Genomic DNA, 144,179 nt, shown 5'->3' with positions numbered 1-144,179 from the left:
AACAATATAGGTTAAATTCTACGAAACTGCCAACTTTCAACCATTTTTGACCTCCAAAAAAGCATTTTCAAATCATTCGACGTAAATTCCTCACTAGGTCGTTGTAGAGATTAAATGGGCGCACACAGGAAACAATAAACGGCGCTTTTTGGTAGACTTTTCTCTTCCCAATTTCATTTTGCGCAGGTCAATAAAGTGTGTTTGTATTCTCTGCCCACAATTTGTATGTTGAGAAGCCAGGCTAAGGTTATGTAAGTGTTGCAGCTGATAATTCAGGGAGAAAATAAGACTGCGTGGATAATCACGAATTAACAACAAAGGATCCCCTCAGGCCTTACTGCTCCGTGCATTTCCCCCCTAGTTTAGTCTCTTAATTACTAAATACATATACAGCCGCTTCTCTCTCTCTCTCTCTCTCTCTCTCTCTCTCTCTTTTTAGAAAGTGGAAGGAGGGGATATTGAGAAAGATTAGCACTCTGTGTTAAAGACAAACTAAAGGTTTTAAAATCCGTTCTTGCCCCTGAGTCGGGGCCGGGAAGTGGCCTGGCTCCTTGACTGGCAGCAGGGCGGTCCTGCCTGGGACGCCCGCGAGGGCTCCCCGTCCTGGAACCCGCCCCACAGCGGCTTGCCCAACCTGCCCGCCCCCGCCCGCGCCGGGAGAAGAACCACCAGCGTCAGCGTTGCCTCCGCGCGTCGTTTACTTCCTCGCTAAGTGCCAGGCCCTGCTCTCGGCCCCTCACACGCATAATTTATATACTCCCCTCACAACCTCCCGGACAAAAGGGAACTCTGATTGTCTCCATTTTCCAGGTGAGGAAACGGGCACAGAGAAGTTAAGTCACTCGGCCAAGGTCTCCGAACTGTGGAGTTAGCCTCGAACCCGGGCAGCCCCAGCACGCCCACTCTGAACCTCCCCTTTTCCTGCTTGGGTAGAGGCGCTTTTTCACCTAAAACTTCTCCAAACTTGGCCACTTCCAAGGGAAGGGGCTCAGCCTCGCCGGCTCGCACGACCTCGCCCGGCTCCACAAGTTCAGGACTCCGGGCGCCCGATGGGGGCGCGGGTGGAGGAGCGGCACCGCCCCCCGGGTATTTAACCCCAGGCTGGAGAGCGCGGGGCGCCGGACGCTCCTGCTCCTCCCCACTAGCGCCTCCCCGCCCTCCTCCCCGCGCTCTCCCGGCGCACCCCACCCTCCGCCCCGCGCTCGCCTGGCAAGCAGGCACCGGCCGGCGGGCTCGGGGAGCGGGGAACGGGGCGCGGGCGGCGCTAGCCTCTGCCGAGCGGCCCCCCGGCCGCGGCCGCAGCGCACTGCCCGGCCGGAGTGCGACGCGGCAGCCCGAGTCCGGACGCCGGCCGGTCCCGTGTGCTCCGCGGACGGGCGGGGGTCTGTGGACTCCCGGCCGGCAGCATGGATTCGGATTCCGGCGAGCAGAGCGAGGGCGAGCCCGGGACCGCCGCAGGTACGAGGGGTCGCAGCAGCCCAGCCGGGAAGGCTGGGGCAGACAGGAGGGGAGGCCGGGGCGGGAAATCGCGAGTATTTCTCGGAGCGGCCAGGCGGGAGGCCGATCCTCAGCAGCCCGATCCCTTCCGGGCCGGGACTGGGATGGCTCTGCGCTGTGAGTTTGCTTTGGGGCTTTCTCCCCATTGCACTCGGGCGCTGGAGGGAGAGTAGGTGCATTTGCGGGTGGCTCTCGGCGCTGCGGGACTCCGGCAGCGGGCTCCGGTCGCCGGGCTGCTGGCGGTGGGGCAGGGTTCAGGTATTCCGCGTCCTGTAGTTTGCTGCAGCGAGGGTTGCTGCATATCTACTTTTGGAAATAACTTTCCGAGCGCCGGCCGGCTCCTCGAACCCCGAGCGCCAGGGACGCTGCGGAACAGGTGACCCGCTCCGAGGGCGTGACACGACGCTCTGGGAAGGAAAGGCCCCCGCGGGTGGGTGGGCAGGAGTCAAACCACAGCTCGTGGTTGCAGTTCCCGAAGCTGCTAGATGAGCCGATGCAGAAGCGTTGGCCCATCGCTGCCCTGCATGCGCGGAGGAGGTCCCCACGAAGGGTCCGGGAAGACAGACGCGGCGGCGGCGCGCGGGGTCCCGGCATCGCCTTTAAGGGGCGCCGCCAGCTTTTCACAATCGATAGTTATCGAAGCGACGGGTGGACGCTTACTTAGGAAATAATGAATGTCCTCCCCCTCCTCTCCCTGATACTGAGCAACAGGAGGAAGCCACCCACAGCCTTGGGTCGACTTAACCGCGGGCTCTGTCCCCCTCCACCAGCCCGCTCTGCCCGCCTCCTGCAGGTCCACGGGCGGGAGACCTATGGCCCTCCCACGTGACCGTGGCTCCCCACGCCCTCGTGGCCCTGCAGGCTAGCCCTGGCCAGCAGACCTGTGACCTGAGAGCTGGAACCCTCCTGGTACAGGCCTGAGGGCCCGAACTAGTCCCCAGTCTTCCCAGTGTCAGGCCAGTGTCCTGAGGGTGGGGACCGGGTGACCGGAGGCACCATCAGCCCAGGTGTGGGTGTAGGAAGGCAGGCTCAGGAATCAGGTGGGACAGCGCCAGGAGCTGTACCAAGGGCCCTACGTATACTATTCTCCTTTATCTTCACAGCACCCAGCCAGGTGGTTGTTATCTCCGTTTTACAAAGGTTCAGAAAGGCTAAGTGGCTTACCCACGAATCAGAGCCAGGGAGTAGCCAAGGGCGGAGTGACTCCCTTTATACTGCATCATACCCCTCAGCCTCTCACAGGGTGGCTGTGGTCAACACTTACAACTGGGTGGGAAGAGATGAGGATGGAGGAAAAGAAAGATGGCATCGTCAAGATGCCCGTGTGTGAGGATGCCTGTGTGTGTGCAAGGGCCACCTACTTTGTGTAGGTATGTGTGGACATAAGTAATAAACATGAGCCCTTCTCGAACCTGTATGTTCCTGTGACTGTGAAGCACAAAGATCTTGTTTCACAGGTGGCTTGTGGATCTCTTCACATCATTTAAAAGTTCCAGTGGGTGTTTTGTGTCTATCTAAGTATATCTCTAGAGCTCAAAAGGAGGGGGAGTGAGTACATTGACACTGACACTTTACTCTCTCAAAATCGGAGGAACTAACATGCTCTCCCTACTCTCACCCTCAGATCTTTCATGCCAGTTGATGGAGAAGGGGAGGAGGATAAGGAGGCTTTGAGAAAGAGGAGGGGAGGGGAAGGGGGGGGCAGGAGACACTCAGAAGAGTTGGTACTTGGATGAAAGGGGAGGGAAGGAGTTCTTAAGAGTCCAGTTGCTTCTCCCCACAGCCTGCCCAGCAAGGACTATCCCAGGGTGTTCATGTGTGTTTGTGTCAGAAGACTTCTGCACAACTAACAGCAGTTGTGACTACTGAGGTCAGATGGGTCTGATGAAGAATAGGGCAGCCAGCTCTCTGAGCTGTCACCATTTGTTTGTGCCTTACTGTTTTCTACAGTCATTTCTTCTTCCTCTCTGTGCTTGAATCTCAAGTTGAACATTTATTTGAACGTCACAAGCCATTCTGCTAAATGGCATTCAGTCTCCCTCATTATTTTCAGTCTTAAAGTATTCTTCGTGACAAAGCTTCAAAACTAGTTGCTAATTCATTGCCTTGCTATGGCTGCATCCTATCAAATGGAAACTCCTATTGCAGCTTCAGATACTGGTTAAATTATCCATAGGAGTTGACCATTGTCCCTGTAAGTAACATGACATTCATCTGTGGACCTGTATCTGTGCAAGCTGGATGGGTTTATAACTGAGAAGCACAGCAGAGGAAGTGGGATCTCTCGGAGTATTAATGTGTGTGTCTGTGTGTACCTACCTCACAGGGAGAGAAGATGAAGGGCTGCTTCCTCCTCAATGCCCTCCCCTTCCTGAACTTATGAAAAAGCCCTGCCATAAGACAGACCTTATTAAGGTCCTGAGCCTGGACTCTGGAATCAGAAAGACTCAGGTCTCAATCTCTACCTGACGGGCAAGTTACTTAACATCTCTAAACCTCAGTTTCCCACTCTGTAAAATGGGGAAACAATAGTACAAGCCGGGGGGGGGGGGTGTGAGGATTAAATAACACATGAAAAGTGTTCCTCCTGGTAATCATTCAGTAAATGGCAGCTGCTATTTTTATCACCTGATTGGATTATGTTGCAAGAATACTGCTAAATAATGTACCCCAGAGCTTTGTAAAATGTAAATCACTAGGCATGTGTGAAAAAATTAGTATTATTGTCGTTATTATCACATTAATGTAACTGCCTAAGGAGATTTGTTTTGCATTTTATCCTTTTCACTCTCTCATTCCCCACCCGCCCCCCCCCTTTGTTTGGGGGAAGTTATTTTTAAGGTACGTCTTCTCATGCACATCATCTTCCAGCTGAAGTCATAAAGATGGGAACATTCAAAACTACTGCTTTCACCATCCTTTTCTTTCAGTTCTAGAGAAACTTGCACAAAGTAGAGAAGGTGGCCTTACCCAGTCCACCTGATAACCTGGAGATTAGCCACTTTCATGCCACTTCCAATAGAAGAAGAGGCGTTAATTGCCCCCCACACACTGGTGCACCTTTTCCCTTCAAGGTAACAGGAGAAACAGGAGGTACTCACCATTCTCCTCTCCATTTTTGCCCATGTCGTAGCCTTCCCAGTCAAAAATTGGCAGAGTGAGGAAATCTCTGAGCACCACCTACTCTTTACTGTACCCCTTTCAAGAGACTTTTCCAAAGAGCTCCCCAGTATCTGCTGTGCAGCTCTCTCATCAAGCAATACCCTGCATAGGAAGTAAAGGGGGTGTATATGGATGAGATTTGTCTTAATCTGCATTTTCTGTTTTTCAGGAAGCACAGGATGGTGCTTCTAAGTCATTCTGCTGCCTGCAGCTCTCCTCTGCCTTTCTGTCATTTTATGGTTCTTTCTATGATAAGGAAAGAGACAGGGTTTATGGAACACTGGATTCTTTCCAGAGACCCAACTTGGCAGTCTCTCCTTTGACAAACCCACCATCCATCTCTCAGAAATCCTAGAGCTTGGTGTATTAACTCGGCAATGATTTGAGTCTTTCCTAGGAAATAACAAGCGAGTAAACATTAGCAGTGTCAGCTTTTTCCCTTTCTGACTTGTAAGACAGAGATAGTCTACCCAGCTCAAGACGACAAGCTCCTTCCACCCAGAGCTAGGTGGTCTGGGGCAGTCAAGCTGATGGAGCATCCCTGTGGCTGGGTAGGTGCTACAGAAAAGCATTTCTGTGTGATGGAATCAGGATGTGGTAGGGAAACTTCAAAATAATAAAAGAAGTAGGAAAACAGAAGGCCGCTGACTTTGTCCTTCCTGTCTTTCCCATCGCCTTGGTCCTAAGCTTGGTTCTTGTGAACAAAGTGGCAAGGAGTGGGTAGGATTCAATAGTTGGCCAAGAGGAGACAAGGCGTTTCAGAAGTCAGACACCATTGAGCAAAGGCACAGATAAACAGGGAGTTGACTGGAGTGGAGGACATATACTAAGGAGTACTGGGAAGTAAAGTTAGGTGAGTGTAGGGAGAGCCACTGACAACAGGGGGTCTTAATAACTAGTACCTGATGGTGCCGAAGGAGCCCCCGTTGAGCTGATAGTAGAGCAGAGACATGACCGACTGAGATCTGGGTTTTCAGAAGCCACATCAGACAGACATGAAGTGCAGGGATGGCCTAGGCTTGGAGCCTCGTGGCCACACAATCGGAGGGGATGGTAGCACTAAGCGAGGCAGAAGAGGAAGGATGCAAATGCCATTTCAGAGAAACAAACAACAGAAGTTGGTGACAGATTGTACAAAAGCAGTAAAAGGAGAGGGAGAGTGGAAGGGGACTGACATGTTGAGTTGGGCTGAAGCAGGGAAATGCAGGAGACTGGCTTCCCCACCCTGCCAGTGCTTCTTTTCTTTCCATCAGACACTTAATAGTGGTTACTTAAATTTTCTTAAAGGTGCTTTTCCCCTGTAGACAGTAAATTATGCTGGGGCATTGGTTTTGGAGGATCATGAGGTTCTGGAGTTTGTTGATTCTCATTGTTGGGTTATTCATGGAGGTTATTCAGTAACCTTTGTCAACTGACAGAGTAACCTTTGACGATTGATGGACTGGCCGACCAAGGGCAGGGAACACCTGGGGATGATGTACTACTTGGCTATTAGTCATAGTCCCAGGTCTTGTTCTTATCTGTGGACATTTTTCAGGGGCCTCTGCCTCATCCACATAGTGGGCTGCTTTGAGGGTCAGGGCCTTGTCTTGTGCTTTCATGTTCCCAAGGTTTTATGGACATAATAAATGAATGAGCATCTTGAGGAGCCTCCTGAACTCTGCACTAAAAGGCCAGACAGGCAGCCAGAAACCTGTCCTATAAAGTAGAACTGCCAACGCTGTCCTTCAGTGTTTTGCTTCAGTGTTTTAAGATTTCTTGCACTGTCTGGGACTCTGTGTTGGGAAGTATGGGAAGTGCAAAGAGAGATAAGGACATAGTCCATCCTGTCTCCAGGGCTTGGGATCAGATAGGGAGATAGGAAGCATATACCGATGGCCACATCTTAAGCCAGTGCCAGAAGACTCTCACCCCCTTGCCCTGGGATTATACCCTGGCTGTGTCTCTGTTTATATGTTCTCTCTTGACACCATCCACTTTCCACTGTGTGCTTCACAGTTATTCCTGTACATGTCTCATCTCTTGTACTGGCCTTCGCTCCCTAAGGAGGTAAAGACTGGGTAAAGACTGGGTCTTTTTCACCTGTATCAGCACCCACAAACACCACCTGCGTGCCCTAAACACAGTGGTAGGTTGCTGGCTGGCTGGCTGGCTAGATAGATGGACGGATGTATAGATGATGTTGTAGGTTGGTTCCCCAGGAAGCAGACTCTGAGATGGAGGTTAGCATGCAGTGTGTTTATTTGGGGATGCTCTTGGGATCAATACCTGGGAAAGAGAAAGGGAGGGGAGGGATGCCAGACTGGGCAGAGTGAGAAGCTGAGCTGCAGTGCAGACCCAACAATAGCCTCGAGCTCTGGAGCTGGAAAACCCTTCAGAACTGAGTTGGGGGACTTCCCTGGTGGTACAGTGGTTAACACTCCACACTCCCAATGCAGGGGGCCCAGGTTTGATCCCTGGTCAGGGAACTAGATCCCACATGCTGCAACTAAAGATCCCATGTGCCGAAACTAAGACCCAGTGCAGCCAAATAAATAAATGTTAAAAAAAAAAAAAGAAAAAAAGAACTGAATTGGGGTGAGGGGCCAGGCCTTTATATCCCCTGACATAATGATTAGTCATTAGATTCATGCCATCCCTGCATCTTGGGCGAAGCTGTTCCCTTCAGCTGAGGGCTGTCTGCAGACATCACTACCAGCAGCTTGTGAAGTGCTTAGTCCTTCATTCCGGAAGGGAACCTGGGCCGTACGTACATCATACATCGTGCATTCACCACAGATGGCCTCCAAAGTTCCTCAGGGATGTTTCACGATGGATGGCAGCCCTGCATACGGGCAGAGTTCAGGGGATACTTGTTGGGCTATAAACATTATCTAGACCTCATTAGGGCAATTTAGATAGCCAGATGGAATTAGCCATTTTAGACCTCACAGATCCAATAGATATTGGCTGATCCTCTGTTTTGTGTTCAGTGTGTGGAGGTGCTATGGTAGTACACCAAAATGGAATTAGATGTGGCCCCGCCCTCAAGAGGCTTGCAGCCAAAGGGAGAGAAAACACCCACCCAAAAGGAATCTGCAAGACTGGGCGGCATCAGCAATAAACAGTGTCGGTTTTGGAGCACGGGGCATCGTGGCTTGGGGTTCTGGTGGGGAGGCTTCATGGAGGAGATGGGCCTTGAGGATAGCCTGGAAGGAGTGAAGGATTTAGATGGGGGAGAAGAGCAAGTCAGGGGAAACAGAGGAGGTGGCAAGGACAGGAGCCTGTGAGAAGCATGGCCTGGAGCAGTGGGGCCCCCTTAGAGGGCTAAAAGGGAGGAGAGGGCGGACCTGCTCAAAACATAACTCTGGATGTTGCAGTGATTGTGGCCAGCATGTAAGTTTCTGGGAGCTGGAGACAGAATGTGTGTGTAAATGTAAAGCTCTATTTCCTACTTTATTTTTCTCTACAAACACGGCGCCTGCTGTTTTATTTCTCATCAAAACCAAATCATAGTCACACTTCCCATTAGCACTTTTCTCTAACTGGTTCATTGTCCTACAGAGTTACCATTGGCTCCCATTTGAATTCACATGTAAATCTCTTTAAAGACACTATATACATAATTTTGTTTTGTTTTTCAGTCACTTGGCTTCCAACTCTTTCTGTAAAATGCCTGTGTAGGTGGGTGTTTGGGCTGTATTCTGTACAAGTATAGAAATAAAGGATAGAGAAGAAGAATATAAAAAATAAGTTTCCTGTGATACCTCAATCCAAGAAAACATATGAGAGTGAGTACCTTTTCCCCAACATATATTAAGACATGCCCCCAAAATATATTATTTTTTTATACATCAGACATGCTCTTTTTAGGCAACTGCATAACACAAATTCTGAAACTGCTTTAGAACAATCTTCACGTTCATATTGGGTTTCCTAAACATCATTGCCTGGGAATAAATTTGAGCCTGTTCATGGAAAATCTAGTGTGCAGACTATAAACATGGAAGGCTTGGCAGCACAGAAAGTGCTAGACACACCCTAATAGAAACCAGTATTTTGTAATTCAGTTCTCCAGGAAAAAAAAGGAGACACTTTGGTGGTATCCAAATACTGGTTTAAACAGTTGAAAAACCACAGCAGCAGCCACTAGCTTCTAGGTTGTCTTCTGAAAGTAAAATATGCTTTCCGGGAAACTATTCTAGCCCCGAAAGGAAGCATTTTGGTGATGCGTAGCTTCATGGAGACTCCCAGTTGATATCTGTGTGGTAGAGGCATCCAGTTTCATGTGCAGGAGGAAATTCTGTAAAAGAATGTTCTGGTGAGCACACATGTCCTGCATCCCTGATTTGGGGCCTGGGAGTTATGCTGGGAAGGTAAACAGATTTTCAGTGAATAATATGGGAGGGAAGTGATGGGGGCTGTCTGCTGGCCTCTGCAGCAGCTTTCCTACCACGTTTGAGTCTGGTTCCTTGAAGTAACGTTAAGAAAGTCAGGGAGAGAAGGCTGGGGTTCAGGTTACAGGGTAGAGAAACTAGGTTTAAGAAGTTGTGCATATATCAAACAAGATGAGAAATTGTGAGGATAGTCTTTACCAGCCAGAGTCCAGCCCCAGAGGGCTAGTACTGAATGTAAAATAAAAATGATGTTTTGAATTTTTATTTAATTTTCTATTAATTAAGCACATACAATGTATTTCAGACTGGGTTAACTGTTTATATGGTATTTAAGCCTTCTATAGGCCTTCTGGGCTAGGTACTATAAATAACCCCATTTTATAGACCAGGAAACTAAGGCACAGAGAGATTAAGTAATTTGCTCAGGGATGTGCAGCTTCTCAGTGGATATGAAGCCAGTCTAACTAACTCCAAAAACAGTGCTCTTTACCAGGTAGACTATGTAGTTAGATCGATGGATGCCACCAGGTTCCTTTACATCCCCCACCAGCTCCCACAGGGCCCCCAGACCATTAAGTTCCTTCATTAGCCTCCTTCTGGTAGGTTAGGACATTATATCTCCAGAAAGCCCTGCTTTAAGCTGCAGACATTACCTGCAGTGGCCCAATAACACATGGGCAAGGATGGGCTGTCACAGGCTCCAGAACAGGGGCTGGTGAGGGTTGGTTTGGGAGGGAAGATGAGGGGAGCAGCACAAAGCAGCTGTCAGAGAGAGAAGGTCCTGGGAGGACCCTGCAGCCACGTTCATGTCTAGGGTCTTGGGAACCTGGTGGGTGGTGAATGTGGCAAACCCCAAGAGGAGAGAAGGGTTGAGAAGCAGAGTCAGGAGAGGTGCAAAGACAAACAAATGTTCCCTCTATCAGAGTGTACTTGGGTTGGGTCCTAAAGTACTTTTTCCACTCCAGCATTTAGAATCATTCCAGATACAGAATCCCTAGGACAGGGTGACCAGTTGGATTCAAGGGCAAGAGAAAACTCGAAGATGAGACTGTAGTGCAATGAAGAGAACTTGAGATTCTGAGCTGGACAACTGGGGTTTGAGTTTTTAGTGGTGTCTCTTACGTATTGTTTTTTAGTAACATTTATTTTCCACCAAAGGAATGCAAGCTCATGGTAGAATATGTGAAAATAGTACAAAGAGGAAAATCAGATTGAGCCCTAAGAATAGATGTGCTTTTCCAGAAGAATGTCGTCCAAAAGCAATCCTGAAAAGATGCAAGAGACCTTTATTTGGGAAAGAAGGGGTTTTGTAAGAAAACAAGAGTCCCCCTTCTGAAATATTTACTTGGGGACACTAAGAACATTGGCTACACTGCCAGGCAGCATCAGAACCAGAATTGGAGCCCACACACTCTGGCTCCTCTATCGTTCCCCCAAAACATATATAATTTTTTAAAAGGATCAGAGTTATTCTGGGTGTTGGGATATCTAAGGGACCCCTGCTGTGTTTCCTTCTGACACCTTCCACTGTGTTCTTGACACCCCTCCCCCCTTTTCCTCTCCTGAGCTTTCTCCCTCCCAGCACAGCTGCCCAGAGGTCAGACACTACAGGCCCACACCAGGCCCTTCCCGTGTACCCAGCCCACTTTCCAGGTCAGGAGAGCCCTACACGGAGCCCTCAGAAGATTCTTACATTTTTTTAATACCCGAGAGGAATTTGGTAGGTTTTACAGATGCACAGTGACAATTGCAAAGGTTAGTTTACTTTAATAGCTTCCAGCTTCAGAAATAGATTTATTGGCCTGTAGTTCTCCAATTATGTTTTTAATCTTTGTTTAAATTGATTTTTCATTTTGTAAGGAAAGAGGGAAATTTGTTCATCTGTGTTAGCCTCTCTCACCCTTAATGTTTAATTCAGTGATTCAATCTCAGTCACATGAAGCAGGCAGAGCTAAGTTAATACAGAGTCAACTTTTAGCGAGCCCAGAGCAGTATCTGATGGGAATTAAACCTGAATTTTCTTGACTTTTTTTTCCCTTTTGATTTCTCTGACTTTGTATAATCCTGGTTTCCCTGCACGCCTCCTCAATTGCTCCTTCTGCATCCCTCATTAATATCTTTTTCCTACCTGTGTCTCCTAAGGCTGAGCTCTCGGCCTTGTTCTTTTCTAACAATACACTTTCATTTGGAAAAGACCACCCGTTTTTCCAGCGTGAAGCTAAAGATTCCCAAAGCTGTGGTCTAACCGTTCCTCTCTCCAGAGCAAGAATCCTGCCTTTCAAAGTCGTCTGGACCTCATCTTCTCACTGTCCAAGAGACACGTCAACTCAGCACAGCTACACCCGGACTGTTAACTTTCCATCACTTTCTCTCAACAACTCTGGTGGCCTCACCAGCTGCCAAGTCATTCAGAGTTAAATTGTGAAGTCATGAGAACAATGAAATATCCTACACACATGATTTCATAGCAAAACCAGGACATGGAGAAAGCAGGTATTATTTACAGTTTACAGATAAAGAAACAGATTCACAGAGATTACCCCAGATCACAAAGTAAGTGGTAGATTTTCATTATTTAAAGCTGTTCCCCCCAAAGGGGGAGCAGAAACAAATCTAAATATCCAACCTAAACATATAGGTAAATAAATATTCAATTAAATAGTTATTGAATTACTAAATACATAATGACATTTCCACACAGAGGAATATTACTCAGCTGCTAAGAAAACTTAATTTGAAAAACATGTTATAGGTGTTTGCATTATAATGTATGAAGAAAGCTTGATAAAATATATATACATGTATATTTATTTATTCATGCATATATACCCACATACCTATATATACATACACCCCTTTTTTAAAGATTTTATTGAAGTATAATTGATTTACAGTGTTGTGTTTAATTTCTGCTGTACAGCTAAGTGACTCAGTTAAACATATATATATTCTTTTTCATCCTTTTCCATTATGGTTTATCACAGGATATTGAACATAGTTCCGTGTGCTATACAGTAGGACCTTGTTGCTTATCCATCCTATATATAATAGTTTACATCTGCTAATCCCAAACTCCCAATCCATCCCTCTCCCCACTCCCCCAGCAACCACACGTCTGTTCTCTATGTCTGTGAGTCTGTTTTTGTTTCGTAGATCAGACACCCCTTTTTTATAGAGAGAAGGGGAGGAAAATCTTTCCCTCACATTCACATACATGCATTTTTTTTTTAATGCTGGAACAGAATTAACCATTCTATATGATGAGTTTATAGGCAATTTTAATTTCCTTCTTTGTGCTTTCCTTCCAGATTTTTTCTCAATGAGTATGTATAACTTTCAGCAGGTTATTATTTTAAAAACAACCACCGAATGAGATTCAGTGGACTTATCCACTGGCTGTCCTTCTGACTTTCTTGCAGTTTTGTCCCAAGTCCCTCTGTTTTCTTTCTTGAAACTCTTTCTTCCCTCCGTCCTCTGTGATCCACTTTCCCATCAGGCCAGGCCTCAGTGGGTCCTTCCTGCCCGCCCGCTGGTGGGGGTGTGATCCCAGGCTTCTCTCTTCAGCCTTCTTCCTACCCACCCATTGCCCTGGCTTCGGCTCTGCAGCCTCTCTCCCCCTCATCACACCCTCCCCTCTGAGCCCACCTGGCCTGGGCCCTCACACCAGGTAGAGGAAGTATAAATAGTCAAGGTGGATGATGAACTCATAGGTTTGAGGCCAAGGGCACCAGAGCCTCACCGGCCAAACAGACCTGCTGGGTGAGCTTTGCTGACTCCGCCATTTTGGCTCTAGACTGTGGCCTTACTGTTGCTCACTGACCAGCAGTGTGTGTAGCTGGCATCCCTGACGCTCACTCCCTCCCTGACCCCCATCCCAAACATGAATGACTTTCACTTTCCACTTGTTCATCCACACATTGATTTTGTGTCTTTATTACTTTTACAATTAAAAAAAAAGAGGGGGGCATTTAAAATTCTGTTATAACAGGATTATTTGCTTTTAGTAGGTATTGGTCTGCCACCCCCAAGTTTGGTCTTTCCCAAAAAACTCATTATTGAAAAGTTATATGAGGGACTTCCCTGGTGGTCCAGTGGTAAAGAATCGCCTTCCAATGCAGGGGATGGGGTTTCAATCCCTGGTCAGGGAACTAAGATCCCACATGCTGCGGGGCACCTAAGCCCACATGCCACAACTACTGAGCTCACACCCCTCAACTAGAGAGCCCACGTGCTGCAAACTACAGAGCCCATGCGCCACAACTACAGAGCCCATGTGCTACAACTAGAGAAAAGAAAAAACCCACACGCCACAACCAGAGAGGAGCCCGTGCACCTTAACGAAGAACCCGCACACCGTAACAAAGAGCCCGCACATCGCAACGAAAGATCCCGCGGGCCTCAATGAAGATCCTGCATGCCACAACTAAGACCTGATGCAGCCATAAATAAATAAATAAAATTCCTTTAAAAAAAGAAAAGCTATATGATAATATTATATGTATCTATTTCTGAAGGAATTAGACAGAAATGTATTGAGGTCTTGTAATAACCTATAATGGAAAAGAATCTGAAAAAGAATATCTGTAACTGAATCACTTTGCTGTACACCTGAAACTAACACAACATGGTAAATTAACTATACTTCAATCTTAAAAAAAGAAAATGTATTGAGGATTTCTTGTGCATCTTGGAGCTGAAGATAAGAGATATCATGGTCCCGGTATTCTTCACTGCCTCCCTGTCTCCACCTTATTTTACTCTAGTCCATCAAATAGGGGTAGCCCAGTCAGGAAGCTTGTAGAAAACAGAAGTGCTCACCCTTTAGACTCACATTTATCAGAGTTTCTAACCTAGTTTTAAATTAGCCCCAAGCACCCTTAATGATTGATATTCCCCATCAGCCAGGATTTTGTCTATCTTTACTTTTTTTTTTTTTTTGCGGTACGTGGGCCTCTCACTGCTGTGGCCTCTCCCGTTGTGGAGCACAGGCTCCGGACGCGCAGGCTCAGCGGCCATGGCTCACGGGCCCAGCCAATCCAAGGCATGTGGGATCTTCCTGGACTGGGGCACGAGCCCGTGTCCCCTGCATCGGCAGGCGGACTCTCAACCACTGCGCCACCAGGGAAGCCCTATCTTTACTTTCTTGATTTATATTATAAAATATAATTATTTTACCCCTTTTCAGATTTAAAAACATAATATATATTAACTATGCATTTTCAACCCTTCCAGAAAAGTTCTTCCTTCCATTAAAAAAACAAAATCACTTTCTTAATCTTCAAGAGGAAAGCAGTATGGGTTTCCTTATTAAGCAGCCATATTGTCTTATTAATGGCAAGTGGGTGAATATGACCACTGTGATTTTTAAGGGAGAGACAAGAGGATATGAGAGGCAGAATAATTGAGATAGGAGTAAATTCTTACAGAAAGCAGGTGTTTATGTCGAGAATGATGGATGGTACATCCTAAGACCGGCAGGTGTAGTAAGCACCCAGGCATTATCTCTAGAGAGTTGTCACCCAGCTTTCCCTTCACCCCAGGAGGCAAGTCAGTGATGGGCTGATGCTGATGCATGAAGAAGTCTAGTTCCAACCATCCTTGGTTTTCTTTGTTTCATTTTTGTTATTTAAAAAAAAAAAAAAAAAACCTCTCCACATAAATATAGCTCTGCCATATTGTTGTAACCCAAGAGAGTGGCTGAGGTCTGAGCCAAGTCTGAAGAGGGGTGAAGGTTGGTGATCATTAGGGGCTGAGACTGTCATACAGGCAGGATGCAGGCCAGGCAAGGACAAAATGCAGCTGGTCAGGGGCTTGGGTCATGTGGTAGGGAAGCCAGAGGGGCAAGGGGCTGTAGGCCAGGCCCATGCTCTTGAGGGTCACTTGGCCTGCAGCAGGTCTGCCAGTCACAGCTGCCCCAGCCTTCTTGGGCCTCTCCACCCGGATAGTAGCCCCTTTTAATATTAAAGAGTACAAAACTTTGAGAAAAGCTGCCTTCCAGCAGGGGCCCTCTGACCTCTGACCTCCACCCCAGGAGCAAGTCCTTCTCCTGACTTCCCTTCCAGCCCGTCTCCCTGGCCCCAGATCTCCCTGCCTCATCCTTGGTGCCTCCCTTCCCTGCAGCCCCTCGCACCCAGGTGCTCCTCTCCATTTCCTCTGCCTTGGTCCCCCCACCCATCGCACGAGCCCTCCTGGGTGCTAGAGGGACTAAGGCAGTGGAAACTTGGAGATGGAGAAGTATGGCTTGTGAGTGGAGACTTGTCATGAAGCGAAGATCTTCAAGCTTCCAGAGAGAAAAACCAGGCCCTTAAAGCACTAGTTTTCCAAATAGCAACACGGAGGGCTAAACAACAATGGTGCAGTGTCTTTGAATTCTCAAGGTGAATGACTGGTGATGTAGAGTTCTGAACCCAGTCAAACCATCAGTCAAGTGTGCGGCTAGACTACAGCAGCAGTCCCCAACATTTTGGCATCAGGGACCGGTTTTGTGGAAGACAATTTTTCCACGGACCTGGTGGGGGTCGGGGGGAGGATGGTTTCCGGATGATTCAAGCACATTACATTTATTGTGCACTTTATTTCTATTATTATTACCTTGTAATATATAATAAAATAATTATACAACTCACCATAATGCAGAATCAGTGGGAACCCTGAGCTTGTTTTCACTTGCCACTCACTGATAGGGTTTTGGGTTTTTTTTTAAACATCTTTATTGGAGTATAATTGCTTTACAATGTTGTGTTAGTTTCTGCTGTATAACAAAATGAATCAGCTATATGCATATGTACATCCCCATATCGCCTCCCCCTTGCATCTCCCTCCCACCCTCCTTATCCCACCCCTCTAGGTGGTCTCAGAGCACTGAGCTGATGTCCCTGTGCCATGCAGCTACTTCCCACTAGCTCACTGATAGGGTTTTGCTGTGAGCCTGCAAGCAATTGATTTATTATGGTCTCTGTGCAGTCAGACCTCTCTGCTAATGATAATCTGTATTTGCAGCTGCTTCCCAGCCCTAGCATCACTGCCTCAGCTCCACCTCAGATCATCAGGCATTAGATTCTCCTAAGGAGCACACAACCTAGATCCTTCACACCCATAGTTCACAGTAGGGTTCGCGGTCCTATGAGAATCTAATGCCACCGCTGATCTGACAGAAGGCGGAGCTCAGGCGATAATGCGAGCGATGGGGAGCGGCTGTAAATACAGATGAAGCTTCGCTCACTCGCCTGCCGCTCACCTCCTGGTGTGCGGCCTGGTTCCTAACAGACCATGGACTGGTACCAGGGGATTAGGGACCCCTGGACTAAAGTCATTGTATGATAAGTTAGATCTCAAAAAAATTACCTTACCGTGTTCCCTTCCTCAGGGAGCTGCCAGGTCAGGAGTCAGCCAACTGAGGCTCCCAGGCCCAGTCAAGCCTGTTCCCTGCTTTTGTATGTCCAACAAGCTAAAAGCATTTTTACTTTTTTTAATGGTTACATTATAAATGGTTTTATAGGTACCTTTTGATACTTTGGGCCCTTTATTCTCTAGCCCTTTAAGGTAGTTTGCTGATGCCTGTGCTGGACAAAGTGTTCCACTGAAATGGAGAGCAAGTTAAGAAAGAGGAAGCCGTAAGACCCAGGAAGCAGGAGATGGACACAGGAGAGAAGGGATGAAGGAGGAAGGGAGAACCGGGCTGAGAGCCTGGAGCAGGCTTAGAGGGAAATGCACCCAGATTTGCGCCAGAGCGCAGAGCGCTCCCAGAAGAGTCTCCAAAAAAGAAAACTGAAGTGGTAGATTAGTTGATGTGTTTGAACCTTTTGAGAAGAACCTTATATTCTGCTAAGAATTTTGAGAGTGAATTAGATAGAAAACTAATCAAAAGAAAAACAAGGCAGTGTTTAACGCCTGGGAGAACAAGATGAATAAGAAAGGAAATGCAGTCATGGAAGTTATAGAACATACATGACTCAGCTATGAATGGCATCTCAATCCCAGTAATGTAATCACTGAAGTTTGATTTAACCAAATATTGAAATAGAATCAAATCGGAAGGTGGAAGGAGAAATGAATGGAGAAGAGAGCTAAATTCTCACCTTCCTTAATAGGAAGTTAAAAGCAAATAAAATCAAGAACTAACAGTATAAGCATGTAATTTAAATATGTAGAGGTAATTATTAGTTGCAACAGCTAAAATAATTTAAAGTGTTTTGCCTCCAAAGAGCCAGCATCAGAAGTGGGCCAGAGGATGCTGCATTTTGTTATAAGCCTTATAGAATGGTTTGACTTTTTAAATAATGTACCTTTTAAAATAATGTAATATTACTTTGAAAATAAGTTTTTAAAAATAAAATGAAAAAGAAAAGTGACTGGTCAGCCCAGGGCGACCATGCCCAGGTAGGGAAGGGGCACAGTGGGGCAACCTCAGGCCCCTGAGTGGAGGAAGTAGGCGTCAGTGTCCCGAGGCCCCGCCAGCTCCAGTTATCATTATTTTTCCTGACATGAGTGTGAGTGCATTTCAATAAAATGTCAAGACTGTTAGCCATTCGTTCATGCAACAAACAGTCTCTATGTTTCAATCGCTGGCTAAAGTTGCAGCAACGAATAAATCATGATTCCTGCCCTCAAGGAGTTCACAGACTGGTGAGATATAAAGTCACTCATCCAGCCAATGGATGATTGCTCTCCATGGTGATAAGAATATACCAGAGGGAAAGGTGGTTGCAGAGAAAAGTCCCTCAGAGGTCAGAAGTCCTTCAAGGGAGCCCTGGAGGGTGAGGGGGGAGCCAATGTCCAAGCACAGGGGAACAGAATATGCACAGGTGCAGAGGGGACCCAGGCATAACAGAGCAGGACAGGTGACACCTGTGTGTGGCCTGAAGTCAGAAGCTCAGAGTTTGTAGAGGATGAAGCTGGAGAGATGAACAGAAGATAGGTTATCAGCTCAGCAACCAGCATGCCATGCTCAAGAGTCTGGACTTTGTCTTCAAGGTCATGGGAAGCCAGTCAGTGTTCTCTCTGGTGGAGTAGCATCATCAAAGCCAGTTCTCATCCCAGTGTGGAAATTAGAATGGAAGCTGCGGTAGAGAGGTAAGTGAGGAGATGGACAATCATTCAGGTGAGAAATGATGAGGGTCAGTACTAAGGTGGTATCAGTGAGACAGAGAAAGGCGGATACAATTGAAGATGTGAAGGAGGCTGAATTGACAGTCTGATGCCCCATTAGATGTGGGAGGTGAGAGAGAAAGAAGGCAAAGATGGCCCCCAGGTTCTTGTCCAGACACTGGGCAGGTGGCAGGGCCACATATAATACAAGGAGGAGGGTGCAGGGGGAGTGGGAGAAAGGGGATGAGGGAAGTTTTGAGCATGTGGAGGGTGAGAGTTCTGTGGGAATCTAGGTGGAGCGGTCTGGCAAGCAGTAACCTGTGGGGGTGGGCAAGCGGTGACATCTCACACTCAGGGACAGTGCGTGGCAAGAGAGAAGAGGGCCTTGAGTAAACTCAGAACACCTAGACTTCAGGCATGGACAGAGGAAAAGGAGTCCTGGCAAAGGCTGAGAAGGACCAAGAGGGGAGATCAGGAAAGCAGAGAACGAGGGAGGTTCGAGTGCCACTAGAGGTCAGGTGAGCCAAGGACCCAGGTGTGTGTCTCGGGGTGCTGCTCGCATTCCCTGTCCCAGAAATTACAGGATAGTTAGCATATCTGGCCCCGCCCACTAATGCCTGTAGAACCCTCCAATCACGTGCTGTGACAACAAAAATGTCTTCCCATGTTTCCAAACACTCCTCATGGACAATTAGAAGGCACTCAGTGACCTTGTGAGAGCCATTGCCATTGAGTTTGGGGTGAAAGCCAGGGACGGACAAGACCACAGTTCCTCTGTCCTACTGTGGCCGTCCCTCCTCAGGCCTCTTCCTGGGCCCTCAGGCTCTCCTCTCCTCAATCCCCATTCTTTTCCCCATGACATCACTTCCTGGGCTGACCAGTCAGTGTTGGGTTTTGAGGTTTAAATCTAAATATTATTGAGCTCCTTCTATGTGCCAGGGACACCATGGTGGACACAGCAGTCCAGGTTCCCCTCTCCTGGAACTTGCAGTGAACAAACAGGTGACACCAGGTGGGAGGTCCTTGAACAGGCCCCAAGTAGAGAATTTGTTCTGGATAGAGGGAGGGCTCAGGGGAGCGGTGGGAAAGAGGACAGCAAGGGGTGCTTGGATCTGGAGAGTACATGCACCAAGCAATGGGTGAGACCAGGAAAAGGATGAGCTACTTTCTCTTGGGGGCAGAGAAGTGGGATAACAGGGATGTGAGTCCTGATGAGAAGAACTGGTCCTAGGGTTTTGGATACAACTCCTGTATGCAGCTGCGTCAGCACAGGGCAGCCTGCTGGGGCTGGCCATCTGCAGCTTGGTCTTTGGGTGCTGAGGTCAGCACAGGGAGAAGCCTTGGGGAGAGCCTGCTGACCGCTGCTCTGTGGCAAGCACAGGCTGACGTCTGACAGAGGAGTCAAGGGCCCCAGGAAGCCAGGGGGTGGGGGGGATGCATTTTGGAGGAAAGCCAAAGAAAAGGAAAGATGGAGGCTCCAAGGTCAATGCCCCAGGCTTTCAGAAGGAGGGAAAAGCAGGAGGCATTTCATTGCTGAAGCACTAGCATTTGCAGAGCTGGGAGAGAGTTTGGTGGCTGGAGGGAAATCAGTGTGAGAGAAGGAAAGCTGACATGGGCTCCCACTGACATGGGCTCTCATCTCATGAATACCCAGTGTGGGTTTTTTTTGTTTTGTTTTTTTTAATGGACTTAAAAACTCAGTTTCTGATTCAGAAGAGGTTATTATTAAATTGAGAATATAAAACAAATTAGCAGAGTCATCTAGTCCAACTCCCTAATAGACGAAGATACCAGGAAGGTGAAGACTTGGGCCCAGCACACACAGTGAGCGCCTTGGGGGGCAGCAGGGGCGGGCCTGGGTGCTGGGCTCCTTCACCCCCTGCTGTGGGCTCAGTGGTGAGAGTCAGGACCAGGGGTTGGCTCTCCGGTTTTCCCTGTATTGGGGTTTTTCCCCATACTTGGGGATCGACTCCATGGCCACAGCCCTGGCATCCTGACTCCCCAGGACAGCCATTATCAGCATCTTAGAGTGACTGCACCCAGTGACTTGATTTGAAACGGTGAAAGTTTTTGGTGGTATTGTCTTATATTACCATGAAGTATAAAGAATTTTATTTGGAAGCTTTTACTGCCTTTGAGATAAGTATGAGGAAAGTTTAATTTAGAAAGGAAGCCTCAGAGAAAGACACATTTATGGGCAACTTCCAGAGAGGCAAGTTTCCACAGCTACTCCCCTATTCAGAGTAGTTACATCAGAGGAAGGCTTCCAGCAGAACTAAGGAGCCCAACCTCAGGGTACCTTGCAGGAGAGCAAGCTATCCGCCACCCCACCTCCCATTTGCAAACTGGGCCAGATACGACCATGGCACCAGTGGATATCCAAACTGTGTCTTACTCACGTCTCAGATCTCAGATGCATGAACAACAAGAACAACAAAAAACAGTTACTACAGAATACAGGTAAGGGGTGTTATAAGTGATATATTACATATGCCCCTTTCCTGTTGTTTCACTCTCATACTGACTGAAATCCAAAAATGTCATTGTACAAAATTCTTACTTCACTAAAAAGAAATTAAGTAGAACATTGAGCAAGGCATACTGCTGGCTGCCAAATCATCTCCCATCCAGAAGTACCTTCTGGTTTCCTCTCCCTCATGAGTTTCAACCTCCCTAGTACAGCTAACTGTTTATCTTTTTTTTTAAGCTAAACTGAGGGTTAACATATTACTGTATTAACCTAATTACAGTACCTTCCAAGAGCCTCAGTTCTTTAGGCTTAAATACCCACTGTCTCAGGCTATATTTTTTGCAAATATAGATTAGAATTTGTTCCATTTTATTGCCTGCTATTTTTTAAAAAACTTTTTAGGCTTTATATCTATCCCAAAATTGGAGAATTCCAAAGACTGACATTTCTATTGCATCAGTCTATTTACTAATTTCACGTATTACCAAGTTGGCATCCTCCCACGGCTCTGAATTCAGCATCCTGCTGGCATCCTTGTTAGCAGTCTGGTGGCCTGAGCCTGAGTTTTTGAGCACCTGCCATAGTGAACAGTTTGAGATCTGCCAACAGAGAGAGAGGATCACCCAGAGAGACAGACATGGCCTGTGCTATTCTGATCCCCAACAGCCCCTGAGTTTTAAAATAGCTTGTAAGCATGAAGGGACGTGAATGGGGAGGCTCTGGGGGTGGCAGGAGGGATGGATGCTGCTGCCATGGAGAGAGCGTTCCTGATGGAATTGAGCACTGAGGGTGGGGTGGGGTGATGCATCTCGGCCCCCAGGTGATGCTGCTGCTTGTGGGGCACAGACAGTCAGCTCTGTGTGAAAGGCAAGGGACGGACCTCATGCTGAGTTCAGTACATTTTTTTTTAGTGTGTTCGGTTCAGTCTACATTTTGTGAATACACACCTCATTCCAGTATGTATCCTGAACAGACAGACTGGGCCTCAAAGCCTGAGAAAATCATTCATTCAGTCATTCATTTAACAGACATTTATTGGACTACTTCTACTGGGTGGACACTGCCCTAGTTGTGAGGGTTCACAAGTCCCCCGAGCATTGGTCCTGTGAGAACTCAGCATCAGTCACAGTGCAGCAGCATGGGGAAAGGACTGTGCTGGAGTCGGGTGCGAGGGCCACTGTCCCCGGGAAGAAGGATGTGAGGGATGGCCATGGGCTCACAGTGGGAGGAGGCCTTCAGCTGGAACAGACAAGCTGTGGCTATGCCCCTTCTACCTAGGCAAGGGTCCATTGGATTCACCTGTGGGTATGAGAGGCCCTGCTGGTACTATTTGGCTCTCATCTGTCTGACTATCTTTAGCGAGTTGGGCTAGGGCACAGCCATCCTTGTGAAGGGGTGAGCCGCCCTTTGGCTTCTGATTTCAATATGACTTCTGACTGACACGGACAAGCAGGCCTCTGGTGGGAGGGCTGGGATGGGGGTAGGTGGAACCAAGGGGTCTGTCTGTGGGGCTCCCTCTCAGCATCACCTGCCACCTCCTGGCTCAGGAAGGAGCATTAGGAGGGAATACTGTCATATGCCAAGAGAAACCTTTGGACACCCTTTCCCCCTACATGCAGACTGGTGCTGGGTTATTCGTTACTGTCCCCAGACCCTTTATAGCAAAACCTGGGAACAAATTAAAGTCTATCAGGAGAGGATTGGGAGAGGAAATGGGAGAATTGGGAGAGGAAATTATATCATCAAGATGATGATATAATCCATTTATTGACAAAGAAAGATATCCACAGAGTGTTGACTGAAAATGCAGATTAGAAAATAGTGTTCATTGATCCCATGTTTGTGAATATTAAAGTGCATATGCCTGGGAGAGTATTTGGAAGAATATATACATGCTAACCATGGTGCATGGTGGGATCATGGCATATTCATTTTTTTCCTTTAGCTTATCTGTGTTTTCTGATTATTCTCAGTGCTCATGTATCAGTTTTTATAATAAACTTATTAAAGAAAGAAAATATTTTGAGAAATAGCTCCTCAGTTTCCCCTCTTAAAATAAAACAAGGAGAATGGTATTTAAAATTATGCCAGTAGGGCTTCCCTGGTGGCACAGTGGTTAAGAATCTGCCTGCCAGTGCAGGGGACACGGGTTTGAGCCCTGTCTGGGAAGATCCCACATGCCGCGGAGCAACTAAGCCTGTGCACCACAACTACTGAGCCTGCGCTCTAGAGCCTGCAAGCCACAACTGCTGAGCCCACGTTCCACAACTACTGAAGCCCGTGTGCCTAGAGCCTGTGCTCCACAACAAGAGAAGCAACCACAATGAGAAGCCTGCGCACCTCAATGAAGAGTAGCCCCTGCTTGCCACAACTAGAGAAAGGCCACGCACAGCAACGAAGACCCAACACAGCCAAAAATAATTTTTTTTAAAATTATACCAGTAGATGCATATCTACTAGATATGCATCTACTGGCATAGATTCTCAGAATTATCTCAATTCCTGAGACAATTCTCAGGAATTATCTATTCCTGAGAGTGATATACCATTCAGAGTGACTACCTACTTTGTAGATGCTCTAGGGAAAGAAATAAAAATCTCAAGATTTTAGATTAAGATTTTAGATTTTAAGCTCTAAAGAGTGGCTACTTGGTGTCACAAGTGGCTTTGTGGACGCATTTTATTAAACTTTCATAAAGCCGTTAATCCTTGTCTAACACATACAGTCTCAGAGAATAGAAAAAGAAAAAGCAACCCAATCCATTTTATGAAGCTAGTTTACTCTGACATCAAAATCAGACAAGGACTATACTAGGAGAAACTTATAGACCAATCTCACCTTTGAGCATAGTTGCAAAATGCTGAATATGATATTTATGAATATAGAATTCTTCAGTATATTAAATACATGATCAAGTAGGGCTTATCCTTGGAATGCGATGATGATTTAAATGAAAAGTCTCTTAATAACTGGTTAAATTCACATATTAAGAGAGATAAACCATATAATCATCTCAGTAGGTACAAAGAAAGTATTTGATAAAATTAGATACACATTTTTACCTTAAAACAAACAAAAGCCTTAGCAAACTAGGAACATAAGGAAGATTTCTTAACTTAATAAGTAGTATCCATCAAAAATCTACAGCAGACATTATACATGGTGGGTAAATTTTAGAAGCAACCCTGTTTAAGTCAAGAACAAGACAGGGATCCCAAATAGCACCCTTACTATTCAGCATTGTACTAGAGTTTCCCACCAGTGCAATAAGGGAAGAAAAAGAAATGGGAAGTAGAAGGAAACAATCATTTTGTGCAGGCAGTGTAGTTGTCCACATTAAAAAACCCAAGCAAGTTAGGACTAATAACAGAACTTAGCAAAATTTTTTAATTGGAGATAAATATACAGGAATCAGTTGGGTTCCTATACATCATTAATAACCATTTAGAAACTATAAGAGAAAAAAATTACACTTAGAGTAGCAACCAAAACTATTCGGTACCTAGAAGTAACAATAATTAAAGGTATGCAAGAGCTTTATGGGGATGACTATAAAACATTATTGAAGAACAGAGAAGATGTTCTGACTAAATGGAGAGATATATCATGTTAATGGATGGGAAGCTTACTATCATAAAGATACCAGCTTACCTCAGATTAACACAAGGTGTTCATGGAATTTGGTCAAATGACCCAAAAATTCAGTTGAAGGAGTAAAGGCAAGAATAATCAAAACAGGGCTTCCCTGGTGGCGCAGTGGTTGAGAGTCCGCCTGCCGATGCAGGGGACACGGGTTCGTGCCCCGGTCCGGGAAGATCCCACATGCCGCAGAGCGGCTGGGCCCGTGAGCCATGGCCACTGAGCCTGCGCGTCCGGAGCCTGTGCTCCGCAACGGGAGAGGCCACAACAGTTAGAGGCCCGCGTACCGCAAAAAAAAAAAAAAGAATAATCAAAATAATTTCTAAGAAGAATAAAATGGGGGGAACTTCCCTATGGCCAATCAAGACTTATTATGAGTTACAGTAATTAGGACAGTGTGGTGTTGGTACTGAAATAGACAAATTGATCAACAGAATAAGGTAAAAAACTCAGACCCATGCAATAGGGGAACTTGTTAAGAAAAAGGTGGCCTAACAGATCAGTAGCAGAAGGATGAACTATTCAATACATTGAATAAATTATGAGGAGAAAAATGTACCTCCTACAACATCCCCAAATAATTTCCAGATAGATTAAAGACCTAAAGGTGCAAAGCAAAACCTTAAAACTTTTGGAAAATATATAAGACTCATTTATCAACTCATGGCAGAAAGGATTCTTTTAACACAAAATATAAAAACCACTAACCATAAAGGGAAAGACTGATAAATTAGTTAAATTTAACTAGAGTAAAAATTTTAATTTCTATACAGTTAAAGACACGATAAATAAAGTTAAAAGGTAATGCTACAGACTGGGAGGAGATTTTTGCAAGTCATGTGATCAGCAAAGAATTAGAATCCATAATACATAAAACCTCCTACAAATTAACAAGAAAAAGACATACAATCCAATTAGGGGGGAAATGACTACATGAATAAGCAATTCACAGATGAGAAAGACCTGACTGCTCAATATATACAAAAATATATTGAATCTCAGTAACAATCAGGAAAAGGCATATTGAAACAAGATACCATTTGGTACTTAGCAAATTGGCAAAAATTTTAAAGGTGGACTATCTGAAGTGTTGATGAGGAAGTAGATCCACAGGAACTCACACACTGCTGCTGGGAGTGAAAATTAGTGCAATCTCGCTGGAAGCAATTGGCAGCTGTGCTACAGGACTCGGAAGTTGTGTTCTAGGTATAGAACCTGGGAGGCTATTGTGTGTGTGCACAAGGAGACACGACTGTGGACTTATTTGCTTGCAAAAGTAGAAATAATGTAAATGTCCATCAATAGGAAACATGGATAAAGAATATATTCATATAAGCAATGAAATGACTAATTAGATAAATCTTGCAAGAAAGATGTTGAATGAAGAGATGCAGAAGGATCTGTGCAGTGTGACACCTTTAACTGAAGTTTACTGAAGTTTAACTGAAGTTAAACTTCAGTTTAACTTTAACTGAAGTTTACTGAAGTTTACTTAAACTGAAGTTTACAAACACTCTGAACAATATAATGCTGATGCATGCATACTCATGAGGCAAACGTATAAAAACTTGGATGAGACAAAAAGACACCTCGACTTCTGAAGTGCAATTAGATCTGAGGAGATAGAAGGGAAAGAAAGGGAGTTGAAAACAAAAGAAAGGGAGTTGAAAACACCCCCGCCTCTGTCTTTGAGGGCAGAATATTAAGATTTGTTCCATCTGGGTGGTGGCCATACAAGTAGAGTTTGTTATATTATCTTCTGTTTTGTCTGTATATTTGAAATGCTTCATGGTTTTTTATTTTATTTATTTATTTTTATTTATTTTTATTTATTTATTTTTTTGCGGTACGCGGGCCTCTCACTGTTGTGGCCTCTCCCGTTGCGGAGCACAGGCTCCGGACGCGCAGGCTCAGCAGCCATGGCTCACAGGCCCAGCCACTCTGCGGCATGTGGGATCTTCCCGGACCGGGGCACGAACCCGCGTCCCCTGCATGGGCAGGTGGACTCCCAACCACTGTGCCACCAGGGAAGCCCCATGGTTTTTTAAAACAATTCTTCGGAGGAAAAAAACAGCTCAATCTCCATCTTAAAATGGGCAATAATTCAAAAACACATTTAAACTAATTGATGTTTATCACCTCAGGAATGGCAGTTTAGTGTGGCGGCTTGAAGCACGGGACTCTGGGGCAGTCTGCCTGGGTCTGAATCGAGCTCTGTCACTTCCTAAATGGTAGTTTTAAACAAGCTGCTTAATCTCCCTTTGCGTGGTTTCCTTGGATGTAAATTGATGATGATGATGATGATGATGATGGTGGTGGTGGTAGTGATATTAGTACATGCATGTTAAGTTGTTGCAAGGATACAATGAGTTACTGTGCATAATGCACTATATACATAGACTCTATTTTTATTTTATTATGCCTGAGTATGACCTACTATTCAGAGAGACACTAGTTTTTTTTAGATGCAAAAGAGAGTGGGGGAGGGGATGAATAAGCTTTGTTTAAAGAAATCATGTAAGTAGATGTTGTTTTTAGTGATGATTGCTCTTCTACTGCAGTGAGACAAAAATATCTCTCAGATCTCCAAAATTAACCTGTTGAGTTGGAGATGATTCACCCTGCCCCCCCCCCCGCCCCCCCAGTGACTTCTCAAGTATCTGCTTCAGTTAGCTCTGGTAAGTAAAATTATCACTCATTCACTTTTCAGAGCTAGCTGTAAAATCAATATGAAAAACAAAACCACCACGCAACTCTGTTCAAATATATAGAATGCCCTCTAAAGATGAGAGCTACATCTACCTTCAAGTTTTGATGAATAGGTAGTATTGTTCTATCACATCATAAGACTGGCTTTTTTTGTATTTAAGAAAAAAATTATGAAATGTAAATCTTGTTGCTAGATAGGAATTTTAATTGAGGCATAATTACTGTCTCAAATAAGTGAGAAATCACAGTCATTAGGGAGCCAGGGAAAATCTTCTAAAAGCAGATGCAGGAAGGCAAGGATTGCAGGCTTTGTCTAGATTTGATTTGACTCAACTGCAGCTCTCTTACTAGCCTCGTAGCTTTGAATGAATTACTTAAATCTGCTGTTCCTCAGTTTCCTCATCTATAAAATGGGACTTATTACAGTCTTTCTTTTGCAGACCTCTTGTGAGGATCAAATACATAGTATATACTACCTCAGGTACATAATCTGTGCTCAGTAGTTAACATTATCTCTGACATGATTATTAATTGAACTATGAATCCCTCAGTGTGAATGGATGGGTGGATTGGGGGCATCTACGACAAAATGAGATAATGAGCTGGAAGGTCTTACAGCTGGCCCTGCCAACATTTCTTCACTTCACCTGAAACGATGTTATTTCAAGGCCCAGGAAATTTTTTTGAAATGAAAAAAAAAAGAGTCGTCATCTTGAATGTCATCAAATGCTGGTTTTAAAGTGTAATTACTCAGTGTAAGGTGTCACAATGATCTGAATCTGCTTTCCTATAAGAAACACCCTGTTTTGTCTACTGTTGCATGTCCTTTCTCAGCACCCTAAAACATCCAGTATTAGCTAGGAAATTTCATCCTATCTGGTCCCCACAAAACACTCAAATCCTCACTCCTGACTGCTGGATGAATGAATCTCTAGGACTGAGCAGCCACCCAGGGCAAAGCAAAACTCTGTGCCTGTTCCCAGGCCTGACCCAAAGGCAAGATTTCAGGGGCACCCAAGCCCGAGCTAGAGCAGGACGACTGGCCACATGAAGGGGAATGCAAAGTGGTGAAGACTGGCTAATGCAACACCCCTCCCCTGCATTTGGCTGTCTCTAGCAATTCAGTCCTTCCTCCTTCCACTCTCTACCCCAATCCTACTGTACCCAAGCCTGCCTCTCACTTCCTATCCTCATTTTAAAAGAATCCATTTTCTTGGTGGGGAAGGAGGGGCGATTTGGTGGTGGGCCACGAAGGGGAGAGAGAAGCCCTAGGAGGGCTATCGTGTGATTCTGACTAACTTGATCCCCAGCAAGCTTTGAACAGAGAGTACATTTTAACCACTGAAGTAGGAATTTGCATTTTAAAGGAATAACCTGTTTATCCCTCGGGATCTTTTTATTTTTTAACATCTTTATTGAAGTATAATTGCTTTACAATGGTATGTTTGTTTCTGCTGTATAACAAAGTGAATCAGCTATACATATACATATATCCCCATATCTCCTCCCTCTTGTGTCTCCCTCCCACCCTACCTATCCCATCCCTCTAGGTGGTCACAAATCACCAAGCTGATCTCCCTGTGCTATGCAGCTGCTTCCCTCTAACTAGCTATTTTACATTTGGTAGTGTATATATGTCCATGCCACTCTCTCACTTCATCCCAGCTTACCCTTCCCCCTCCCTGTGTCCTCAAGTCCATCCTCTACATCTGCGTCTTTAATTGGCTAATTATTTAGGGAAACTAGGTCTTTTCACCATCAATTGCTTGATGGATAGGGACATGGTTTGAATGGGGAAATGGGGAACTCAGGGTAGAACATGTTGAGTTGGAGGTGCCTACTGTACAGGCTCATGTGACCATCTCTACCTAGATGCCCCCCCGGAACCCCTCGAACTCAGCGTACTCAGGACTGAAGTCATCTTCCCCACATATGCTCCCAGATGCCTGTTTCAGTTGGTGCTGCCTAATGTTCCCCACCCCACATCTCCCAAGCTAGAAGAAGCACTCAGCATCACCCCTGACGCATCTCTTTCCCCCAGAGTCACAGTCTGTTCCTTATTGCCTCTCCCCGTCACCCACAGGACAAGCTAAGATCAAAATCACAATATGGCTGTCTTGCTAATTGCTGTGGCTTCCTACTGCCTTGGGGAATATCTCGAAGCAAGTAAAAGTGTGTAAAATCCATATTTCAAATCATCTTATTAGAATTTTTGAAATTTTTATAGCCCGTTTCTTGTTTGATCTGACTAGATCAGTACTTTTACCTTATAATTTAGCTGCAGAAAAGCTCTTACGATGAGGAGGATAATCATCAGCTCTGCCATGTTCTTGCCATTTACTTGTGCTGGCATGATTAGTGTATTGTCTTCAGGCCTCAGTTTTGTTTCTTGCAGGAATCTTTTGAAATCATTGGTCCATTTCATAAGGGTTAGTTTAGTTAGAACTAAATAATATAATCAGTGAGTCTGTTTAACCAAGCACACGCAAACATATGCCAAAAAAAATCAAAACTGCTGAAAGGCAACAAACAAATGAGAGAGACACACTAAAATACTCCCCTACCCCCGGGAAACAGGGGGATCTTCCCCTCTTTCCTTAGAATGCCACACACCAGTGGGTCCCAAGGTTAGCCTGAATGTTAAATATTAGTAAACCTTAACCCATCTCATTAGAAAACAAGGAAACAGAAATAAAGGTTCTAATGTTTTCATTTTGCACACGCCCTCAGAGTGCCTGGTGGAAGCTGCTGCCCTTCAAGTCACGGGGACCCACTCACAGGACCCACAAGCTGCTTGCTTCTTATTGCAGGCAGTGGAAATCTGGGGACCTCAGGTCTTCTCAGCATCAGGGGTGAGCCCAGGGGACATGTCCTCAAGGCTCTCTTGGAGGGTGGGGAAGAGACCAAACCTAAGAAAGCCTCAAGGGTGTGCTGGATTAACTCCCAGTCAGAAAAGTCTATTTCCTATCCCTCCTAGGTCATCTAAGTTTTACTGTGATGCCTTTTAAATTATCCCAAAGTACCTTTCTTAAGCCTAGAAAATGCCATCTCATTCAAGTATGACAGGGATTAGACCTAAAAGGCATTTTTCATGAGCTGCCAAGCATTGATCATTTTCTGTGGGGGGAGGGAAGGATCAAGATTTTGCTTGTCTCTAACTCAAAGATCCTACCATCCCTTGACCATTTCACTTCATTGTACCTCCTCTCGTGCCGTCTTTTTTCTTTAATACTCCGGCAGTATACAAACCACAGTCTTACTATACAAGGGAAGGAAAATGTTCTCCAGTTTGACTCCACTGGAGATGCAACACCTCAGTTAGTCTTTCTGGAAACTGTAACAGTGTTAGGTTTGCATTTCAAAAAACTACTTAAGGTTCCTTAATAATTTTGTCCCCATAGCTACATAGGGGCCTAGAACTTAAGCAGAGGCAATGTCTTCTCTAGAAGGTGTTGTATCCTTGTCATGGATATCCCATCCTGCAGACCACCTCACCCCCAGAGCCAACCCCTTCCTTATCATTCATCCAGAGAACCCACCATGAAGCAGGAAGGGAGGGGGGAGGGTATTACTCTCCCCCGGCTCCTGGCCCCTTATTGGCTGTGAAGGATGGAGCTTAAGGGACATGACTGGCCCAATCAGCTTTTCTGGGTGCCTGTGCAGGTGAGCAGAAGGATAGGTGCTCATTGTGAAAGTTCACATTCAAAGTAGTTTGTAAGGCTGCTCCGTCTCAAGGAAGCATGCTTGAACTTTATTTCCAACAGTTAAATGTAAGTGATTGAGTGCCAGAAACTTGGACTACCACAAATCACCCTTTGCCCAGGCCTTCCCCTCCCCATGCCCCGGAGACTCCCCTCCCACCTTCCTTGTACTCTGGACCTTCGACTTTGACAGATGGTGCTTATTAAGCACCACAGATTGTTTTTCTCAGGGTACCATCTCCACCCCTAACTTCTACTTAACATTTTTAGCTAACTCTCTTCCTTGCCATTATCCTAAGCCGTTTACAGAAGTGAAGTGATATTGTGTGAGTGCTATTACAGATAACTTTATAATTTTGAAACAGCTATCCATCCTCATATGCTAGTTTTCCACACACTCCTTAACCAGAGGTAGAGAAGTTACCAAGTCCTGAGAGTAAGGAGAGAAGAGCTGAGTCTGTCCCCTAGCCCCTCTCTGCCACAATCCATCCTGGCTTGATGCTCAAAGCTCCTCTCTGGGCTGTAACTGACAGCTGAGAGCCTGTCATCTTTCATAACTATCATTTATATTTCCCGGAATGTATTACTTTGCCCTTACCATGCTGAAGTTCATCTGCCTCTTTTCTGCCCACTCACCCTTGACTTGATAAGATCTTCCTGCTGTTTATCACCACCAGCTTGGCATTTCACCATCCGGGAGAGCTTAGTGTTTTCTAGAAACATCACCTGTGCTACAGCTGAACATCATTTATAGAAGCATCAGCTCAGACTAGCCCCAGCATTTTTCCATGCAGTGAAGGGCCCACTTAAATTATCTTTTGCTTTCTCTCTTCAAACTAGTTCACTCCCATTGTCACGCCATTTTCCCAACATAGTTCTGGTACTTTTTCTTTCCCTGTAATGTTCCAAGGGTGCTTATTCTCAGAGCACTGACTCCATAATCCTTTCATCTGAGCTCCTCCATCAGATTTGGTTGAAGGAAGCCCCTGTTTTTTCCTACAAGGATGAACTTTGCAGCTTTCTCAGTCTCCTCTCCTTGTGCTAGTTAGGTGAGCTGCATAATAATAGCTGCATAATCACATTTTTATTTCCATTCTCAGAGATTCTAAGCTACTGTAAACAATCCCTTACTTTTCATGGCTGGGAAATGGGAACTTTTGTTCAAAAATGGTTAAGAGAATCATTGCTGGCTAAAAGAGTCTTCTTAAGGCTTGTATGCAAGAAAAAAAGAATAGTTTTTGCCACGACCTATCCTAGATCTTCCCGGTGTTTCCCACAAACAAACATGTGCATGCCAGTTAGGCCTGTTTCCCCAGGTATCTCAACTGCACTCCTGACTTTGGCTTCCAAAGCTCACACTCTTCCTCTCAGCCCTTAGTGTTTCTCCCTGATGGGTCACCAACATGGTCCCTCTGCAAAAGGTGGAGACAGAAGGATGGATGGAAGGAAACAAGCCCAAGATTTCCATCTACAAAAAGTCTGCCCCACCCAGCTCTCCCTCAGTGCACACACTCTCCCTTAAATCGTGTGTGCATGTTGGAAACAGTACTGGCTCTCCAGCCCTCCCCCTGGGAGTTGTCAGAGTTGACCAGATTGGTGTCTTGATGTTATTTCATCAAATAAATAACAAAACTATACAGGTATCTTTACTACAGGACCTCTCAGAGCCTTTAATAAGCTACCTGGTATGGCACACCATGAAAAGCCAGCCACAATGTGTAGTCATCTACAAACTCATTTAGCTCACCACAAAACTTTCTCCCATGGAACATCTGATGGGACTAGTATTCTGTAAGATACACATTGGGGCATGCCGTGATCAGTGGGCCCTACCTTCAGCATGTCAGAATCATGCTGAATGTTAGAGAGCTTGTGATTACTGGCCTTACTCCTAAAGATTTTAATACTGACAGTCTGGAGTAAGTGTGGGAATCTACTTGCTTGTTGTTTTTTGTTAAAGCTTCCCTTATAATTTGATGATCTGTAATTCCTCTGCTCTAGCCTCTTGATTGTTGGGCTTCAGAGATTTGATACCTGTGACTCTCCTGAGCCCACACCATAGAAGCTTGTACCTCAAGTCCCTTTGTAGGTAAATAACATGTTCTTTTACAAGAGAAATAGCTGAGAACATATGAGGGAAACCACCCAAGGCCTTTGTGATTGGGGGAAAATTGCTGGCCTGTTTGGATAACTTTAGAAACCACTTCCTGATATTGTAGCCATCCCCACCTATCCACATTGAAGTCTACCTTCAGAGCCCATAGAGCTTCCCCCAGCTGTTCTCACTCATGCCAATTTGGGCTGTTTCACATATTTAAGTATTTTGTTTCATTTGTCTATATTTCTCCTCCCTGCAGGACAACATTCAGAGTAGGACCCAATTAAATATTGGGGGGGGGGGGGAGGACATCCCCCATAGCACTTCTTACAGAGTTGAACAAATAGTAAATGCTCAATAATTGCAGAGCAACCAAGGGACAAAAGAAACCTTGGCCCAAAAGAGACCCCCCCCCAAAAAAAAAATTAAGGTTGACTCTAGAATTTAAAAGTAGAGAAGGGGGCTTCCCTGGTGGCGCAGTGGTTGAGAGTCCGCCTGCCGATGCAGGGGATGCGGGTTCGTGCCCTAGTCCGGGAGGATCCCACATGTCACGGAGTGGCTAGGCCCGTGAGCCATGGCCGCTGAGCCTGCGCGTCCGGAGCCTGTGCTCTGCAACAGGAGAGGCCACAACGGTGAGAGGCCCGCATACCGCAAAAAATAAGTGTGGCAACAAGAGTATACAGCTTACCCTGCTGAGATGATAGGATCTTCAATATTAGGTATGTATCATCTTCCTCCCTCTGGAATTTTTCCTTTGTTACTTCCCTGTTCTTCATTTTTTAGGTCAATGATAATATGTATCACTAGTGGCTCAGAAATAGGGTGACCAACTTGTCCCAAGTTGCCTGGACTTTTCCAATTTTAGCCCTGAAAGTCTACCACGCAGGAAACCCCTCAATCCTGGCAAATCAGGGCAGTTGGTAACTCTACTCAAAAAACACAGTTTTCTGGGACTTCCCTGACGGTCCAGTGCTCCCACTGCAGGGGGCACAGGTTCAATCCCTGGTCGGGGAACTAAGATCCCGCACGCCTTGCAGTGCGCCAAAAAACAAAAAAACAACAACGAATAAACCAGAGTTTCCTGACCAGATAAAACTGAGAAATGCTTTACCACACTCTACTCACCTGAAGTAGTTTCCTAGAGCTACTGTAACAAATTACCACAAACTCAGTGATTTAAAACAACATAAATTTATCATCTCACAGCATTGGAGGTCAGACATCCTAAATGAGTTATACAGGTCTGAAAATCATTGTGTCAGCAGGGCTGCATTTTTTCTGGAGGCTCTAGGGGTAATCTGTTCCCTTGCCTTTTTCAGCTTCTAGAGGCTGCCTACGTTCCTTGGCTGGTGGTTCCCTCCTCCATCTTTGAAGCCAGCCATTTTACATCCCTTCGATCCTCTCCTTCCATCACCACATCTCCTTTTCTGACTCTCTCTCCCTCTTTCACTGATAAAGACCCCTGTGATTGCATCAGGCTCACTGGCTAATCCAGGGTGATTTCTCCATCCCCAAATCCTTAACTTTAGTCATGTCTGCAAAGTCTCTTTTACCAGATAAGGTAACACACGCACAGGTTCCAGGACTAGGATGTGGACATCTTTGGGGGCCATGATTCTGCCTACCATACCCATGCCTCTCTGACAGTTGATAAAACACCCTAATCAATTAAAGAAATATTTTTAAAGTCTTACAAGATTCTGTTTAATGTTGCTTAACCCAGTGTTTTCCAAACTTATTTGATCAAGAAACTTTATTCAGAGAGTACTATGAAAAGTGAAATGAGTCGCTCAGGGAAAGGCAAATACTGTATGATATCACTCATGTGGAATCTAAAACATACAGCAACAAACTAGTGAATATAACAAAAAAGAAGCAGACTCACAGATACAGATAACAGACTAATGGTTACCAGTGGGGAGAGGGAAGAGGGGAGGGGCAAGATAGGGGTAGAGAATTCAGAGGTACAAACTATTATGCAAAGAATAAGCTACAAGGATATATTGTACAACATGGGGAATATAGCCAATATTTTATAATTATAAATGGAGTATAACCTTTAAAAAAAAGAAAAAACCTCTTTACTCCCCTCCCCCACCCCCATCCCCCAAAGAACACCACTTAACATCTCATGGAATGCTACTGCTCTTACAAAAGAGCAGGACTCAAACTGGTGTGCGCACCACGGAGAGACCAGAGACTTTCCATGCGATGAGCAGATGAGGAGAGTTTTGGGGGAACTGATTTATAAATCCAATTCCTCTTTCTCACTTCAATACTCTTTTCTTATATAAATGTATTTAATTTTTTTTTTTGGCTGCGTTGGGTCTTCGTTGCTGCGTGTGGGCTTTCTCTAGTTGCGGTGAGCAGGGGCTACTCTTCGTTGCGGTGCGAGGGCTTCTCATTGCGGTGGCTTCTCTTGTTGTGGGGCACACGCTCTAGGCGTGCAGGCTTCAGTAGTTGTGGCACACGGGTTTAGTTGCTCCGTGGCATGTGGGATCTTCCCAGACAAGGACTTGAAGCTGTGTCCCCTGTGTTGGCAGGCGGATTCTTAACCACCGCGCCACCAAGGAAGCCGCAATACTCTTCTAAATTCATCTGTCAGAGCAACAATCTGAGGTCACAAGGTGGTGAACTTTCCTTCTTTCCACTGTTTCAGTCATGGGGTTCCCACCCATAAGGAATCTTATTGCAACAAATACATTTTCCTGGGTTGGAAAACCTGGTCAAACAAAGGGATGATGTGAAGCTTTGGTGTTGGTGATGCCTCTCTTAATCAAAGCACTATAACCTGCCCCTACCCATCTCATTTGGAGGTCCATTTCCATTAAAACTTTATTTTTTATGTTTAGTATTTATCAAAAGTTTAATACTTGTACCCAATAACTCACTCCAGAAGGAATTTTTTTAAGGACTGGAGATTTTGATCACTGGAATCGTCTTTTAATTTAACTTTCAATATGTATGGATCCTTTGGTTATAGAGAATTATGACGGATTGATCAAGTAAAACATTTTCAAGCATAAAAACAGATATCAAGTTAAAGTTTCTGAATGTCATAGAATAGAGATACAATTTCAAGGAGAAAAAAGAATAATGTAGCAACTCTAATTTTTTTTAACATCTTTATTGGAGTATAATTGCTTTACAATGGTGTGTTAGTTTCTGCTTTATAACAAAGTGAATCAGCTATACATATACATATATCCCCATATCCCCTCCCTCTTGCATCTCCCTCCCACCCTCCCTATCCCACCCCTCTAGATGGACACAAAGCGCCGAGCTGATCTCCCTGTGCTATGTGGCTGCTTCCCACTAGCTATCTATTTACATTTGGTAGTGTATATATGTCCATACCACTCTCTCACTTCATCCCAGCTTACTGTTACCCGTTCCCATGTCCTCAAGTCCGTTCTCTACATCTGCGTCTTTATTCCTGTCCTGCCCCTAGGTTCTTCAGAACCTTTTTTTTTTTAGATGACATATATATGTGTTAGCATACGGTATTTGTTTTTCTCTTTCTGACTTAATTTCACTCTGTATGAGTCTCTAGGTCCATCCACCTCACCACAAATAACTCAATTTTGTTTCCTTTTATGGCTGAGTAATATTCCATTGTATATATGTGCCACATCTTCTTTATCCATTCATCCGATGATGGACACTTAGGTTGCTTCCATGTCCTGGCTATTGTAAATAGAGCTGCAGTGAACCTTGTGGTACATGACTCTTCTTGAATTATGGTTTTCTCAGGGTATATGCCCAATAGTGGGATTGCTGGGTCGTATGGTAGTTCTATTTTTAGTTTTTTAAGGAACCTCCATACTGTTCTACATAGTGGCTGTATCAATTTACATTCCCACCAACAGTGCAAGAAGGTTCCTTTTCTCCACACCCTCTCCAGCATTTATTGTTTGTAGATTTTTTGATGATGGCGATTCTGACCGGTGTGAGGTGATACCTCATTGTAGTTTTGATTTGCATTTTTCTAATGATTAGTGATGCTGAGCATCCTTTCATGTGTTTGCTGGCCATCTGTATATCTTCTTTGGAGAAATGTCTATTTAGGTTTTCTGCCCATTATTGGATTGGGTTGTTTGTTTTTTTGACATTGAGCTGCATGAGCTGCTTGTAAATTTTGGAGATTAATCCTTTGTCAGTTGCTTCATTTGCAAATATTTTCTCCCATTCTGAGGGTTGTCTTTTTGTCTTGTTTATGGCAGCAGCTCTAATTTTTAAAGGAGAGCTTGCTCCTGCCATTTTAAAACGGACAATAATGGATGTTGTATCACTGTGGTATGTGGTATGTACATTGGACACTTTTAAAAGAATAATTTAACACATTGATTTTAAAGTATCAATATTTATAATATCTAGACATTTAATCTACTTAGAAATTCTAACTATTTAACCATAAGGTGAAAAATACTTGCTGTCAAGTTAAAAAATGTGCAAGGAGGTATTAGCTTTTCAAAATTCTTATGGGGCTGTAACAGCAAAAGGTATGATGACCACTGCTCTGGAGAAAACTTCTGGGAATGCTGGTGGTGAAAAGAGCAGGGTTTGGAATCCGGCTAGCAGGGAAGCCTTGGTTAAAAACACCAGCTTCACCCAGCTCTTAGGGTTAAAGCCATGAAGTGCCTGACACAGAGCCAGTGCTTCCTCATTCAACAACAGCTGCCGTGGGCCACCAATGCCCTGGGCTTGGGACGTCCAGTGGGCTTGCTTCTGTGTAAATACGTGTGTGCTGCACTTCCAGAGAACCTCTTCAAATACCTTCTTCTCAAGCAGTTTTTAGGAGTTGTGTCTACAAAGAAATGACTCATTTTTTGATATTCCAGAACAGATCCATCTAGATTCCATTGTTCCCATCAAAATAATCACCTAAGGAGGCATATACTTATTTTGGTGACAGGGCCAAAGCTCAAAGTCTTTAAGTTTCTCCTGTGGAACTGATTTCAAAGTATACAGCACAATCTTTTAAACATCCTTAATGCTGGTAAATATTTGTTTGGGGAGGAGGAATTTGATGTTTTTGGAACAAAGGTTATTTACACAAAGGTCTGGGTGACCATGGTAGATGATCAGACCGGGCAGAAATATTATTTGTCTCAAACTCTGGAAGGGCATAAATCTCACCGTAAGGAAAAGTCAAGAATTACTGTATATTCCCTTCACACTGAAGCTGAAGGGAAAATCCTGGCTGTATCAGGGTCACTTGCTCCAAAGTTGCTTAAAGAGTCTATGGTCTCAGACTTTTAGGAGAGAGCTTCCTGGGGCTGTGGGAGACCCGTGGTGCCTGCTGCTTTAGTTCTGCTGATCCCACTTTAGTGACCCCACTCAAGGCCATGACCCTGCAGCTTACATCTGGAAGAGGTCCATTAGCAGAAGTAGCTGTCCTGGAAAGACCCAGGGCCGAGGGAGCAAGGCTGGGCTGGGAGGGAGAGAGTCAGTCCATGAGGGGATATGCGGCGTATGTCTGAATTGTGTTTAAGTGTTAACTGAGTCCATGTCTGCAAGACCTAAGCACCAGGGATTAATAGCATTCCACTGAGGGGATGGGTCTGAGGTGGGCAGAGGGGGTGGGATATGAGTTGGGGAGGGGCCAGCCAGGATTGCAAAAGCTAGTATGTGTGGCCACCTGTCTGTCCACGCTGCCTGTCATTTCCATGTTGCCACAGAGCACTGGACAACTCTAGAGATCCTAGAGCCGTCAGTTCTCAAAGGAAAATTTATTCTTCTGCAGTATTATTCTGTCATTTAACTTAACAAACACCATTCCATCCCTGTGCCCAGAACTGAGCTAGGTGCTGTAGGAGATGTTGTCTCTGTCCTCCAGCGACTTGAATGTCCTTGGGAAGATAAGAACGATGCACACACGTACTGCTGACTGTCAAATATCAGTTCCAGCTAACTGGTGACTTCATGGAGTGTTCGATCCAATCTAAGACACCATCGATTATAAGATGCCTTTTATGCTCTTAAGAAAGAAGAAAATGCTGCCAATTAAACTGCAAATGGTTGCTTTCTTATTGCTTAGAATTTTAGTTTTATACTTATTGAAAGATCCCTTTTAGACTTACTTGTACATAGTGTTATTTCTTTTAACATATATTGTTCTCATTCATTCATAAAGTGGAAAGTAACAGGGAAATAAAGTGGCTTTGGTTTTTCTAAGCTTCCTCACATTCAGGGTAGTTCTGTACTCAGCCGAAGCATCTTTGCTTGGAACTGTTGATGTCTGTGTTTCCCACAAAATGTGGTTCTGTGTGCCATCGAGAACATTGGTGAGCAACATTTCTTACAAGAGTACTCATGACTTATTCCAAATCTGTCTCCTATTGTGTAAACTGATGCACACACAGGTAATGCAACCACAGCACAACTACCACCTCGCAACAGTGACTATAAGACACATCCCAATTTCCAAGATATCAAACATGAAAAAAAATACATCTTAGACTCAATGAAATATGAATTCTGAGACTCAGTCAAAAACCACTACCATGGGGCTTCCCTGGTGGCACAGTGGTTGAGAGTCCGCCTGCCGATGCATGGGACACGGGTTCGTGCCCCGGTCCAGGAAGATCCCACATGCCGCGGAGTGGCTGGACCCGTGAGCCATGGCCGCTGAGCCTGCGCGTCCAGAGCCTGTGCTCCACAATGGGAGAGGCCACAACAGTGAGAGGCCCGCATACCGCAAAAAAAAAAAAAAAAAAAAAGAAAAGAAAAAATACTACCATGATCAACCACCCAGGTCTGTCCTAAGAATGGGGTTGGCAATGGGATCTCTTAGGCCTGTCCTAAGTAGTAGTTTCTTATCATTAAGCAATAATTTCCTTCTGTAAATTTGCAGAACTGAATAGTTTCCTGGGCAGTAATCATTGTAGGGAGTTCTTCGTGAGCGAATAGAGTCAAGGAGGCTTTTTGCATGAAGTAAGTCAAAAGCATGAGATTTGGCCCGGACATGAGGAGACCACATCTAGAGAGGAAAGAGCACAATTTAAAAGGTTCAAGAGGGTAAACAAGCATGTCATGTGGCAAGCACAGTGGAGTAACCGGGCTGGGGTGGGGTTCCATAAAAGAGTCGTGGGGTATGAAGGCATGAATTTTTGCTGTAAGAACGTAAGTTCAAGTTAGTATGTTTCACTTGTAGAAACATAATAATCAGTTCCAGTATTTCTATAACTTTTATTTCTTTTCTTACCATAGGTCCTGATGTTTTTAGTTCAAAGAACCTTGCCCTTCAAGCCCAGAAGAAGATTCTGAGCAAAATAGCCAGTAAAACTGTGGCCAACATGCTGATTGATGACACCAGCAGCGAGATCTTTGATGAGCTCTACAAAGTCACCAAAGAGCACACACACAACAAGAAGGAAGCCCACAAGATCATGAAAGACTTAATCAAGGTGGCAATCAAAATTGGGATCCTCTACCGGAACAACCAGTTCAGCCAGGAGGAGGTTGTTATCGTGGAGAAGCTCAGGAAGAAACTGAACCAGACGGCCATGACAATCGTCAGCTTCTATGAGGTAGAATACACCTTCGATAGAAATGTGCTCTCCAAGCTCCTACATGAGTGCCAGGACCTGGTGCATGAACTGGTACAGAGACACCTGACACCCAGGAGCCACGGGCGCATCAACCATGTCTTCAACCACTTTGCTGATATGGAATTCCTCTCCACCCTTTATAGCCTGGATGGAGACTGTAGGCCCAACCTCAAGAGGATTTGTGAAGGAATCAATAAATTGCTAGATGAGAAAGTCCTCTGAATGCCTTCCCTCCTCCTGGACTTGGCTGCATTCATGTTACAGCACCCAGCGTGTTCCAGGTGAGAATCAGGAAAACAAGAAGAAACCCTTGTCAAAGATGCCCATGTTCTGTCCTGTTCATCCCTCTGATGTTGATGCTAGATTGAGCTCAGGTGTGTTTATCACCTAAGCTCTCTGCTGAGGTCTGTACTTAAAATCTCCTTTGTTTGCAAGTCCAAAGGACATCTCATCTATTCTAAGCAGAAAAGCTGCCCTACTCATCTAGGTGGGCCCAGTTCATCTTGTGGAATGGAAGGAGCCCTGGACCAGGGGTCAGAGGACATGGGTTTGGTTCCCAGCTCCATCAGTTACAATTTTGTCCTCTGGATCCTGGAACCATCATGCCCACCTGCCTACCTCCCAGGGCTGCTGTGAAGATCAAATGAGATTATGTTCATGCTTTTAAAAACTAATAAAAGGTCTAACTAGTTTCTCTTTGGCATGTGGCAGGGATCAACCTGGATCTAGACTATTAAGCAGCAGAGAAAAGAACAATAGTTTCTAATGGGCTGGGTTTGCAATTTGTCTCTAGATGTGCTGTTTCAAACAAAATAAAATGAATCCAAAGGTGTGAAAAAGTATAGCTGCAAATTGGAAAAGTATTTTTCAAGAGCTATGTTTTTTAGGTCTTAGATGTGCAGGTTTATGGTCCTGCAGAGGGAAACTTTCTGGGGTGGGGAGGGGGAGAGTGGAGAGAGAGTTTCCCACCCATCATGCAGAAGCAGAGAAGAACTGTGCTCCCCCTGCCCCTGCAGGACTGGCCTCTCCCCATCTGAGGGGCACCATCCGGGAGGCACAGGGAAGGTTTATGCTGGCACGCACAGGAGAGTTGGGCAGAATGAAGCCCTATCCATCTTTCTTGGTCTTTCACAGTCATTCTGTGCTGTTTTCTCTGGTTTGTTAATAAATTGAAATTACCCTTCAAATAAGAGGTTTTGGAGTTGTGATTCAAAAATCAAATTCCTTGGAGTTAGATACAGTGTTAGGAATAATGGGATTGAAAGGAAGAAGACAATGAAGAGTAAGAGCTTTGCACTCAGACCCTAAGGGAAAGTAGCCCCTGGGGTAGCACGTATAGGGTGGAGCCTGTTCCCCTGGTTAGTAGGGAGCTAGTTCATAGACACTGTGACCGCCTTCTCTGAATGTCTCAAATCCTTGCTTTCACACAAAATATTTAATGCCTTATAACGTTGTCTGGAGGACACCACCTTAAGAGATTTGCCCTTCCATCATCACCTCCTGTCCTGTTATGCTTCTCCTGTATCTGATGATAATGCAAAAATACTACATTAGCTCAGCCCCATGGTTCATCCCACCCCATGGCCTCTCTCTAGCAGAGATGGTTGGTGCGAGGGTGTGAAAAGATGGTCACTGAACCTGCTGTGGCCATTCAGCCCCAACTGGCTCCCATGTCAACATCAGTATAAAGTATCCTGTTAAGTTCTTCAGCTACCAGTATTCAAAATTACTTCACAGGAAGGATGTCCAGTGGGGAATAGGGAATAGTTAAGTCAGCCCCTGTCTCCATGTTTGACAAACATGGCCCAGCCCCTTCTCACAGTCCCGAGGACAGAACAGTGATGCCCTGTGCACATCTGGGCTGGGGAGGTCACTGGTCATTTAGGCAGTGCCCGTGGAAGGTACAGGCGACAGGCTCCTCCCTGCCCACCTGCCACCAGGCAGCAAGCAGCCCAGCCGTAGCCGAATTTTCACATACAGAGTCCTCCTCGATGCCTGTGTTGGTGTACTTGTCTGATGAAGGACCGCTTTCTAGTATGATGGATGGTTCTAGAAGCAGGTTCTTTTTTCACTAAGTAGGTGGACCTACCCAGAGAACTCAGCCCTGCCAAAGGAATGGGTGGAACTGTCTCCTGTCCATCTGAGACACAGCAGGGAAGAAGGCAGGATCCCCAGCCAAAGAGGACTGCGGGTTCTCCTCTCTCCACAGGTCACGGCACAGTGGGAGGTTCTGAGCCTCAAGCCACTGAAGGAATGGGGTGCAATGACGGTGTGGACCAAAACGTTCTACCACCTTAGGCTTCTCCACTGAGGCAGCCAAAGGGCGCTCTACCACGAGGCCAGCCAGGTGTGTCTCCATCTTATCAACAGTAGCCAAGGGAACCTGGGTTACCCAGGCACAAGTAACCCACCACGCCTCTAAAAAGTCAACACCTATCCCGTGTATGCCTTTCAAAAATACCGCTGGCATGTAAATTCATGTGATGATTGAGTGTCATGGGCCAACAGAAAAGCTTACAAATTTCAAATATTTTACATAACAATCTAGTGGCCAAGGAATCTCATTATTGGTTTATCCTGAAGACTCTAACCACGTCACTTAGTGCCCCTAAAAAGCTGTTTTGGTTGAAAACAATGTGACAGAGGCCAGCAGATGCTTATAAAAATAAGACTCTGTAGACATACATTTGTGCTTGGAACTCTGCACTAAATTTTCGATAGTGAAAACCCACAAAAGCAAAGTTACAATATCTACATGTAGGTGGCACCTTAAAGAAAACCGATTTCAAAAGAAGCAACAGTCCTGAAACACTCACTTGCTCAAGCCCCACGCAAACTTCAGAGAGCAATGCCTGGCTCAGCAACCCAAGGGCAGAGGCAGAACCCATTCTTTAAGGGTTGTGGGGGTGGCAGGAGCAGTTTCATCTGGAAACATCACTGAGTCTTCCACCATCCCTGAGCACTCAGCTCTGTCCCCAGGGGAGGACACCACCCCTGGTTGTGTCCTTCTTTGTGTGTCTGAACCTACAGAAACACATTCCCTGCTGGCTGTGCCTGCCATGTGTCTGTTATCACTCTTCTTCCCTGTGTTTGCATTTGTGAGTCTTGACACCCTCAGCAACTCCAGGTCTCTGCTCAGTGACAAATCCAAATGAAAAGACTTCATCATCTGTACTTCTCCTCCAAACTCCCATCTCACCCATCTGTACATTTTTCAGCAGCAAATCAGTACATTCATTGGCTGCTCCAATGAACTTCTTGTATCCATTTATATAAAAAAAGAAAGGAGCTCAAATCAGGCCTACGCACCCTCTGCCCCAATATTTTGAGGGCTTTTAAAAAAAAAATTCAACATGGTCCCAGATGTCAAGAACAAAACCAATCAGTGAAAATTCTAGATCAGCCAACTCTGGCTGCAAAGACATTGCATTAGCAGGAACTGTCCAGGAATGGAATGGGATATTGACAATAGAGTCATGAATCAGATGGCCTTTGAAGAAAGGGTTTCCAGGGCCCTCCCAACTCAAAACTGTGTGGTCAGTGGGTTTCCTTTGCTTAGTGTGATCCTGCTATTGGGCCACAGCTCAAACCAGGCCACCTCTTGCTCTTTCCTTAAGAGGGAGGCCTTGCTTGATAGGGGAAAGACTCTTCTACAATCCTGTTCCTCAAAATGGCATCTGGAAATCCCTGAAAGTTCTGGGGGAGCAGGGGTGAGTGGGTTAAAGTCCATGAGTTCTAAATGGAGTCTTTAAATTTTTGTTTCATTCTGACAACTTAAAAAAAATAAAAATAAAAATCAGGGACTTCCCTGGTAGTCCAGCAGTTAAGACTCTGCGCTCCCAATGCAGGGGGCCCAGGTTTGATCCCTGGTCAGGGAACTAGACCCCGCATGCCGCTACTAAAGATCCCACACACTGCAACAAAGATCCTGCATGCAGCAAAAAGGATCCCACGTGCCGCAACTAAGACCCGGCGCAACCAAATAAATAAATATTTTTTTAAAAAAATCAAAATCAGCCTCAGTACTTTCTGAGTCACATAGGGATGACTACCTTATAGCCACGTGGTGCCATCCGTCTTCAGGGTTCGAGTTTCTCTTTGTGTTTACAGTGTTGTTCATGCTGATTGATCAAGTGAAAGAAGAGAATTTAACTTAATGCATTTCTCTAACTACCTGGGCATCCCCTAGGGGTCTGCAGGCATAGCTTGGGCATCCATGAGTTCTTCATTTTGAGAAATGTTGCTACAACATATGAAAGTATAGGCTTGCAGAGAATGAATGAGTGTTACCCTGCCCCTGACGGTGACTCATTTTTGGGGGCTCAAAGGTTGAGGGGTGAACCTGTGTCTGGGGGACACATAGGCCTTCTACGGAAAGAGGTGGGATCCCACATGTCCCGCCTTCCCTTTGAAAACTGGCCAGAAAAAGCTACCATAAGTAATCAAAGAATTGACCAACCCATCCTGGCAATTCTGATAATAAATCTCAAAGCACAAGAGAGGCCATCGCTGGACACACCAGACACTGCTCCTCCCAAGGAAGGGAAGAGTGGAGAAAACTTGCAAAACCTCCTTGTGAAGAAAAGTCACCTGTACCTGCTCATACTCTCCCAATCCAGCAGCACCTGTTGGAGTGCAGAGGCCCAGGTATCAGTTGTGTGGTCCCAGGATCCTAGGAGCTTATTTCTTATCTGAACTTAAGGCACGTGACACTCAGAATTCCTCCCAGTGTCAGAAGGAGTGGTCAGCCAGAGCAAGCTCTCTTTCACACCTTACCTCCAGCACTGGTATATTCTCATTATATTGGTTTAGTGGTATATTTATATATTCCTCAGTGACACTACTAACCTGTCCTTTCCCTACCTTGTCATTTCTATGCTGAGCTGCGGCAGGTCTCTACAGAGGAGAGGTCTGGCCACTCACCCAGGAAGCTGGAGCTTGGGCAGCCAGGGTCCCCCAGGCTGTGGTATAGAGCTCCTCTTGCTGACTCTAAGGCCTTTCTGGACCAGGTCCTGGGAAAAGGGAGTCTGGGGTTTGGCTCCGCCTTAAGGAGGAGCTGGGTGGGAGCCAGAGCTTGGCACAGAGCGAGTGTGGAGGCTAGCAAGGAAGCCGCAATTAACCTACTTTATGGAGGGAGGGAGCACTCTTCCAGCCTCTCTCACTTGTGAAAGAAGAGCTTGTGGGCTGGTCCCTGGAGGGTAATTGGGGTCCTTCCACCTGTCAGAGCAGCAGCTTCCCTGCTGAGAGGGTCATACTTCCTCAGTGATAGGATGGGGCTACCCCTGCTCTGTGATTCAGAAACAGTTACAACTTGATTTTAGAAACAGGTTGTTGAGTTTGGGTTTGGGGAGACCAGGGAGATGAGTATTTTGGGTTTTATTTTCTTTTCAGCTTTCATAAGCAGCAGAAGGTATAGAATATGAAACAAGCCATGAGTCAGGAGGTTTAGTCTCAGCTTGCCCAATACCTGGTGATTTCCTTATATCAATACTTCACTTCTCTGGGCCTCAGTTTCCTCAACCGTAAAAACAGAGTTGCACAAGGTCTCTAAGAATCCCTCCAGTCCCAAAATTTCACATTCCGAGTATCATAAGAGGGAAGAAGCTCTGCGCATTTCTATATTGTATGTTTCTTAGAAGTGAAGCTGTTCATTATTTAAATGAAGCAATACTTCCAAATGGACTGAGAAATGACACCTCAATGATTCCCTTCAAGATCTTTGAGCATAGAAAGTAAAAACAAAAAAGAAAACAGACAAACAAAAAACCTAGGAATAAACCTAACCAAGGAGGCAAAAGACCTATATGCTGAAAACTATAAAACACTGATAAAGAAAATTCAAGACAACTAACACAATATTGTAAATCAATTATACTCCAATAAAAATTTGAAAAAGAAAGGGGGTCTTCCCTGGTGCCGCGGTGGATGAGAATCTGCCTGCCAATTCAGCAGACATGGGTTCCATCCCTGGTCCGGGAAGATCCCACATGCCACGGAGCAACTAACCCCGTGAGCCACAACTACCGACCCCGTGTGCTGCAACTACTGAAGGCCACGTGCCTAGAGTCCCTGCTCCACAACAAGAGAAGCCACTGCAATGAGAAGCCCACGCACCGCAATGAAGAGTAGTCCCCACTCGCCACAACTAGAGAAAGCCCGTGCATAGCAATGAAGACCCAACACAGCCAAAAATAAATAAATAAATAAAATAAATTTATTAAAAAAAAGAAAACCAAGAAATAAAAAAATTAATTTAAAAAAAAGAAAGAAAATTGAAGACAATTCAAAGAAATGGAAAGATATTCCATGCTCTTGGATTGGAAGAATTAATATTGTTTAAATGGCCATACTACCAAAAGCAATCTACAGAGTTAATGCAATTCCTATCAAAATACCCATAACATTTTTCACAGAACTAGAATAAATAATCCTGAAATTTATATAGAACCACAAAGGCCCAGAATTGCCAAAGCAATCCTGAGGAAAAAGAACAAAGCTGGAGGCCTACCCCTTCCAGACATCGGACTATACTACAAAGCTACAGTAATCAAAACAGTGTGGTACTGGCATAAAAACAGACATATAGTTCAATGGAATAAAATAGAGAACCCAGAAATAAACCCACATACCTACCGTCAATTAATCTATGACAAAGGAGAGAAGAATATACAATGGAGAAAAGACAGTCTCTTCAACAAGTGGTGTTGGGAAAACTGGACAGCTATGTGTAAATCAATGAAATTAGAACACTCCCTCAAGCTATATACAAAAATAAACTCAAAATGGTTTAAAGACCTAACTATAAGACATGACACCATAAAACTCCTAGAAGAGAACATAAGCAAAACATTCTCTGACATAAATTGTAGCAATATTTTCTTAGATCAGTCTCCCAAGGCAAAAGAAATAAAAGCAAAAATAAACAAGTGGGACATAATTAAACTTACAAGCTTTTGCACAGCAAAGGAAACCTTCAACAAAATGAAAACACGACCTACAGAATAGGAGAAAATATCTGCAAATGATGAGGCCAACTAGGGGTTAATGGACCTAGAGAATATTATGCTTAGTGAAATAAGTCAGACAGAGAAAGACAAATACTATATGATACCACTCAAATGTGGAATCTAAACAATAATACTGGGCTTCCCTGGTGGCGCAGTGGTTAAGGATCCACCTGCCAATGCAGGGGACATGGGTTCAAGCCCTGGTCCGGGAAGATCCCTCATGCCGTGGAGCAACTAAGCCCATGCGCCACAACTACTGAGCCAGCGCTCTAGAGCCTGCAAGCTACAACTACTGAAGCCTGCACACCTAGAGCCCGTGATCCGCAACAAGAGAAGCCACCACAATGAGAAGCCCGCGCAACACCACAAGGAAGAGTAGCCCCCACTCTCTGCAACTAAAGAAAGCCCACACACAGCAACAAAGACCCAATGCAGCCAAAAATAAATACAATTTTAAAAAATTAAAAATAATACAAATGAATGTATATACAAAACAGAAACAGACTCACAGACACAGAAAACAAATTTATGGTTACCAAAGGGGAGAGGGAGGGCAGGAGGGACAAATTAGGGGTATGGGTTTAACAGATACAAACTACTATACATAAAATAGATAAGCAACAAGGACTTACTGTATACCACAGGGAATTATATTCAATATCTTGTAATAACCTATAATGGAATATAACCTGGAAAACAAACAAAACTGAATCACTATGCTGTACACCTGAAACTAACACAATACTGTAAATCAACTATACTTCAATTTTAAAAAAAGATTTTTGACTGTAGATCTAAATTCGTGATTTCAGAAGGGAAAAGCTTTAAGCCAGAAAATGCAAGGTAAAAACCACAAAGACCAGTGAACTACACAATGTGGGCCCAGGTAGTCAGCCAGTCACCAGCTTAGCAGGGGCTCACTGCTATTCAATGTTAGGACTGATCTTTTACTGAGACATACATTTTAAGTTGAAACGTGTCCAACTCCAGTAATGTATCTCTGTAGAGATAACAGGGTAATATGCAAAGTCATGAATAAGTCACTACCGATTTGAGTCAAATATCATGGGAAACTATCAGAATTACTTTAAAATATATTAATAAAGCCATTCCCCCAACAAATGGGACATTTTATGGAATTCTCAAAACCTTCCCCTGCATTGTTTGAATCATCTTTAATACATATCTTTACACAGTATATTCCATGCACCTTGGTGTTGCGAACTCACCTTTTTATTTTTTTATTTTTAGGCATTTTATTTTAAATATAGCAGTGTGTAAATGTCAATCCCAAATTCCCAGTCTATCCCTCCCTCCCACCCTTCCCCACTGGTAACCATAAGTTTGTTCTCTAAGTCTGTGAACTCACCTTTTTAAAAATAGCTTTATTGAAATATAATTCACGTAACATACAATTCGCCTATTTAAAGTGTAGAATTCAGTGGCTTTGGGTATATTCAGAGTTTTGTGCAACCACAACCACAGTCAATTTTACAACATTTTCATGGCCTCAAAAAGGAACCTGGTACCCTTTAGCTATCACCTCCCAACCCCACCTCACCTTACTAGCAATATAAAAGTGGCTCGCCCCTCCCCCACAAAATATCATAAACAATAATTTATCAATATTGGAATTGCCCTATGATTGTAGATTCAGAGCAAACAAATCCTGATGACACCCATGACTAAGACTCATTATGCTGAACCAGGTTGAGCCTCAAGCATCCTCTGTTGAAGACAAGCCTCATCAGCCTCTGCATGGGGGGAAGGGGGGCGGATTCAGCTAAGTGTAAGGAAGAGTGGGTACTGAAGTCTCGAACTAGTATTGTAGAGTATCTATTTCTCTCTTTGATTCTATCAGGTTTTGCTTCATGGCTTTTGATGGTCTGCTATTAAGTGCATAAATGTTTATAATTGTCATATCTTCTTGCTGTATTGAACCTTTTATCAATATACAATGTCCTTCTTTGTCTCTTGTAACATTTTTGGATTTAAAATCTATTTTGTCTGATATTAGTATAGCCACTCCTGCTCTGTTTTGGTTTCTATTTGCATGAAGTATCTTTTTCCATCCATTCACTTTCAACGTATTTGTGTCTTTGGATCTGAAGTGAGTCTTTTGTAAACAGCATATAGTTGGATCATGTGTTTTTATCCATTCTGCCAATCTCTGTCTTTTGATTGGAGAGTTTAATCTACTTACATTTAAAGTACTTACTGATAAGGAGGGACTTACTTCTGTCCTTTTGCTATTTGTTTTCTATATGGCTTATAGCTTTTTGTCCCTCATTTCCTGCATTTCTTTCTTCTTTTGTGTTTAGTTGATATTTTGTAGAGAAATGTTAAAATTCTTTCTCATTTCCTTTTGTGTATAACTATTTTCTTTGTGGTTACCCTGGGGATTACATTTGACATCCTAAAGTTATAATACTCTAATTTGAATTTATACCAGTTTAACTTCAATAACATACAAAAACTCTGCTCCTTTATAGCTCTGACCCCACCCCTTTCAGTTGTTGATATCACAAAATGACATCTTTATGCATTGTGTCCCTCAAAACATAAACAAATAATTCTTTTAAATGTACTAGTCCTTAAATCATGTAGAAAACAAAAAGCGGAGTTACAAATTATTGTTACATTAATATTAGCTTTTATAATTGCCCATGTATTTACTGCTATTGAGATCTTTACTTCATAAGCTTCAAGTTACTGCCTAGTGTATTTTTTTTTTTTTTTTTGGCTGCCTTGGGTCTTCGTTGCTGTGTGTAGGCTTTCTTTAGTTGCAGTGAGCGGGAGCTACTCTTCATTGCGGTGCGCGGGCTTCTCATTGCGGTGGCTTCCCTTGTTGCGGAGCACGGGCTCTAGGCACATGGGCTTCAGTAGTTGTGGCTCATGGGCTCTAGAGCGCAGGCTCAGTAGTTGTGGAGCATGGGCTTAGTTGCTCTGCGGCATGTGGGATCTTCCCAGTCCAGGGCTCGAACCCGTGTCCCCTGCATTGGCAGGCATATTCTTAACCACTGTGTTACCAGGGAAGCCCTGCCTAGTGTCTTTTAATTTCACCCTGCAGGACTCCCTTGAGCATTTCTTCCAGGGTGGGGCTAGTGGTAACAAACTCCCTTAGCTTTTGTTTTTCTGGGAACGTCTTAATTTCTCCCTCACTTCTGAAGGACAGTTTAGCCACATATAGGATTCTTGGATGATGATTTTTTGTTGAAAACTGGACATTTGAATCTAATAATGTGTTAACTTTGGAAATCAGGTTCTCCCCTTTCCCAGAGTTTGCTAGATTTTGTTGTTTCTGTTGTTGTTTTATTGTCATAGGCTGTCTCTGTGCCAAGCCTGAGGTATAAACCTAAGGTCTTCTCAGCTCCTTTCTGAGCTTGCACTTTTCCCTGGGCAGGCATAGTCACTTTCTAATTTTCCCCATATATGAAGGTGATTTTGAATGTCCTTGTCTTTGATACCTGGCTCCCAAAAAGGAAAAAAGAGAAATATGACGAGGGGAAGGCGCCAGTTCTCTAAATCCCCTAGAAGTCACATCAGCTGGAAGATGAGGGACTTACAGCAATGGTGGGAGGTACGACAATGATCACCTGCACCTCTGTGATCAGAAGGAGCAATCAGTGATCAGAGCACAGATCCCCGATATTTGGAAGACAGGGTCCTTTTTGCCCACCTTGGTTCCTGCAAGCTGTGCGTAAGATGCTACAGGGACATGCGCACATGTCCCTGGCTGGGGATAGGGAATGGGTAGCTACTACTGTGCTAAGAGCTGAAATTGACCAAAATTAACCTTCCAGGTCTTCCTCTGCAAGTGACAAGCCTTATTCAATAAACTCTGGAGTTCCAAAATAGTTATGTAAGACAAATTCTGCCAGTGCAATTGTTATTCTAGGTGGGGAAACACATTTCCTGTTGCTTCTTACTCCACCACCTTCCCAGAATCCTCCTTGGCACATTCACCCTTGGGTCCCCTGTCTGTTCACCCCATGCCCTAACACATCTATATATGCAGGACCTCCAGTTTTCCTGTTCCACCTCCTACCTGGGTGTTCAGACTATTGAAGAGGTCATGAATTCCTCAGCAAGGGGCATCACAGCCACATGTCAGGATTTATTGGTCCCAGAGAACCAAGGACCCACCTCTTTAAATCTCTCAACTCCTCCTCATTTTCTTGCAGTCATATATCCTGTTACATTTTTGTCTAATTTTCTGCCAATGTGATCAAATTCCTGAGAAAAAGAGAGGGATCTTCATGCTGTGTGTGTGTGTGTGTGTGTGTGTGTGTGTGTGTGTGTGTGTGTGTATGTGTACACATGTGTGGATATACCAGCACCTTCTTCTAAATCACAAAACCATACCAAGTTTTGGGTTTGGTTTTCTCTTTTTTGTGTGTGTGGTACGCAGGCCTCTCACTGTTGTGGCCTCTCTCGTTGAGGAGCACAGGCTCCGGACGCACAGGCTCAGTGGCCATGGCTCACGGGCCTAGCCGCTCCGCGGCATGTGGGATCTTCCCGGACCGGGGTATGAACCCGTGTACCCAGTGGACTCGGATGGTGGACTCTCAACCAGTGCGCCACCGGGGAAGCCCTTTTTTTCATTTTTTTAAAGTTAAATTCTGTCAACAAATTTCCCCCAAGCTCTCTAACTACGGACAGTAGGGTTGTTTGAAGGATTCTTGGCAAAACTTAACATCTGCAAGAACTTGAACAAGGAAAACCAGCCCATGAGCATGCATGCTTGATGCCTCTGAGCCTGGAGCAGGTCCTCCGACCATGACTGGTAGAGAGAAGTGGTGACATGTTGCCTCCCATCTCTCCCCTCACTGCCTCTCACCCTCTGAGTGATGTTGGTCTCACTGTGGACTAATAAACACTGGGTTGATGGGAGGGGAGACTGCAGGCTTCTTTACCCTGAAGAGAACTGCAGCTTGACTGGGCTGCTGAACTGGGCCTTTGTGAGGAAAGAGTTCCCCCGGCTCTCCTCCCCCACCTTGTAAATGCCCAGGGAGAAAAGGCCCACAGGGGAGTGAGTAACCCTCACAGTTGTGGCTGGCCAATTCCTTGCTTGCCTGTGAGTTCCCAGAGGAAATGCAAACAAATCAGACTACGCTTGGCTGCTGGCCAATGAATCTTTTAACTTCTTCAATAAAAAGTCTTTAAAACTTTGATTCTGACCCAAATCTGCTCTAGCATAAAAACTGCTGGGCCTCAAGTCTCTCTGTTGAGGGAAACAGTGTGTCTGTGGCATTTGAATAAGGATGTTTATCTCAGAAATGGTTCCTTGAGCTCTACCAGGTTCTAAAATAAGCTCACTGCATCTCACTTCAGCCTTCAAACCTTCCTGAATATCAGGTGTGTGCTTACCTACACCCCTTATAGCAGTTGTTGGGTGAATTTACTTGTGAGTGCTCTTAACTCCATCTTCTTTCTTTGTAAGCCCCCAATTTTGCTTTGTAAAAGGGCCCAGAGATTGCTGAGTTTCCACTGAAACCAGGACAAGAGAGAACAAACACTCAAGCAGGAGGCACTTAAAAGGTGTTGGTTACTGGTATTCACTATCCAAAGTGGTCCTGGAGCTACCACATTACAAAAAATAAAAAATAAACTTAAAGAATTAGTGAGATATAAGGTATAGTTTTGTTTTCTTTTAGACTAAATGGTAAATTAGATTTTTTTTCATTCCCCCTTTGTTGCCGCTTACTTCCAAAGCAGATTATATGGCAGATACCTGCTCTCTAAAGCCACATCTCCTGCCCTTATAAACAGAAGTCTCAGGAGGAGGAAGAACCAAGTTTTCCAGACCTAGGCATCTCTCCTAGTCTCAAATCAATACTCTTACCACCTTTACTTCCACTTCTTCCTAGAAATAATATTGAGTTCACTTTGAGCCTTTGAGAGGAAGTCTGGAGGAAATCAGTTGCCAGCAAACCACTAAGCAGTGGTTTTTTAATCTACCCTGTCACCAATTTACCTATACAACATGGACAGCTGAACCCTCAATGTGTCTCCTGGGTATTGAACTTGAACCTCGTCAACCTGAAATCTGCCAGCTCCAAACCTGTAGCATACCTGGGAACCCAAAGCCATCAATAAGGTTCCCTAGAAAATCTCAAATAGCTGGAAAAGTAACTGGTAGGAGAGGATTCCAAACTCAAAGAGAGAAGAGAGAATCACAGATCAGACCCCAGGCATATTTTTTCAGAAAACTGGCATGAGCAATAATTGTTAACCCATTTCTTTATTTGCTCCCTTAATTAACACCTTCACAGAGTCAACCCCAAACTGTTCATTTCCACCTAAATGACTTTTAGTGACAATAGATGGGAACCAACTCCATTTCAGAATTAATTTCCTTTAATGGCACACTTCCCAACGTGTCACAGGGCACTGAGTATTATAAAGTAACATTTTTTGTTACTGTTAAAGTGCCAGTTTAAATTTATATATGTACATAAATGTGCTGAGTCTAGTCTGTTAGGTCACCACCAAATCATTTCTAAAGATGAACACCATTAACCAGAGCGGGGGAAAAAGAGGTTCTAAAGATGTCTGCTCCTCGCATTCCCAATTTAGGCATCCTTTCTCTCTTTTAGCCTGGTGGCTATACACAACACACATCATTTCCCCCCACCCCACTTCCACCACACACACACACACACACACACACACACACACACACACACACACACACACACACACACACACACACACACACACACACACACACAATTTACTTTAGTCACCCATTAAACAATTTCATTCTATCATAATGTTTGTGGATGAAATGTGATACTTGACCTCATTTTGTTCTGTTTTCATTATCTTGTTACCACTATATTGAAATATTTACATGGAAACTTCTAAAATTGGTGAGAACTTTGTTGGAGCAGACAAATTATGAAGCAGATGAAATAACATATTCGTAGATATTTATAATATTGTAACTTTCTAAAGCACTATGAGGTCAACTCCTCATATGAAAATAATATTGCAAGTGCTGGTATTTATGGCAAGTCATAAATGACTATGTTGGATGCCTATTCTGGGTAATGGCTTTTCGGGTTTTGGAAGAATCCCTCACTGTAGGTCATTTTATTTGACATTACTCCTTTCCCTGGGGAATTTCTGGATGACTGTTTAAAGGCAGGCTGATCCTGGAGGGAGGCAGCCAAGGCTTCATATAAAGGGGCGTGGTCATTGTCACCTGCCCAGGTAAACAGTGGTTTCTGTTGTTCTCAGGTTGTAGCAAGTCCTATCTCAGGCTGTCTTGAGGCAGTTGAGGATTCACAAAGCTGCGCATTTGCTTCTGCTTCCCCTCTGCTTCCTCTGTTTCTATCCTTGTTCCCTACAAGAACTAGAACCTGATTGCTTTGGAGCTCAAACACAATTGCCTGCCCTGTCATTTCTCCATCTCACCATCCCTGCCCTCTCCTGAGCCATTAACCCAAATTCCTCCTCTATGCTACAATTTTACCCCTAGAGAACAGGACTTAGCTATTCCGTTGATCAGCAGACCTTGCTTGGAAGCCCACTTCAGAAAAACAAATAACAGAAAATTTCCTGCTGTTTTCAATCTATGGTCTCTCTGAGCCCATCTTGTTTCACTTCTGGCTTCCCAAATTCTGGTCCGTTTGAGAAAACAACAGTCTCTCAGCAGAAAGGACTGACTTAATGTAAGCACCACACACTTGGAGAAATTTTAGGAGTTCCTAGGGAAAAGCCTAAAATTCTAACATTGGGACTCTTTCTTTTGAGTAAAGCATCATATTGCCATACATTTCTGTGCAAAGTTTAAATACTCCTGAGAAGGATACACAGTAATCCATTATCATGTCTAACACCTTGGCACAGCTGTAGGTCAAATAGCTAGCTGTTTTCTTGGAAAACTATGTAATGGAATATTGATGTGGCAAGTTTTGATAGAAGATAGAGGACAGGGTATATAAAATACAGAAAATCCAGGAAGGCATAGTACAGTAACCCTAAGTAGATTCCCATAATGGAATAATGTGGGCAACATTAAGCACCTAAAGATTATGACAAAAAGAAAATAGAGAAGAGCTCCGAATCAATCAAGGTTCAGTCAAGAAAACAGAAAGCACTCCAGACATTTCAAATGAGAGAATTTGGTACAGGGAATTGATTATCAAGTTGATGAAGGCTGAGAAGCCTAACAGGGTACATTAATGCACCCCATAGATTGGCAATGACATTAACCCAAGCTGCCACCAATCCCTAGGGCTGAAGGGACCATAAAAAGAGGGAATGTTACTCTCAAGAGCTAGGGTATCTTTTTTTTTTTTTTTTTTTTTTTTTTTGTGGTACGCGGGCCTCTCACTCTTCTGGCCTCTCCCGTGGCGGAGCACAGGCTCCAGACGCGCAGGCCCAGCGGCCATGGCTCATGGGCCCAGCCGCTCTGCGGCATGTGGGATCTTCCCGGACCAGGGCACGAGCCCGTGTCCCCTGCATTGGCAGGCGGACTCTCAACCACTGCGCCACCAGGGAAGCCCAAGGGTATCCATTTTTGGATAAAAATTTGAAGTAGATTTTAGGCATGTTCTCACTTCCATTTCCATGTAACCCCTTTTTTCAGGATTCCCAGCCTGGGGGTGAAGATCTCTTTGTAGATTACATAAAAGATTAAAGAAAGCCACTGTACCCCCATGGAACTCAGTCTAGATCCCATTTGGCATCAAAGAAATGTTGAGTCCTTTCAGGTCTTTGAATAAACGTAAAGGAGAGAAATGAATTTGATCAACCCTTGCCCCAGCTGCCTCTCTCCCCCAGTCCATCAGAGGTAGGGCGACCATATATCCTTGGTTTGCCAAGGACAACCTCAATATATGCTTGTCCTGGTATCACATCTTTTTAGCATATGTCCTGGAATTTTCACCTTTTAATAAAGTATTATTAAGAGGTAAAACTATAAAACTCTTAGAAGGAAATATAGGTGAAAAATCTGCATGACCTTAGATTAGGCAATGATTTCTTAGATATGACACCAAATGCACAAGCAATCAAACAAAAAAATAGATAAACTGGATTCATCAAAATTAAAAACCTTTGTGCTTTCAAAAGACACTATTAAGAATGTGAAAAGACAACCCACAGAATGTGGATAGTATTTGCAAATCATCTGATAAGGGTCTTGCATCCATAATATATAAAGGACGCATGACTAAACAATAAAACAACAAATAACCCAGTTTCAAAATTGGCAAAAGGTTAACAGACATTCCTCCAGAAAAGACGTGATGTTGAGCACATGAAAAGATGCTCAACATCATTAGAATTAGAGAAATGCAAATCAAAATCACAATGATATATCACTTTACCCACTTCACACGCTAGATATAACAAAAATAACAGACAATAACAAGTGCTGATGAGGATGTGGAGAAATCTGAAGCCTCATGCATTGTTGGTGGGGATGTAAAGTGGTGCAGCCACTGTGGGAAACCATGTGGCAGTTCCTCAAAAAGTTCAATATAGAGTTACCATATGACCCAGCAATTATACTCCTAGGTGTATACCTAGGAGAACTGCAAACATATATTCATGTAAAAATTTATACACAAATGTTCACAGTAGCATTATTCATAATAGCCAAAATGCAGAAACAATCCAAATGCCCATCAACTGGAGTGGATAAACTAAATGTGGTATATCCACACAACGGAATATTAACAATAAGTATTGTCAAATGCTACAACATGGATGAACCTTATGCTAAGTGAAAGTAGACAGACACAAAAGACCACATATGGTATGATTCCATTTTTATAAAATGTCCAGGATAGGCAAATCCATAAGTATGAAATAACATTAGTGGTTGTCAAAGGCTGGGGAGACGGCAAAATTGGTACTAACTGCTAATTGGCATGGGGTTTCTTTTGGGGTTGATGCAAATTAGATAGTGGGGATGATTGTTCAACATAGTTAATATACTAAAAAACACTGAACTGTACACTTTAAAATGATGGATATTATGTTATATGAATTACATCTCAACAAAAAATGCTAAAATTTAACAAACATAGTCTTCAGAGAATATTATCAACAATTTCAAACTTATTAACTATAAAATATAACTTTGAAGAAGATTACAGGCAACTTTGAGGAAAAAGTTAATAACATATCTTTCAATGCATTCTTCAGAAAAACACCAGTGACATATCTTGGGACAGAAATGGCTAGGAAATGTGAATATGTTCCAAGAAAAATAATTCTACTTATGTTATTTTTTTTTAATGATCAGATAATCAGTGTAAAGATATAAACTTCTGCTTTGATATACATAGATTTGTGTTGTTTTTTTCCCCCCAAATTTGTTGAAAATAGTTTTTTATTTTATTAATCCACCAATATAACAAAAGCAATTTGTTCATCAATGAATATTTCAAAAATTATATAATTCAAATTATATTTAAGCCATCATTCACTTTTAAGTGTCTTAGTTTCCACCACAGATTATATGATCACCCTACTTAGAAAGAAATAATCCAGAGTAACAGGTAATAGCTCCTCTGTACCCTGAGGAACCAGGACACTGCACACCCTTACAGAGGAGAAGGTCCCCTCTGAACACACTGTGGGGCTCCTGCAGTTACCTGTGTCCCTACCATCACTGCTCTCTGCCATTGGATAGTTCCCCCAAAACCGAGAACTCCCTAAGGGCAAGGACCCGGTCTCATTCTCCAGGAACTAGCATGTAACTGACCTATAAAAGGTGCTCGAATGATGAAAGGGAAGAAATAAGGGGAGGAGGAAGAGAAGGAGGGAGGATTACCCCCACTTGCTCTATTCCTGCAGCCCCAATCCTTCAGAGGTCGTGCCCCCCTCTGTTCTCTAGTATGAGGTCTGGGAAGAAGCATGAGAAGCCTGGTGTGAGAACTGGCACTTGCTCCCTCTCCTCTCTGGGCTTCTAGACTGGCAACAGCACCTCCCCGGACCCACAGTAAAGCCTCACATCCAGCCTCAGACAGACTGCCCTGCCCCAGAGAGAGATACGCATCCCCTGACCTCTGGTCCTGAGGCCCTGGGTGGTCTGATAATTCTATACTATGCCCTGTTGAGAGCAGTCAGGGCACAATGGCCAAGAAACTTAATATTAAGAGGATCTCAAGTTGATGTGGCTGAAATAATTCTTTATTTCATTGAATAATTATATATGTACCTGTGTGTGTATCTGTATGCTGGATTAATCTGCTTATCACTCATTTTTGGTGGTGATTATTCTTCTAATAAAAAACAAAACCAAAAAAAAAAATACCAGTGAATAATCAATTACCAATGATTAATTTGTTAAACATAGTTTTCCTCTGGCTTCACAATTACCTGTTTCAATTAAATAAAATAATCACAGCATTATATAATTTCCTGCCAAATTAATCTAAAGTAAAAAGAAATTACTGTAATTTCTCTATTTTCTTTAGACTAGCTGGACTTTTATCATTCCAAATGGCTCCAAATCTGGAAGTAACCAAGAAAAGAAAAAGCAAAATGTGTCTCTCTCCAGTAGAAAAAGAAAAACCCTCCCAGTGACAGGCTTGTCAATCTGCTCACGGAAGTTATGGCACCTTCTTATTGGCAGAACACCTAAAGGGCCAGCTGCTCCTCACCAAAGCCAAGAGGTGTGAAAGAAAAAAAGGAAATAAGAAAATAGGCAGATGGTATTCAAGGACGATCATAAAATCCCAATCTAAGTCCTAACTCTACTGCTAGATATCTGTGTGACCTTAGGCAAGTCACTTAAACTCTCTGAGCCTCCGTTTCCTCATCAATAAAATAGGAAAATAATATCTGTCTTCAGGGCTTTAGGGAGATTAAGCCCATGATAGTGTTTGGAACAAACCTCTGACCCAGTGGCACTCAATAAATGTTTTCTGGTTGTTTTGATGACAAATTACTTTTCGTTGGAACCCTTTTGGATTTAATTAGGGGTAGAAAGTCATTATAGATAGTAGATAAATTATATAGAGAAGCTTGCAGAATACAAGTTGGGAACCCCCTAATGTAAGGGAAGTTGACATTTTTATTTTATTTTATTTTAGCTGTGCCACGCAGCATGCAGGATCTTAGTTCCCTGACCAGGGACTGAACCCATGCCCCCTGCAGTGGAAGCGTGGAGTCTTAGGCACTGGACCACCAGGGAAGTCCCGGAGGCTGATATTTTAAACGAGCTTTGTACTCTTTAAAACAGAGAGGACAAATAAGTTTCATTCTGAGTGGCAACTCAGACTAACTAGTAGTGGATGCCCGAAGTGCTATGGCAGAAAGGAGTCTGAAGCTGAGTCCTGAATCCAGGGGCAGGAGGGATGTGATAGATTGCGATGTCCACCCTAACCTCAGAAGAGGAAGTGATGGCACATGCCATTCCTTATCTTCTATGCACAAAGGACAAACCTGCAATGACTGTGGTAGCCAACTTGACAAGAGAAACTCAAGACAAGTAATAATACTTCTTAAACCAAGATTTTAGTTGAGAAACAATTTACTTAAAAAAAACTAACAGAAGTGCCAATACTGGTAAGATCTATGACACTACAGGAACAACTCCTCATGAATATCCTACTTTTCTGACTTCTGCCCTTGAAACTTGAGGGAGAGGTCAGGAATGTATACTCTTTTGGACAGCCCAGGAGCTGACAACACTTTCAACATTTATAAGTTTCATGTCCTTGGAAGGAAACTTTGAGAAACAACAACCCTCTCCCCCGCTACCTCACTCCCCAAAATACCTACTATTCACAGACAAATCAGTAGTTCAAAGTCCACGGTATTCTCCCACAAAGAACATTCCCAAATACCACTGCCAATACTGGAGTTTTTAGCCTGCAGTTGTTCCAGCAAAGGCCTCTGCTTGTGCCTTTCTGGCCTGCCTGGCAATGTCTGTTGATGCAAGTCTTCAGAGGCTTCACTCTGATGGGAAGATTTAAGAAGTCCTCTTCTACTCCACTGTTTTCTTAATCAACACTTAGCTGCCACAATAAGGGGCTCTCCCTTTTGATGCTAACTGCACTCCCTAATTATAGGTTCATTATCTTTAATAACCTGGCCAAACCTAAAACATACAGAGGAGGGTTCTGTGTCTACAAAGAGTGACACATGCCTCTCCTTTCCAAATTTTATACAGAATTTGATCAAGTGCCTCAGGAATCCCTAGAACAGGGTAGGAATGTGTCCTTCATGAAGTCAAAACCTGGTTAGGGCACTACCTCCTTTGGCCAAGAGTAACAAGAACTGAATTTACCCTCTTGCCTTAAATAACTAGGAAGCTGGAGAAATTATATGAAATCGTGATTTGTTTAGACTTTGAGAAACAACCAGCAAAAGATTCTAATTTCCCTGAAAGAAGGGGAACAAAAGCAAGGCAAGCCCTGTGATTGTCCCACCTTACTACCTGGAAGCAGTTTCCAGGGCACAGGATAGGGAGGAAAGTTCTAAGAGTTCAGGGAGGCCAGGATGGTTATATTCGGGGATAGAAATAGTTGATGTTTCACCAGCCAAAGTGCCCTCGTGACACAGAGGAAGAATCCTCAGAAACGTGTTGCCTTAGGGGGGATAAACTAACCCTAGACTAAAGATTGTTCTGGACCAAGCCTAATAAACCTTAAAGGCAGGTCTTGAAAAGATCAATCCGATTCCAAGTACCTTAATCAAGCACCAGAACAAACCCAAACACCAGGTAAAAGAATATAGTAAAATCTAGCACCCAACAAGCTAAAATTCACAATGTCTGGCATGTAAAAAAAAAAATACCAGGCATGCAAAAAGGCAGAAAAATATGACCAATAACAGGAGAAAATACAATCAATAGAAACAGACACAGTCCCCATGTATAATGGTTAGCACTCTGGACCCTGAAACAGACACAGAAATGCCAAGAGATGCTGGAATTATTCAAAAAAGACATTACAACAGCTATCAAAAATACACTCCAGGGACTTCCCTGGTGGTCCAGTGGTAAAGAATCCACCTTCCAATGCAGGGGATGCAGGTTCGATCCCTGGTCAGGGAACTAAGATCCCACATGCCGCGGGGCTACTAAGCCCGTGCACCACAACTACTGAGCTCATGTGCCTCAACTAGAGAGCCCACATGCTCTGGAACCCACGCACCACAACTACAGAGCCCACGCATCCTGGAGCCTGCACGCCACAACTACAGAAGAGAAAACCCACATGCCACAACTAGAGAGAAGCCCGCATGCCACTACAAAAGATTCCACATGCCTCAGCTGTGTGCTGCAACTAAGACCCAACGCAGCCAAAAATAAAATAAAAATCTTAAAAAAATAAAAAATAAATAAATAAAATTACACCATATGTTTAAGAAACTAGGAGAAAACCTGAGCATGATCAAGAGAGAACATGAAGATATAAAAAGGACCCAAATGGAACCTCTAGAGATGAAAAATATTATGTCTGAATTGAAAAACACATTAATAGCAGTTTAGACAAAGGTAAATTAGACAATTTAGGAAGGAGACAAAGACAAGAACAAATAGATATCAAATTCTTCCAGAAGCTGAGGGAAATTCTTCCTTTTATTATTATTATTATTATTATTATTATTACTACTACTACTTATGTTTTGGCCATACCACTCAGCATGTGGATCTTAGTTCCCTGACCAGGGATCGATCCCATGCCCCCTGCATTGGAACCGTGGAGTCTTAACCACTGGACTGCCAGGCAAGTCCCTGAAATTCTTCCTCTTAAGAAGACATAATTCTCTTGGAATTGCCATTAAAGTTTAAGGAGAATGGATTTAATGTTAGGATTAGCAGCAAGGAAGGAATAATCACTGATTGTTTTTTCTAGATTTGATCTTTTTAGGTCTATAAATTGAGATCTTGGTTGAATGTTAGTTCCAAGATAACACTCTTCCATAGAAATATAATGTAGTCACATATTTAAATTTAAATTTTCTAGTAGCCACATTAAAAATAAAAATAGGTAAAATTTTAGTAATATATTTTATTCAGTCTAATATATTTATTTGAATATTATAATTTCAATATTGTTAATATAAAATTTTACATTTTTGTACTAAGTCTTTAAAATCCAATGCTTATTTTATACTGAAAATACATCTCAGTCCTGACTAGTCACATTTCAAGGGCACAGTTACCACATGTGGCTAGTGGCTAACATGTTGGACAGCATAAGTCTATGCAGTTGCATTAGTCAGGGTAATACTAGGTGTTGCAACAAACCCAAAAGTCACAGTGGCTTAACACAACCCAAGACTTATTGTTAATTCGGGTTACAGTCCAAGGAGGTTGATTGGGAAAAGAACTCTGCCTCATTCAGGGACTCAAGCTTCTTTTAGCCAGTGGCTCCGTTGTCTCCTTTCTGGAGACTTTCACCAGATTCTCTTTATCCAGCCACCTAATGAGCAAAGAGTAGGGCATGCCACTGAAGGAGCATCAGCTATGGGCACAAACTCTCTTCATAGCAAATCACCATCATACAAGAGCCCAGCCAAACCACATATGCACTTAAGACCTCTGCTTGTATTTCATTCACTAACATTCCATTGGCCTTACCAACAAGAATGGAAGGAGAAAGGAGAAGGGGAATGAAATATGCTGAACAAAGAACCGTCACATCATGGACGGTTCAATTTGAAAAGTCTCTGGAAAAGGAGAAATTAAAGCTGAGCAACTGGTGTGTTTCCTTCTCCACTGGTAGTGGTAGCCTTGCTGCTCCCATATTCTCCAAGAAAGACAGAGCATAGATTAATAATAAGCAAAAATATGATATGAAAAAAACTGATCATTATAGAAAGTGGCTCAAACTTCATTACTAGGGGCATCTTAATGACCTACAATCTTTTTTTGGAAACCCCTTTTTAAACAGTAAAATAAAACATAGATACAGAAAACCACACTATACAAATGGATAACTTAATAAATTATTTTTTCAAATTTTATTGAAGTATAGTTGATTTACAATGTTGTGTTAATTTCTCCTGTACAGCAAACTGAATCAGTTATATATATATATATATCATATTCTTTTCCATTATGGTTTATCACAGGATATTGAATATAGTTCCCTGTGCTATACAGTAGGACCTTGTTGTTTATCTATCCTACATGTAACAGTTTGCATCTGCTAATCCCAAACTGCCAATCCTTCCCTTCCCAAAGCCCCCTCCCCCTTGGCAACCACAAGTCTGTTCTCTGTGTCTGTTTCTGTTTCATAGATAAGTTCATTTGTGTCATAGTTTAGATTCCACATATAAGTGATATCATATGGTATTTGTCTTTCTCTTTCTGACTTACTTCATTTAGTATGATAATCTCTAGGTCTATCCATGTTGCTGCAAATGGCATTATTTCACTGTTTTTCATAGCTAAGTAGTATTCCATTGTAAATATATACCACATCTTCTTTATCCATTCATCTGTAGGTGGACATTTAGGTTGCTTCCATGTCTTGACTATCATGAACAGTCCTGCTATGAACACAGGGGTGCATGTATCTTTTCAAATTATAGTTTTGTCTGGGTATATGCCCAGGAGTGGGATTGCTAGATCATATGGCAACTCCATTTTTAGTTTTTTGAGGAACCTCCAGTACTGTTTTCCATAGTGGCTGCACCAATTTACATTCCCACCAACAGTGTAAGAGGGTTCCCTTTTCTCCACACCCTCTCCAGCATTTGTTATTAGTAGACTTTTGAATGACAGCCATTCTGACTGGTGTGAGGTGATACCTCATTGTAGTTTTGATTTGCATTTCTCTAATAATTAGTGATATGAACATCTTTTCATGTGTCTATTAGCCATTTGTATGTCTTCTTTGGAGAAATGCCTATTTAGATCTTCTGCCCATTTTTTCAATTGGGTTGTTTGTTTTTTTGTTGTTACTGAATTGTATGAGCTGTTCTTGTATCTTGGAAATTAAGCCCTTGTTGGTTGCATCATTTGAAAATATTTTCTCTCAGTTCGTAGGTTTTCATTTTTTTTTATGGTTTCCTTTGCTATGCAAAAGCTTGTAAGTCTGATTAGGTCCCATTTGTTTATTTTTGCTTTTAACTTAATAAATGATTAGTAAAGGGGAAACTGTTTTAATACCACCCAGGTCAAGAAATAATACTTTGCCAACCACCCAAAAAGCCACTCAGTGGGCCCAATTCCAACCACAATCTCCTCCCTGCCCCAAAGTAACATCACCCAACATTTATTACAATCACTTCCTTGCATTTCTTTTAGTTTTAATAACCAACTATGCATCCTTAGACACCATAGTTTAGTCTTGCCCATTTTTAAGAAACTTGGTATGTCTCTTTTAATCCAAAGATTCCATTCCATCTCTTTCTTTTCCTTACCTGTTGAAGGCCTCTAGGGTTTTCCACAGTCTGAATTTTGCTGACTGCAAACTTGTGATGCAGTTTAACTTATTCCTGTCTCCTCTGTATTGTGAGTTGCAAGCTGGCAACTTTATCCAGAGACTTAACAAACTCATATTTTTCTACCACTTTGGTTAAGATTATAGGTGATTTGTATTCTTTCATTGGGAGGCACAAAACATCTAGTTGCCTTTCTCTGTGGTATTAACAGTCTTTAGTGTTCAATACCTAGATCCATTTATTCACTGAAGATTACAAAGTATACATATTCTATCATTTGTTTTTCATTTATTAGCAGGAATAGTTTATTAAGAGATGCTTCTCTTTATCTACCATTTGGTTATCCAATGGTTTAATCTCTTCATTTGCTAGTTTTCAACACAATGAATTTATTCCCTACAATCCTCCAACAGTAAGCATTATGAACTCAAGGATTTAAGCATATTTGGATTTCAATGCATACCTACATTGAAGCTCAAATTATCTCATTTTTGGCCAGTGGAAGCCTCTCTTTGTTATGACTTTACTGGTCTTTGATAGATTCTTTGTTACCTGGTATAAAAGATATTTCAGGCTCATCTCACATACTTTCTGTCCCAGACCTGTAATCAATCATTTCTTTGGGAAGCCTTAGTTTCTTTTAGTGGGAAATAGTGTTATACTTCAGGACCATAATCTGGGCAGTAGGGGTGTGTGTGTGTGTGTCCTCAACACAAAACGAGAACTACAGAATTTATACACCATCTTCTACATTATATCTGTATTTACTTTCCTCCACTCTGAGAATACTGGTCTCAAGGATATAGACTATGATAAAATTGAAATACACCATAATTACTCATTTGTTTTATCCCACATTACACAGAGTCTCAGATAATACTACCACAACTGTTAAAATTACAAAAAAAAATTTTTGATTTTGCATATGCTTTTTATATTTCCCTCCTTTCTTTCCGTTGTACTGTATCTGCACTGTTAGTGCATATAGCCATTATATATTATACCTTCTCCCTTTTAATTCTCATTTATTGCTAGTTCTACAAATAACCATACATTCAATGCTCACAACCAGTCCTTATGAATCTCATCCTCCAGAAGGGTTCATAGGAACAATACTCCCTGACTACTTATATGTTGATAGCAGTTTGTTCTCTTTAAACTTGGAGATCAGTTTTACTGAGTATAAAATCGTTGGTTCATATCTTCCTTTGAGTATCTAAAATATATTATCCTATTTTCTTCTGGTATAAGCATGTGTCAGTCTGATAATAATCTGACTTCTTTATAAGTTTCTTGCTATTTTTTCTTAGATGACTATGGAATTTTTCTATTTTTAAAAGAGTTTAGTAATCTTACTAGAATGTCTTGTCTTGGTGTTTATCAGTTGATAGTCTCAGGAATACAGTGTACTCCCTCTAGCTACAAATTTTTTTTTTTTTTTTTTTTTTGCGGTACACGGGCCTTTCACTGTTGTGGCCTCTCCCGTTGCGGAGCACAGGCTCCGGACACGCAGGCTCAGTGCCCATGGCTCGTGAGCCCAGCCACTCCGTGGCACGTGGGATCTTCCCAGATCGGGGCACAAACCCATGTCCCCTGCATCGGCAGGTGGACTCTCAACCACTGAGCCACCAGGGAAACCCCAATTTTTTTTTTTAAATTGTACTTTCAGGAATGTCCCCTTGAGTTACCCTGTTTAGGATTTGTTTTGGTCCTGTGCTTTGGATTTCTTCTTCAGGAGCTCCTATAATCCATATGTTGGACTTTCTTTGCCTATCTTCAATATTTGATACCTTCTCTTGAATATTTACCTCTATTTCATTTTGTTTAAAAATATCCTCAGGCTTCCCTGGTGGTGCAGTGGTTGAGAATCCACCTGCCAATGCAGGGGACACAGGTTCAAGCCCTGATCTGGGAAGATCTCACATGCTGCGGAGCAACTAAGCCCAGGCACCACAACTGCTGGGCCTGTGCTCTACAGCCTGTGAGCCACAACTACTGAGCCCACATGCTACAACCACTGAAGCCTGCATACCTAGGGCCCGTGCTCTACAACAAGAGAGGCCACCGCAATGAGAAGCCCATGCACCGCAAAGAGTAGTAGCCCCTGCTCACTGCAACTAGAGAAAGCCCGCGCACAGCAGTGAAGACCCAATGCAGCCAAAAATAAATAAATAAAATAATTTTTTTTAAATCCTCACTTTCATCCTCTATTTCCTTTATGGCATTATTTTTTGTGTTTATTCACGTTTGTGTTTCTTCTAGTTTAGTTTACAGTTCTGAAATTTTTAATTTTTATTTCTTACCTAATTTCTGTCACATTTCTGAGTTTATACAGTACTAATATATGCTGTCCTTTCACATCTTAAATCATTTTTAAAATTTCATCTAGCTTGTTCTGAAACAGTAGGTTAACAGTTTTGATCTATTTTGTGAGCATGTTATACTAGTGTGCTTTTATTTTCTGTAGAGATATTATCCCACGTCTTAATATCTCTCTCCCTCTCTCTCTCATAATAAATTTATATGGGAGTTGACCATAGTATTTTTCTGTTGCTTATATTTTTATAAAATTATTTTCCTAAATATTTAGAGACATACTTGAAAATAGCTTTTCTAACTTCACAAAGCTTTCTTTTTCTGTTTTTTCTATATTGTTAAAAAATATGGCAACTTGCTTTCTGATGTTTTCTGACTGCTAAATTTCCTCACTTTTATCTGGACCCTCTCTTTCCTTCATCTTTACTGTCCCCTCTTTTTTCTTTTTTTCCATAATGATGTTTATAAGCTGATATAAGATATAAGAAACTGGTAAGATTATGATCACATGAACCACTATGTGCATTACCTCATTTCACAGTAACCCTATAAGGTAGGTATTATTATTATCCCCATTATACAGATGAGAACTGGGGCACAGAGTGTTTAAGTAATTTTCCCAAAGGCACAAATTAGTAATTAGTGAAGCCAAGAATTAAAATTTGACGATCCAACTTCAATTTGCAAGTTACCTAATGACTTCTACCGTACTTTCCCACTCGGACTTGAGAGACCCTCATCTCTCAAATCCTACCACGCTATCATTTTAAGAGCAAACCTAAGCCTGCTAAATTCAAACACTAAGCTGATACTGCCATAGGACCTACAGCTTTTTATATATTCACACAAGATTCCTCCTCTGTACCTACCCAATCTTTCCAAATAATGCCATTACTTACCTCCCACTCAATAGCTAATTACTTTTAATCAATCCCCACTGCAGGAAGGAGTGTGGGGAAAACACAACCAAAATAAAAATCCCACTGAGGAAGCATGGGGTGAGATAGCATCTAAAACTGGGTTTCTCAAACTTCGCTGCATGTTATAATTACCTTTGGAGTTAAAAAATAACTGGAGCCTATGTCTGACCCCTCAGAGAATCCGATTATGGTCTAGGGTATGGGATTTTAAAAAGGTCCCCAGTCTAGTGGATAGCATGGTGATTATACTTAGTAGTATTCATGTTGTATATTTGAAATTTGCTAAGACCTTAAGGGTTCTCACCACACACACACAAAAGTAACTATGTGAAGTGATGGATGTGTTAATTAACTTGACTGTGGTCATTTCACAATATATATTAAATCATCATGTTGGACAACTTGAAAAAATCACACTGCACAACCTAAATATGTACTTTTTTTTTTTTGGTCAATTGATGCATTTTTTTCCCCACACCACCAAGCAATTCCAATTCTAAGTGGACACACTGGCTGTCCTACAAATTAACTCAATTCTGACACTATCTACCTGGAGATGGCACCAGATCTTAGAAATTAAAGGCTGTTTCACAGGACTGCCCCACTTCAGACACCAATCACAAGTCCAGGTTGTCACCTATGCTAATGACCCAATGACTATAAACTGGAAGGTCCCACAACCCACTTCTCCGGTTCAATTAATTTGCTAGAGTGGCTCACAGAATTCAGAGAATCACTTACTTACGTTTATCAGTTTATTATAAAGGATATTAATATAAAGGATACAGATGAACAGCCAGATGAAGAGGTACATAGACTGAGAAACAGAAGCGTCCCAAGCACAGGAATTTCTGTCCTCATTAGAACTGGGGTGTGTCCCCTCCCAGGATGTGATGCATTCACCAACACAGAAGCTCATCAAATCCCTTTGTTCAATAGTTTTTTTAGAGCTTAATCTCCAGCCCCCAAACCTTCCCCTTCCTAGAGGTCAGTGGGTAGGGCTGAAAGTTTTAACTGTCTAATCACTTGGTCTCTCTGATGACCAGCCCCTTTCTGAGGCTGTGTGTGGGCTCCACTCCAAAGTCACCTCAATAGCATTAACTCAGGTGTGCTCAAAAAGGCTCCTTATGAGTAACAAAAGACACTCCTATCACTTCTGTAGGTGAAGACTCGTCCAATATTTGGGTTCAAATCATTTCACCTTTCCCATAGATCACAAAAACTCTTCTATTTAACCCCATCAACCATCAACTAAGATGAAAAAATTAAATTCTTACATCTTGATATCCATCATCAATGAGGACCAGTTTGTTCTAGTCACTGATATTGCCCTTACCTTTATTAAATTATGTGGTAGCAAGTCAGACCAAATGCCTCTCCCTAAGAATATATAAGCCTTGCCTCTGTTCCTATTTGTCACATAATATAAAGGGTGGAGAAGATGTGCAAACAAATTTCTAATCACTTTTCTCTCACTGAAGCACAAATAATCTCTAGACTCTAGTCTCTAACCATTTGGCATAAGTCCTGTCAGACCCCATCAGGAAAAAAACTTCCTGAAGTCAGCCATTTAGTCACATTGGCAACTTAATGTTTTAAGAAAGGAAAAGTATGCATCCACTTAGGAAAACAGTTTAAAATAAGTAAAGGAAATTGATTCCCTCTCTTGGAAAAAAGCCCATAAACTAGCTGCAACCACTTACAAGGACCCATTATTTTTTCAGCATTATAGGTAAACATGTTTGACCCTCCCCACTCGTAGGCCCATCTGCTCTGCATCCAAGCCACAATCTTTAAGTTTTCACAGTTTTCTGGGATTCATTTTTGTGGGTATCCTCCTATCCTGGATCCATAAAGTTTCCCATGTGATGCAAATGAGACACATTTCCTTTTAAATAACTCCTTTTCCTGTGCTTCATCCCAGAGGGCCAGTTCTTTCCCAACTTTCCTGACACTATTGACATTATTAATGTCAATACAGTTGTCTCTCCCATTATCAGTTCTTACTTTGATAAAGAAATAAGTGATACTAATATAGCTGGTAAATCTGCCTTATCATATTCACTAGCTCCCTATCTTTAACTTCACTGACCAAATGTCTACTGCTTCCTGTCCTAGAACAAGTTCTTCTAGACCAGTAAAACTTCGTGGACATCAAAGTCCCCATTCTCCAAGTCATAACTTCTAGCTGTAATCACATTGCATTTGCAGAGATCTCTTAAATGACATGGCAAATTATCATGGGACTTAGCCTTAAGCTGGTAAGGTTCTCATCAAGTGGTCATATTTTCTCTCTCCTACCTGGTTCAAACTGGAACGAGCTATTTTCACTAGAACGCTTTTCTGCTGACTTATATCTTTAAACAAGATCAGATCACTTTTCTTTATTTCTGGGAGAGCCACAGGATCACTAAAATCAATCCCTGGATGTTACGTGCTCTCAGATTACTTATTTTGAGGGAACAGGTCTCTTTAGTCATTCATTCAATAAACCGAGTGACTGTCAGGTACCAGGCAAAAGGGACATAAAAATACACACCTGGTTCCTAACCATAAAAAGCTCATGTCTCTCATTATGCACACACATAACGAGTAACTTCCATATAATCATTAACTCCAGTCCATTTGGCTGCAGGCCACCCTTCTGTTTACTTACTGCAGTGGGTGTGAGGCATTTAAACCTCCTTTACCTTCTGTGGCCCAAAGATGGGGTTTCAAGTCCCAGAACATTTTTTCTGCTACACAGTATAGCCAACAAGAGGCATCAGTGAGATCCAAATACCATTTCTGATCTAGCTTTGTGTTTTAGGATACACAATACAGAGATGGCCAGGAGACTCAGAGTCTTTGGACACTAAGTCACCACCTGACTTACCGTGTTTCTTGCATCTTGAGGAGAGGAATACAGAAACAAAGCACTCTGCTTTGAATGCTCTGGTCAGGCCAGGATGAAAGCAGGGGATAGGGACAGGCACCTGAGGATCGATCCATGCTCTAACCTGTCGGAAGCCCATAAAGTTTTCTCTGAACATCATATAGAAAGAGCAGTTATCTTTATTTTTAACCAATTAGATGACATTCTTTGGGGCTGTAATGAGTATATTACTCTTTTCATCCCATTCCAATTGCTTCTGCTCTTTTTAGCTAATGCCTATCTAATTACTGAATAGTATTACTTTTATTCAGCTATTTAGATGATAAAGCATATATATAGACCAAAGAATAATATAGATCACTTAATATTTATTACGTTTAAATGATTTTTTTCATATTACAGAATTCAACTCCAAAATAAGGTAATTAATGCCTGGTAAGTTGTTATTACACTTGCATTTTTCCCTCCTAAATTTTGAAAACAAACACCTTAAAAGACATGTGAATCAGTTCAGTGCACTTTTAGTGACTCAAAATCATGAGACAAAGACCACATTTATCCATTAAAAAAAAAAAAACTCAATATTTTAAAATATTCATGACATGAACTAAAATAAAGGAACAAATAAAATACTGCATTTTCACCACAATTGTTTTGGTAGATGACAGAATATTGTCTTGAATAATGCTCCTCTGCAGAGCGTCTGTGGCGCTTGGCATGCTTGGCACATTAGCACTTGGTAACCGCTCGGCCTCCATCTGCAGTTTTTTCAGAAGGACCCTTACTCGGGGGCCCACATTCCCCTGAGACTAATCTGTCTGACTCCACAGGGACTATTCTGGTGGGAGCCTGATCCTTCTTGCTCCACCTGCTCTTAAGGCTTTCCTGTCTTCCCTTCATTCTCCCCAGATTCACACTTGTTGCCACCTGCATTCTCAGCAAAGATGCCCAGCACAGAACTCACACAGCTGAGTCTGCCCCACAATAGCTCTCACTCCAGATGTGGCCCCTTTACTTGACTAAATTATGACTAAAAGGTAAAGAGACGATCTGCCCACAAAACTTGTTCTTCCTACTTCATAATCACATCTCCTACAATGCAAAAAAGGTTGGTGATGCCTGATCTAGAACTTAAAACATTAATTAGTTTAGGTAGAATATATACTGCTCTAAAGTTCTTTAAAATCTACTCTTTCCTATTACTGTTTGTTTTTAAAAACCATAAAAATATAAAAATGTAAACATTCTACTAAACATTTCAGTAGAAACTGTTACCCTACTTTCTATGTAGTGGGTTTAGAAAGAACAAAAGTGACACCATGTTCCCCTTGGCAGACCCCAAATCATGCTCCCAGCCCTAACCTACCATTACACATTTCCCACCATTAGACAGAGCTGTAGGCCAAGCATGTCTCTCATGACAACTGCTACTGTCACCCATGAACACCCTGTAACAAAGCAGCATAGTAACTCACTGTAATCTCTCCCAGCTAGCTGTCCATCTGCTTGCTGGGCACCTTACATCCACTGCTCCACACCGAGCCTTGGTGACCATGCAAACACATGGAAGCAGGGACACAAAAACCAGAAGCACCTCTTTTGCCACACTCTACATTCCTTTGCAAAGTGAGAGGGCACTTCCTATCTCTTTGTCAGAGTATCAGCAGAACCAGGTAGGGTGGTAGGGTGCTGCTGACAGACGCAGGAATAAAGAGAAAGCTGATGAGTCTAGCCACCAGTGTCCACCACTCCCCCATCATTCACATTCCCTTCATCATGACACTGCTGGGAGCTTGAGGATGAATCTGATCTTCTATTCAAAAGAAGAAACCTACTCAGGAAATTCTAGCCACTTCTCATTGCTCTTGCAGCAAGGTTTCACTGTATGTTTTTCAAAAGCATGAAATTAACGTGTTATTTTTTTTTTAGGAGTAACTTATAAATTAATTTTTTTTAATGCTGCTTTTGTTTTTAGGGAGAGATATGCTAAACACAAATGACTAATGAACTCTATCAGCTTTGCGGAATCTCCTCAGCATCTTTATCAGCTATGATTAATAATGAGATAACCTAAAACCACAATTCCACACCCAGGTGATAAACAGTACCAATTAACCAGAGTATTAACTGCAATGCCTTAAAACTATATTACCTGAATACTTTCCATGGTGAAGTATCAGAAAAAGTGAAATAATAAATATTTTCCACAGCACCATAAGGTTTTATAAAATACTATTTCAGTTTTTAACATTAATGTATAATCTCAAGATTCTGGTCTATCATTCATGTTAGGCTTAACCTCTTTTCTGTCAAAGGCCATATATATATAGGCACAACTATAACATAAAAATCATATATTTTACTGAAGAACCTGTATGGTATACTTAGACAGTCACTCTTCTGGTTGTATCCAGTGAGTACTAGTGGATTCAAAGCCCAGGAAAGATGGTTTTGCCATTTATACTCTAATCACAAATTTTAATTTGCCAAAAAAAAAAAAACCCAAGTGGAAACTAAGATATTTGCCATAACTGAAAAGTCCTTTTATACCTGTTTGCTTTAGTACTGTGTGCTCTTACAGGTTTTGTTTCTATACAATATTTTGTAAATAGCTCTGAGTTTGTAAAACAAGAATACAGTGATTCATTTTGAATTTTAAAAATAAACGCAAGTGGAAAACAAATTTTATAGCCTAACTGTCTGCAATTATGTGTAACAAGTTACCTATAATAAAAACTGTACCGGGCTTCCCTGGTGGCGCAGTGGTTGACAGTCCGCCTGCTGATGCAGGGGACACGGGTTCGTGCCCCGGTCTGAGAGGATCCCACATGCCGCGGAGCGGCTGGGCCCATGAGCCATGGCCGCTGAGCCTGCGTGTCCGGAGCCTGTGCTCCGCAACGGGAGAGGCCACAACGGTGAGAGGCCCGCGTACCACAAAAAAAAAGAAAAAAAAAAAAAAAACTGTACCACAGATTGGATCCCCCCAATATCCAACATGCTCATGGATCTCCTGAACTATTAGTGTGTGCTGTGTCAACTTAGTTCAATACTGATCTAAGCAAAACATTATTAAAGGAATGACTTGCCTACCAAATAGCATACATTGCATTCCAAAGCCAAATTTGAATTCGATTTGGGATTATTAAGTCCATGTCTCCCCTCCACTAATGCAGAGAACTGAGACTTGGATTTACTATACATCAGGCAGCACTAGAGTAAATCTGCTATAAAATTATTTATAACAAAATAAATATTTTCAGTCCCTCTACACTAAGTGATATATAAATCATTAGCAGTTTATAACATTAGCTTAGGTCACTGTTTTAGGACCCAAACATACTGTACAATCCTGAGTAAAAGGTTAGGGGTACAGTTTCTTGGGGATCTTTCTTGATCAGGAATCATAAAGAAAACACATAAAACCACACTTATAATAATCCCCATTTTCATTAGAAGTACCATGAGTCCTTTTTACTTTGGTAAATAAGTTTATCTATGTAAACAATTTATTTTGAGGGAGTAAAATATAAGCAGAGCTTCTGCTAGGATCCTTCCATCACCTTTTGACACTGATATAGTAAATAATCAGGAAGAGTAGAGCAGGAGGATCTGAACCACAGGGCTAACATGTCACCATGAACTCGGAAATGCAGCAAGCAGGGGATGGATGGGAGCAGCTGACAGGCCAACAGCCCTTCATTGCCTACAGCAAAACAAAGTGAGAAATTCTTTAATACAAAAAGACTTCAACAGACATTTCTACAAAGAAGATATACAAATGGCCAATAAGCACATGAAAAGGTATTCAACATCACTGATCATTAAGGAAATGCAAATCAAAACTAAAGTGAGATACTAGTTCATACCCATTAACATGGTGATTATCAAAATAAATAAATAAATAAATAAGTGTTGGTGAGGACGTGAAGTAACTGCAACCCCTGTGCATTGCTGAATGTAAATGGTGCAGTTGCTGTGGAAAACAACACAACAGTTTCTCCAAAAATTAAATACAGAATTACCATATGACTCAGCAATTCTACTTCTGGGTATCTAACCAAAAGAACTGAAAGCAGGGACTCAAACACAGATTTATTTGTACACCCATGTTCAAAGCAGCGTTATTCACAATAGCCAAAAGGTGGAAGTAACCCCAGTGTCCGTCAAAAGATTAATGGATAAACAAATGTGGTATATTCGTAAAATGGAACAATATTCAGGCTTAAAAAGGAAGGAAATTTTGACACATAATATAGATGAACCTTGAAGATATTATGATAAGTGAAATAAGCCAGTCACAAAAGGACAAATATTGTATGATTCTACTTAGATGAGGTAACTAGAGTAGTCAAATTCATAGAGACAGAAAATAGAATGGTGGTTGCGAAGGGCTGGAGAGGGAGGGGCAATGGGGAGTTAGTGTTTAATGGGTACAGTTTTAGTTAGGAAAGAGGAAAAAGTTCTGGAGATGATGGTGGCAATGGCTGCACAACATGAATGTATTTAATGCCACTAATCTGTACATTTAAAAATGGTTAAAATGGTAAATTTCATTATGTATATTTTACCACACAAAAAAATTCTTTAATAAAGTCTGAACAACACACTTATCTGAAAGATACTCATAACATGAAATACAGCTCTAAGAAATCTGACACTTGTAAGAATTGATTTGCTATCTGATTGTAAGAAAGCCCCTATAAACACAAGATTGCCTTTTTAGAACACTACAAACCTATAATGTCAACAACATGAAGTCTTAGTTCCTGTTGCAGGGCCTTTAAGGTAGAAGGCAGAGCAGCTTGTGATTCTGACATCTTCACATTTTGTTTCACATCATTTGCGAAGGATAACCAGAGTTTACCAAAGTCTTCAGTCGAGATTTTTAATGGCCTGAAAATAATTTTTAAAATTAGATTTATGTCCATTAAGAATGAAACGATTCTAAACAGACAAATACATTTCAAATGACTCATGGGAATAAAAAAAATCACTGTAAATCTAAATCCCACAAAATCTATGTTTTTTAAACCAAATATGATTAGAATACTTACCATTATCCTCCAACCTGAAGAAAATGCTGAAAGCAAATGTTATTAAAGAACAAATGTCTTTTCAATAAATCACCCAGTTCTCTCTTTTTCTGAGTTATTAGTCATTACAGTAAAATTTCACCAAGTAATTTCATGAATCATTCAAATATAAAACTTTTCTTTCATGCATACTTTAGATTTGGGGATGAGATACTCTATCAAAGCCATGTACAAGAGTAAGAATACAAAGAGTTAGCACCTTAAGCAAACTGGACCAAGAGAAAGGATTTTAATAAATGTATTTTTTAAATGGTTCAGGTGATTAAAGATCAAATAGTTAACAATGGGGTATCTCTGAGAGGAATTACAGGAAATTTTTATATTCTACTTATATTTTTCTATAGCATTTAAATCTTTATAACTATGTATTGAATTTATAATTAGGAAAAATATTTTTTTAAGATACAGAGGATTTTATTAATAAGCACAGAAGAACCGTCTGTGTCATATATGTTGTGTTTCTTCAGGTTACTAATGCTCACCATGGGACATACCTTCATAGTCACAAAATGTAAGTTTTTTGAAGGCTAGATTCTATCTTTTCAGCACCACAGGTATAAATAAATACTCTGACAGATTTATAAACATGTTCTTACTAAAAGACTTTAAAGAATGGGCAAAAATTATAGTAGTCTAACACAGGTAGATGTGTGAAGGTTAAAAAATTTTTTTACAGATATTCATTGGTATTCTGCATTCTTGGTTCAGGCAGGCTTCATTTTTAAAAATGTTTGAATACAGTATAATATATTCATAATACTAAATAAGAGCAGAAGGGTTAAAAGGTTGTTTTCAATTATTTGGGTAACTGCACAATGCTAGTAAAATACTAAATACTGTATGTCTAATAAAAGTTTAGTAACTTTGTTGAGCCATTTTCTTGCAGATCTCTAAAACTTTAATGAACAGACTTTACGAAAGAATTAATCAAATAAATGAAACACAAATGAAAAAACTTTAAAAGCTTTTTAAAAAGTCAGGCAGAATCTTTGAAATTATTTCAGTTTAAACATTACTTTAATATTACTTTCTCTCGGAAGTTCTCCAAGATCACCAGCCAACTCGAACCTATATCAGGTCCCACACTATAATGGCCCATCATATCATTTACTTCCTGTTCATAGCACAATTCACAATTATACATGCATTTATGTGATTGTTCGATGTCTCCTCCCTAGACTGAACACTCCCTAAATGCAGGGGTATGTGTAGTTTTGAGTTGTTACACTCCCTAGCACCTAGTACAGTGCTCTGTCCAGAGAAGAGGCCTAATAAATATTTGCTGAATGAAGGAATAACTTGAATTAATATTCTAAAAAATATTTACCTAATGAAATCTAATAGTGATAAGTTTACTGAAAATTCGAGCTGAACAGAATGAGTATCCATCACTTGATAATTTATAAAACCAGAAAGATTCCCTTCTGTAAAAGGTTTTTCCATCTGCACACTGTATTGAAAGTTTTTGGTGCTTTCTGCTTCTATTACAGGCAAGCAGCATCCAGGTTGCTCACTGATCTGTAAATAAAAGTAATGTAAGTATTGAAGAAGGGATCAATACAGGCTATCATATGAATAACTATTTTCTATTTAATTGAAGTGGTACAAAAGCATACAATTGTGAGATGTTAATAACAAGCCACACCATGAAGATAACTGACAACTTCACTTGAGAAAAATTCACTAGCACAGAAAATTAAGAAATAATAATACATAGGTCAGAATTAGGTAACAAATGGTATTACAATGAAAATGTCTATATGGTTTAACAACAACAAAAAACAGATTAAACTCTAGTCCTGTGTCTCTCAATACTAGCTAGTACCAGTTTTTTTTTTTTAATTAATTAATTTTTTTTTGGCTGCATCAGGTCTTAGCTGTGGCATGCAGGATCTTCATTGAGGTATGTGGGATCGTTAAGGCATGCGGGATCTTTCACTGCGGCACGCAGGCTCTTCGCTGTGGTGCGTGGGCTTCTCTCTAGCTGTGGTGCACAGGCTCCAGGGCATGCGGGCTCTATAGTTTGCTGCATGCGGGCTCTTGTTGAGGCACATGAGCTCAGTAGTTGTGGTGCGCAGGTTTAGTTGCCCTGGGGCATGTGGGATCTTAGTTCCCTGACCAGGGATCGAACCTGTTTCCCTACATTGGAAGGTGGATTCTCTACCACTTGACCACCAGGGAAGTCCCTAGCACCAAATTTTTAAAGCTAGAAGAGTGCAAAAAAAAAAAATCTTTCCCTCTCATTCTCCACCCTTACTCAAGCTCTGGTGGTAAAGCTCAGACAACTGAATTGGGTTTTGTTTTGTGTTTTTAAGTTCCACAGGTGATTCTAATGCACATCTACAGTCAGGAACTTCTGCCCAGGTCAGGCCCAGGTAGTATCCCATTCAATATATTCTAGCTCATAGAATAAATTGGGTCAGTTTTCTCAGTCTTTCCCAATACATCTTTATTATGTTTCCTTGTCTCTTTTGAATAAATTTTTCCTACTTAAAATAATAAAACAATCTGTCACACCTTTCACTGTTTTTGCTAAAGAGGAAAGAAGGATGTGGGAGAAATTTACAAGCCATCAGATGAGTCAACAGCAGAAACACTAAGTAATGTTTCTTACACTAAGAAACATTAAGTAATTCATTGTCTTACCTTGAAATTTTCTGCAGGAGCAATTTCTAAGTTAGCACTTTTCAGTTCTGAAGCACTCTTATTAAAAACTGACCAGACCATCAACAAACACTCATCTTTCCAAATTTTGTAAGAAGACACTGATATGGTTTCATTATTACAGACCTCCATAAGATCTGAATGCATGTGTTCAGTAGTTTCTTCCAACAAAGAAGCAGCTAAAGAGATTTCATTGGCAACTGAGGCTGCAGTGGACTGAGGAGGGTGAAAAACTTCCATGTTGTTATCAGCAAACAAAGAGGGTGTAGATAGCCTGCAATTTGAGATTTTCTCAACCAAGGGCAGTTCTGTGAGTGACTCAGAATCTAAAAGTTCTGAATTAAGAGAAAATTTCTTTACTTCTTTGTCTCCTCTATCCTGCAAATGATCCAAATAATAGTCTTCTTCATAAGTCACATTTGATGAAGAACTAAAGGAAGAACAGGTCATATTTTGAGCAGTGGTTGTTTGCCCGCTTTTGGTTTCCTTGACTTTTGATTTCCTTCTGAACTTGTGAGAAAGGGTATCTGCTTTTCCTAGCTGCAAAGATAAAACATAATAATAGAAAAAGAAACCATTCTACTAAGTCATGAGTTTTAAACTTTTTTTTTATAATTTCAAATGAGCAATGTACTAACTTGCTACCTATAAAGCATAGATTAACAAAATTAACAAAATTAACAAAAATTCAGAGATGAATAAAATGTTAAGCCCTAAAATTCTGACAGCTACATAACTTTGAACAAGTAAGCTAAATCTATTTCTCACTAGAAACACATAAAATCAGAAAAAGAAATAACGTCAAAAAGTCAATCATGAACAATTCTAAAAACTTGTTAGACTTAAGAAAACTAGAGTACAAAACTGCACAAATTAAAAACAGTGAGAAAGCTAGCCATTTTTTGAGTTTCCAGAGTTGTCCTGTAGAAGCTAAGATACCCTCAAATACAGGGATGGGTCAAACTTTGGTTCAGTAATCTATAATAATCCTGTTTTCATGACCTGTGAGTCGATAAACAGGGAAGAAAAACTGACTTCACCTCAAGAATCAGCTAGTGTGGCTTACTGGAACACACGGCAGGAAAGAATTCTAAAAGTAACTAGGGATGTTTGGTACAGACTCAGGAGATGGGAACAGCAAACTTGTGATTCTTGCGCTAAGCCTCCCAAGGAAATGTCTGCGAATCCATCTAAGAAGAGTGATGGCTCAAGTGACCCCTTGCCTCACAAAGTTCTATGTAGAATCAGTGCAGCAGACTGGGTCTACTTTAAGTTCATCCTCCTGGAGGCTTTAACACTGAGTGGCCATCTTTCACACGATTCTAGTTAACCAGAATTCTAGCTCTCTTCCAAGTCTCAGCAGCTAAGTTTGTCTCTTACCTTTCAATTCAGAAACCAAAAAACAAGAACTAACATCATATTAACACAAAAATGAAAACAAGTTGGGGGACTTCCCTGGATGTCCAGTGGTTAAGACTCCGCACTCCAGGTTTGATCCCTGGTTGGGGAACTAAGATCCCACATACTGCAACTAAGCCCATGTGCCACAACTACTGAGCCCATGTGCTCTAGCCTGTATAATGCAACTAGAGAGCCCGCACACCACAATTAGAGAAGACCCATTGCAGCCATAATTAATTAATTAATTAATTTTAAAAGTTGGGGGTTTCGGGGGGAGGAGGACTTCCATTTCCAGTACCCATGGGACTCGAATTAGATGTACATTAGACTGCTCAATATTGTTCCTCAGGTCACTGATGCTCTGGGTTGGTTTTTGTTTTGTCTTTTCTTTCTCTCTGTGTTTCATTTAGGATAGTTTCTATTACTTTGTCTTCAAGTGTATGATCTTTACTTTTTAAAATATTTATTTATTTATTTATTTGGATGTGCTGCATCTTAGCTGTGGCACACGGGATCTTCATTGCAGCATGTGGGATCTTTTAGTTGCAGCATGCAGGATCTTTAGTTGCGGCACATGGGATCTTTAGTTGTAGGATGTAGGATCTAGTTCCCTGACCAGGGATCAAACCCAGGCCCCCTGCATTGAGAGTGTGGAGTCTTAACCACTGGACCACCAGGGAAGTCCCCGACCTTTTCTTCTGCACTGTCTAATCTGCTGTTAGTTAGAATTAACACAAGCCAGAAGACACCAGACAGACATCTTTGTTAAATTACTTAAAGAAAAGAAACAGTCGGTTTCCGCAGAGCTGGCACTCCCAGCTCGGGGTCTCTTCCCTCCGCCGTCACGGAACTGCCCCGGAGCGCGAGGGGAGGGCGGCCTCACTGAGGCTACCGGCTCTGGAGGGGCCCCAGTGGCCGAAGCCGCAACAGTCGTGGGGACAGCTGGCCGGCCATGTGGATGAAAGGCTCTTGGTGCTGCAGTCAGGAGTCAGTGCTGTGCCTCTGAGGTGCGAGAGCCAACTTCAGGACACTGATCCACAAGAGACCTCCCAGCTCCACGTAATATCAAACGGCAAAATCTCCCAGAGATCTCCATCTCAACACCAACACCCAGCTTCACTCAACGACCAGCAAGCTACAGTGCTGGACACCCTATGCCAAACATCTAGCAAGACAGGAACACAACCCCACCTATTAGCAGAGAGGCTGCCTAAAATCATAATAAGGCCACAGACACCCCAAAACACACCACCACATGGACCTGCCCACCAGAAAGACAAGATCCAGCCTCATCCACCAGAACACAGGCACTAGTCCCCTCCACCAGGAAGCCTACACAACCCACTGAACCAACTTTAGCCACTGGGGACAGACACCAAAAACAACAGGAACTACTAAACTGCAGCCTGCAAAAAGGAAACCCCAAACACAGTAAGATAAGCAAAAGGAGAAGACAGAAAAACACACAGCAGATGAAGGAACAAGGTAAAAACCCACCAGACCTAACAAATGAAGAGGAAATAGGCAGTCTACCTGAAAAAGAATTCAGAATAATGATAGTAAAGATGATCCAAAATCTTGTAAATAGAAGAGAGAAAATGCAAGAAACATTTAACAAGGACCTAAAAGAACTAAAGAGGAAACAAGCAACAATGAACAACACAATAAATGAAATTAAAAATACTCTAGAAGGGACCAATAGCAGAATAACTGAGGCAAAAGAACGGATAAGTGACCTGGAAGATAAAATACTGGAAATAACTACTGCAGAGCAGAATAAAGAAAAAAGAATGAAAAGAACTGAGGACAGTCTCAGAACCTCTGGGACAACATTAAACGCACCAACATTCAAATTATAGGGGTCCCAGAAGAAGAAGAGAAAAAGAAAGGGACTGAGAAAATATTTGAAGAGATTATAGCTGAAAACTTCCATAATATGGGAAAGGAAATAGTTAATAAAGTCCAGGAAGCACAGAGAGTCCCATACAGGATAAATCCAAGGAGAAACACGCCAAGACACATATTAATCAAACTGTCAAAAATTAAATACAAAGAAAACATATTAAAAGCAGCAAGGGAAAAACAACAAATAACACACAAGGGAACCCCCATAAGGTTAACAGCTGATATTTCAGCAGAAACTCTGCAAGCCAGAAGGGACTGGCAGGACATATTTAAAGTGATGAAGGAGAAAAACCTACAACCAAGATTACTCTACCCAGCAAGGATCTCATTCAGATTTGATGGAGAAATTAAAACCTTTACAGACAAGCAAAAGCTGAGAGAGTTCAGCACCACCAAACCAGCTTTACGACAAATGCTAAAGGAACTTCTCTAGGCAAGAAACACAAGAAAAAGAAAAGACCTACAATAACAAACCCAAAACAATTAAGAAAATGGGAATAGGAACATACATATTGATAATTACCTTAAATGTAAATGGACTAAATGCTCCCACCAAAAGACACAGACTGGCTGAATGGATACAAAACCAAGACCCATATATATGCTGTCTACAAGAGACCCACTTCAGACCTAGGGGCACATACAGACTGAAAGTGAGGGGATGGAAAAAGATATTCCATGCAAATGGAAATCAAAAGAAAGCTGGAGCAGCAACTCTAATATCAGACAAAACAGACTTTAAAGCAAAGACTATTACAAGAGAAAAAGAAGGACACTACATAATGATGAAGGGATCAACCCAAGAGGAAGAAATAACAATTGTAAATATTTATGCACCCAACACAGGAGCACCTCAATACATAAGGCAAATACTAACAGCCATTAAAGGGGAAATCAATAGTAACACATTCATAGTAGGGGACTTCAACACCCCACTTTCACCAATGGACAGATCATCCAAAATAAAAATAAATAAGGAAACACAAGCTTTAAATGATACATTAAACAAGATGGACTTAATTGATATTTATAGGACATTCCATCCAAAATCAACAGAATACACATTTTTCTCAAGTGCTCATGCAACATTCTCCAGGATAGATCATATCCTGGATCACAAATCAAGCCTTGGTAAATTTAAGAAAATTGAAATTGTATCAGGTATCTTTTCTGACCACAATGCTATGAGACTAGATATCAATTACAGGAAAAGATCTGTAAAAATTACAAACACATGGAGGCTAAACAATACACTACTTAATAACGAAGTGATCACTGAAGAAATCAAGGAGGAAATTAAAAAATACCTAGAAACAAATGACAATGGAGACATGACAACCCAAAACCTATGTGATGCAGCAAAAGCAGTTCTAAGAGGGAAGTTTATAGCAATACAATCCTACCTTAAGAAACAGGAAACATCTCGAATAAACAACCTAACCTTGCACCTAAAGCAATCAGAGAAAGAAGAACAAAAAAACCCCAAAGTTAGCAGAAGGAAGGAAATCATAATGATCAGATCAAGAATAAATGAAACAGAAATGAAGGAAACAATAGCAAAGATCAATAAAACTAAAAACTGGTTCTTTGAGAAGATAAACAAAATTGATAAACCATTAGCCAGACTCATCAAGAAAAAAGGGAGAAGACTCAAATCAATAGAATTAGAAATGAAAAAGGAGAAGTAACAACTGACACTGCAGAAATACAAAAGATCATGAGAGATTACTACAAGCAACTCTATGCCAATAAAATGGACAACCTGGAAGAAACGGACAAATTCTTAGAAAAGCACAACCTGCCAAGACTGAATCACGAAGAAATAGAAAATATGAACAGACCAATCACAAGAAATGAAATTGAAACTGTGAGTAAAAATCTTCCAACAAACAAAAGCCCAGGACCAGATGGCTTCACAGGAGAATTCTATCAAATATTTAGACAAGAGCTAACACCTATCCTTCTAAAACTCTTCCAAAATATAGCAGAGGGAGGAACACTCCCAAACTCATTCTACGAGGTCACCATCACCCTGATTCCAAAACCAGACAAAGATGTCACAAAGAAAGAAAACTACAGGCCAATATCACTGATGAACATAGATGCAAAATCCTCAACAAAATAATAGCAAACAGAATCCAACAGCACATTAAAAGGATCATACACCATGATCAAGTGGGGTTTATTTCAGGAAAGCAAGGATTCTTCAATATACAAATATCTCATCAATAAACAAATCAATCAATGTGATACACCATATTAACAAATTGAAGGAGAAAAACCATATGATCATCTCAATAGATGCAGAGAAAGCTTTCAACAAAATTCAACACCCATTTATGATAAAAACCCTGCAGAAAGCAGGCATAGAGGGAACTTTCCTCCACATAATAAAGGCCATATATGACAAACCCACAGCCAACATCATCCTCAATGGTGAAAAACTGAAAAAATTCCCACTAAGATTAGGATCAAGACAAGGTTGCCCACTCTCACCACTCTTATTCAACATAGTTTTGGAAGTTTTAGCCACAGCAATCAGAGAAGCAAAGGAAATAAAAGGAATCCAAATCGGAAAAGAAGAAATAAAGCTGTCACTGTATGCAGATGACATGATACTATAATAGAGAATCCTGAAGATGCTACCAGAAAACTACTAGAAATAATCAGTGAATTTGTAGCAGTAAAGTAGCAGGATACAAAATTAATGCACAGAAATCTCTTGCATTCCTATACACTAATGATGAAAAATCTGAAAGTGAAATCAAGAAAACACTCCCATTTACCATTGCAACAAAAAGAATAAAATATCTAGGAATAAACCTACCTAGGGAGACAAAAGACCTGTATGCAGAAAATTATAAGACACTGATGAAAGAAATTAAAGATGATACAAATAGATGGAGAGATATATCATGTTCTTGGATTAGAAGAATCAACATTGTGAAAATGACTCTACTACCCAAAGCAATCTACAGATTCAATGCAATCCTTATCAAACTACCACTGGCATTTTTTACAGAACTAGAACAAAAAATTTCAGTTTGTATGGAAACACAAAAGACCCTGAATAGCCAAAGCAATCTTGAGAATGAAAAACGGAGCTGGAGGAATCAGGCTCCCTGACTTCAGACGATACTACAAAGCTACAGTAATCAAGACAGTATGGGACTGGCACAAAAACAGAAATACAGATCATGGAACAGGATAGAAAGCCCAGAGATAAACCCACACACATATGGTCACCTTATCTTTGATAAAGGAGGCAGGAATGTACAGTGGAGAAAGGACAGCCTCTTCAATAAGTGGTGCTGGGAAAGCTGGACAGGTACATGTAAAAGTATGAGATTAGATCACTCCCTCACACCATACACAAAAATAAGCTCAAAATGGATTAAAGACCTAAATGTAAGGCCAGAAACCATCAAACTCTTAGAGGAAAACATAGGCAGAACACTCTATGACATAAATCACAGCAAGATCCTTTTTGACCCACCTCCTAGAGAAATGGAAATAAAAACAAAAATAAACAAATGGGACCTAATGAAACTTCAAAGCTTTTGCAGAGCAAAGGAAACCATAAACAAGACCAAAAGACAACCTTCAGAATGGGAGAAAATATTTGCAAACGAAGCAACTGACAAAGGATTAATCTCCAAAATTTACAAGCAGCTCATGCAGCTCAATAACAAAAAAACAAACAACCCAATCCAAAAATGGGCAAAGACCTAAATAGACATTTCTCCAAAGAAGATATACAGATTGCCAACAAACACATGAAAGAATGCTCAACATCATTAATCATTAGAGAAATGCAAATCAAAACTACAATGAGATATCACCTCACACCAGTCAAAATGGCCATCATCAAAAAATCCAGAAACAATAAATGCTGGAGAGGGTGTAGAGAAAAGGGAACCCTCTTGCATTGCTGGTGGGAATGTGAATTGGTACAGCCACTATGGAGAACAGTTTGGAGGTTCCTTAAAAAACTACAAATAGAACTACCATATGACAGAGCAATCCCACTACTGGGCATATATCCTGAGAAAACCATAATTCAAAAAGAGTCATGTACCAAAATGTCCACTGCAGCTCTATTTACAATAGCCAGGAGATGGAAGCAACCTAAGTGTCCATCATCGGACAAATGGATAAAGAAAATGTGGCACATATATACAATGGAATATTACTTAGCCATAAAAAGAAACGAAATTGAGTTATCTGTAGTGAGGTGGATGGACCTAGAGTCTGTTATACAGAGTGAAGTAAGTCAGAAAGAGAAAGACAAATACCGTATGCTAACACATATATATGGAATCTAAGAAAAAAAATGTCATGAAGAACCTAAGGGTAAGACGGGAATACAGACACAGACCTACTAGAGGATGGACTTGAGGATATGGGGAGGGGGAAGGGTAAGCTGTGACAAAGTGAGAGAGTGGCATGGTCATATATACAGTACCAAACGTAAAACAGACAGCTAGTGGGAAGCATCCACGTAAAGAGAATACCTGACTGAAGCTGAGCCAATTAGATTTTCTCTTTCAGGAATATAAAAGGTATGTCACTGGTGGCTCTGGAGCTGGGGAAGCCATTCCTACCATGTGTATAGATAACAGTCACGAGCTTTTGTAGGGCCAGTTTTTTTGTTCAAAACAGGGAACACAGATTCTCAAAGGAATATAACTGACTACTTACCAAATTGATTGTACTTTCTGATCCTAGCCCAACAAATAATGATGATGCCAGCAGCTGCTTTTCTTTCTCTTCTTTAGATTGGGTAAGGGCTTGAGATTGATCGTTTTTTGTTATAATTTGATCTACATTCTCCATTATTATATTCTCTTGAGGGACTGGCAGAGCTTCTGTTTCATCACCAGTTTTGCTTTCCTTCTTGGGAAGATAGCCCTCTTTCCCCCACAATTTCTTTATACCTTCCAGCTTCAAGCTATTTGTCCTAAGGAGATTGATAATGAAATCAAGTCAATTTAAATAATTGCTAAATAGTTACCTTCTTGAGGCATTTTTAAAAACACATCATTGTCATGACCTTTTAGAAATAGCTTTCATATTATATTCTATGTGCCAGAAATAAAACCTAGATCTTTAGATTTTATTTTAATTATAGCCAACCTCCCCTAACTCTCCAGCCAGATTTAAGGCAACAGAACTCTAGACTTAGTTAAAAATTTCAGATTATTTAATTCCTTGAATAAGATGTCCAAAAATAGAACTACTGTAAATCAGTTCCTTTCACCTATTGACTTTTCAAAAATACCTTTAATTCTGATGGGTTAAAGATCAGAAATGATATAAGTTTCATACCTATAATCACTCAGTGAAGGAATTAATACTACATAAATTCACTACATAAAATCCTGTTGAGAGCAAAAAAAAAAAAAAAAAAAATCATTCAAATCTACTCCTGTGTGTAAATTTACCTTTAATCCACAAGGTTTTCTTAATGTGAGCACAAGCTACACTTTCAACTATTATAAATGTACACTTATAAAAGTGAATGAAGTTTGATCTGTAGAAGAAAACAGTAGTATTTTTGGAAAAAGCACGAAGGTTAGGAGTTTTTTTATACCTGAGATGAAAAAGAATAAAGTTGTGATTAGAATTAGGTCTCACCTACTGTTGTCCCAAAAGCTACAGCTGTGAATCATAAGTGCAGGCTGAAATAACCAAAGACTGCCTCTATTGTTTTCATATAAGAACCATGTGTCCTTGGCACTGGCTCATTTAAGTATCCCTCTCATGATCCAAAACTGAATTTTTAAAATTTGTACTACAAGATAGGCAGATCGTGAAGTGAATCTAAAAGAAGGATTCAGAAATATCTGTACTAATTATTATTTCATTTTAATTTGTTGGAATCATGGTCAGTTTGATTTTCTGTAGTATGCCAGAAACAAAAACAGATCATTATACTTCATACTGAGTGAAGAACTAATGCTATTAAGTACCAACTGGCTGAAAGAAAGTCTAATGTTAATAAAGAACGCCCTATAGCGAATTAGTCCATGCCTACTCAATGAATTTTACTGTTGAATGTTCCTTTACAAATATCTTCATTCATCCCTTTCTTTCAGGTACCAAAAGAGTTTTCTAAAAAGTTCAAAAAAAACTGTTAGTTATCTATCAAACCTCTTAGAAGAAAACTGGTTGATCTTGTGTGAGCAGACAAAAAAGTCATCAGGGGAACCCCTAAAATGACCCCAGCACTTCTAGGATGCTCAACAGCAACAACTCAAAAGGATTCATGAATGCCCACAGCAGGATTACAGTGTTTTTTGTAACCCTGTTTACCAAAACATATCCTTTAATTATTGGCGGGGGGGAATAAAAAAGAGCAACTCCCCAAATGATTCAAATATTAGTTTAACTAAAAAAAGGCAGGTGTGGTAGACCCTGGGATGTTCCATCCAGATCCCCCTTCAATGAAGGACTTTGTTGGCGCAGCTGTTAGGAGCATAGCACCCTTAGGGATTTGCCTCAGTTGCAGAGAGTCACCTCAGTTGCAGATCATGCCCTTTTCCAGGGCAGCCCATATCCAATAATTGATGAACAGAAGTATAGAGTCCTGGCCACCCATTTTAGCCTAACTTAGGACAGCTCAGATGGGCCATTCTAGCTTCAGAGCTTCCTATGGGGTCAGCAGACACTGTTGCTAGCACTGCATTGCTTAACTTCTTCCTCTGCCCAAACCCTCTTCTTTTCCTTTCCTTCCACAGTTGTTGATGCCAAGGGCACTCCTTAATATTCTGCATGCTAAATTCCATCTTGGAATGCACTCCCCAGGGAATTCAAGCCACAATAACAGGCAAAAATGAGAAGGGGAAGAAAAAGGAGCCTGAATACATGCCTATTATCAACATAAATTTTCACTGTCATGCATTACATACAGAAAGTCTAAAAAGGAGGTAGATAAATAAGAGAGCAGCATAAAACCATTTCATACACAAAATATGCCTCTTTATGATATGAAACATAACATAAAAAATTTTTAAACATAAGTCATCTTTGCCTGGATTTTGACAACAATAATATTATAATTCATCGTTTTATACGGTATACCTTTGTGTTGTTTTTAATCAGACCATTCAAACACAGATGTAGATTATGGCCAAGCAATCTTCAAAAGATTAGGAATGTACTTTGAGCTCTAGAAATTCCCATTTGTGGTAGGGTGCTGCTCTGTAATAGGGCTTAAGGTAAGAAATGCTAAATTGGGCTTGCCCCACTTTATTCTCAGCTTGCCAGAGACTGCAGAAGAATGATCATCTCTCTAAAGCTGATACACCTCACCAATTACCACTTAGGTTCCTAATCTGAAATAATGTGTGAGCTGTGGTCCTCTTTGGAAAGAAATTTTAAATTCATCCCTCAGGTTGCACTTCATGGTAATCCAGCATATGTATAATTCCTGAGCAGCTTTGCCAAATGTCATTTCTCTGAGGGTAGTACATGTACACATACAGGATTTACAAGGCTCTGTCAAGTCCCCCATATCCTAGTTCAATACTAAAAAAGCAGATGCCATCATCTGTTGTGCAGGCAAAAGGGACTACGCTTCCTCCCTGGGTTTGGAGGGTTTCTGTCTCTCCTTCCCTTGCCCCTCTATTCCCTGTTTGAGGCACTTAATTGCTATCACCACCACCATCACATGCTCACAAACCGTATCTGCTCCCCATGCTTATAATACTGAAATTAAATGTCTGGGAAAGAAAAGGGTGTCAACAGAGCAGGAAAAAAACGCTAAGAAAGAGATTTTGAACTTATGCCATTTCAATCAGCATATCATTCTACATTCCTCATAATCTATGTGTCATTTTTCTGATAAATACTTCTTATAACCATATCACTGGAAGACTGACAAATGCAAAGACTAACATAAAATAAGGTTACTGAGTCTGTTCAAATGTCATCTTTCAAAGTTGTCACCTTTGAGATTTTATCATTTATTCTAACAATGTTGCCATTTCTCAAAACATTTTTGAACTCTTAGAAGAAGCTCCTTCACAAACAAGAAAGCCATTTTCATTACTTTATGTCACATTGGTATACTGACCAAAGTTATCCAGCTTGACTACTAATTTTATGTAGTAAATTCAGCTTTTGGATAATAACAATAATGATAGCAATGACAATTATTAATTTTAGTAGCTACCATTTATCAATCATTTATTACGTACTGGGTTGTATGAGGCACTTTACATATATTATCTCATTTTATTAACTTAAGTCATATTTCTAGTAATTTATTCATATTTCCAAAATCAAAATTTACCTAAAAAGGATGAAGATTTGACTCCATGTTAAGACATTTAGAAAAATGTATCACCAATTTTCAAGGTGGCTGGAAAGAAGCTCTGAAAGTATTCTGAACAAAGTACACAGCTTTCTCAAGTGAAGTCCATCATCTTTATGTTCATCTATATATTCGTCAATCTTCCAATGAGATGGTTATAAGAAGTATATTATGAGGAATGCAGAATGATATGAACAGTCACCTCACTGGGTATATGAGTTCTGATACATTTCTTTAAAAATGTGTGTGTGTGTGTGTGTATGCATGATGTGTAGTAATAACACACACATCATTACTATGTGTAAAGCTTGTATACATTCTATACTGTCTTGGAAGTAAGCAAGCTCTCTTAAAGTACAAGGACAGGCTATACACTATCAATACCTCGAGAGCAATAAACAGAAACAGCTGAAACAACCACCCATGCAGAATTTAGCTTTCAGGAATCCTTCAACATGTAAAGTCATTTAAACACTCCCATGTTCTCAATTTTAAGAAAGGAACTTACTCTTTTAGCCCGGTCTCTGTACTATTCCCAGATATATCTGAACCAAGAGAAATGCCAGCAGGAGACTGTCGTCCAGAGAAGCCAGATGAAGAAAAGGAGAGTCCATATGGTTCAAAACTGAGAACTAGAATTTTAAAACAACAACAGAGGTTCATATTTAAAACAAAGCAAAAATTATGAAAAAAAAAAGCAAAATATAAAATAATAGAAAACTAGAATCCAGTGACAATTTTTAAACTGGAAGGGACTTTGGAAATGATCTAATCAAATATTTATAGCAATAATAATAAAGCAGCTATGATTTATTAAATCTCTACTACAGTCTTCATACAATTAGTTAATCAAAGACAGTCTTTCATTTTTCTTTTTACCACCCTTAAAAGCTAAAAAAGAATTCAATTAGGAAAGACAACTGATAAACCAGGTCTACTGAAAAGTTGCTGCTCTCATGCAAAAATGTTTAATGAACTATGAATGAAGACCTGACCATGTTTGTGTTTAACAAAATGCTCTTAGGCACATTCCTGTACCAAATGGACTGATGGAGCCCTCAATGTGAAATCCCCCTTACTGACAAAGAACAAGGTTTACCCAGGTTCAGATTCCTTTGCGTCTGTATACCCAAATGAATTCAATCAGAGCCATAAAATTCATATTGTTATTGTGGTAGAGCAGATACCGATATCCACTTTCCTCTTCTTTCTAAGCTACAGAACCTTCAATTCTTAGCTAGGTACATGGCCACCCAGAAAAGAGATGACATTTCCAGACTCCTGTGCCATGTGACTGAATTCTGACCAATGAAATTATATACACATTTTGTGTACAACTTCTGGGAGGAATCCTCCTGGAAGAAAAAACTTCCTCTCTCCCTTCCTCTTTTATGTTCATAAAAAACCATCATCAATACTAGGCTGCCTACTTCTGGATTTCATTAATGGAAAAGAGCAATAACCCTCCGCCTTGTATAAAGCCCTGCTTTCTCTGTTTTCTAATATGCTATTTAGCTAAACTTAATCCTAACTGGCACATTATCTCTTTGGACTGTCTGGATTATAATACAAAGGACCTTCTTAAATCATAAAAAGTATCTTAGAAAATAAAATGTGAACTTCTGTAATTATTATCCTCATCTTACAAATGAGGAATCTGTGGCAAAGAGCTTGCCAAAAAGTCACCGAAGAGTACAAAGACAAGAAATGAAAGAGGCAAATGAGAAATCAGATACTCTGGTTCCAGAACTGCACTCTCAACCATTATATTACACTGTCTCCTTCAAAGGAAACAGCACCTAATCCAAAGAGTACTAAATAAATTAGCTTGTGTGTTAGCTAAATGAATGATATGACTGTTCACTATAAAAAAATAATGGGCTAATTAATAAACAGGTAAAGGGTTCAGACTAGGTCAGCAGTTTCCAAGTGCTGATTTGATAACCAGGAACAAGCTGACTTCACAGAATCTCTCACGTATCTTTTTATACATACAACCAGGCTTTCAGAGATATACTTACAGAAGGTATAGGAGTAGGTCTCAAAAATCTGTATCATTATTTTAAAACTCTCTATGTGATTCTGATTCTGAATCATGTTTGGAAATCAACTGTCTAAATCTAAGGTCCTTTTCAGATAGAATATCCTCTCATTTTAAGCTTTCCAATCATCTGGTTTAACCTTCTATCCCAAGGTTAGAAGGCCTCTTTTAAATAGCATCTGTGACAGTCAGTCACCCAGCCTCTGCACTGAATGTTGAGAATTCTTTCATGTGTTTGTTGGTAATCTGTATATCTTCTTTGGAGAAATGTCTGTTTAGGTCTTCTGTCCATTTTTGGATTGGGTTGTTTGTTCTTTTGATATTGAGCTGCTTGTATCTTTTTGAGGTTAATCCTTTGTCAGTTGCTTCATTTCCAAATATTTTCTCCCATTCTGAGGGTTGTCTTTTCATCTTGTTTATGGTTTCCTTTGCTGTGCAAAAGCTTTTAAGTTTCATTAGGTCCCATTTGTTTATTTTTGTTTTTATTTCCATTTCTCTAGGAGGTGGGTCAAAAAGGATCTTGCCTGTGATTTATGTCATAGTGTTCTGCCTATGTTTTCCTCTAAGAGTTTGATAGTGTCTGGCCTTACATTTAGGTCTTTAATCCACTTTGAGTTTATTTCTGTGTACAGTGTTAGGCAATGTTCTAATTTCATTCTTGTACATGTAGCTGTCCAGTTTTCCCAGCACCACTTATTGAAGAGGCTGTCTTTTCTCCATTGTATATTCTTGCCTCCTTTGTCAAAAATAAGGTGACCATATGTATGTGGGTTTATCTCTGGGCTTTCTCTCCTGTTCCACTGATCTATATTTCTGTTTTTCTGCCAGTACCATACTGTCTTGATTACCATAGTTCTGTAGTATAGTCTGAAGTCCAGAAGCCTAACTCCTCCAGCTCTGTTTTTCTTTCTAAGGATTGCTTTGGCTATTTGGGGTCTTTTGTGTTTCCATACAAATTGTGAAATCTTTTGTTCTAGTTCTGTGAAAAATGCCAGTGGTAGTTTGATAGAGATTGCACTGAAGCTGTAGATTGCTTTGGGTAGTATAGTCGTTTTCACAATGTTGATTTTTCCAATCCAAGAACATGGTATATCTCTCCATCTATTTGTAACATCTTTAATTTCTTTCATCAGTGTCTTATAGTTTTCTGAACACAGGTCTTTTGTCTCCTTAGGTAGGTTTATTCCTAGATATTTTATTCTTCTGGTTGCAATGGTAAATGGGAGTGTTTTCTTGATTTCACTTTCAGATTTTTCATCATTAGTGTATAGGAATGCAAGAGATTTCTGTGCATTAATTTTGTATCCTGCTACTTTACCAAATTCATTGATTAGCTCTAGTAGTTTTCTGGTAGCATTTTTAGGATCCTCTATGTATAGGAGCATTTCACCTGCAAACAGTGACAGCTTTACATCTTCTTTTCCGATTTGGGTTCCTTTTATTTCTTTTTCTTCTCTGATTGCTGTGGCTAAAACTTCCAAAACTATGTTGAATAAGAGTGGTGAGGGCTTCCCTGGTGGCGCAGTGGTTGAGAGTCCACCTGCCGATGCAGGGGACGTGGGTTCGTGCCCCGGTCCGGGAAGATCCCACATGCCGTGGAGCGGCTGGGCCCGTGAGCCATGGCCGCTGAGCCTGCGTGTCCGGAGCCTGTGCTCCACAACGGGAGAGGCCACAACAGTGAGAGGCCTGCATACCGCAAAAAAAAAAAAAAAAAAGAGTGGTGAGAGTGGGCAACCTTATCTTGCACCATTGAGGACGATGTTGGCTGTGGGTTTGTCATATATGGCCTTTATTATGTGGAGGTAAGTTCCCTCTATGCCTACTTTCTGGAGGATTTCTATCATAAATTGGTGTTGAATTTTGTCGAAAGCTTTTTCTGCATCTATTACGATGATCATATGGTTTTTATTTTTCAGTTTGTTAATATGTTTTATCACATTGATTGATTTGCATATATTGAAGAATCCTTGCATTCCTGGGATATACCCCACTTGACCATGGTGTATGATCCTTTTAATGTGCTATTGGACTCTGTTTTCCAGTATTTTGTTGAGGATTTTGCATCTATGTTCATCAGTGATATTGGCCTGTAGTTTTCTTTCTTTGTGACATCTTTGTCTGCCTTTGGTATCAGGGTGATGGTGGCCTTGTAGAGTGAGTTTGGGAGTGTTCCTTCCTCTGCTATATTTTGGCAGAGTCTGAGAAGGATAGGTGTTAGCTCTTCTCTAAACGTTTTGATAGATTTCGCCTGTGAAGCCATCTGGTCTTGGGCTTTTGTTTGTTGGAAGATTTTTAATCACAGTCTCAATTTCAGTGCTTGTGATTTGTCTGTTTATATTTTCTATTTCTTCCTGGTTCAGTCTCAGAAGGTTGTGCTTTTCTAAGAATTTGTCCATTTCTTCCAGGTTGTCCATTTTATTGGCATAGAGTTGCTTGTAGTAATCTCTCATGATCCTTTGTATTTCTGCAGTGTCAGTTGTTACTTCTCCTTTTTCATTTCTAATTCTATTGATTTGAGTCTTCTCCCTTTTTTTCTTGATGAGTCTGGCTAATGCTTTATCAATTTTGTTTATCTTCTCAATGAACCAGCTTTTAGTTTTATTGATCTTTGCTATTGTTTCCTTCATTTCTTTTTCATTTATTTCTGATCTATCTTTATGATTTCTTCCCTTCTGCTCATTTTGGGGTTTTGTTTGTTCTTTCCCTAACTGCTTTAGGTGTAAGGTTAGATTGTTTATTTGAGATGTTTCTTGTTTCCTGAGGTAAGATTGCATTTCTATAAACTTCCCTCTTAAAACTGTTTTGCTGCATCCCATAGGTTTTGGGTGTTCGTGTTTTTATTGTCATTTGTTTCTAGGTATTTTGTGATTTCCTCTTTGATTTCTTCAGTGATCTCTTGGTTATTTAGTAGTGCATTGTTTAGCCTTCACATATTTGTATTTTTTACAGATTTTTTTTCCTGTAATTGGTATCATCTCATAGCGTTGTGGTCGGAAAAGATACTTGATATGATCTCAATTTTCTTAAATTTACCAAGGCTTAAATTGTGACCCAAGATATGATCTATCCTGGAGAATGTTCCATGAGCACTTGAGAAGAAAGTATATTCTGTTGTTTTTGGATGGAATGTCTTATAAATATCAATTAAGTCCATCTTGCTTAATGTATCATTTAAAGCTTGTGTTTCCTTATTTATTTTCATTTTGGATGATCTATCCATTGGTGAAAGTGAGGTGTTAAAGTTCCCTACTATGATTGTGTTACTGTCGATTTCCCCTTTTATGGCTCTTAGCATTTGCCTATGCATTGAGGTGCTCCTATGTTGGGTGCATAAATATTTACAATTGTTATATCTTCTTCTTGGGTTGATCCCTGATCATTATGTAGTGTCCTTCTCTGTCTCTTGTAATAGTCTTTATTTTAGTGTCTATTTTGTCTGATATGAGAATTGCTACTCCAGCTTTCTTTTGATTTCCATTTGCATGAAATATCTTTTTCCATCCCCTCACTTTCAGTCTGTATGTGCCCCTAGTTCTGAAGTGGGTCTCTTGTAGACAGCATATATACGGGTCTTGTTTCTATATCCATTCAGCCAGTCTACGTCTTTTCGTGGGAGCATTTAATCCATTTACATTTAAGGCAGTTATCGATATGTATGTTCCTATTACCATTTTCCTAATTGTTTTGGGTTTGTTGCTGTAGGTCTTTTCCTTCTCTTGTGTTTCCTGCCTACAGAAGTTCCTTTAGCATTTGTTGTCAAGCTGGTTTGGTGGTGCTGAATTCTCTTAGCTTCTGCTTGTCTATAAAGGTTTTAATTTCTCTGTCAAAACTGAATGAGATCCTTGCTAGGTAGAGTAATCTTGGTTGTAGGTTTTTCTCCTTCATCACTTTAAATATGTCCTGCCACTCCCTTCTGGCTTGCAGAGTTTCTGCTGAAAGACCAGCTGTCAACCTTATGGGGATTCCATTGTATGTTATTTGTTGTTTTTCCCTTGCTGCTTTTAATAGTTTTTCTTTGTATTTAATTTTTGATAGTTTGAATATGTGCCTTGGCATGTTTGTCCTTGGATTTATCCTGTATGGGACTCTCTGCGCTTCCTGGGCTTGACTATTTCCTTTCCCATATTAGGGAAGTTTTCAACTATAATCTCTTCAAATATTTTCTCAGTCCCTTTGTTTTTCTCTTCTTCTTCTGGGACCCCTATAATTCAAATGCTGGTGTGTTTTACGTTGTCCCAGAGGTCTCTGAGACTGTCCTCATTTCTTTTCATTCTTTTTTCTTTATTCTGCTCTATTTTATCTTCCAGGTCGCTTCTCCATTATTCTGCCTCAGTTATTTTGCTATTGATCCCTTCTAGGGTATTTTTAATTTCATTTATTGTGTTGTTCACCATTGCTTGTTTGCTCTTTAGTTCTTCTAGGTCCTTGTTAAACGTTTCTTGCATTTTCTCCGTTCTATTTCCAATATTTTGGATCATATTTACTATCATTATTTTGAATTCTTTTCAGGTACACTGCCTATTTCCTCTTCATTTGTTTGGTCTGGTGGGTTTTTACCTTGCTCCTTCACCTGCTATGTGTTTCTTTCTTCTCATTTTGCTCAACTTACTGTGTCTGGGGTCTCCTTTTCACAGGCTGCAGGTTCGTAGTTCCCGTTGTTATTGATGTCTGTCCCCAGTGGCTAAGGGTGATTCAGTGGGTTGTGTAGGCTTCCTGTTGGAGGGGACTGGTGCCTATGTTGTGGTGGATGAGGGTGGATATTGTCTTTCTGGTGGGCAGGACCGCATTCAGTGGTGTGTTTTGGGATGTGTGTGACCTTATTATGATTTTAGGGAGCATCTCTGTTAATGGGTGGGGTTGTGTTCCTGTCCTGCTAGTTGTTTGGCTTAGAGTGTCCAGCACTATAGCTTGCTTGTCGTTGAGTGGAGCTGGGTCTTAGCATTGAGGTGGAGATCTCTGGGAGAGCTTTCACTGTTTGATATTACATGGAGCCAGGAGGTCTCTGATGGACCAATGTCCTGAACTCAGCTCTCCTACCTCAGAGGCACAGGCCTGATACCCGGCTGGAGCATCAAGACCCTATCAGCCACACGGCTCAGAAGAAAAGGGAGAAAAAGAGAAAGAAAGAAACAAATAACAATAATAAAATAAAGTTATTAAAATAAAAACTAAAAAAAATTATTAAAAATTTTTTAAAAATTAAAAAAAAAAGAAAGAAAGAAGAGAGCAACCAAGCCAAAAAAACAAATACACCAATGATCACGAGCACTAAAAACTATACTTAAAAAAAAGGACAGACAGAACCCTAGGACAAATGGTAAAAGCAAAGCTATACAGACAAAATCACACAAAGAAGCATACACATACACACTCACAAAAAGAGAAAAAGGAAAAAAATATATATATCTTTTGGGAAGTCTGAGGACTTCTGCCAGCATTCAGTAGGTGTTCTGTAGGAGTTGTTCCACGTGTAGATGTATTTCTGATGTATTTGTGGGGAGGAAAGTTATCTCCATGTCTTACTCCTCCTCCATCTTGAAGTTCTCTGCAGTTCTTTTATACCTTGATCATTTGGCTATACCTCTCTGACCATCCCCAGCTGTTATTAATTTTATTTTTTGAGAGACTAACAGTCTAAACTTGATGTGGTTTTCAAAAATCCACAGTTCTGTAGACAGGAGATTATCCTGCTACTTCCCCTTATTATCTCTGGTTTTATCTAACATTGGGGCTACAACATATTCAAATAACATTTTAACAGAATAATCCACACTGATTCCTCAATGCTTTTCTTGGGTAGGAACTAGTAATAAAAGTTAGTTCCCCAGTATCCCACCTATGTTTGCTAATTCTCATTATCTTACAATATTTTCCCGAAGTTTACTGTTACGAACTTGGCATTTTTCTACCCAAGAGAGCTAAATACTGTATCCTTCATAAAAGTGACATTTGACTACTACTCTGCAAATGATTTATAAAAATCTCAAACAAGATCAGTATCAGAACCGACTGCCAATTGAAGGATTCCAGAATTAACAACTTTTTAGGCAGAAAATACCTATTTTTCCCCCACTCTTTACTTTCTTTAATAACCACAATTATAAGATCCATGATTTTATAACTTATTCTTCAAGTACATAGCATAAGCACTTGCTATGTCCTGTCTCGTAACTGATTTCCTTTTCCATGATATAAAAGACAGTTTAGGCTTATGAAATTTCAATTTTACTTTAGAGAACTTTTGAAAAATAGGTTTGGGAGGAGAGGGGAAGAGCCTAATTTGACAGTTTAACCCCATTTATAATGATGATTCCATGATCAAAAATGTACTTGGCAAATGAATATACTAGCTTGGAGAGTTTCAGGTCTATTATATTTGCATCAGCCACTTAACTTATTTTAAGAAAGAAGAAAGGCAGTGCCAGAAATTAGGCTCCTTGTCCTACCCCCTCTTGCCTATCCTAGCCTTGAATTGCAGTAATAAGAGCAACTGATGGGGAATTCCCCAGTGGTCCAATGGTTAGGGCTCTGCGCTTTCACTGCAGGGGGCATGGGTTTGATCCCTGGTCAGGGAACTAAGATCCCACATGCCACACAGCACAGCCGAAAAAGAAAGAGCAACTGATGGCTCTCGGACATTTGAAAATAAGGAAATATGACAACTGGACCATGTCTCCCACTCTGGAACTCCAGATTTTCACTCCATGCCTTGGATGTCATAAGGCCTCTATATGCACTACAGTCAGAGGTTGGGCAACTGTAATTCAAAACTTTATTTCCCCTCACATATTCTATCAATATATGAGGAGTTAAACGGGAAGGAAACTGATTACCCTTTGAAAGAAAATTGTATTTTCTAGACCTTTAGGTATCGTTGTACTAAATAATGTCAAAAACTTTAAAAGAACAAATACTTCTGCAAAAAAAAATAACATAAAGCCTATTATTAGTGTTTATACTTTTTGGTTTCATTGTAGGATGAACCATTTAGTTGTACTCATATGCCTAGCGCAGAATCTAAAAAATAATAAGTACTCTACAAAATCATTAAATAACAAATAGGAGGAAAAAAAAGACCTTTCAGCATTGCACTTTCCAGTATTAACATTCTGAATTCCTATACAAATAATATTCAATGGTCTCCCTTTATTCATACATATGTGTGTGTGTGTGTGTATATATATATATATATATATATCCCATCCACCATCAAATATCTCAGTGATCTCCTCTTTACTAAAATAATGACAGAAGTCTTTCCCTGACAGCCTACATTTTTTAAATGTAAAGTTATTCTTTTCTTTCTAGGCTGTTCCTAAATTCACTGATCAGACATTTCGCTGGAGGAAGCATTTTAACACACTTAAGCTATACAAGATTGTTCAGAATAAAATGAAACTCACTAGTTCATAGTAACCAGAGTTTTCTTCTGAAACTCTTCTGCAGATATGCTTACGCTGATATCTGTAAGCCCTTTAGCACAGTGACCAACATGATAATTCCACCTTCAAGTTCTTTTAAAATTCCAGGATGGCTGCCATATCTTAGGTACTTATGTACATGAAACCTATGGCTTTGGGAACACCTCTAGGCTAACTTTTTTTTCCTGTTTACCCCAAATAAGGTCAGGGTGAACAAGACACAAGCAGACTTAACAAGAGATAGTGAATCTCCTTAGTTATTTACTTACATGACTATAATATCAATTGCATTAAAAAGTGATGTCCCTACAATCTAGCTTATTATAAACCCATGAAAAATTACCTTTTTCCTGAGAAAGCTTTTCCTCCTGCCGTTGGTGGTGAGGTTTGTAAGGTGCTGCCCCCTGACTTAGTTCTTCAGCCACAAAACCATCCAGAAAAGATAAGGAAGCATCTACCTATATTAAAGTAAAGCAAAAATTAGGAATTAAAAAAACTTACCCTAAACATTAGACTGCACATTCACAGAAGTGATTTCAGCCCATATTTCCTAAAAATAATTTTTAAGTGAAAAACAGAACTTCAACCCTAAAATTGCTACTCAACTCTCTATCTTTCTGAAACATCTATAATCAAAACACTCAGCTAAGAATCTAACAATATAAGTCATGTGCACTTATTATTCATTTCACTGCACTGCAGAATACATTTTTGAGCATCCAACATGTTAAGGCATCATGTTAGATGCTATAACTGAGACAAAGTAAGACACAAGTCCTGCCTCATGAGACTTGTAACCTACCAGAGGAGAAGACACATACACTATGAGCTATAGTGTCTACATTAGTTTCCTCCTGCAGGGGGCTAAAAACAAAGCCCCCAGCAAAGGCTAGTTCCTTCTGGAGGCTCCAGTGGAGAATAGGTTTCTTGTCTCTTCCAGCTCCTAGAGGCTGCCAGCATTCCTCGGCCTGGGGCTATATCACTCCAATCTTTGCTTCTATTGTTACTTGGCCTTCTCCTCTCTGACCTCTTGCCTCACTTTTATAAGGACCCTTGTGATTATATCATGCCTACTCAGATAATCCAAGATAGTCTTCCCATTACAAAACCCTTAACTTAATCAAACCTACAAAGTCCCTTTTACCATATAAAGTAACTTACGCACAGGTTACAGGGATTAAGATGTGAATATCTTGGGGAGGCCCATTATCCAGCCTCCCACAGTGCCTTTAACTATCCTATTCCATTCTACCTAAAAATGCTTTGTTACAAACCTGTGGAAAATTACTTAATTTCAATCAAGTACAAGAATAGAAAGGTACAAGAGAATGCTTAAATGAAAAGAAATAAAGAGATGAAGAAAGAGTAAGGGGAAAAGGAGAAAAGAAAAAGTGAGGAGAGAAATAAAAATGAGATACACAAGAGGATATAGCAGTAACGACCTCAGAAACCACAGATTTGCCTCTCCTAATTTAGCCAAGTGTATACAAACAGCTCAGATAATTTAGAACAGCAGGTAATTCTCAAAAAATTTAAGTGGCATGTCAGTCACACTGTGCATTTGGCAAAGTTTAGTTTTGATAAGATTTTTTTTTGAGTTTTTTTTCCCCATGTGGACCACTTCTAAAGTCTTTATTGAATTTGTTACAATATTGCTTCTGTTTCACATTACAGTTTTTTGGTCACGAGACATGTGGGATCTTAGCTCCCCAACCAGGGATTAAACCCACACCCCCTGCATTAGAAGGCAAAGTCCTAACCACTGGACCACCAGGGAAGTCCCTCGATAAGATTCTTAAGAGATGAAGCCATGTCATCATCATTATCTTTTATTGTAAAAAAGGGAAGTAGAGTAACTAACTAGTTTAATACTATGTATAGCATATTTATTCATATAGTCTCTGGAATGCCTACCAAATGTTAAACCAAGGCCTCTACCCATGAGGAGCTAATGAAAAAAATTAATGAACAAAGGTTCAAAATGAATACAAGCCATGAACATCTGAGTCATAATTAGTGGGAATACTGCCCATCCTCCCCTCTTCTTCAACTATATGACATCTAATATAAAAATCTGAACAAATCTGACTTCCTTCTGGAAGTTTTCAGATTTACACCAATCTGACAGAGAACTCAGAGGTGAGCAGTAACTAAGTGCTTTGGATTAAAAGCAGCACTGGCTGAAAGTAGGTGGGAGAAGAAAAGGCGGGTGATCAGGTTCCAAAGTAGTAAAGATTTAGATAGTAGATGGACAAAATAAAATGGAGAACTGTTTTTTTCTTACATTCTCAAAGAAAAGAGAGCAATAATAAAATGACATATTAGAGAAGTTCAAAGGAGATAAAATTTTTAAGTTCTCAAATTATTATATGTTAAAAGAGATTGTCATAGACTATAAACCCCTGCACTGCAGTTCTCCAGAACAGATTAGTCTTCCTGACTATTTAGGATCACTACTGAGTAGAAGCTCTCAAATGCTCTCTCACACTAATGTGAGAAAAATACCAACCTTCATCTAAAGTGCTACAGAAATTACATTTTGGCATATCCCAGATATATCACAAATGCAAGAATTATCTGTTTAAACATAATGCAATTTTGTAAAAGATGGAATGCAGATATCTTACCACCATGTCTTCACAACTCTTATCAACTGGAAGCAAGCCCTTCATAAATTTCACATTCTCATGCAAATGTTTTAATTCAAATGCATGCTGTCTCAAACAAGTATCCAAAGATGTGGTAAATTCCTGGATTAATCTCTCAACTATATTAGAAGAGTGTGCTTGAGGTGTCAACTTGGTCACAGCAGCAATTATCCAGGCTTTTGTTTCTGAAGAAATGGAGTCACTTCTAAGTAACTTGTAGAGCTTGGTTATAACTTCCTCTGGCGTTTCCTTATCTAAGAGGTAGGAATACTCCCCTAAAACCTAAAATAAAGAAATGTATATATGCAAATATCAAGTTATATAACAACTATACTCAGAAATTTAAACAAAGTGCCTACTGCCAGAGTGAATTTAATTTATACTAAACATATTCTCATGGTGAAGAAATTATTAAAGATACAATTGTATATTTTAGGTTCAAAATTACACCAAGAACTAGAAGTGAGTACAAAAAGGTTTTCCACATCTTTATCGTTAACAATATATAAAGTAGCATACCGTTACAAGTTAGCTTTCTTCTGAACTTCCAGGTTTGGATGTTGGTTTTTAAAAGCACTTTCACATTCTGTTACTATTTTTTCTAATAAGCATTTAAACAAGTGGTTCTCACATACTAGTATGCATAAGAGCCACCTGAGGTGTTTCATAGAAATACACATTTCTATACTCTCCTCCCAGATAATCTGATTTATTATGTCTGTGGTGGGGATATACAATACACATTCTGAAAAAGCATCAGCTGATTCTGATGTAGATGATCCACAGAAGAGACTCTGACAAACACTGATCTATTATTTTACACATACTCTTTCCTACATCTAATTTATTCAGGTGATATATAATCCTATCGGTCTAAGGATTGTTAATAAACTGATAATTCATGGAGTGTGAGATCTTTCCTAAGTAGTATTTATGAAGAATATTCATGTATAATACTGGGACCAGCAAGAAAAAACACTGAGGTGAGGTGATAGGCAAGGGAAGATTTATGGCTAGTAACAAGAAGAGGAAAAAAAAAAGAAATAGGACTACATAAATTCAATCCTTAAATAGTAAGATAACTTTTTGACTGGTTTAATAAAAGATGGAAGGAAGTTCTAGAAGAACAGGTAACCTAAATCCCCGTTCAAAAATCAATGGACTTGAGCTTCCCTGGTTGCACAGTGGTTAAGAATCAACCTGCCAGACGTAGAGAGTGGACTTGAGGACACGGGGAGGGGGAAGGGTAAGCTGGGACAAAGTGAGAGAGTGGCATGGACATATATACACTACCATATGTAAAATAGACAGCTAGTGGGAAGCATCCACGTAGCACAGGGAGATCAGCTCGGTGCTTTGTGACCACCTAGAGGAGTGGGATAGGGAGGGTGGGAGGGAGACGCAAGATGGAGGAGATATGGGAATATATGTATATGTATAGCTGATTCACTTTGTTATAAAGCAGAAACTAACACACCATTGTAAAGCAATTATACTCCAATAAAGATGTTAAAGAAAAAAAAGAGTAGCCCCCACTCACTGCAACTAGAGAAAGCCCGCAAGCAGCAACGAAGACCCAATGCAGCCAAAAATAAATAAATTAAATTAATTAGTTAAAAAAAAAATCAATGGACTTAAGCTTCTAGGAAGATCGAGTAGGTGAATTTTTTCCACTATTCTTCCTGCTAAGTATGCCTAAAAACCCTTGATGTTATATATAAAACACATATACAAAGACTGAAAGGTAGAGAAAAAAAGGCAGATCACTAAGAACCTTGGGACCTAAGGAACAATACAGTGGGTTACCTGTTGCCTCATATACCTCAGACTGGGTACTTGAGAGCCAGCAACCTAGAAATGCCAGTGGGAAAGGACAAAAAAGCCCCAAGAAAAGCCTGCCCTCTAGCCAAAGGGCCAAGAAGACAGAAAACTTTCAGATAATAATCCTTCTACTCCAGCCAAGCACCAAACAGAAAAAACTGTAGCCCCACCCATACCAGCAAAGGTGGAGTGGAGAGTCAAGACTTCAACCCCTACCAGGTTGTAAAAAGCATCTCAACTCCCCAGCAAGGGTGGTAACAGAGAGACTGAGTGAAAACCAGGAACTTCATCCCCGCCAAGCTGTAGAAAGGCCCACTCTTCTGCAGTGTCTGTGAAGACTACATAGGAAGCCTATACTTCACCTCCACCCAAGTTTAAAGAAGTAGCCCTCCCCCTCTCTGCTGGAGTGGTGTCAGGGGAAGCCTAGCAGAGACTCAGGCTCAGTGGAGGCCACATAGTTAGAGATATCTACACCCCATCTCAACACCATCACCGGAAGAATTAATCCACATCTATAGAACACACCACCCAACGATAAGCAGAATACCCACTCTTTTCAAGCACCCACAGAACATATAAGACAGATCATATCTTAGGCCATAAAATAAACCTCAAAAAACTTAAAAGAACTGAAATTATAGAGTACTTTCTCTGACAACAATGGAATCAAACTAGAAATCAGTAACAGGAAAGATAACAAGAAATTTTCAAAACCCTTAAAAACTAAACAACACCCTTGCACACAATCTTTCCAGGAAACAGAAGAGGAAAGAACACTCCCAAGCATTTTATGAAGCCAGTATTACCTTGATACCAAAACCAAACATAGCAGGAAAAAACAAGAAAACTACAGACCACTATCCCTCATGCACAGAGATGCAAAAATTATTAACATGGTCTCAAGAAATCTACAAAAAACAATTCTAGATTAATAAGTGAGTTCAGCAAGATTGCAGGGTATAAGAACAAAATACAGAAATAAACCTATACACTAATGTCCACTAACCTACAAAAAAAGGAAGCAAGAGTATAGGACAGAAAAAAAACAGTCTTTTCAATAAGTGGTGCTGGGAAAATTGGACAGCTACATGTAAAACAATGAGATTAGAACATTTCCTCACAACATATACAAAAATAAACTCAAAATGGATTAACAACCTAAATGTAAGACCTGAGACATACAACTCCTAGAAAAGAACACTCTTTGACATAAATCGTAGCAATATTTTCTTGGATCTGTCTCCTAAGGCAAAAATAAACAAATGGTATGCAATTAAACTTAAAAGCTTTTTGCACAGTAAAGGAAACCATCAACAAAATGAAAGATAACCCTCATAATGCGAGAAAATATTTGTAAATAATGCAACCAATTTGTATATTTTGGCTTAATTTCCAAAATATACAAACAGCTCATATCAAAAGAACAAAACAGTCCAATGAAAAAACGGGCAGAAGACCTGAACAGACATTTTTCCAAAGAAGACGTACAGATGGCTAACAGGCACATGAAAAGATGCTCAACATCACTAATTATTAGAGAAAAGCAAATAAAAACCACAATGAGATACCACCTCACACCTGTGAGAATGACTATGATCAAAAAGTCTACAAATAATAAATGCTGGAGAGGGTGTGGAGACAAGGGAACCTTCCTATATGGTTGGTGGGAATTTAAATTGGTGTAGCCACTATGGAAGACAGTACGGAGGTTTCTTAAAAAAATTAAAAGTAGAGTTGCCATATGATCCAGCAATCTCACTCCTGAGCATATACCTGGAGAAAACTATAATTTGAAAAGATACACGCTCTAGTGATCATAGCAGCATTATTTACAACAGCCAAGACAAAGAAACAACCTAAAATGCCCATCAACATATTGAATGGATTAAGAAGATGTGCTATATATACACAATAGAATACTACTCACCCATAAAAAGGAATGAAATAATGTCATTTGCAGCAACATGGGTGGACCTAGAGATTGTCATACTAGGTGAAGTCAAAGAGAAAGACAAACACCATATGATATCACTTATATGTGGAATCTAAAATATGACACAAATGAACTTATCTTCAAAAGAGAAACAGACTCACAGACATAGAAAACAAACTTACGGTTACCAAAGGAGAAAGGGGTTGGGGGAGGGATAAATTAGGAATTTGGGATTAGCAGATACAAACTACTATATATAGAATAGATAAACAACAATGTCCCACTGTACAGCACAGGGAACTATATTCAAAATCCTGTACTGTATCATAATGGAAAAGAATATGAAAAAGAGTATGTACATATATGTATAATTGAATCACTTTGCTGTACACCAGAAACTAACACATGCTGTAAATCAACTATACTTCAATAAAATGAAAAGAAGCAGAAAACAAACTAGTGGTTACCAGTGGAGAGAGGGAAGGGGAAGGGGCAGGTTACAGGTAAGGGATTAAGAGACACAAACTACTATGTATACAATAGATAAGCAACAAGGATATACTGTATAGTACAGGAAATTATACCCATTATCTTGTAATAATCAATAATGAATATAATCATCAAAAATAATGAATCACCATGCTATACACCTGAAACTAATATACTATTATAAATCAGCTATACTTCAATTAAAAAAATTTTTGAAGTTTCTCCTGAATTTGTATCACTTTGCACCATCATAAAGTTGAAAAATCATAAGCTTAACCATCTTAAATCAGGGACCATCTGTACCTAAGTATAAATCTAACAAAACAGGTACAGGATTTGTATGCTGTAGAAAAAGAACCACTCTAAATATATGAACATATCGTGTTCATGGAGGAAAATACAAATGGCCACCAAATACAACAATCAATTTAGACAAGGATTATCAATGCTAAAACCATTGATGAAAGATAGTTGAAGAACAGATGTTCACAAAGTCTCACAGAATCACCTCACAGATTAGTTCTAAATTAGTAAGGAGAAACAGCACGTTTACAATGGTGAGAACCTCTACAAAGGTCACCATCTTAACCAAACAAAAGAATTTACTATCACCAATAATTGGAGGAACTGACATTATATGCATCCTGATACAATGCAGTGAGAAATACATATTGACAATGTAGTATTCTTGCTAAAAATGTTTAACTGAACTAGAAATAGTCCAATTCAGAATGCTGGACATTCTGCAAGTCAACAGTATTCATCCAAAAAAATCAATGTCATGAAAACAAAAAGAAACTGCGCATCACTGTAAAATAAAAGACATAGCTAAATGCAATTTGTGAATCTTAACCTGATATGGGATTGGGAGGAGTAGAAAAATAGTCATAAGAGACATTTTTTGGACAACTGGACAAGTCTGAATATGGACTGTATATTGGGTGATATTAATGAATTAAGGTCACATTTCTTAGGTGCAATAATGGTTTTATGGTTATCTAGAACATCACTCTTGGGAGATTCACACTGAATTTTTTATAGGGTAAGTGTCATGAGGTCTGCAACTCAATTTTATTTTTATTTATTTTATTTTATTTTATTGTGTGGTACACGGGCCTCTCACTGTTGTGGCCTCTCCTGTTGCGGAGCACAGGCTCCGGACACGTAGGCCCAGTGGCCATGGCTCACAGGCCCAGCCACTTCGCGGCACGTGGGATCTTCCCGGACCGGGGCACGAACCCATGTCCCCTGCATCGGCAGGCGGACTCTCAACCACTGCGCCACCAGGGAAGCCCCTGCAACTCAATTTTAAATGGCTCAACAAAACAAACTGTATATAGGTAGACCTAGCTATAGATATAGATGTACTGGGTTGGCCAAAAAGTTCGTTCGGGTTTTTCCATAAGCTCTTAGGGAACCAAATAGATACAGTAAAGCAAAGGTGGTTAAAAATATTAACTGGGAATCTAGGTGAAAAGTATAGGGGTATTTATTATGCCATTTTTTCAACTTTCCTGTAGATTAGAAGAGAATTCTTTAATAAAAGTCTGGGTAAAATTATGGTTAACATGCTAACATTTGACAAAACCATAAAATATTAAAGTGTGAATATCCTATGACCCAGAGCTGCACTTCTCCAAATCTCCCCCTAAAGAAATGCTCAGTCATATGCACAAGAAAGAATATACAAAGGTGACAGGATGTATACGATTATGTAGGTTTATATAACATAAAACTGTGACCTTGTTTTGCAGAGATGATCTCCTTGCTGGCTTTGATGAAGCAAGCAGCCGTGTTGGGAGGCCCACCTGGCAAGAAACTGAGGACAGCTCTTGGAGCTAAGGGCAGGCAACAGTCAACAGTCTGAACCTCAAACCCTCAGTCTTACAGCTGCAAGAAACTGATTTCTGCCAACAACCACATGTGAGCTTGGAAGCAGATCCTTTACTAATCAAGCTTCAGATGAAACAGCAGCCTCAAGTGACACGATGATTGAAACCCTGAAAGACCTTAAGCAGAGAACCCATGCCTGGACTCCTAACCCACAAAAACTGTGAGATAACAAATGTATGTTGTTTTAAGTTTGTGGCAACATTATTATGCAGCAATAGAAAGCTAACATAGCACAGATATATGAGTATTCACATATTCAAAAACAGATTCACATAGAAAACACAACAAATGCATTGTAGACACAGACAGGCATCTAAATAAATACCCGTATTTAAAAGACTAGTCAAGTGAGATGGCCAGAGAGAATGAATAGATAAGTAAATAGTTAAGTGATAGAAGGTAGCCACTGGGAAAGAAAATTGATAGCTGAAGGAGTTAACTGAGTAGAACTGAATGATTTCTGAAGAAATATATTATTAGTATGTGACTTTATAAAAAAATTATATTATAAACATTTATGATTCAATGTACTTTGCTCACCCAACTCATAACTTGAAGAAATCTCTGTGGGTAGAACACATTTTCCACATCTAGTAAAGTGAAATAAGACTGAACTGCATAGAGCCTTAATTGTTGATTTTCTGTTTCATCATCAAAACCTACAAAGAAATTAATATACCATTTTAATTTCTACTAAATTCTCTAAGGACTCTGTAATAAAAACATTTAATTTTAAAATCTTTGCATGCAACAGTTTACTAACCTTCTGCTAGCAGTCTCAGAAAGTTATTGGGAATATCAGGATGCATAACATCTCCTCCCACTGAAAATACAGCATTCATTGTCTGAATAAACCACGCATTATCAGGAGCATATGTGTCCACAGTGTTAAGAACAAGTACACTTCCAAATGCCACTTATTAAAATTATCCTTTCTGTATAAATCTTAAAAAAAAATAACCCTCAGTTCATCCTAGTTTGGCATTTATACCTTTAACTTCTGCCAATAAATTGTTCTCTACTCCAGCTTTATGTAAAATAGGTGCTCAGTAAAAGCTTATTGAATAAGCTTAATAAACCAGTTCATGGTGCTTTATCTAGCACCATATATTGCACATAACAGGTGTCCAATAAATAACTCTGAAATAATTGAAAGAAATGTTTCAGCTAACTATGGACAAAAACATAATGGAAAATGATATGCACTTCACAAACTAAATGTTGTGACATGTCTATCTGAACAAGTTGTTGACCCTCTTTTCTAATCTGTTCTTCTTCAGTTCTAAAATTCTATCATTCTGCTGGCCAGAGCTATAGCACCGGTTAGGACAAAACTATACTTAAGCAATTTCCAAGATACTTTGATCAGCATTATTCATTCATTCAATCTTAGATTTAAACAACAGACATCTTAAAAAGAATGATGAGTAACCTCATGACCTGCAAAGTTGCTTTGACTTTTAAGAAACAAATGTGAAGAAAAGTAACATGTAAATGGAGTTGCAACTACTTCACTGTGACAATTTCTAGTATAAACAGTAGTGTAAAGGATAAATTTTAGCATCCTGATCCCCTCAACAATCCCCTGAAAACAACAAGAACTTTTACTCAGGAAAGAAACTGAGTAGGAAGTAAAGTCAAAGACAAGGAGGGACTCTAAGAGGAATCAGACAGAGATTCCTGTATCCTCCTGCTGATAATACTGACCAATGGAATAAAAAGAACCAGGAAAAAAGTCATCCCCTAGGAAGTCTACACAAATTCTTGCTTTTGACAGCAAGAGAGGCTTGAATATGAGGAATGGAAGTTATTGCTGGGCCTCTGAACTCAACCTGCAAGTGACCATGCCTAGAGCAATTATTTTAAAGTCACTGTGTAACTAAAGGTATTTTATGACTCATGGTCCAAACAAAGGATATTTCTCAGCCAGCTCAGCTATTTTGCCAACCAAATTGACAATAATATATTCTTCTTTGCTCTGATGTAAATATTCAAGCATTTTCTGGACAATCACTGTTATATTCTGTGCATTAGTAATTCTGTAAAGAAGTTCCAGAGTCTATTTAAGAAAGAAAAATAAAAATAGTATTATAAAACTATGCATGATAACAAATAAATACTGTAACATATAAGTTTATAACAGTTGATTCTTCCACTTTTATGTAGCTCTACTGGGCAGTTAATAGGTGCTCAAGAAATGCACATTTTAACTGAACAGAACTTAAGAAAGGTTAAGACTATTGTCAAAAAAAAAAAAAGGAATTATAATCAATTCCAAAGTCTAAAAGCCTTCTACTGATATAGATAATAATCATCTGACATCTCTACATGACAGGCCATGTAAAGACTAAAAAGTTAAAAGGTTAATAATCTATTTTCTAAAAATGTAACAGCTTCTTAAACCTACATTACTTATACCTGTGTGCTATGCATGTGCGTGCGTGTATGTATACATGCATACACATATAAAAATCCAGTCTTGCAAAATGCTTTTTCCACACTACCCGAACAACAGAAAACCACACTTGAATGGATTTGTCAGCTAAGGGCAAATGGTCTCTAATGGATGGATAAGGTAGTGCAAGCACTTCAAACCCCAGCAAGGCCTACGTTCAGAATCTCGGGTATCAAGGAAGAACCATTTTACAGCTTTCTCAGTGATGAGGCATATACCTCTTGCTGCCTGAAGAAAGATGAAGGAAGACCAGTACCAGAGTAAGCTCCCATTTGGCTGGCTTTCTGAGGCCCTACATCAGGGTTGTAAAAATATCACAGTTCCCAGAAATCAGTAGGAGACAAAGGGCAATAATGAGAAAGCATCGTTTACTGGCATTTCAGGAGCAACAATATTAGCTGCAGGAGAATTTCCACATATCCTTCTCATCAAACTTGTTCATCTATCTTTAGGGTTCTTTCTAATTTTTCAGTCCTATACCCAGGACTTCAAGTACAAAGGACAACAGATTTTGAATTTTTTTTAAACTGTTCCAGTTAATCCTTAACACCATTTAAAATCTATAAATACATAGGTTCCCCATGTATTTATAACTTTCAACCTATGAAGCTGCTTCAGACATGCTTCCTGTAGACTCTATATGTCACATATTTTAAGATAATCTACACCAAATTTACTTCCTACTCTAAGACCATGAAATTTAGCATTTCCAGGACTGAATGGGGACTGGTATTATGAACTGCATGGCTAGAGGTCTTTTCTGTTAACTCCTTCTTGCCTTCTTTTTCCCTGCTATGAAAGAAAAGTAATAAAATCAGGTAAAAGGGAATCCCAGCCCCAAGCAACAGGTCACTCCATATCCCAGGACCAAAGTTCTTGCCATATGGTTACTGATGGAGGTTAGAAGTGACAGTGGCATCGAAGAGACAGTACTGCAGTACCTTCTTGGGGCACCACTGATACTCAGTACCCTTCCCCAAAAATTCAAGCTACTTTTCTCACTACAGATCAGACTTCATAATTTTAAAAGTTGTCTACTTTCCCTTTGACCCTCATTTTTAAATGAGATCCCAATAAATAAATACAGCAATAAGAAAACTGTATCTAAGTCAACCGTGTTCAATTTACTTAACCACACAAAGAAAATGCATGCTCTATGTCTGTTCAAAGTGGAAGAGCAATATAATTATTTGTTACTGTCCCTTGGCATCTTCTCATTTTTCTACAATGTCCACACATAGAAATTAGTACATCTGTAAACTTCCTGGATTCATTCAAGGCAGGTAACAATTTTCAGAAGATTAAAAATATGAATGCAAAAAACATATATGTATATATATGTAGATGGCAATTTCTTGAAAATATTATTTCAAAAATAGTACTAAAATTCAAAATTCATAATCTTATCTTTTAAAAAATATAGTTGTTTAATGTAATACAGTGTTCTCTCAATAAACTACTTTTAATTCACTGCTTTTGAGTAATTTAGATGTTTAGTAGATTCTTTTTATCTTTATTATTTTTAAAACCAGAAATAAAACTATCTACTCTTCTTACCTAGGTCCCATATACCATTTTAAATGAAGGTATAAAGTGATTCTCTACATAAGAATTAACAGATATACCTACATGGACACCCAAGTAGATATTGAAGCAATTTTATAAAAGGAAAAAGTTGAAAAAAATTAAGTAAATTATACAACTTTCCTTCCAAAAAGTTCAAAACATTTTACGGATATCTTTATTAATTCTTTCAACATTCCTACATATTCAATAGGGACTGCATTAGCCTAGTTTATAGACGTTAATAATGGAAAAAATTAATCATCATAAATAACTTCTTAAAATTGTACTAATAGGAAGACCTGGGAATAGAGTTCAGGTCTCCGATTCATACAATTCTTGGACCAAAAAAGATATTAATGAATCCTATACAGGTAACTGGACCTAACTCCTCCAACTCATAATTTATTTTTTTAAGAGTGCTCTTGTCTTGACAGCATTTGTTTCATTTTCTATTTTATTTATTTTTAAAACGTATTTATTTATTTATATTTTTGGCTGTGTTGGGTCTTCGTTGCTGCGTGTGGGCTTTCTCTACTTGCGGTGAGCGGGGGCTACTCTTTGTTGCGGTGTGCAGGCTTCTCATTGCGGTGGCTTCTCCTGTTGTGGAGAGCCCATGGGCTCTAGGCGCATGGGCTTCAGTAGCTGCAACACGTGGGCTCAGTAGTTGTGGCTTGTGGGCTCTAGAGCACACGCTCAGTAGTTGTGACGCATGGGCTTAGCTGCTCTGCAGCATGTGGGATCTTCCCGGACCAGGGCTCCCCTGCATTGGCAGGCGGATTCTTAACCACTGCGCCACAAGGGAAGCCCCAACTCATAATTTAAAACCATTATTGTCGCAGACGTAGAGGATGGATTTGAGGACATGAGGAGGGGGAAGGGTAAGCTGGGATGAAGTGATAGAGTGGCATGGACTTATATATACTACCAAATGTAAAACAGATAGCTAGTGGGAAGCAGCTGCATAGCACAGGGAAACCAGCTCAGTGCTTTCTGACCACCTAGAGGAGTGGGATAGGGAGGTTGGGAGGGAGATGCAAGATAGAGGAGATATGGGGATATATGTATATGTATAGCTGATTCAGTTTATTATAAAGCAGAAACTAACACACCATTGTAAAGCAATTATACTCCAATAAAGATGTTTTTAAATAAATAAATAAACCATTCTTGTAATTACTGACACAAGTGCTTTTTAGAAAAGTTCCTTAAACTTCAATAGAAAGAATAAAATGCACTCAAAAGTTAAAATACACACGTGTGCACATACATACTGCCCACCATTTTAATCTTTCTCCATAATACCAACAAAAAGTTTAAAAATTGTAACACTTCACATACATTACTCAAAATACCAGTTTACCTCTCTTTTAATAATGGGATCAGGATGGTCTAAGCATTCAATTATTGTCATCTGGTGTTGAAGAGCCAGAGTGGGATCCTGTTGGATAACATAGGTAAGAGCCTTCAATCCTAGAAGCAAAGATTACATTATAGAAAGTGACATAAAACAAATACCCAGCAAATTTCAAAAACTTTCTTGGTAATTTCCATCAAAAGAACCAATCATCTTACCTAAATATTTGAGATTTATTTTAGGTGACAAAACAAATTTTCCAATGCACTTGGCAGCCTTCTCAAGCAATTCCGATTTAGGATAAATAGAATAGACTGTATGTACACATTCAAACAGAATAGCTACAGAAATAAAATATTATAATGTCAGGGATCATATTAAGGCATAATAAAAGAATATATCTGTGTAGAACTCCTAACAAAACAAACTAATTGGAAGGTCAGTTTTAGTCAAAAATCTTACTTATGGAAATTTTTCAAAGATAAGAACTTTACTGTTTTCAGGCTTTATACAGTTGTTAGGATTACGTTACCACAGTACAATTTAAAGAGAATGATATATATTAATAGATAAGAATGATATATTCAGTCATGCAACAAGTATTTTCTGAAACTTCCTATGAGCCAGACATTGTTCTACTAGTATGGATACAGCGGTGACAAAAACCCCTGCCCTCAAGGAAATCACATTCTAACAGACACATAAGTAATACATTCATTGTTCCCATATAAATAGATACTTCCAACACTCCTTGAATGCTTAAAATAATTTATTCTTAGGCATTTTCTACCACTTTTACATAGAAACTGTATATGTAGTTTATTTCAGTGCAGTTTATTTCAACATAATCATTTCAGGATGCTCTAGCATTTATTTCAAAATAGGGCCACTACTCAAAAATCTTCAAACCACTTTTCAACAATTAACCTCCAAGGATATAGAAAATCTACTGAACATCTTAATAGTGTTCAAATTTGATTTTCTGGTCTCATCAAAGATCTGATAGCTATAATAGATGATCAAAGTGGATACTAAAATTTTTTTCAAACTCTCTTAAAGAGCATAAGTCAAAGAGCTGGAGCTTCGCCATGGTAAAGAAGAATCATTTAGGCACCATTAAGTCCTGCATGTCCTGTGGAATCACAGAATGAGAAGTGAGACACAGAATCAGCAGACTTAAAAACAGTTCTACTATATAGTTGAAGCATATCGTGTCTTTGATAGAATCACTCCTGCTCTTTTTCCAAAAGCTTAAAACGTAACAATCAAACATTTGTGTACAGGATATAAGATAGATCCTGAATATTCAACTAACTATGTTTTACACTGCTAAGCTGCCTATCAATTGATACACATATAAATTTCTGGTAAAAAGCTTTACATAAATAAATACTTTCTAAAGAAGGAGAGAGAAAAGAAATCAGAAGGAAAGATTTTTAAGAAATAAACAACTCTTTAAGAAGGGAACTGACTTTAATTAAAGGAAAACCTACAAAGTCAGTCAACTGAACCTAAAAAGATTCTTTATATATCCAGATGTTATGCTGTAAAAAGTCGTTACTCTGTGCTATGAAAAAAGCTGATTTTATGACTTCACGAAGTAAACAGAGAGAGCCTTAGTCAACTAACTTAACTAATCAACTAAGGCAGGAGTAGGCAACACATCGTTAAACACAGCCCTCTGCCTATCTTTGTAAGCTGTGAACTAAGAATGATTTTTACATTTTTTGAGATATAACTGACATATAAAATTATTACTTTTAGGTATACAATTACATTTTTAAAGGTTTAAAATAAACAAAGGAGAATATATGACAAAAACCTATATGACCGACACAAAACCTAAAATATTTACTATCTAGTCCTCTTTTCAGAAAAAGTTTGCCAAACCCTGAACAAACGTGCTAGTCCTAAGTAAGATTAAAAATGATGATGTTCCATTTTCTATCATAACTGACATATTTTCCTTTATGGATTTCTACCATTTAGAGCTCTCCTATCAAGATGTTTTACTGACAACAAAAGCTTCTCATTACCCATCTAAAACCTAAACTTTTATATTTAGATGCTCATAAGATTTCTGAAAAGCTAGTTTAGGTAAAATTAATAGTTCAAAAATTGCACTTATTAGTCAACCTAGGCATAAATGAGCTGAAATGAACTTAACAGGTTTTTAAAATTATTTTTAAATAATTTAGAGGCTAATAGCCTTTATTCTCCAACTCTACAAAAGTCTAAGTCCATAAATGAAAAAGCAATTACTCTGCTGTCTCCTCACTGCAGTGGTTAAAAGAATACAGTAAGTCCCCTAGGTACGAACCTTCAAGTTGCAAACTTTCGAAGATACAAATGTGCCCCTGTATGCCAGCGGTTGTACTGTACTACCGTACTTTTCAAGGTACTGTACTGTAAGATTAAAAATGCTTTATTTATTTTTGTGTTTGTTTTTTATGTATTATTTGTGTGAAAAGTGTTATAAACCTATTACAGTACAGTATATACAGCCAACTGTGTTGGTTGAGTACCTAGGTTAACTTTGTCGGACTTACGAACAAATTGGACTTACAAACATGCTCTCGGAAAGGAACTTGTTTGTACGTAGGGGACTTGCTGTAGAGCCTCTAAGGATTTCTAAAGGTAAAATGCATCGTGGAGGTTTGTTTACTCTTCCAGAGGAAGCCAGGTCCTAATCAAAATACCATCAAGTAAAAAATTAACAAATTAAAACTTAATAACATTCTAACATTTGTGACACTGTGGTTTTATCATAGATATTTTGGGTAGGATTATGCACAAAATTTGAAGAAGTTCTACTGACACTGTATCCTTCAGACTAGACTTTACTTTCATTTTAAATAAGTTAACTACTGTCACCACTCTGGCAGGGAGATGCGGGTACCATGCAATAAGGGTGGCAGTCCGCTCTGCCTCCTTTAACACTTGGAGAGGCAGGGGATGCTGGTTCCTCCTGGATGGGGGATGGAAGTACCCTGCCTGGAAGAGGGAGGGGCACCCCGTTACTGCTCCCTATACGACCTGCATTGAGATTAAGGGGGTGGCCCTGGTATACGTGACCAGTTTAAAAGCCCTAACTCGTCACTAGACTTCTTCTAACGCCACCTCAGGAAAGATGGGAGGGGTACCTCATTATTCCCTGCTCCTGGATAATGTGAAATCCAGGCTTCCCACATCATTTCCACTGGCAATGCCAGGGAGGGTCCCCCTTAACATCTGGCAGGGATGAAACTGCAGCTGCCCCTCTTGGTCTTCACCACTAGCCCCGTGGGAGGGTTGGGGCACCTCACTGTATCTGGTGAGGGTGGAAATCTTGACTCTCCATTCAGCCTCTGCCGCTGTGGGTGGTCCACAGTTTTTTCTGTGTGATGCTTGACTGTAATAGAAGAGCTATTGTCTAAAAGTTTTCTATCTTGCTAGTTTGCCCTTTTTCCCTTAGTCCTTTGGCTAGAGAGCAGGCTTTTTTCAGGGCACTTTTGTCTGCACCTGTTGGCATTTTCAGACTGCTGGCTTTTCAGTACCCAGTCTGGGGTCTATGAGGCAAAAAGAAAGCCCAGGGTACTCACCTTGGTGTTGTTCCTTGAATGCAAAGGTCCCTAACCAGTCTACCTTCATTTATCCACCTTTCAGAGTCTTATATGTTTATTTTACATATAATGTCCAGAGTTTTTAGGTGTACTTAGTGGGAAAAGTACTTCTATCTACTTTTGATGGTTCTACCCCTTATACTCCATTTTATGTAATTCTCCCAATTTACCAAATAGTTTACTAAAAATGTCTTTCTCATCTTATCAGTACCCTGCCCAAAACTATTCCATACCTCCAGATTTATACAGTATAAAGTTCCTTTGGCTGCCATGGGAGGACCTCCACAATATGGGCTTCCCACTGCTTCACTATGAACTGTCCAAACAGGCTGGCAAGTCACTGTTCTCTGAAACTGTTTTAAACCCGCCTGCTTCTGCACCTTCTCTCATGTTCCCTCTGCCTTAGAACCACTTTTAACCTCCCTTCTGGCTATCTTAATCCTATCTTTCAAGGTCCTATTACATCAATAAATCTTTATGTGCCCTGAAGCCCAGAGTGATCTTTATCACCTCTGGATTCCTGTAATATTTATTGACTTTATCTCCCCTTTGCATTCTGCCTTATACTGATATTATGCTTTCATAAATAAGTTATCTTCTCCATTATACTGTAAATTCCTTGAAGGCAAAGATTATATTTAATACTTCTTCATATCCTCTACATCACTTTATGCAATGCCTGGCACATAGCAGATACTCAGTAAATGCCTCTGATGTGATTTATTTCTTGATTTGACACTAAGTTATAATAATGAAACTTTCATAAAAAACAGTTTAAAAAATACTAAGACTGAAACCCAATAAGATAACTGATAAAAGTAAAATAACTTTCTCTTCCTTCAATTAAAACATATTACTCACTGAGTAATCCAGTGCCAGATACTGGGATATGCTGGCCAATAAGACAGACACAGTCCCTGCCCTTATGAAGTTTATAATTAAAATTCACATTTTTAAGTAATAAGATATTTATATTAGGTTTACTAGAGAACACTCTACCATTGATAAACTCACTGTAAGCTATAAACTGTGTCAGTACAAATACGGGGGGAAATGTAGAACAAAGAGAAGATAAATAAAGGAAAAAAGGGAAACAACAGAAACTAAGTTTCTCTGGCAAGATGAAACACTGGACTGACAGACTACAAAGAAATAAACTGTTGGCACTGGTCCCAGCAATCTTAATAAAAGAAGGATATCCTAATGGAGAACATTAAAAAATATTTCCTCAGGTATACAGTATTCTCTAAATCGAAAGTAGTAACAGTGGTTATCTCCAGGAGGGGGAACTGGGTGGTGGGTCATAAGGGTCAAAGGGACACTTACTGTTCACTGTATACCCTTTTGTACCTTTTGAATTTTGAACCATGTGCATATATTACCTATTCAAAAAAATTTAAAAATTAAAGCTGAAATGTCAATTACAGAAAGAAAAAAAAACTTTCTGCAAGGAAGAAAAGCAGAAAATTGATTTTAAACAGAATTCCTTGAGAGCCTTTCAAACCCTTATCCTAGACCATGATTATATCTCAAGCAAAACTTTTTAATTTACTTTAGCTGCCTCCAAAGATTCTGACACTACTCTGGATACACTGACAGCTCCTAGCCAAACCACCTGCCTCAATAATGATCATCCTTATCTCTGGCACCTTATTCTTCTCATTACATAGCAGGATCCTAGATGATGTCAACTATTCATTATATTATACACTTATAAGGGCAGGGCCTGTGTCTACCTTATTCTTCCCTTAAGCTCCCACACTTACCATGGAGGAATACGTTAAGTCAATCAACTCTTTCCTCAATCTGTACCTAGTTTACAAATTAAATTTTTGTTTTGTAGGCATTCAATAAATACTGGGTGAACAAATGAATACAACACACTTATTACCTTAATTACCATTTATACACGCAAAACATAAATCTATGCTTCAAAATTTACTATCCCAATTCACTACCACGTGCATTATTTTTTCCATACTAGTCTTATGCATGCAATCCTTTCTTTTTATTCCTACTGCATTTTTGTCAAGCACTTTTATTACAGTTAAACTAGTTCAATTTCTGCCCTCTAGTCTACTCTGCACTTCTACAACCATTGTTCTTAAAGATCCACAGTTTACCATTGTCTGAAAGAACAAGTAATGCTCTCCATCCCCTACTTCACGGTATTTTACCAGATTAAGAAATGACTTCTCATTTGAGTTATACCTCTCTATACCTCTTCTACTGCCCTTCTCCATACCAGGTGAGATTCAAACTGTTTTACTTCTATCCTTTAAATGTCTCCAAATATCCCAATTTCTTCAACGAGCTTTTTCAGGCTGATCAATAAAGAACTAACAGTTCTTCCCTCTGGCTATTAAGACTGGAAGTTTTTTTGGTTACTTTTCTCAGTTCTCCTCCCTCCTCCCCCATTTTACTCTTGTCTCTTATCACTAAATTACTTTGTAAAATTGTATTTAACATAAATAGCTATTGTCTCTTCATTAAAAAGTACATTATTCCACATCTATATATTCTTATCTATATCATACTCATCCTTCAGTTATCTTCTTAAATATCACTTTTTCAGAAAAGCCTTCCTTGTTCTCCCTCTCATCTAAGACTAGCTGCTGTATTCTCCAGAGTACCTTGTAAATTCATTTCTGTAATATTTCTAGTACCTGTCCCCTTCCATCTATTTAGGCTGTGAGCTCAACGATATTATTTTATTCACGACTGTATTCCAAGCATCTTTCACAGGGTCTGATAAATAACAAAAACTTAAGAAATATTTGGTGACTAGTTGACTGATTATTTCATTTAAGAACTGTCTTAAGTATGGAATGGACCTACTAGGTTATCTTCACAGTCAATTAGATGCTTGATGGACATTTTCAATACAGAGACAATTTCTCTTTAAAAATAAAGACTTGAAAAGAGAGACAATTGTAATAGTCAATTTAGGTCAACATTTAAACAATAGCGTAATTTCAAGTTATTTTTATTAGTTATTCAATGCTTCCAGTGAAAAATAGTAATCCCAAAACCACCTTAAAAATTAACATTTAAAATTCTATTGAAATTTATAATATTCTAACACAGATTTAGCTATAATACTGAAAACATTATTAGTCATTAGAGCAGCATTTACATATGTTACCTACCATATGTGACATTGTGATTTAACTCAGCTCTTCGTAAGGATTCATCGAGAACATCATACATTAATTCACTTGTCCTGTTTAAAAGATATTTTATTTGCAGTAGAATTATAGTATTATAACCCAATAAAACATAGTTTTTCAAACTTCTCTCTCTTTAAAACTGAGGATCTACAGAAAAGAAGTGAAAGAAATTCATTTTATGAATTGGGAATTTCACTTCTTAAAGATTCCATTTGTTCTTTTTCATGAGTTTAACTTCCTGCTTTATCAAAGCTGACTAGTCAATGAAGAGATAAGTCAATCAACTCTTTCCTCAATTTGTACGTACTTAACAAGTAAAGTTTTTGTTTGGTTGAACATGCTATCTTTTATAATTTTCTTCGTAATATAATATTTCTACCTGTTTAAAGTTACTACACTAATACTTTATATAACCAGATTACTCCAGACAGTATATTATCTGTATTTCAAACACTTAGTTTTTAAAAAATATTCAAATACTAGTCTTTCTTTGAGCAGTACCAGGTTCATCAGAAAGAAAATTTTAACTTTCATTTATGTTAAATATAAAGAAATTATATTTTGTGGAACTAACAGATTAAAATCATTCCTATGTCTTTATGGTCACTGATTACAGTTATAGTTACTGGGTTGAGGTAGATACTATACAAAAATGCAGTGTTTTATAGAGCCCTAGCACTCTGCCACCAAGCCTTTTCTCCAAGGAAAAGTCCTCTCCAAGAGGCCAATGTGAAAACTATGGCTTCCCAGCTGATATTTTTGTATGTTTTGTAAACTCAAAAAGCACTAATAGAAAAAAGCACCATCAAAACAGAATACCCAGGGACTTCCCTGGCAGTCCAGTGGTTAAGACTCCACGCTTCCAATGCAGGGGGCACAGGTTCAATCCCTGGTCGGGGAACTAAGACCCCATAGGTCACGTGGCGTAGCCAAAAAAAAAAGTAACAACAACAACAGAAAAAACCCCGACCCACAGAATACACAGTTGTTTCTTACAGAGAAACTACACTATAAAACAAACAAAAAGATGAAAATAATCTGGGGCTATACAAATTACATATCATGTATGTTACAACTTTCTCAGAAAATGTCTTTTTTCCCCAAATATACAGTTGTAAAACTCAATATGAAATGCATGTACTTCTATTGCATCTTAACTAAAGTATAAATATCCAGTGAGAATCCAGAACCATATCCTAAAATTCCTCATTTTATTATGTAAGCATTTCTTGCACAGACAACAACCATATAGTAGACATTACAAATCCTTCCCTCCCCAAATTTGGTAATACTACACTTAGATTATGGTACAGTTGCCCAATTTTAAAAGCCAATGTCTGGCATAAGAGTCATAATTAACCACATGAAATGTGGAAACGTTTGCAGACATGATTGAGCTAAATGTTAATAACCTAAGGAGCAGAATGCTATAAAACACAAGAAAATATTCAAACAATACATATAAAAGACCATAAATATAAGAGATTTTTCCAGTAAGTTAATTCTTTCAATTAAATACGTTAGAATCCTGTTAAAAAATTACTTAACATTTTTACTTTGCCACATTGAGCTAATCATAACTTAAGAAATATACATTAACATAAAATCTTATTAGAGTTCAAACAACAAAGGAGGGAACGAACATTCTAATGTTCCATAACGTTATAAGAGAGTTCTACTCTTTATTCATTTAATTAAGCCTAATTTCTATTCAACTGACCTCTCTGAACTCTATTCAACATACTCATCTTTGTACATATTCTTCAAATTCATCCATGAAGGAAAGAAGGAAGATAATGAGTTAATGAATTTAGTAAATTCACTAAATGCCTCCAAAGTTACTTCCTGACAACATATGATGGCATTAAATCCTTTTGGACCAGTGAGGTCTGAATGCATTACTATGAAATTCATGGTTTTAAAACAGAATTCTAGTGAACTCCAACTAGAGCTCCACAATAGGACAAACATTTCCAATGTGTGTGTCTGCTCCATCAACTCCAGGTTTTCACCCTAGGTTTCAATCAAGGTTGAGATTCATAAACATAGAAAAAAGTAAAATAGCAACACCAAGAGTGATATAGCCCAGTTATCGCTCATCAGGAGCTCACCAAAGACGGATGCTGACATGACACTGAGGAGACATTACTAGGAGCAATAATAGCCTAGAGGACAATCCCTTAGTAAAGTGAGACTAAAGAATTAGCATATAGGAGTTCCCTGGTGGCGCAATGGTTAAGAATCCGCCTGCCAATGCAGGGAAGCCCTGGTCCGGGAAGATCCCACATCCTGCAGAGCAACTAAGCCCGTGTGCCACAACTACTGAGCCCGTGGGCCCTAGAGCCCGTGCTCCACAAGAGAAGCCACTGCAATGAGAAGCCCGTGCACTGCAACGAAGAGTAGCCCCCGCTCGTGGCAGCTAGAGAAAAGCCCACACACAGCAACGAAGACCCAATGCAGCCAAAAATAAATAAAATTTTTTTAAAAAGGATTAGCATATAAATTGTACCCTACTGTATAAAACAAAACCACATCTCTAAAGTCAGAACCTGATCAATAGTATTTTCTCAAGACAGAAACACATCAGGGGCTCAAGCCATGGTCCTTGCTCTCAAGGGGACCAAATCTAGTTGCTCTTGAACAGTTTAAAAAAAAATTCTTAAATAAAAATAACAGGTGTGCACACATGCACACACAGAGAGAGAAAGAATGATAAAGCAAATACAAATAATTGATGAACAGAGGTAGAGAGGGCTCCCTGTACTATTCTTGGAATTTTTCCGTAAGCTTGAAAAACTACAGCAAAATTAAAAGTTACAAAAATATAAGTAACTGGAAAGGCACCCATAAAGTTTAATAAAATTACTGCCTAAAAGAGTAATTCAAACAAATGAATTGTTCCAATTAGAGCAACAGGGTAAGCAAACTATAGTCTGCATGCCTAATCTGTCCAGATGCCTGTTTTTGTATTGGCTACAGGCTAAGAATGGTTTTTACATTTTTAAGTGGTTGAAAAAAATCAAAAGAATAATATTTCATGACATAAAAAGATTATATGAAATTCAAGTTTTAATGTCCTTAAAGAGTTTTTTTGGAACATAGCTGTGCTCATTCATTTACATATTATCTATGGCTGCTTTTGAGCTGTATACAACAGAATTAAATGGTTGCAATAGACAACATATAGCCCACAAAGCCTAAAATATTTATCTGGCCCCTTATAAAAAAGTTTCCCAAGCCCCAAACTAGAATGGTTAAGAAAGTTTCATGGAACATATGGAGCTTCAAAGGTATCTTGCACTGTGAGTAGGACTGAGATAAGCAGAAAGCCAGGATTATCCCAGCAACCTGAATTTTTACACTTCTTATAGTGGCTTATTTATCACTATTAAGTCAATTAAGCATTGGGAGAAGCTGGTTTATCATGAAACCTCTAGATGACTAAAGCCTATCAAATTTACCTAGAATAGTTTACCTTTGATCATCTTTTCCTAGAAGTCCTAGTATTCTCAACAGCTGAATTTGTAACCATGGTGCTGGTACACTGTGGTAATTGAAATCTACGGGGAGTTTTCCTCCAACCACTTGCTTCAAAATTGTTACAAAACTCCCAGTCAAGTCTTTATATGCAGATGAATTCTCCTACATCCAAAAAACAAAGTAAAGCAAAACAAAAAACTTTCTGTTAATAATAATGTCTTAAAAATAAAATAGACCTGGTTGAAATGCCATATAGAATCTAACTTAATACATGCTCACTTAAGAAGTTTCATGTTCATATTTAAAGAAACAGTCCTCTAACTGTGTAATTTCTTCCACCATGAAACTCCTCTGGCTACCAGATCCAGAGGTGAATCATGCCCCAAAAAGCTTCCACCACTTCCTACTTCCTATACAGTTTAATCACATTTCCAAAGTTCTATAATTACATCTTAGAACCTTTAAAAGCTAGTATCAGCAATTAAAGCAAAAATTGAAAAGAACTGGCATACTGAAAAAAGCAGTAATACCTCTACTTTTGATGAAAACCAAGGTCTGTTTCCAATCTCTGAATTTTGTTTTCAAAAGACTTCTCATGTGATTGAACTAAGTATGTTCCAGGTGGAAGAGCATAGCCAAAATTACTCAAACATTTAAAACCCCCAAAATCAGGAAGCTTGCTTATCAAAAATTAATTAACTCTATAGTATTTAAACATATTTGTGATTCTGAATGAGTATGCCTTGATTATCTATCTGACTAATCTCTTAGACTGGGGAAATTTTTTTTTCATCTTATTTTTTTTAACTGAAGTGTAGTTAATACAATACTATATTAGTTTCAGGTGTACAACATAGTGATTCAGCATTTATGTATATTACGAATTGATCACCACTATAGGTCTAGTAACCATCTGCCTGAACTGGGGAAATTAAATACACATTCCTCAAAATGAATGTTAGACTCTTCATTGTAATTTTTACTGTGTATCAAGGACAAATTTTTGGAAGGGAAATAATAGCTCTTTCAGAGTTTAATAAATGTTAGAGAAAAATAAGATTTAATATCAATTATCTATTTATACCACACTATTTCGGAGCACACAATGCATAAAAGTAAAGACAACCTTCAGTTTATGTAATTTTTAATTGATTTCAACAGCATATTCCATTTCATTATGATGTATGATGAAATCTCTCACAAGTATATACTTTCAGACACAAAGGGTTTCAGGCAATACACTGGGGTTGAATTAGTATAAACCCGTATCATCATTTAGAAAAATTTTTTACCATAATATCCAACCCCCCTTCCTCCTCCAACACAGTATCAACGTATGGAGTCAACACTGTAGACTATGCCTTGCACGTTCTCCACCAGCTCTCCTCATTTCTATAAATCGTTATATGTATCCCATGAAGTTGTATAAAAGGGAGGCACTGCTTGAAAAACCACAAATCTGAAAATTTCAACCACTTTCCAGAGTTACCATTTTTCCATGCTTCTTTCATAACATGAAAAAATTTTAGGCATAAAAAAAGACTAAATCTATAATTTGTCTACAACTCATGCCATCAACAACATGCAAAAATTACTATTAAAGTGTCAATAATACAAATTTAAATGTGACTGAAGCATTTTACTGAAAAATATGAGTTTTCTTTTAATTACATAATTACATTTTTCTAATGGTAGCTACTCAGTACCTGCTCAAAATGCCAACTTACCTTAATCATCCTAAGGTATATGTGCAAGGATGCAGCCATGACCCCAACATCTCTGTCACAAAGTGCTTTCCGAAACTTAATATGGATATGCTGTACTTGATTAGGAGCGATAAGATAGAATTTATATAATGCTAGGACAGCTTTTCTTCGTATAATCTCCCTAAAGATAAAAAATAAAATCTAAATAAACCATCTGAATTATCAGGCATTTATTAGTTTGAAAAGATTATGGACCAGATGATTGTAAAATACCAGCTGTTACCTGAAGCTAAAAAGAAAGAATTACACATTTATTATTAATTTTTTATTCTAATCTACCAAACTATAAAAGTAGTTATCTCTAGGAGGTAAGACCTCAAGAGACTTTAACTGTCCATGTTATATATTTCTCTAGTTATAAAATTTTTTGGTAACAAGCATATATTACTTTTGAAACCAAAACAAACCAGGAAAGATAAATTTGTTAATTCCCTAATTCCATTTTTGAAAGCCATATCTGTAGAAATTGGGAAAAGAATCAACAGTAAATTTAAATGAGTGAGAGGTAATTTCTGCCAATAACATTAATCAGTCTCTTCATCAATATTAAAAGTCTCCTTAACATTCTAGCTTTTCATATTTCTTTTTTTACATCATGGGCAAACATACTCCAAATACTTGAGGGGGGGCAGGGGAGTATAAGGGGGACTTACATTAAAAGATGTTACTCCTCTCCTTGCCCAGCTCATGTTTCAAAAACCTCATTACAATGAAGAGGAAAGTATACACAAGTCTTGCACTTCATTTGTAACAGATAATGTCTAGCACACAAGAAGCAAAAATAAAGAGTTGCTATCCTATGAACATAATGTAGTTTCCAAGGAATTATATTCTTTGTTTTTGTCTCTTATGCCTATTTCCACATAGTTCATATTTGCAGACTATGCTGGCAGTGCCCACAAGAGCAGTACAGAAGTATTTATTTTCAGGGTTCCTTAATATGTATTTCTGTTACCTAAAATCATAGAATCTCAAAATTGAGATTATTCAGTGCAATCCTCTGTGTTTCACTCAAGAATACTTTTTATAAGATTCCTAACAAATGGCCACCCAGCCTCTGCATTAACAAGCAACCTACTATCTTCCTAGGTAAACTATGTCATGCTGGAAAATTCTTTTCACATAAAAAGAAAAGCAGATTAACAAAAGATTTGCCATTAGTATTAATACTACAGTAACTGTAAACTATATCCCAATGTATTGCTATTGGGCATTAACCAATATGAGTTCCGGGAGAGAGTAAGTAAATGACGTGAGGAAAAAGAATACAAACTCTGAACAGGCTCAGGAATCCCTAGGTCTGGCCCAAAGTGGTGGCAATAACACAAGATACCAAAAAACCTGGATTCGGGCTGTGAGTTTGGCGTGCTGAAATATAACCAGGGATTCAAAAGTCGAGTCCAAGCCCTGTCTCATAGCTTCATTGTGATATCTACTGGTTTATCTGTAGCTCTGTCCCACAGCTCTGTCTTTAGCTCTTTACTCCAAAGCATGGAGTTAGGTATGGCCATAATTGCAAAAGGAGAGTTTCAGAAAGTCTAAACTCTAACTGGTAGAGGACAGGAAAGGCCAGGACTTGAAATGACAGTAGATGGGAAGCAATAAGGAAAAAATTGAAAGGGTAAATGGGAAGCAACAAGGAAAAAATTCAATTCTTTGAAAGATTTCATACAAAGGATAAGTATGGCTACCACAAAACAGTGGTGGTATGGAAAAATTTCATAAAAATATGCTCTGCTGTGATCATATCAACCTCTAATTATCTAAGAAAGGCTAATATTTTATTTCCAGTAATTAATTTTCCATACCCATCATTTGTTCTAAACACAGATTTGATATAAACAAAATATTACAAGTCTGAAAAATCTCTGAAGTTATTCCATAATTCTTAGAAAAAGCTATCATTTTTAGCTGAAATATTCATGGTCCGAGATTTAAAGAACACAAACCATAAAACAACATTTTAAGATCTTAGAACACTAAAAATACTGACTTAAGCATATGAAATATTATGAGTAACAGAAGAAATCTTTATCAAAAATGTATATATAACTAAAATACTGCAATCACAAAGGAAAAATGGCAAGTGACTGTAAACTTTTCCCTAACTTTAAAGATTATGAAGTTAAGGGGCTTGGTCAAAAACAAAATAATTCCAAATGTGGTGAAAAAGTAATCAAGTTGAGAAGGAGAGAGTTAAGGAATCATACAAGATTAGCAAAATACAAGTAAAGGTTCATTTGGATATATTCTGCTATAAAACAGAATTTGAAAGCTGCAGTTTTTATATAAAGCATCCCCAATACATTGAAGGTCTATGTTCATAGCACTTGAACCATTTCCATATGTTTTCCATTACTTCACTTTATCCTCAAAACAACTCTGTGAGAACTAAGGATCTTCAACCAACCCCATATAGCCAAGAGAAAAACAGGACCCCTGATGGTTAGCAGAAGAAGTGGGAAGAAAGCCAAGGATTCCTGATGCTAAGCCTCACTGACTCTCAGTTTAACTTTAGAAAGTTGCCTAACATTTTTCTAAACCCACATAAAAATAAAGGACAATAAAGGACAAATATCAGGGATTTTTGCATTATACCTGGCAGTCAAAGAATATCCTCTATCCTGGTAGCATTAAGTTAAAGTTAGAATAAACTTCTGAGTATAAACTTTCCTTTTGAAATATGTAGTGTAGACACCTATCCAAAAAGAATTTACTTACTTAGAATGTTGAAGTTTATCTTCTATTAATGGAAGAACAGCTGGAATCATTTCTCGAGGGAAAATCTGGCTGACGATAGTAAGTGCCATACATACTTCTACTAGGTTAGTGCTCTGCAAGTCCTAACATTATTAAGCAAAGAAAACATTCAGTGCAAATTCTGAATCTAGGGACATTGAGCTCAACATTGCAATGGTCCTACACACTTAATAGTTTTCTACTAACTTTTTAAATTAATTTGTACATTTAGGCTTACCTCATATTTTATAGGAATATCCCTGTTTCATTTGCCTTAATAGAGTCAATAGATAAAGATAGCCAAAAGGCAACTGAACTAAAGGAGACTGTATTTCTGTCCTGACAATGACCAAAGTAGTCTTCCTTATTACAGCCTTTAAAACTTTTCTAAACTAGTAACAGAATAATTTTATGAATTCTTCTTGTTAATCAACAATATGAGTGGAAGTTTAAAAGGAAGCAATTCTTGAATATATACGATAAAATGCATGCATTCATATATACTTACATAAGCACAAAGTTTACAAACCGTTCTAATAGAACCCAAAACTACGTTTTTGAAAGTTTGCAAAAGTTTAAGCTACTAGTAAACTTGAGAGTATATAACTTAATTCAGAAAGTATTGATACTACACACCCACACACATACTCTCTCTCACATATCAAAAGACTGAAACAAGATAAACATGAAAAAGCTCAACAATTCAATTATACTTCATTACCAATTTTGTTTAAACGTTTAACAAGAAACAATACTGTGTATGCATTAAATTGTGTTTTTATTATCTGTACATTTCAGTTACCCAATTAAAGTCTGTTCTTCTTTAAACTGACTTTCAGAATTTAAAAGACTTCAATTATTCAGTTTATATCACATCCCTTTAAAACAGATCCTAGAGAAAAAGACAACAGCATGGAAGATGCATCTGACTAAGAGTCTGGAGATCTGAGTTATAATTCCAACTCTGCTTTTTTTTTAATGTATTCTTTTACTGAAGTATACTTATTTATAATATTGTATTAGTTTCAGGTGTACAGAACAGTGATTTAGTATTTTTGCAGATTATACTCCACTATAGGTTATTACAATATAAATGGGTATAATTCCCTATGCTGTCCTTGTTTATCTATTTTAAATACAGTAGTTTGTTATCTATTAATCCCATACTCCTAATTTGTCCCTCCCTCTCTCCCCTTTGGTAACCACAAGTGTCTTTTCTATGTCTGTGAGCTTGTTTCTGTTTTGCATATACATTCATTTGTATTATTTTTTAGATTCTATATATGTGATATCATACAGTACTTGTCCTTCTCTGACTTATTTACTAATATTTAATTTCAATAGTATTCTCTAGGTCCATCCACATTGCTGCAAATGGCAGTATTTCATTTTTTGTGGCTGAATAATATTCCATTGTGTATATATACCACATTTTCTTAATCCAATTGTCTGCTGATGGGCACTTGGGTTGCTTCCATGTCTTGGCTACTGTAAATAGTGCTGTTATGAACACTGGGGTTATGTATCTTTTTAAATTAGTGTCTTCATTTTTTCCAGATATATACCCAGGAGTGAAATTGCTGGATCATGTGGTAGTTCTATTTTTAGTTTTTTAAAGAACCTCCATACTGTTTTCCACAGTAGCTGACCAATTTACATTCCCACCAACCGTGTACAAGGGTTTCCTTTTCTCCACATCCTCACTAACATTTGCTGTTCACAGACTTTTTCATGATAGCCATGCTCAGTGAGCTGATACCTCATTGTGGTTTTGATTTGCATTTCTCTAATTAGTGATGTTGAACATCTTTTCATTGCCTGTTAGCTATCGACATGTCTTCTTTGGAAAAATGTCTATTCAGGTCTTCTGCCCATTTTTTCATAGGGTTGTTTGTTTTCTTTTGATATTGAGTTGCATAAGCTATTTGTATATTTTGAATATTAACCCCTTGTCGGTCCCATGATTTGCAAATATTTTCTCCCATTTCATAGGCTGTCTTTTTGTTTTGTCAATTATTTCCTTTGCTGTGCAAAAGCTTTTAAGCTTAATTAGGTCCCATTTGTTTATTTTTGCTTTTTCTTCTGCCTTAGGAGACTGATCCAAGAAAATATTGCTACAATTTATGTCAAAGAGTGTTCCACCTATGTTCTCTTCTAGGAGTTTTATGGTTTCAGGTCTTACATGTAGGTCTTTAGACCATTTTGAGTTTATTTTCATTAACTCTGCTTTTTTAAATTAAACAATAATAACAGCAGCAGTAGCAACTATTATTCTCTACAGTGTTTCATTTAACCCTAACAACTTGGTTAAGTTCTATTATTATCCTCATTTTACAGATGCAGAAACTGATATAAAAGATCTTTCTCAGCCCATTCTATAAGCCTACCTTCTTTGAAAAATACCTAATTTAATACGATTGATGAGAAATGTCAGATGCCTGAAGGAATAATTTAAGACTTCATATTAACCAGCATACAATACAATACCTTTACAACTGTATTCACAAGGAGAAGCAACAGTTCATGACTTTCATGTAGAAATAAAGAAACAGCCAAATAACCTATAAAATTTGAGAGGAAAAGTCTCATAATTACCTGCCAAAAATTAACATTTCCCAAGAAGTTAAACAAAGCAATAATATATTCCAAAATTTAAGTGTCAAAGATACCAGTTACAGGTAAATATAAAAACAAATAGTAAAATAACAAGGTTCAAAAAATTCAGTAAGGAAGATTTCAGATGTTCTTCATCCTGAAGTCTTTCACAATTAGGTATTTCACAGGATATAACTGAAATGGAAAAGAGGCTATGTGCACCAACTTAAAGTCCTGTAAATAACATTAGGAATATATGCCTTCCATCTTCTGTGCAAATCTCTACACAATCAATACATTTTCTGTCTTATAGCCAAATATAATTATTTAAAAACTAATAGCTACTACAGTTAATAAATAGTGAGTTACTAGCTATTTGTATTACTGAAGGAGCTACCTGATACCAATTCATATGACGTAAATCATCTATTAGCCATAAACAATACCTTATTTTCTCAATTTGACGATAAACTATTGAATGAATAAAAGTTGTTGAGGAAAGAAACAATGTCTACCACATTAAATGTACTCATTTACTTAAGTACTTTTATTTTAATAATATCAAAATATTTAAAAATACAACTTAAAATTGAGGAAGTACATTAATACACTGACAAATACCATGTGCATGGAATCTAGATGCTCCATGTCATTTTCCTGTCACCCTTAATTTCGATAAATTTGTTAGACAGTTACTGTGGGTTAAGTACATTACAAGCCTCACCTCATTTAATCCTCACAACAACTCTATGAGGCAGATATTATTATTATCCCCAATATAATAATGAGGCCCCAAAAGGATAACTGCCCAAGGTCTACAGCTACTACATGGTGGAGCCAAGACTACAACCCAGCCAGTAGGAGTTAGTTCATGTTTTTAATCCCTATGTTATTCTGCCTCTCACACAGTCTACTTTAAGACCTTATTCCCTGACTCCCATCCCCATTGTTTTTCATTCTTCTCAATTCTTCCAGCCTTTTTATTAGGAATTCTAGTGTTAACTATCCCTATTACTACCCAGCATCCATAATGTGTCTGTTGGGGAAGATGGGAAAACTGTTAAAAATTTCCTGTTCTCATAACCAAGGAGTAGCAGCATGATCCACTGCAACATCTTCACTGAAGGTCAGAGGAGCAGAGCTATCACTCCCACAATCAGGAGAGACAAAAAAGAACAAACCAGGACCAGGAAAGAGAAAAACCCTAGACAGCATTTAAAGCAGAAATTAGGTCTTATCAGATTACATCTGTTCAGCTAAGATATCACCCCCTCTCAAGTCACCAATATCAAGATACAAGAACTAAGATCAACAAACTAATCCGAAGACCACCTCAAAACCTTATGAAATCTTAATTCTATCTGTTAAAAAGAATATCCTATTTTGACAATCAGGGAAAACAAGGAAACTGTTTTGATAATCAGGAAACAGGGAAAAAGATATTCTGTGATTCAAAAAATTTTAAAGGTTTCAGGAAAACAAAGAATAACAACTATGATTATAGAATACATTTGATATGACTAAGACTGAGGTACAGGATAGGAATACAGGCTTTGACTCATAGAAACTTGGGTTTATATTCTGGCTTCACCATTTAGTAGCTCTATGACCTTGGAAAATTGACTTGACCTTTCTGAGCTTCAGTTTTCTCCTCTGTCAAACGAAATAACATCTCACAAGATAAAGCACCTAACATAATTCCTGACTTAGTGGGTACTAAGATTTATTTACTCAGCAGTATTCATGTGAAAAATAAGAATGCATTATCCATCAGAGAAAGCACCAAAGCTAGCCTTAGAAATCTCAGGAGAGTAGATGAGGCAACGGTACTGGAGTAAAGGCATAAAAAATTTAAATGCTACCTTAAAAAAAACTTCCACTCATTAGCACACATGAAGAATACCTGGTACCCACATACACGTCTTTCTAGGTGTCAATAAAATACCTTCCTAAGGAAGATCATGAATCTCAGTAAAATGACTGTGAGGTTTCCTTAGTCACTGTAACTATGAAATAACCCACATACAAGGTCCTTCACATTATTTATTAGAGCAAAAAATAAAAACTACCCATATATCCACCAATAGGGACCTAGATGAAAATACTACAGTACATCCATCCGCCCACTGAAAACTATGCAATTGTATAAAAGTATAAAGATGTCAAAACAAGGTGCGGAGTAATCTCTGTAGCATGCTATCTTCTGTGTAAGAGACAGTATTTGAGTGTGTACTCATGAATTTGCTTGTTTTTTCAAAATGAAACAATGGAAAGATTAATCAGAAACTAATGAAAATAGTTACCCATGGGGTAAGGGGCAAAGCTGGTAGAGGGGTTAGAGATAAAAATGAAATTTCTGACTATACCTTTTTATCAGGTCTGAACTTTTGGACCATGTATAAATTACAAATTACACATGTAATTTTTACATATTTTAAAAATAAAATTTAGGGAATTCCCTGGCGATCCAGTGGTTAGGACTCAGTGCTTTCACTGCCACGGCCTGGGTTCAACCCCTGGTCGGGGAACTAAGATCCCACAAGCCGCGTGGCGTGGCCAAAAAAACCAATAAAATAATAAAAATAAAATTTAATTGAAAATGGAAAAATTACATGAAAGTCTAAAAAGCAAAATACAGCAACAGATGTACAAAGTATAGACTATCTATTGTTTTCTAAATTTCCTGTTGTTAGGGATCTCAGAATTAGTTTGGAAAAGACATGAAAAGACAAACACCATAAGACAACAGATGGTAGGAGCCACCTGAGAGATCACAGAAGAGTTAAAACTTGGTTTGGAATACAGAAAGGGAGAGACAGGATGCCAGAGGACACTCTACTTGGAGGGAAGAATGTAACAAATCTAGAAGACAAAAGAGTATTTTCGGTGGAGTGAGATTCAACAAGTGGAATACTGTGTTCATATAGTCTCAGAGTCTTTACCAAGACATCTCCCACGCCGTACCCATCATCTGACAGCACAGGTCAATATAACTTGAGAAGAATGTTGGTCCCTGACAACATGACACTATCAACTTCTTTGAATAAAGAACATGTTCTACTCCTATATTATTCCAAAGTGCTTCCTTCTTAAGTTTCTGATATAAAGCTGTACATATATGAATACAAGATTTAAGTCCTTGTTTTCCTAATAGACTTAAAGGTTGATTATAGAAACAAAATTTTTTAAAAGATACCTCAAATCCTCATAGTTAACAATTGTGAAACTAGGAGTAGGATATCGAAAATTATTCAAGTCAATTTCAGTTTTTATCTATTAAAAAAAATCATCCCTTATCATTAAACTGATGAGGTTATACAGACCTTTTAAAATCAGCTTTACTGAGGTATAATTTACATATAAGAAAATTCACCCTTTTAAGTATATATAGTTCAATGAATTTTGACAAAGTCATCTAACCACCATCACAAGAACAGGCAATTTTTCATCTTTTCCATAACTCCAAAACGCTATGAATCAGGAAAATTGATTCCATTTTAGGCTGTGAGTTTTTGAAGTGTTATCTTTTAAAGCTTTGGAAATCACAAGGCAGTGTTCTAAAAACATACTACACACCTGCGACCATTCACTTTATATAATAGCCAGAACTTTAAGGACAACATTAAGTGCAAAAGTCTTAAACACATACATACCTACTCTTTTTTCTAAAAGGTTTCCTTGTTGTGCCAACTTGATTGCATGTATGTAACCAAAGGAAGCATCATATCCAAGCATTTCACAATATATAAGTCTCACCATACATTCCTTCATCATTTTCTGAAAAACAAAATATCCAGTAACAGTATAAATAAATAGAATCCTTTGACTTTTTTTTTAGTATGTTGTAATCATTTAATAGGAGAGTTCTTTAATCCTGGCACTGAAGAAATAACATATATAAATTAATCACCCAAAGTCAGACTTTATAAATAAATAGTTTCTCCCAAATTTAACTACCAACAGTACACATTTTAGTAAAATTATCTCAGTATTTTGTTACTGGAAACAATACAAAATAAATCAAACGTAGCTATTTCTAATTCTAGGTGTCCCTCGCATAAAATTTGGTTATGTGACACACATGGTCCTCAGACAAAATTTCACTCGTGGTACCCTAACGTGGCTTCTAGAATGCAGCACATCATTTTAACATACTTTGTCAAATGAAAGCATCCATAGAGTTCCCACAAGTTGGTAATAATTTCTGTAATGAAAATATTTTTCACATTTAAAGACTAAATTGCACCTGGAGTTTCTTCAGAATTACTGTGCTATATTATAATAGGCGATAGTTTGTTTTATAAGCATTATTTTTTCAACAATTCTCACAACTATTATGATTTCATTAATGGTATAATCATTCCAATATTTAACTTAACTGGATCTTTCAATATTTACAACACGAGCTAATAACTTGTTTTAAGAGATTCTATAAATCTGTTTTCTTAGTATGAGAATATCTGCATCAATATTTATAGCCAATTTTAATCAACAATTTAAAATATAAATGTGTTTCAAAATAAGAAAAGCTCAGACTATTTTAATATCTAAAAATTAATTAGGTTGATATATTACAGGATTACTGAATCACAAAATGCTTAAGAAACAGTAAAATAAAATGTTTTAAAGAATAACATTTAATATTTCATATATATTATATACAGAGAGTAGATTTTATAGATATATATATACACACACACATGTACATGTAAATATGAAGAGTTTAAAAATAAACCATAGGAAAATCTTAAGGGAATAATGTTTAATGATTTAATTTAGGTCCCTTGTGTTTAATAAAAGTTAATCCACCAGCACATTAATTAAAACTACTAAACACTGAGAAAACAAGCTTAAAGTATACTGGAAGTCTCTTCAAAGGCTTCTACATCAATGAGTGAAAGTGTTCATTTAAGCCATTAAGTATCAACCCTGATTTTGTAACATTTTATCTCATAGTTTTTCAAAAGTCATTATGGACTTTAAGTAAAATTCTATTGCATTTACATTATTATTCTCTTATTTTTGGAGAAGAAAATGTTTTTCCCAATGCAGGAATTCACTCTAATAGATTTCTTTAACAAATTATAATCCAACTTCTACATGACCACCTCAGGGACAGACTATTCTGTAAAGTATGCCCAGAGCTGGATGGCCATAAATATTATAAAATCTTCCTTCAAACTCTGGCTCCCTAACTTCTACCTACTTATCTTAATTCTGTCAACACCAGGTTTATGCCTGGTAACATGAAAACTGTATTTACTGATGCCAATTATAGAAAATGGAAATCAAACTAAATGAAAAGAGAGAAGCCATTTCTCTGTAACATTTCTATCAAGTATCATAACACACAGTGATTTTATACATACACATAAAAAATATACATATCTATACACACACATACATATACACATACACGCATAGATCCCATTAACTATGTTTTGAGTTTCATTTGTCCACATATTATTATGACCATAGAAGGAAATATATACATTCTCTCAGACTTTACAAGTGTTATTCACATACATAATCATGTATTCATGCAAAATGATCACCACAATATTTTTATTAGAAGTGTATTCCACAGCAACTTACACAAAGAAGGCACTCACAAAATATTTCCTGAATAAACGTTGCTTGGAAAAATCTCATTATCTGAAACCACATAAAAATTAAAAGAAAAAAAAAGTAGGCCTTAATCTAACTATGTAGGGACAGTCCCACAGTCCTACAGTGGTCTGCATATGGTGGTCACAGCTTAAATAGTTGCTGAATGAATGCTGTTTGAAAATCAAATTATATGGAACCAAGTTTTTTAAAAACTAGATCCTGATTTAGCTATTGTGCAATATACTCAGTTTTACAGCAAGAAAATCACTTTTCTACCTTGTCAGCCAACCTATATTCCAAGATGTGACAGTAAAATGAGAGATTTACAATATATCAATTCAGGTCTGAAAATACTATTTTTTTACTTTTTTTTTTTTTTTTTGGCTGTGTTGGGTCTTTGTTGCTGTGCGCGGGCTTTCTCTAGTTGCAGCGAGCGGGGGCTACTCTTTGATGCGGTGCGCAGGCTTCTCATTGCAGTGGCTTCTCTTGTTGCAGGCTCTAGGAGCGCAGGCTTCAGTAGCTGCAGCACGCAGGCTCAGTAGTTGCAGCACGTGGGCCCTAGAGCAGGTGGGCTCAGTAGTTGCAGTGTGCAGGCTCTAAGGCGGGCCTCAGTAGCTGTGGCGCACGGGCTCAGTAGTTGTGGTGCATGGGCTTAGCTGCTCCATGGCATGTGGGATCCTCCCGGACCAGGGACGGAACCCATGTCCCCTGCATTAGCAAGCAGACTCCCAACCACTGAGCCACCTGTGAAGTCCCCTGAAAATATTATTTTAAATGATGTGTCCTAACCTTCTCCCAGTGCACAACATTAAAACAATAGGATCAGCCTTGGGGTCCCAGGAGTCCCACATTTATGTAACTATCATCATGTTGGCACTGAACTGACAACAGTCAAGCAAGTCTTGCTCTGGTGCAGCCAGTCAGCAATAAAAGGCTAAAATTAATGTCTGACTTGTTACCATCCATAACTGATCTTGACTGTGATAAATTAGATTTTAGCAACTGATCAATTAATGCCACTACTGGACCAGATTTCAAATTCAAAATGTGCTGGCACTGACTATGCAAACTTACCAGAGTTGTAGTAGGAGCAGAAACAGTTGCTTTCAGATTACTCAGTTCCTGCTGGATTAATTTCTCTTCCTCCTGAAAAAATGAAAATATTTGAATGCATGAATAACCATCTTTTTAAACTGTAACAGTATTTTTAAAGGGAAAAATATAACTTATAATATTTTCAATAAAAAAGATACATTATTTTAAAGGAGAGTTACAAAAATTATGCACTTAAGATTTGCCTACAGGCATTTCTCCAACTCTCAGAATCATTCCTGGAAAGAATAAATATTTTCATGCTAACTCACCATTCCTCTTTTCTTCACTCAGTTACTGTCCCCTTAAGGACGGGTTAGCAGAAAACCTTTTTAAAAAAAAATTAACAGTGGAGAGAAAGTAGAAAAGCAATTCTTTATGTAGTGGCCCAGAATAAGGTTCTCACACCTTCTCCTTCTTCATGGAATACAGAAACAGGGTAAGAAGGCAGAAACAGAAACTGCTCTTTTCCCCTTAAACTATACTCTTCTTCCCTATCCTTTTTTCCTTATTCTTTGCATCCTTTCCCTCACTTCCCATCTCTCTCTCACACACACAGAATAAATAGACTAATATGGTTACTTCTACTGTCTGCATTGTATTTCACCTCCTTAAGCACTTGAAAATTGACCCCAATTTTGACGAATATCATGCTATCTTTAAATTACACATTGAATTAGCAGGTGCCCATTAGGTGACTAACCAAGAATTAACAATGCTAGTGAAGTACAGCTACATTTAGATACCTTATGTACAGTTTCAACCTGCAGTTTAAAACCAAAAGTATTGGGCTTCCCTGGTGGCGCAGTGGTTGAGAGTCCACCTGCCGATGCAGGGGACACGGGCTCGTGCCCCGGTCCGGGAAGATCCCACGTGCCGCGGAGCGGCTGGGCCCGTGAGCCATGGCCGCTGAGCCTGCGCGTCCGGAGCCTGTGCTCCGCAACGGGGGAGGCCACAACAGTGAGAGGCCCGCGTACCGCAAAAAAAAAAAAAAAAAAAAGTATTTTATTTCATTCAGCCACCTCATAAAAACTAGCAAAGGACAAAATTTTAAGACAAGCAATATCAAGTCTACAAATAATTGTTTTTTTGTGATTTTTGAATGTGAAGCAGATCCTCCCCAGTACATCATCTTATTTCAGTTTAAAAAAGAACGTTTTTAAACCCAAAGAGCACTTTGAAGAAAAACCTTCTCTGTGTCTTTTCTTCTCTCCTGACACATATTTCATTGTATACTGCTTACAGCTGTCTTAAGCCCAAGATGAAGGACCAATTCCTTGGGAAAAGGAAATGTGTTTTACACTGTTTCTTTAGGGTCTAACACATAGTCTCTTCCACAAATATCTTTTGAACAGATTTTGACCTACCACATGATCTTTTTTTAAGATACAAAATCCCTGAAGCTTTGAAAAGTCTGTGGGAACTTAAAAACTTCCATTATAACTGCTCGTTTTCAAAGCCCATCTGAGGCAGAGACTTACTCAGCAAATAGTGCATTTGGGGAGAATTATGCTTTTTCTTTGCCCAACCCGTAGGTCTAACCTAAGAACCTCAAGCTCCCCAAATATACTGAACAACAGGTTCAAATGGCAGGGTCTGTTCTAGTGTATGACATCTAGCAGTTGAAAGAACCGGGAGCCAGAAAGAACCCGAGTGCGAAAGAAACTTTTTAGAAGAATAATGCTGACATTTCCATGGCACCTGGTAGTTTCACACGCTCGATGTCTCATCTAACTCTCGAAACAACCTATGAAATATGTATTGGTACTCCGCTATGTCAACGTTCAAGAAACACACGGAGGCTCAAAGATTAAAGATATCTGCCCCAGATAATAATGAGTCAGTGTCAGGGCCAACCGTGGAAACCCGGCCTCCCAGCTGTCAGTCCGGGCAGCAAAGTGACGCTTCCGGACAGACGCCAGGACCGACAGACACACACGCCTCATGGCCAGCCCCGGAGGCTCGCCGCCGGACCGGAGCCTCCCAGCGAGGGGGCCTCCCCGAGGCGCCCCTGACCTCCCGGCCCGGAAAACACCTACGTGCTTGGAGGTGAGAGCGGTGATGCCGCGGACCAGGCCGCCCAGTCGGGAGGAGAAGGACGCCTTGGCGGCCGCGGGCCCGCTAGCCGACTGGTTCTGCAAGAAGAGTCCCGGCAGCGCCGTCAGCGTCTTCTCCACAATGTCGCTCATCGCCGCCGCCGCCACCCGCGCTCCGCTCACCGCCCGGCCTCATGCCCAGGCCCTGCCCCGCCGCCTCCCCGGCCACCGTAGGCACTTCCTGTTTGTCTGAAAAAGAAATCTTTATTCGCGTTCTGCGCGGACAAGCACAGTGTCGTTCTAGAGAGACGCCGCGGGAGGGCGCGAGAGTCCGCAAGCGAAAGACGCGCGCCAAGCCTGTGTGGACGTGGTCCTCCTGTGGAGGAACAGAAGGGCCGGACGCTCCCGGTTTCGACGGCAACCCCTGCGTCCCGAGCTTCTCTGGGTTCTCCTGAGGTAGCCGCTGCCGTCTGTCCCTCTTATACTTCGGCCGCAAAAGTCTCCCTTTCCCTTTGGCTGCCTCCGCGCTGCCCGAGACCGCACGGGGAGGTGGCCATTCCTGGCCCTCTCTCGGCGGCCTCTCACTGTCTGGGGGACCACCGGCAATCCGCCCACCTCCCTCGGCCGCACTCGGAGGGGCGGAATCGATGCTGGGCCCCGGCGCCACGCGCGGCCCTGGCCCTGACGGTGCCGGGGACCCTGGTGGTGTTGAATGACGGCGCGGCAGTCCTGTGGGTTCAACCTACTGGGTTCAGCGCCCGCCGCGTACGGGGGACTCTTGGCCACTGTCTCTTCCCCTCCGCCCCCCTTCTCCTGGGGTTTGGGGAGGCGGCCAGGAAGGGGAAGTGGTCGGTTGGCCACCCCCGCGCCCCCCAGACCCCCTGCTCCTGCCCAGCAGGTCGCAGTCCTATCCTCTCACAACGCTCTGTTCTTTTCCATTCTAGAACTGATGGCAGTTGCCACTACATAAATATGTATCTCCCTGTCTTATTCATTGCTGTCACCTCAGCTTCCATCTAGAACAGAATCTAGTGCAGTGCTTTTGAGAATGTGGTCTGGTGAGTTCTGAAGGAGACCCTAACAAAGGATCCAGGAAGTCAAAATTATATTCATAATATTACTTAAAGGTTATTTGTTGTTTTCACTCTTATCCTCTCCAGAGCATATAGAGAAGTTTTCAAGATAGAGGACTTAGAACCTCTCAACTGACTGATGAGGTGTGTGCTTGAGTACTACTCTTGTATTTTATAGATTCGTCTAAGGTTTAGGGTATAAGTTTTCAGAGTTTAACTCAGTTTGTCCTCAGTACTTCTAGTGTGTTCTTACAAGCTATCTTTATGATGAAATAAAAATTCATATTTTAAGGCAAGATGAGAAATTTAGACATAAAATTTTTCTCCGCCCATTTGGGCCTCCTCTCTCCCCTCTAGTGTTCATTGTGCATCTGCATCATGCATTAACCAGACTTCCCCAATGGCCGAAGTATCTGCTCAGCCGTAAAGATCAGTTTTCCTTCTTCTGGCTCCAGCCATGTAACTCTTAGAAGATAACATTCCTCTCTCAATCCTGTAAGGGGTCACAATGCTCCACCACTCACCTTGTATGTGCAGACAACTTTGGTGGACTTTATGTACAATGCCAGTATATATTTCTCTTAAAGATAGCGGGTGGTGCACAACAGGCTGGTCAGATAACCTGGGGAGATACTGGGCCACACCTAGTGGAAGTTCTTAGCTTAAATATTTACTTAGAACGTTACTTGTATTCCACGTATTTTATAAGATTATTGTTTTTTTGCATCACCAAATGTGTGGCTGAGCCTCAGATAAAATTAATGATGATTAGGTGATTTGAAACTATTGGTCAAATATATAGTCCTATAAGATCAATGATCTTAATAGTGTAACGCCAAATATGGGAAGAAGCAACAAGATGGAACCGTTTCCTGGACCGTAACAGACTAGTAAGACAGGCAGTACAGAGGCTTTTGATTACTGTTAACAGGGCCTAGTCCAGTAATAGCACAGTGAGGAGCATATCAATGAAATCCTTGTCTGACCTGGGAATGAGCATTCCTAGCACCATGGGACAAATTGGTCATGAAATGACTCCCAAAACTTAGTCAAAAGTAAGACCGGGCTTCCCTGGTGGCGTAGTGGTTGAGCATCTGCCTGCCAATGCAGGGCACACGGGTTCGAGCCCTGGTATGGGAAGATCCCACATGCTGCGGAGCAACCTAGCCTGTGAGCCACAGCTACTGAGTCTGCGAGTCTGGAGCCTGTGCTCCGTGGAGAGGCCGCGATAGTAAGCGGCCCATGCACCGCGATGAAGAGTGGCTCCCGCTCGCCGCAACTAGAGAAAGCCCTTGCACAGAAACAAAGACCCAACACAGCATAAATAAATAAATAAATAAATTTATAAAAAAAAAAAAGTAAGACCAAAAGGGAAGGGATTGTAAAATAAAGAATGTTACCTATCATCCAGTTATACAAAAATCAAGTCATCAGCCGCTGTAGTTGCTGACCTACAATATACCCTGAAAAGAATTCAGCATGAGGCACTTTGTGCTCTGGAAAACTGACAGAACTGGCCCTCAGATAGTTAGATATTTTTAGGAGAAAATTTTATGAACCCAGCATCTTCTTATACTTAGAAAAGCACTAAAACCATTAACTAATATATCTGTTCCTCGGAAATAGCAGTAACTTTCTACCAAGGTGAATGAATGCTTGATTGCACATACCCCTACGCCAAAGTCACATATACTACTGGCCTCCCCCTCTACCTCTTCAGAACAGTTCTCAGAGCTCTCTGAGAGACTGTCTCCCAGGTTGTAATCCTCAGTTGGCTCAAATAAGTTTCCATTTCTCCCTAAGAAAGAATTTTGTCAACATTCATTTATACTTATCTCTCCTCATTTAATCATCTAATAAATGGTATTTTGAAATCCCTAAATTCTCCTTGTGCCTGTGTAGAAACACAAGAAAAAAGTTCATTTTGTTTACTTGTTTTGCAAGAATATTTTTAATTTATTGAAAACTTTTCTAAATATTTAAATTTTTTCTAAAACTGTTACTTTTTAGAATTTAATCTTTTATTCTAAAATAAAATTTTGTTTATTTTTTTTTTATTTTAGATTCTTTCATTGATTCACAAGAGGGAGATTAGAAGACCTGCTTTCTCAATCTCCCACATCTAAAGATGCTGAAAAATATGATATTGACATCAATATCAGAGGATTCTGAGTCAGGTAAAGGGAATAATCTGGGTGAAACTGTAAATAAGAAAGGAAAATGTGACAAAAGCTTATTTCTTTTCCTCGATGTTAGAGATGTTAATGATTTTTTTTTTCTTTTTCTGGTACACGGGCCTCTCACTGCTGTGGCCTCTCCCGTTGCGGAGCACAGGCTCCGGATGCGCAGGCTCAGCGGCCATGGTTCACGGGCCCAGCCGCTCCACGGCATATGAGATCTTCCCGGACTGGGGCACGAACCCGTATCCCCTGCATTGGCAGGCGGACTCTCAACCACTGCACCACCAGGGAAGCCCAGAGATGTTAATGATTTACCTTATTTTGTCTTATTCAACAGAATATTTTCAAGCACTATTATGGTGCCAGGTAGGTTGAGGCATCATTTTGAGACCAATCATTCAGAGTTTAAAGAAAATTGAATATTTAAAATATGATAACCTAAAAAAAATAAAAAATTAGAAAACAATAAAAAATTAAAATGATAACCTCTTTAAAAGCCAAAGCTTTTTTTGTTACCACTTTTCAAAGTAGAAATGAAAAACCAGCTGAAGCATTTTACAGGTTAAATTATTGTATTGCATTGGCTGGAGAAGGGCATACGATAGCTGAAAGACTAATAAAGTCTGTACATTACTGAGTCAATGTCTGCTAGATGAAAAATCAGTCAAAGAAATCATGGCAGTGCTGTTTTCCAAAGATGCAGTAACTCACCAAATTAGAAATTCCGTTGCAAACATAAAGACTGGGTGAATATCCTATCTGCAGAATTATACTGTCTTTAAGATGGACAAAAATTATATAATTATAGATGTAGCTAGTCTTGTTGCTTTGCTTGTATCTGTCAGGTGGCAGCACCAGCTAATACTTGAAGATCTATATAAATGCCTGGCAATAAACTAAAGTGATGCTGAAATAAAACATTGTACAATTTTTTTTAATCTCATAGTTTATTCTGGAACAACTGTGCTGATATTTGCACTAATTGTATAAAAGCAATACTGGGCAAAACTGCTGGCATCTTGGCACAAATCAAGGCAGAGGCTCCCAACTGTAC

At 39.9% G+C, this 144,179-nt stretch overlaps 2 protein-coding genes across 2 annotated transcripts; one reads left to right on the top strand and one right to left on the bottom strand.

Moving 5' to 3' along the window:
- The first annotated feature begins 1,131 nt into the window (after positions 1 to 1,131).
- On the top strand, positions 1,132 to 41,467 carry TNFAIP8L3 (TNF alpha induced protein 8 like 3). Its single transcript, XM_082850601.1, has 2 exons — positions 1,132 to 1,458; positions 39,953 to 41,467. Exons 1-2 carry the CDS (start codon positions 1,407 to 1,409, stop codon positions 40,513 to 40,515), a joined length of 615 nt encoding a protein of 204 aa, XP_082706727.1. The 5' UTR covers positions 1,132 to 1,406; the 3' UTR covers positions 40,516 to 41,467.
- A 32,328-nt stretch (positions 41,468 to 73,795) lies between these two features.
- AP4E1 (adaptor related protein complex 4 subunit epsilon 1) lies at positions 73,796 to 140,055 on the bottom strand. The gene is made up of 21 exons (XM_082840953.1): positions 139,876 to 140,055; positions 137,819 to 137,890; positions 134,788 to 134,911; positions 131,027 to 131,100; positions 128,522 to 128,643; positions 125,762 to 125,921; positions 124,030 to 124,196; positions 120,534 to 120,607; positions 114,001 to 114,123; positions 113,789 to 113,898; positions 110,327 to 110,466; positions 109,171 to 109,283; positions 108,948 to 109,066; positions 102,251 to 102,553; positions 99,967 to 100,081; positions 90,670 to 90,793; positions 86,546 to 86,804; positions 78,521 to 79,078; positions 77,202 to 77,392; positions 75,517 to 75,674; positions 73,796 to 74,484 (listed from the first exon to the last, which is right to left on the bottom strand). Exons 1-21 carry the CDS (start codon positions 140,023 to 140,025, stop codon positions 74,324 to 74,326), a joined length of 3,417 nt encoding a protein of 1,138 aa, XP_082697079.1. The 5' UTR covers positions 140,026 to 140,055; the 3' UTR covers positions 73,796 to 74,323.
- Between the last annotated feature and the right edge of the window lie 4,124 nt (positions 140,056 to 144,179).

The sequence above is a fragment of the Leucopleurus acutus genome (assembly GCF_964270905.1).
Source record: "Leucopleurus acutus genome assembly, chromosome: 1".
NCBI classification, from domain to species: Eukaryota; Metazoa; Chordata; class Mammalia; order Artiodactyla; family Delphinidae; genus Leucopleurus; species Leucopleurus acutus.
The sequence above is the reverse complement of the archived record's forward strand: the minus strand, read 5'-3'. Positions and strand labels throughout refer to the sequence as shown.

Excerpts from the sequence above, each read along its gene's own strand:
- AP4E1 (XM_082840953.1), bottom strand. The coding sequence starts at position 140,025 with ATGAGCGACATTGTGGAGAAGACGCTGACGGCGCTGCCGGGACTCTTC. Across the intron at positions 86,805-90,669 it reads ACAGAGACCGGGCTAAAAGA|GACAAATAGCTTGAAGCTGG; the intron begins GTAAGTTCCTTT and ends CAATCTCCTTAG. Across the intron at positions 75,675-77,201 it reads TCACTATTAGATTTCATTAG|GCCATTAAAAATCTCGACTG; the intron begins GTAAATATTTTT and ends AATTATTTTCAG.
- TNFAIP8L3 (XM_082850601.1), top strand. The coding sequence starts at position 1,407 with ATGGATTCGGATTCCGGCGAGCAGAGCGAGGGCGAGCCCGGGACCGCC. Across the intron at positions 1,459-39,952 it reads CGAGCCCGGGACCGCCGCAG|GTCCTGATGTTTTTAGTTCA; the intron begins GTACGAGGGGTC and ends TTCTTACCATAG.